The 144,179-nt window shown below is 27.3% G+C and overlaps 5 protein-coding genes and 1 pseudogene across 13 annotated transcripts; 2 read left to right on the top strand and 4 right to left on the bottom strand.

Moving 5' to 3' along the window:
* Positions 1–34,190: 34,190 nt before the first annotated feature.
* Positions 34,191–64,392, bottom strand: Tj (Maf family bZIP transcription factor traffic jam). 4 transcript variants are annotated; one of them, XR_012047882.1, is made up of 5 exons: positions 52,180–52,353; positions 47,341–47,917; positions 42,964–43,289; positions 39,217–39,657; positions 34,191–35,225 (listed from the first exon to the last, which is right to left on the bottom strand). XR_012047882.1 is itself a non-coding variant. In XM_072904497.1 (5 exons), the coding sequence occupies exons 2-5, from the start codon at positions 58,430–58,432 to the stop codon at positions 39,286–39,288; spliced, it is 1,284 nt and encodes a 427-aa protein (XP_072760598.1). In that variant the 5' UTR covers positions 58,433–58,504; positions 64,241–64,392; the 3' UTR covers positions 39,055–39,285. The 4 variants fall into 4 exon arrangements, 3 of the variants coding, with proteins under 3 accessions (XP_072760598.1, XP_072760600.1, XP_072760599.1); XM_072904497.1 differs by lacking the exons at positions 34,191–35,225; positions 52,180–52,353 and adding exons at positions 58,424–58,504; positions 64,241–64,392 and having other exon boundaries at positions 39,055–39,657; XM_072904499.1 differs by lacking the exon at positions 34,191–35,225 and having other exon boundaries at positions 39,055–39,657; positions 52,180–52,556.
* An 18,952-nt stretch (positions 64,393–83,344) lies between these two features.
* On the bottom strand, positions 83,345–91,775 carry L(2)gd1 (lethal (2) giant discs 1). 2 transcript variants are annotated; one of them, XM_072904639.1, is made up of 12 exons: positions 91,554–91,775; positions 90,623–90,767; positions 89,500–89,612; positions 89,066–89,417; positions 88,226–88,603; positions 87,572–87,919; positions 87,057–87,418; positions 86,693–86,868; positions 85,640–85,906; positions 84,756–84,794; positions 84,331–84,421; positions 83,345–84,252 (listed from the first exon to the last, which is right to left on the bottom strand). In XM_072904639.1, exons 1-12 carry the CDS (start codon positions 91,608–91,610, stop codon positions 84,133–84,135), a joined length of 2,448 nt encoding a protein of 815 aa, XP_072760740.1. In that variant the 5' UTR covers positions 91,611–91,775; the 3' UTR covers positions 83,345–84,132. The 2 variants fall into 2 exon arrangements, with proteins under 2 accessions (XP_072760740.1, XP_072760741.1); XM_072904640.1 differs by lacking the exon at positions 84,756–84,794 and having other exon boundaries at positions 91,554–91,774.
* Positions 91,776–93,115: 1,340 nt separating this feature from the next.
* Positions 93,116–94,597, top strand: LOC140672503 (cyclin-dependent kinase 2-interacting protein-like). Its single transcript, XM_072904706.1, has 4 exons — positions 93,116–93,350; positions 93,570–93,793; positions 93,947–94,055; positions 94,238–94,597. The coding sequence occupies exons 1-4, from the start codon at positions 93,287–93,289 to the stop codon at positions 94,432–94,434; spliced, it is 594 nt and encodes a 197-aa protein (XP_072760807.1). The 5' UTR covers positions 93,116–93,286; the 3' UTR covers positions 94,435–94,597.
* An 11,346-nt stretch (positions 94,598–105,943) lies between these two features.
* Positions 105,944–113,086, bottom strand: LOC140672317 (uncharacterized). Its single transcript, XM_072904367.1, has 10 exons — positions 112,952–113,086; positions 109,628–109,850; positions 108,997–109,155; positions 108,768–108,904; positions 108,118–108,268; positions 107,907–108,008; positions 107,688–107,780; positions 107,303–107,499; positions 106,833–106,992; positions 105,944–106,071 (listed from the first exon to the last, which is right to left on the bottom strand). Exons 2-10 carry the CDS (start codon positions 109,848–109,850, stop codon positions 105,944–105,946), a joined length of 1,350 nt encoding a protein of 449 aa, XP_072760468.1. The 5' UTR covers positions 112,952–113,086.
* Positions 110,019–112,040, bottom strand: LOC140672316 (uncharacterized; annotated as a pseudogene).
* A 4,277-nt stretch (positions 113,087–117,363) lies between the features above and the next one.
* On the top strand, positions 117,364–134,760 carry LOC140672375 (maltase A2). 5 transcript variants are annotated; one of them, XM_072904481.1, is made up of 9 exons: positions 117,485–117,703; positions 117,796–117,843; positions 123,994–124,097; positions 124,641–124,848; positions 127,648–127,784; positions 130,508–130,701; positions 131,350–132,349; positions 132,609–132,877; positions 133,464–134,760. In XM_072904481.1, the coding sequence occupies exons 3-9, from the start codon at positions 123,996–123,998 to the stop codon at positions 133,687–133,689; spliced, it is 2,136 nt and encodes a 711-aa protein (XP_072760582.1). In that variant the 5' UTR covers positions 117,485–117,703; positions 117,796–117,843; positions 123,994–123,995; the 3' UTR covers positions 133,690–134,760. The 5 variants fall into 5 exon arrangements, with proteins under 5 accessions (XP_072760583.1, XP_072760582.1, XP_072760585.1 ...); XM_072904482.1 differs by lacking the exons at positions 117,485–117,703; positions 117,796–117,843 and adding an exon at positions 117,364–117,478; XM_072904484.1 differs by having other exon boundaries at positions 117,485–117,843; positions 130,520–130,701.
* Positions 134,761–144,179: the final 9,419 nt, after the last annotated feature.

Below are 144,179 nucleotides of genomic sequence, written 5' to 3'. Positions count from 1 at the left end.
ATAAAGATATTTAGGTTAGGTTAATTATTTTAATTAAGTAAGTTAATATATAACTTACTTAATTAAAATAAATATATTTAGTCATAATAATTTACTTATTAAAGTGATAAAAGCATCTCTTGAATTCTTGTCTTTAGAAAATTGTAAACTTTTCAAAATGGAAAAAGAGAGAATAATTTAAAAAATAATTTTAAAAATTTGACTTTTTTAAAAAATTTAAATATGTACATAAAGTATAGTTTTTAGCAATAATACAATAAACTTTTATTTATTTAAAATGTATTGTTTCAACAATATTGATTTATAAACATAAAAGTGGTTTTTCTAAAAAGTATTTTACCCTTTTAATCATCTTAATTTAATAATAATTCAATAATATGTATATAAATACACACACACATATATATATATATATATATATTTCTTTTTTTTTATTTTGATCTATACAATACATCTAAAGCTTATTAAAAATCGGACAAGAACATTTCTGACCTTTCACTTGTAAGATTTGATGACGCGATTTAACAATAAGGTATTTTCAACTAAATTAATTATCTGGACATAAATTTTTATTTTAAAAATTATAAGTATTAAAGTTTAAAAACAATTTAGTATGTTAATTTTTCTCTCCTTTTTTAGTAATTAATTATAATATAATTTAATTAATTATAATATATATTGTTATATACATTATAAAAGTAATAAATAAGTAGAGGTATGATTTAGGAAATAAAAATAAATTGATATTTTTTTATTACACTTTTTCTTTCTGATACGAAATATTTTAAATATATTATTATTAATAGATATCTTAAACACACATACATATTAAGAAAGACAATAATCATTTATTTAATTTCTTAATTTAGTAAAATAGTGATTATTAATTTTATCTTCTGTCATTGCGTATTACTTTTTGGACGACATCTCGATCGTCGCATATGCGGCAGGTGCAGTGGAAGACCCGAACAAAAGAGCAATACGCCTCAACGAGCTTGATAGCGTTGTCGCTTGGCGGTCGTGGTGTGTATTGTCCTCACCATGGCGGTCCACTTGATCACGATCCACCGGCACTCGAGTCTCACTCGTGCACCAGATAAGACGTCGATTGAAATTCATGCAATTCGTCACCCCGCCACCATTGCCGCTATCTTCGGGCGCCGGCTATCGCCGTCGCAAATCGTACCTCCCGTATTGTTTCCGGTCGAATCCTTCGGGAATCACAGAATCCGGAATGTCGGCACAACTTACCGGCGAGAAACGGAAGGATAAAAAAGATTTGCGTACTTCCTCCTTGCTCTTTATTTTCTCTGACATTTTAGAAAAAAAATCTTTCTTTGAGCAAAAATTGTATTTCGGGGACATTCATGGCTGTGACATTTTTATCACAAATGGCGACTTCTTTTCCAAGACTCTCAGGGCAAAATAGAACATTATCTTATTTTTTGTGAATGTTTTTTTTTTTAAAATTGATATTTACTACTTATGTAGAGACAAAAATATATGTACATTATTTTGACATAGGCGTTTATAAATTTTATACGCTTTAAATTTCAAAATTTTTATAATATGTATATGTATAGCTTTATATACATATATAAATTATATTTATTTTTACAATATTAAAAATATTGGTATTTTTTAATAGAGGGCATCTGAATTTTCTTATTGTTATAAAAGAGAAATAGAATTTTATTTATTAATTAAAAACACCATAAATTTTTGTCAATTATTTTCAAATATTGGAAAATATTTTCGACATGTCAATTAAAGATATATATTTGTGTGTTGATGATAAAAGTAATTTTTCTACAGTTAGATCGCATTTCAACTTTACCGTGGAACATCGCGAAACGTCGAACAGCGATAACGATTTATGTTGGGGGTGCTATTTCCCGAGCAATCGATCAAAAAGGAGTAAAATGGGGGCAAAACCAAGACGAGAGAGAAGAGAAGGCAAGGAGAGTACAGAAGGGCTCGGGGGGAGGAAAAGAGGGGAAGAGGGGAGATCACCCGCCTTCGTCTTCGACGGATGAAGAGAGGTGAATCGAGAGAGATTCTCTTTCTCTTTTCTTCTTCTCTTTCCCTTTCTTTCACATCCCCGAGGAGTAACTAACCGAACGAGAGCCCCGGATAGAGGGTGTTAAGGTAATGCCCCATTAGTATGTGGAGCCCGTAGTAACACCACCACGCGGCGGTCAAACTGCGGTTTGTCCTGGCCGTGTCTCCCCCTCGGCCGTGCCTATACAAAGACTAGGTACCTAGGACTATACACTCACACCTATAAGCGTCCGCGATGGCAGACGAGGACCTGTCAATAGCCGGCTTGTTACTGTGGCAATGATCGGCTTAACCAACGGAAAAGATCCACCCAGACGTACTAGGACTTTCGGAACCTCCGGACGCTGGACACGCGTGTCAACAGCGTTTTTCCCTTCCCGTTAAGACTGCCAGAGACATTCGTTCTGATTCAAGCTGCCTCGCGGAATTTATTATCGCCGAACGAGAGAAGGCTTGTAAAAGGGAAAATTGATATCGATCCCGACTCTGCGAATCATAAAAAAATGCGTCTGATTGGATTTATCTCGATAAATATTTGACGACTTTTCATGAATTCTAATGTACCTTAAGGGATTTACGATTAATCTGTAAAACACAATCAGTTAAACACTTACGATAAATCTTTTATTTAATTTTATTTTTATTTTATTTAACAAATAAAAAATTTAATTTTTATTTTATTTTATTTAATAAATAAAATAATAAGAATTTTATGAGAACAACATAAATTGATTTATAACAAATGTAAAATGTAATTTGTTGGAAATTATGAATATTTAATTTTATATATATGAAGTCATATATAAAATATTCCATATTTTATTTTATTTTCTTACGTTAAAAGATAGACTTTGTGTTTTTTTATTTCTATTATTTTTCACAGCAATTTTATTCAACTAAAGATGAATTATATTTCAAAAAAGAAAGAAAATTATTTTTCTTACAATTTTTTTTCAACATTACACATATTTTATTGTTAGTATAATTATATCTAGATCAAACTCTTATTTTACAATTCTTCGAATTTAAATAATGGAATATTTCTTATTAAAGTAAAATTAAATTATGGATTTTTTAATAATCATCTGTTAAGAATTTTTATCTTAAATAATAAAATAGATATTTGTTCTTGTTTTTATATATCAATTGCATTAATTTGTTTTTAATAATATATGTATAATAATAACGATTAATGCCAATTAATTTTTTCTTATTTACTTACATTGTCAATTGAAAAAAAATAATATATTGTTTTGTAGTAAAACTTACAAAATATTATTTAGAGTTCAATATTGGATGATATAATTGAATAATCGAGACAATTAAAGATGTTGCAAGCATTATAAAGTAGTTTGTTTTTAAAGGTGAGAAAGATTAGATTCATGAGTCATACGAGACGCGTGCGTGACGAAAACCTAAGTTACTTATCGCTATCAGCGATATCAAGTATTACGAACTCACACTCATGATTACTATCTCTGTTACTTTTCTTCAAAGAACTTTCTGAAATACATTTGCACTTGCATCACATTGACAACAATCTTAGCCAATGGAATCATTGACATTTGAGTAATATCTTTATATCGTAATTCATGAACCTCTAAAACCATTCAATCGATATATCACTTCGATTTATTTAAATTTACCTTACAAGTACAGAAAATAAATATTTTGACGTATGTAAAATATTTTAAATAAAATAAATTTAATTAAATATAATATTAAATAAGTGTAATATTATTAAATAAATATTATATTAAATAAAATATTTTAATATATAACATTTTGTGATAATCTTTTAATCTTTAGCTACTAAACTTTGTAATTTAATAAAAAAATTATTAATTTGTGGAAGAAAGTTCTTGTGAAAAAAATATCTTTATTCATAAAGAGATTTTATAAGTTTTGAACACTTGAGGTATCGTCGTATTTTTCTTCTCACGTTTAAAGTGAGAAAGGGACATGTAAAATTACGGTGTGCTTCCTTTCGAGTATCCATTCACTTATCTCGGTTCAGCAATAAGGATGCAAGTCACCAGCCCCTAACACAGTAGAAAGACGTTGATGTGAATTAATGGCAGCTTAAGTTATATAGTTAGTGTCGCGCGCGCGCGTGGATACAGCGGGGTAGAGGAGAGAGGGACGCCAACGGTATTAATTAACGCGACCCCAAAATCTCTCCTCTTAACCCCTGAACTCTCTCCCGTTTAAACGATACTGGTATCACGGGTATCGCGTCTCTCCCCGAATAGAAACGAGTAAGGGGGCGAGTAAGAACGAAGATACCCTATAAATATTATCTGCTCCTTCATTTTGATATAAATATGGGTGTCTGCTATGCAACGATTACGGAGCATTTCCGAAATCATCTCACTCTGTCTGTGCGACGCTCACAGATTTATTTATTGACTTAACATGGTTTGTAAAATTAATGCACTTAGTTTTTATATTTTTTTTTGCAAATAAAGACATCGAATATATTAATTAATATATTTTCTAATTTAAATAATTATTTTTTGTCTCTCTCTCTCCCTCTCTCTCTCTCTCTCTTTCTTCTTTATCTCAAGATAAAATAATATTTTCATAGTAGAATACATTTACAATACCAATCCTTTTTTAATGAAATATGTAGTAGATATTATACTTTTTTGTTATATTATAAAAAGAAACTTAAATTTTAACAAATATTTAATTAATTGTAATATTTTTTAAATATGTCAACTATGAAATAAACATTTAATAAAAGTAAATTATTTATATAAATACATTACACGAATTTTTCTTTATAAATTACATTTATTTCTTTTGATAAGCGAATTACACGCACAACAATTAGAGGAATACTTGAATTTTCTTATAACCTAGACAAAATTCAATTCCAGCTATAACTTTGTTAAAAATAAACAAAATTTAAATTTAAAGAAAGAGTTTTAAAGCTTGAAATCTCTACTTTCGAAAGCTTACCATTATTGCTATGCTTCTGTGAATATGGTAATTTTTACATGTAGAAAACTACAGCTGGACACAATGCGAAATTTTTTCTCACTTTGTGGGCTTGTCACGTGTCTAAAAAAATCTACGAAAATTTAAAAGTTTCCAATGTGAGAGTTTTCTCTACAAAATCATTTTTTTTTAAATTTGTCTACGATTTTTTTACTGTCGATTGAATAAAAAATGAGCATTTTGACGTTGATCGCTCATAACTCCGTTAAAAATCATCGTATCACAATGAACAAAAAAGATTTTTAAAGCTGAAACTTTGCTCCATCAAATAGTATAATTGATAAATTTTTTTAACAAACATATAAACATGCTATAAATGAATGAAAATAATGTAAAAATTATTAATTTTTCCTTTTTTTATTTTAACCCAGAAAAGAATTGTATGAAACAAAAATTGGTTCTTCATGTTTTTTTATACTTTAAAGTACACTGAATTTGATAAAAAATTGCCGGATAGTTATAAGATTTTTTTCGTAGTGGCCACTATGTTTTTATGGGACAAAATGTACAAGAAATTGTAAAATTGCTTAATTTTAGTAAGAAAAAATGAAAAATAAAGTCAATTAATGTTAAAAAATTGATTTCTAGTACACGGACATATGACAGGCCCACAAAGTGAGAAAAAAAAATTTCGCATTTTGTCCAGCTTGTAGTTTTCTACATGTAAAAATTATCAAACTCACAGAGACAAAAATAATGGTGAGTTTTCAAAAGTAAAGATTTCAAGCTTTAAAACTCTTTTTTTACATTTAAATTTTGTTCATTTTTAATAAAGTTACAGTTGGTTGAATTTTGCCTATTTTTTAGGATAAATTCAAGTGTTCCTCTAATTGTTGTACACAGTGTATATTTGACAAAGAGAGTTTGACACAAGAACGCTCATGGGAAATGGATAGGCTGATTAAGAAAAAGCATTTACCTCTTTAGAGGAAGGTTTTGTCGCTCTGTGAGGGTAGAAAAAGAAAATTTATAATCCGGAAAAACAATTATGGAAGGTCGCGTCGGAACGTCCGAACCGCCGCGCCGGCAAAAAAACGACTAATATCTCCCATTTGATTTATACGTTCGTGGCGTAGAGGATGCTGGAGGAGGAAGTGGGAGAGTGCGCGCGAGAAGCGGGATATTAAATAGAATATTAAAGATTTAGCGCGCCCAGGAGACAACAGCAGCAGCAGTAGCAGCAGCGGCCAAGTTCGGCCGATCCAGCCGAATGCAGAGTGTGTGTCGCCGGATGCAGAAAAGTTATATCTCTTATATAGGTATCTCTATATATGCGCGAAGGCCAAGAAATGATTTTGGCGAGTGACGGTGTGGGGATGAAGGCAGGGGCTGCCCATTTCAATAAACTGACCGCCATAAATCGTATGTGCTACATACCGTGAGAGTCCACATATGTATTTACATACGCCGACTGTCATTTATGACACGATTCGCATTCTACAAGTTGTGTGTGTGTCTGCGAGCTAAAAAATTTTTTTCGCATAAGAGGCGCGCTTATTAATTCTTATACGGTTTGTACTGCCTTGCAGTAAATTTAAAAAATTGAATAAAAAAAAAAAAAAATATATATATATATATGTACATATATAAATCCTTATTTTTATATTTATGTTGTTTATATATATTTTTATTTTTATATTTATTTTTACTACATTTATTTATTTATTTACACAAAAAATATACACATATTTATTATTTATTAATATTTTGTATAAGTTTTTTTTACATTTTATTATATTATTGTGTATGGACATTATTACTGGAAAAAAAGTTTATGATATCAATTTTTTACGAAATTAAAAAAAAATCCTTTTTTAATTTATTATATAACACCAAAAAATAAAACCATTTAATTTTACGGTGCAACATTTTTTCCATTTTTAACCGTTTTAAAATGTAGCTCCATCTAGTAGCATAAAATACCCTATATGTATATGTATATGTATATAATTATATGAGCAGTGAACTGTATCCCATGCTGAAATAATTAGTCCTTTGTTTGAAGACCGAGAGGGAAAAAACTGCCATCTCTCTCCTTGTTTAGTAAATTCTGATCGGCCAATGATTTTCTATGATCTTTTTATTTTCTAAATCATATTGTTTATAGTTCATACAATTCTTTACTGCACAATATTGTTAAGCTTGTCTTTCTTTTCCATTTTAATTTCTTTGATATTGTACTTATCAGCTGGTTGTAGTAGAGATTATTACTGTACATTTGAATAAACTAATGTTTTTTAATTCGGCTAGTACAAGATTAGAAAAAGAGGGAAATAGCAGTTTTTTCCCCTCTTGTTCTTCACATTTTCAACAAACAAAGAACTAGCCGTTCCAGTATAGGATAGAGTTCACTGTATATGAGATTGTAAAAACAGAAAGAGATAAAGGGAATGAAAGAGAGGGGGAGGGAGAAGAAGAGAAGAAAGATTTAGTGACAGATTACGCATTATGCGTAACATGTTGATTTACAAATAAGTACTCGCAAGGAGACTAATCTACAAATACAAAAGCGTCTCTCTTTTACATTTATGCGAGAGTTTTTTAACACTTCTAGCTTTTGTCCTGTCGCTTTTCCTCCCCGCAAGTCTCTTTGCGGTCTAAGTAATAAAATCGGACTGTGGGCAGTTTCGACCATCCGGGACAAACGCCTTATTGCATGTAAAACATTTATGTTCTCTGGATATTGGCGAGAATCCTACATTGGCCCCTTAGACTATTTCCACAATTTTTCAGATGGCAGTGATAATAATTAGCGACAGATATTATGCATTTTGCATTTTTTTGCAAAAAAAAGAACTAAAATAACATAAAGATTATAAAATCTATCATAAATCTATAAAATTTAAATCACATGATGTAAAGTTGATTGCAAAGTTATTAAAATAAAAAATTAAAATAAAATATATTATCTAAAAATGATAATTTGATTGGCAGAGCAGAAAATGATAAAATAAATAAATAAATATATATATGTATATATTATATATAATATATTTTTGTTAAAATTATTTTTAATATAAAATTAATTATAAAAGAATAATCTACATATTTATGTGATGACTCTTTGTATGTAAAATATAATTATTTTTATAACTATTTTAAATTTAAAAAAAATTTTTACACATTTAGATATAAAGCTTTAAAAAACAATTTTATAAAAAAATCATTTTTTCATATTCTTGTTATTTATAAAATAATCGAGAAAATTAAAGATTGAAAGATGATCTTATTTCTACATTCATTAATATTTTGTCTAAAAAAAGTTTGTTATACATTTTAATATAAATTTACATTTTTATAAAGTTATCAAAATTTAAATTTTTGTGCTACAAAACATTTTTTGTATAAGTAAAAAAAATTTAGGCAAATTATGTATGTACATATATGTATATATATACATGAATCAATCGGTAATAAATAAAAAACTTTTAGAATAATATAATCTTTTATAGAATCTTTACAAAAATAAATTTTTTTCAGCAAAAAAAAGAAAAATTCTTTACAAAAATCGAATTAAAATAGGAATATAAATTAGTGACATAAAAAAGTATTAAAATCATAAAAGTAATCAAGTATGTTAGAATATATTTACACAAAAATAGAATCTCTTTAGTCAAAATAACAGTTATTTACACAAGTGACATTAAAAAAGAAATATAAATTAATGGCATGAAAAAGCTAAAAAATTATTAAAGAGTTCAAACGTATTTAAAACTTCACAAAAATGGCATTAGAAAAATATCTTTAAATTAAGATGACTTTAATGTGATACATGTATAATATATATGATAACACACGATAAACTGTGATTTTAGAATTGTGATATAGTGTATAATGTAAAATTAGATAATATATTTTGTCTCGTAATCAAAATACATATAATATATTCATTTGCAATAATAAAAAAAAACAAAAGTTTTTTTCTTTGACATTTTTTTAATCAATGTTTCACATGAATTGCGTGTCGTATCATAATGAGCGGTTTTGTTCTATATTTAACAATGTTAACGCTCTCGCCCTCTCGTCATACAACGTATCGCGACGCGTCAATGTGACGTTCAACAGTTGTGTTGCCCGTCACGAAGCTCGACGTTAATAACGCGTCAGAAGTCAGAACGTCATGTCTGGTAGCGTCGCTTGGGTCGTGACAAGAGTATTAGCTTCGTTAAGACTGAGTTTGGTGTATTACTCTCCGTTTCTTATTTTTTTTCAAAACGCGTTATAAAACTTATCTTCTTTTTCTACGAACGTTCTCTTTTATTCATTGTCAGTGTCCCAATATAAATATGTTACTTTCATTTTTAATAATTTTAATAATTTTATTTAAAAATTTCTGCTTGATTATTTAAAGCAATTAACTCACGTATCTGATTTTAAGTTTACAATATTTCTTTCAGGTTTTATATAAATGTATGCATATCGGTTTTATTATATTTTTTATTAATTATTTGACATATTAAGTTTAAATACAAGAAAGTCGCCTTTTCATTTAATACAATACTAACAAGCAATTATGATTATCTTTTTATGTATTAGTTACTATATAATTATATATATTTTTTTATGAAAATAATGTATTCTATACATATAAATATATTTATTTATATATTAGAAATATTAATATATTAACAATACATGATAAATATGAGAAAAATATAAAATTTATTATAAACCTGCTGGCGTTTGTTAAAAATTTATTAACAAAGAAGGTATAATGAATAGTATTACTTTCATACTGAAATTCGTTAATAATTTGATCTTGCGTGGAATAATATAAATGTAGGCGGTGGAGAAACTCCGCCTCTGCACTTTCACTCCAAAAAATTAACCTAACCTAACCCATATTACTCTTATATTGATATACGTGAATAATTTTGATCTTGCTTCCGATAGAAAGTTGGAAACCCGTGTGAACTGTATAATAAAATCAATGAATATGGTTTCATAGATTTCAACTTTCCACGCAAAGTGAGATTAAAATTTAACGTATACTGTAAGAATAATATGGGTTGGGTTAGATTAGTTTTTTTGAGGAGAGAGGCAGAGCTTCCCCGCCCACGTGTTTTCTGTAAGATCATTATACATTATATATTGTAAAATATTACTTAACTTTCCCTAAGAAAAAATAATTGCATTTTACTTTTTAAACTTTTTTGTTAATAACTTTTTTATAAACAATGATTGCCGGCTAAAACCTTTACAACATTACTCAGACTGATGACCTTGATAACATATCAAAATTATTAAAATCGGGAGATAATTCGTTAAATAATTACCCTTATTTTGATTATATATTTCAAATATAAAATTTTTATTTTATATAATATAAACCTATCACCTATTATCATTGTAATACAAAAATGTAATGTAAAGTATAAAAAGTTGCAAAGTCAATAATAAAAATATGAAATTAAAATAGTAAAATCTTACACTATAGATTGAAAGGTTTTAAAAGCATTATAAAAATATAAATAATTATAAAATATGGTATTTTCTATTGAGAAGTGGTTTGTGTCTTAAAATTTTATTTTGAAACTTAAAACTGTATTTTTTTTGTTTATTATAACATCAGATGATTGAGTATAATCGAATTAACAATAACGTTAATAATGACTAGTGATTAACTGTTAATATAATAAAAAATTAACAGTAACGATAAATGTGTACAGTATTTAAAAATATCCGCAGTTACGATTACACAGAATGGGGCTTCAATTTTATAACGCAGAAGGGAGAGGAAAGGGGAAGCGATTGGTTCCCTCATTCTACATCATACATTGTGAGGCTTCAGTTCTCAATCTGCACCTATTTAACTTTGTTTGCTGCTTCGTAAACATGCAGATCGATGCTGAAACATATTTAAGAGTCAAAAAACTCGGATACGTCACAATTAATTATTGCAAGTCTAACAAAAGACTATGTTGTAAAAAAGAACGATTTTTCATTCTCAAAGGAAATAAAAAAAAATCACTTTAAATTCAATGAAAATATGTTAACAATGAGAGGTTTGAAATGATAATAATTGCACTAAATTATGGTACTAATTTGGAAGAAAAAATATGTTGTTGATTTGAAGAAAAATAATTTTCAAAGTTTTTTTAGCATACAGAAAAGTAGCCTACCAGACAAATTTACTATTATGGCAAAACTTTGAAAAAAAGTTAAGAAACTGGAAAAAAGTTCAAAAAATAAAAAATTATAATTTTAACAAAAATAGCAATTTTTATCATTTTTAACAAATATAGCAATTTGGATTGTATTTTGTTATCTGTTTCAGCAGATTATTCATATATTTTTTATAGTGAACCTAACCTAAAAATAAAAAAAAAGTGGTAACAAAACGAGAAAACTATAAGAATTTTTATATATTAAATAATTTTTCTCTTAAAAATGTATAAAATTACAAAATAATACTCCTATAATGCTATAAAATATTACTCTTTGTTAAAAAATAAGATTTCAAGTTATACTAACTATTTTATACAAAAGTTGATAAAAATTGCTATTTTATAGTATTATACATTTTATATGTATATATATGTTTTTTTTCTGTTTATTTATTTATTTAAATCACTGTTTGTGTGTTTAACTTTATTACAAGTCTCCATACATTTTTATTTATTTAGAGTTTTTTGTTTTAAATTTGTAATTTTCGGAAAAGTTATGTAAATATTTTTTCAAATTTTAAATATATGTTTTAAATAACAATGTTTTTTAACTTTATTGCGTAGATATATATATATATATATATATATATATATATATATATATATATATGTTGATTTAAACTTTTTATTAGTATTCGAATGTTCAACATTTTCAATTTGATTATCTTTACATATATTTGTTGCGACAAAGAATAAGTTCGTGTATACGAGTATATTCACGAAAGAAAAAAAGGTCATCTCGATCAGATCCTGTTAGCCCATGAGCACTATCTTTATGGAAGGACGCATACACACAGTTACGTATACATGTGACTTAATATACGAAACGGCTTCTCGTGCACACTGGATACGCGTGTTACGCATGCTTACACATAGCTATCGGATCATTTCGATATGGAATTTTTATTGATATGTCCAATACGAATTCATCAGTTATTATTCCACAATATTATTTGCAATATACATTCAAACATAGAGTGCAATATATACTCAAATTTAATAAAAATGTTTATTATACTTAAACAAAAATATATTTATTAATTATATGATCTAGAATTAATATATAAAAAACAACAATTAATTTTAAAACATTTAATTGAAAAATTTAAATAATCTTTATTTATGTTCAAATACAGTAATGATAAAAAAGCAATTATATATAAGTATTAAATAATGTAGATAAAAAAAAAGTTTATTTGATAACATCAATTTTTTTATATTAAAATTTCTTTTCAAGAAATATATACTTCATCTCAAAGCTTTTATTGCTTAAAAAAAAATTAATTAAAAAAATCTAATCTTTATACTTTTTTATGTAAAATGTATGTTTTTAACTAATTAATTCCATTATAAATTCGAGTAATCTTTAAACACATAAATTTTTATAATTTTGTTTATATAATAATTTTTATATTAATTATTAAAATAATATAAACATTAATTTTATGAACACGCGATGTGAAAATAAATGTCTCGTACAAAAAGGCTCTGACGAAAAGTCCACGACAAATTCAGTGATTTAGATACGAACGACAATAAGAGTCTCGGAGGGTCTCATCGCACCTTTATGCTAATGAGAAATTTCCGTAGTTATCGAAACGACGACGTAGGTTCATAGGTCGCCAGTTGTCTTCTTGCAATATCTCGCTCTCTCTCTCTTCATCTATCCATCCGTCCTCCGGGGGTTGGCCACTGTGGCGATCACGCAATAATACTAAAAAGATAAGACCTCCGGGAGAGAGAAGGGGCGCGATGGTGCTGTCCACCCTCCGGGAGCGAGCTATTGCTCCGAGGCTAGGTGGCCCATAAGCTACCGACCTTAACCGTAGATGGACCTAGGGACAGACTCTCTCGCACATGCACCCACACAATGTCCCTTTACAACGGAACCATGGACGCTGGTCGTTGTGTGCTGCGCTAATAATGGGCGGACGAGCAGATCAGCCAGTTGACCGTGACTAGATAAAAAATACTGCCTGACAGCCAGTCGACCACCCTCGGCCCCGGGCACACCCTCACCCGATATATATAGCACAGAGAAACTGAGTAACAAACTATCGGGCTAGCTCCCGGGCAGTTGTCATGCTAATCGCGTGCAGCTTCGCGTGGGGGCAGATTTGCCTTGAAACCTCAGGAATTCGGAGAAAATGAGAATGTTGGGTCAGATCGCAAATCTAATCTTTGTATATGCAAAATAAATTCTACGAATTACAATTTGCTAATCTATATAATTTTGGTTTGATTGTACACAAATACATAGATTAATCTTTTATTTTTATTTTTTATTTAATATTTTTATTTTTATTTTTATTCTACATTTTATTTATTACAAGATTTTAAAAAATGTAAAAAGAAGGTTTAATCCTTTCAATACCAGTTGTTCGAAATAAATGCGAAAAATTCAATATTTGATAAGTACTTAAGGGGATACCGAAGTACCGACCAAGTTCTAACCTAACAAAACAATATATTTATTTGTAAAAGTTGCAATTTATATACATAAAATAAAATAGGTTTTCCCCTCTCAGAATTGCATGAAAGAATATTTGTAAACTTTTAGAAATGAGCTTAGAAGCCTAGAAAAAAAATATTCCTTTAAAAACAAATGTTGTGCTGTACAACGTTTGTTTTCAAAGAAATATTTTTTTATAACATTTTTTTTATTAACACTTTTGTGTTTGAAGATGTCATTTTTCCAAATAAACCAATATTTCAACGCTCATTAATTCGATGGGAAATAACCGTAAATAACGATCGGAAAATGGGAGGGGGAGGCAGAATTCAACAATGCCCACGTGCAAATTGTTCGGTCAGAGTGTACTTACGTTAAGTATGACTTATGAATTCTCCTGGACAATGGACGGGCACGCGATGGGCAGCCAGCTAGCAATATAATAAAATCAACTGTCAGTGGCACAGCTCGCATAAAAATGCTAAAGAGCCTCGTCGTCCGCATTGCCGTGCAGATGTTCCGCAGAAGAAAATCGGGGACTGTCGGACATCATCTCCTTTCCATACGCGTTGAAAAGAGAAAGTCCCTTCACAGACTTGCTGAATCTTTTCCACGACATCAAAGCCGAGAAACCAGTTTAAGTGAACTTTAATTAAAATATATGTACAAATAAAATATTAATTATTACGTTAAAATGTAATACTATCGACAAACACAAATGCATATACGTAACACACACACACACACACACACACACACATGCGTATAAAGAAAAAAGAAAAAATAAGAAAACAATATATATATTATTCTCTACATAATTTGATTTTTAGTTTTCTTTTAAAGTCCTTCCTTTTTTAAATTTCCGTTCTTTTTATCCACTCAAAATATTTATCCATATACAAAAAGAAAAATTTTAAGTTTAAAATGAAGAGATTATAAAAATTTATTTTAGTTGGATTCTTTGTCTCTTTCATCTTTAATCGAAAAAAGTTCAATAAAGTCAACATCTTATTAATTGATATTATATTATATTGTAATGAAGTCAAAAAAATAACATTAAAAAATTAGGCATTAAATAGCCGATTCGAATATACAACGATATTAATTTTGTTTACATTTTCTGTTCATTTAAAAAGCAAATATAATTTATACTATTTATTTGATTTAATATTTAAATCCATCTTTTTGGAATATTTACTTGGATAAAAATAGAAACTAAAATATTTATTCTATTGCTAAAATTTATATTATTTAATGAAATTATTTTTACAAATTAAGAAATTAGTAAGGCTCCGTATGTGAAATACACGAATTCAATTTTTCGCGGGCTATCAGATTGGGCTAATTTCGTAGAAAACTTAGTTTTCTATAAAACTTTTCACAATATCATCCGCGTTTGGCTCTGATAGCTCGTGATTATTGTGCATAGGACATTGATATTTTTTGGTCTTTATATCAAGATTAAAATCTCAATTCGAAATTTTTAAAATAGAACCTCTCTTTAAAGCTTTCCCCTTCTCTAAAAATTATTTCAATTTTCAATCGTAGATATATTGTATTTAATTACACGGTTTTTTTAAAGAGAATTCAATGTTTCTAAGTTTTCTATATTAAGTATGTGTGTTCTTCTTTCTCTTTTTCTTTCTCTCTCTTTTTTGTGTGTGTACGTATGAATAATATATATATATATATATATATATATATATATATATATATATATATATATATATATATATATATATATATTATTGTAATATATTTTATAATCTTTCACATCTATATTAATGTACATCTATATTAATCTAATACCTATATTAATTGATTTTACGTAAAATATAATTTATTTTTCTTTGCATTTAATTAATTTACTCATCCATGCAAATACAATTCAACATGACATATGTAGTATCAGTCTTTCAACAGTGACTTGATTAGCAATTTGATAGATTCTTTTTGTCCCGTAATTATAAGTATATAATATTATAAAGAAATTCTCTAATTTCATTTTTTTAGATTTAGTATACAACAGAAAATATAATGTAACAAAATTTATTAATTACAAAATATATACATACTCAACCTATCTAATTCTATTTTAATTTAATGCTGTGAAAGATATTTTACAGCATTAAATTAAAATAGAATTAGTAAAAAAATGCTTTCAAAAATAAATATTATTTTTGCTTTATCTAAGATTAATGTAAATTAATTTTATTATAGTACTGTAATAGCATAAATTTTATTTTATTATTGATTTTATATAAATTATCACTATATGTATTTCTCTCCTTTTCTGTCTTTTTCTTTCTGCTACAGAAAAAATCTTATTATTTAAAAATATTTGCATTAAAGCAGTGAACTGTTTTTATGTCTGAGAATATATCGTGTTGTTGCACTAAAGCATTGCAACGCATGTGCGCGGTGAATATCATATCGATGATAAATGCAGTGTCGATAGGTATCTCCCTCTCTCTACCCGCCTCTGTAAATCATTGCCGAGACATTTAACCTTAGGGTCATACATGAAACCAAGTTGATCATATAACCTACAGAATTAATTTATGTATGAGTCTTTTGCGGTAAAGGAATAGATACAATGAATTACATATATTAGATACTATTGATTAAGTATTATATATATTATATACTATAAAAAAAAAAAAAACATAAGAACGTACGAATGAATCGATTCATTCCCTGTATAATGCAAGAGAAGAGCAACTACAGAGTTACATTTTTTTTTCTATTTCTAACATTATAAAAATGGCTGCGACGAGTGTGAGAGCAAGAATTTTAACTAACTTTTTTCTCACATTATAAAAAAATTATGAGATAAATGTACAAATTAACATCAAGAATCCGTGCAATTTTAGCTTCAAAAATTCTGGAGAGATTGTGGAAAAACTAGCAGAGTGATAAGGAATTTCAAATTAAATTTCAAAAAAGAAAAAAATTCTCGACGAGGGATGATATAATGATATGTAATAACTGATTTTCGCTTCAGGAATGTATGTATATGTAGAGAAGTTGAAGGTTATATCGTGAGAGTAGGCGGAGCTACTGGACGCCAGGCGCCTCGATCGCCGTTGACAGAGGTGTGCGAGATATGCGCACAACTGGATATTCCTGCACACCGGATAGATATATCGCTCTTCCTCTTTCCTCTCCCACCCACTCCCCCACCAGGCTATGCTGTCGCAATCATCTCGCGCGCGCGCGAGTACCCTTTATGGCCACCATCTCATCAGCGGCGCATGATTATCACCACTTTATTTCGCACATTTTTCAGCAATCTTTATTTCAACGCGAATAGCAAAAATCGTATAATTATGTGTGTGTAAAAAATATTTTAAGGAATTATTAAAACGTTATCCATTCTGTGATTATGCTTCAACATATGCAGAGAAACAATCGACAAATTCGGTTGCTTGATGTTCGTAATGTGTTCCTTAAGGATGTTTAGCACCTACAATCGGAGCAAAAAAAAGTCGAAATTGACGAATATATACTTTTCTCATATATCTTAGTATATAATTATTATAAAGATTGCATAAAATCTTATTATTTATTCATAACTAGAGTGTAGAAATGTATTTTCTAACTTCTGTTGCTTTTTTTTCGGAGAATTTTCGTGTTTCTTAAATTATAATGAGAAACTTTTATCATTAACGGTACCTCGATTTCAACATTACAGCACAAAATTTGAATTATAAAAATAAAAGAATTTACTCGTACAGAGTAATTTAAAATGTCAGAATAAAAATTATAATAGCGAATAATGATAAAATATAGAAGATTTTTAATTATTTCTTTGATAATTTTAATAATTTGTCATTTCTCCGAGAAGAAAGAAATGTGGCAACATGGTAATTTTTCATAAGTTGGTCAAATTGCAAATTGACATATGAGGCCTAGTCGCTTCTCGCTTACACGTTTTTATATAGAGGCTTCTTCAAATGAAAAGATAGGTTATTTAAAATGTCAAAAGAAGGCTCAGCTGAATGCTATGTTGCCACGTTTTCACAATAAATAATATGTCATCTCGGATAATAGGACGAAATTGAGAAAATTATATTCAATATCTTTTGAACTAGTCAGTACTTGGCCAAAATTATGTGATCAAATATTTCCTCTATATTTAAACTATATTTTTGCAAATTTTGAATAAATTCCTATTATTATTTCTATCTATTTTAACTCTTAAATCAACACGATCCCTGGTTTTTTATAAGATAGAAAATCTGTAATCGTATGAATTTAACGGCTAAAAAGGACAGAAATAATTATATTTATACTTATTTATATAAATAATTATATTTATAATTGCATTAATACTTTTACTTATAATTAGATCCACAAAATAATTATATTTATAATAATATCGGCGGGTAAATTCATTGCAAATTAAAATCCTTATAACTTTTGATTGGTTCAGTGAATCAACTCCAGATTTTTTTATAAGTCTCTGAACATGTATCAGAACAAGCTGTGCAAATTTTATTAAATTCCTATATTTTTAAAAAAAGGTATTAAACATCCTTAATCCTGGTCTTCAACTTTCTTTTCGTCTGACCGACATAACTCGTTGAGATCTTAGATTATGAACCGAATTATGTTAAGAGAATTATCTCCAGAACTATTTTTATTAAAATACAGAAGAATGCTCTAAATATTAGAGGATACAGACTCATTAAACGTAAATTATTTTCCGTTACTCATGACCTTCAATATAAGCTCCGTAAATTTATAAATTTAAAATAAAACAAAATTATTTACTTATATAGTTAGAATAATCAATAAAAGATTATTTTAGATATTGTACAATTTTTTTATTTTACTGAACAACATATATTTTTACAGAAATGACTAGATTTCGGATACGTGTGTTTAAAAAGAGAGTGCTTAGTTTTGTGCATTTTAAATTTCAAACAACAATCATTAATTCATATTTGATCAAGTTTTTCTCCGAAATTAATTATTACATATATTGGGAATATAAAAATAAAAAAACGTGGGTGGTAATATTATATAAAACAGATAATTGATTTCTAAAACTATACTGTAATATATATCGATGTGTGATGTACTAGACATATTCTCATATGTTGTACAATATGTTGTGCCAACCTAATTTTTATTTGCGATTTCTGTTCACGAATTCAATTTGAATTGAATCTATTTTTTCTTTAATTTTGTAAGCAATTTTTTTTTTTAAATAATGTTTTCCGTTAAGAAAATTTAATAAAAAATTATTTCAATAAAAAAATGTACGCTCATGATACTAAAAAATAAGATAACATATTAACATTTAAAATAAAAATATTTCTGCTTTTTTTTGTATGCCAGTTTTACATTACCATCTCGTTTTCCAAGGCTCACATTTTGCAAGATATTAACAAAAATTTTTGTACTTCTCAAACTTAATTTATTTTTTTTCCAATTACTGTAATAATACATGATAACAGATATATCTGCTAATACTATTGATAGTTATTGATGCAATAGTTATATTTAAAATTGAATATTTTGTTTAAAACAAAACAGTGTCAATAGCTCGATTTTGCTTTAATAATGAATATCTCCGTGAAACAAATTATAGAACATTCGTTAAAAAAAGAAATTAAAGCTAAAACTCTGCTCTTTAACATACAATTAATGAAATCCTACTAAGATTGTTTTTTAATTCGGTATTCTCTTGGACAAACTTTTGAAAAATTTGTTTAATCGATAGACATCGCTTTCTTACGATGTAATTTTGTAACGAATAGAAAGAATTGAAATTCATTTAAAGATTCTAAAACTAGAAACTTCGAACTTTGGAACGCTTTTTGATCTTATTCCGATAATTTTTAAGAAAGTTACTACTTGAAAATTGGTCTTTTTTTTATATAGAAGAAAGTGGCCCTTTAATTTTTTTGCATAGTGTATATAACAATATATTACATTATTATTAGTACCTAAAAAAAGAAATTAATAAAAAAATCATGTGAACAAGAAATGTTTCGGTGTAAGAATGACGTAAAATTTTTTGTTATAATTATTTATGTAAAATTAAATTATTAAGATATAAAAGTAATATCACAGGAAAACGATATGCTCGAAGAAATACATTAAACACGATTCCGCACGGAACGGAAGAATAAAACTATGTACTAATAAGATTATCGCGGTAGATTGCACTCTTGCCGTTATGAGGGAGGAGTAAGAAGGGTGTCTTAAAAATCGTTAATGATATCACTCGTCAATCACGTTGACGGCTGACGGCCGGTGCGCAAAAGAAAAAAATTATACCGGCGTAATGCTGGAAAATGCGATCAAATCTGCCTTCAAGGAAGCAGACACACGAACGAACAAGGCCTTCCCGATTGCGACTCGCATGAACGACCGCGAATTAAATCGCCGTCTACTTTTCCGTCACGACGATAAAAGTAATTCAATCCGAACGAGAGAAAGAGAGAGTTTTCTATAACTCAATGTCGCGGACCAGAAATTCAAGACCTCGATATTCGTATTAATTTATCGTGAGTATATATTTGAGATTAGAAATTTTTATTTTTAATCTTGATAGTAATTTAATATTAATCAGGCAGTGCTATGTAAAAGATTAAGGATAAACAGAATAATAGTTTGGAATGTTCATGTTTTATATATAGAATTTAGATTTTTGGTAAACTGAGAAAAAATTATATAAGTGTTATTTTTTAAAATAAATAATCTTACATTAACCTTTAATCAATCACGTTTAATTTGCAACTGATTAAACTTAATGTAATGTAATATAATCCATTACATTAAATTTTATTACAAATTATTATTATCCTACGTGACATTTATTGTTATATTACAGTCATTAAATTAGAGAACGATAATATGATGTAATATTTTTTTATCTGATTCTAAATAATATACAGTCAATTTTATTTGATTGGACTAATTATTAAAAAAATGTTACATATTTATAACTTTGTTTTTACCTATTTATAATTTTGTTCTGTTTAAAACTCACGAGTCTAACGTATTACATTTACAATATGTACAGTGGAACATTTAATTACAAGGAATAATCTTTGATTTATAATTTTCTTTTTTTCCAGATAAATCTTCCAAATACATCAATGATGATTGAAACTCAATACGATCAAATTGGAAATGAATGTAAAATATGAATAATACGAAGCTTAAAAATATTTTTAAAGGATATAAAAAGGTCTTGATTTTATTTCTTTCTTTTATTGTATTTATTTGTAATAAGAAATATTCTTCTATACATAAATGTAAATTTTTTTTCCAAAACAAAACATACAGATTTTTACCTTAAATATATCAAAGTAAATTATGTTATGCAAATTTATACAAATTTTTACATAAATAGCTTTTATCAACATAATATTTTTTTTCATTCTTTAGATATTAGAAATAATTGTAAATAAAACTAAGACAATTTTTTAAAATAATTATATATATGTTGTTGATACATAATTGTTTTCTCAAATAAATCTATTCATTGCGATATTTACTTATTAATGTAAACGTAATACTTATATTCATAGAGATCAGAAAGTTACATACATATACACACATGTATATATGTTTTTAGGTTTTTGTGGAGGAAAGAGAAAATTTTCTTTTTAGTTGTTTTATATAATTTCTCTGATCATAAAAATTTGCATCTGTTATAATTTTTTTTAAACTAAAATATTAGTAATGATAATAAGGTTGAATTATTAATATTTAATTATTATTTAGTTTGATTATTACATATTTTAATTTTACTATACAATAACAATAAAATTATAACAAATGCAATTTTTATAAGAATTAGAAATTAGAGGACAATCAAAAGAGTAGTTTTCTCTTTCTATGAAAAAAATGCAAAACAAGTGAGAATTATATGATAGAGTAATAATTGCAATATCGCTGTTTTCTAAATACTAAAATATTCATTTACTGCACTCTATATTTTAGGAAAAATATCAAAACATTGATATTTTTTTTCATATTTCTATGTTTATTTTTAAAAATTTGAAATGTATATAGAAATATAATACTTAAGCAAAATAAAAAAAAAAACAAGAAATTGCACAATTTTTTGGTAATGCTATTTAATAATGTACAATATAATGTATCAACTCGAGAAGAAAAAGTTGTTATCTGATAACTTCGAAGAAAGCAACTTGGAGCACCTAGTATATATGTAGAGTGATTTCTATATTGTATGAGCCAATTAATGAAATTATTTGGATAATTTTAGAAAATGTAATTGTTTATGCAGAGAGAGGAGAGAGAGAGAAAGAGAGAGAGAGAGAGAGAGAGAGAGAGAGAGAGAGAGAGAGAGAATAATTACTTTAATAACATCATATAAATAAAGTGATTCGAAGATAAAAGACTTAAAGACGACTTAGAGAGATACATATTGCATTTTAAGATACACTAATTATTTTGTTAAAGACAATAAAAATGTTAAGATTACAGCTTAATCAAATTAACTATATATGTTCTATCTAAATATTTAATTTTTATTTAATTTTCTACATTTTGATTAAATTTATTGTTTATAAAAAAATGTGTTCAGCCTTCAATAATAAAAAATAACATGAAAAATTAACAAATGTATGAAAGTGAATAGACAACATTTTTTGAACAATTATTATTGTATAATATTTATTATGTTATTTATGTATTATATTTATTATATTTTTTTTCATTTATATTCTTTAGAAAATAAATAAAATAATTTTGTATTAATATTCGTGCTTTTTAAGTCACTGAAAAATATTTTTCGTCGTAGCTATTTAACTATGTAAAAAACGCTTTAAGTAAATATTAAATATTAAACTTAAACAATAAATCAATATTAAAAGAACTCTAAATTGATGATATTAAAAAAAGATCTATTAAAAACAATACAGAAATATATATATATATATATATATATTATTTTACTTTAAAAGTGAAGTATTGCCGTTTTTAAACTTTTTTTTATTATTTTAAAAACTTTTTTATTATTTTAATAAGAGATTAACGACGGTACCTTGCCCGACATTGTGTGTGTGTGTGTGTGTGTCTAGTATTATTATTAAAAAATGTCTAAATTATTACAGTTATTAAAACTTTGAAATTATTTAAAATATTTATTCAATAATTATAATTAATGTGATAATAATGATATTGTTTAACATTTGAATTTTATCTATATTATTTATATTTTTTATATTTACTACATACGTTATATTCATACTATTTTTATCTTTGCAGCATATGTTTTATGTAATAAATAGGTTAGATAAAAAATTAATAAAATTTACTATTGTTAATTATAAATAATATTCTTTATTCCAAGAATTTTAATAATAATATTTTTAATAATATTTATTCCATATTGATGGTCTTACTTAAAATACATATACTACATCATAATTTAATTGGATAATACTTTCATGAAAAAATATAATATTAAAATAAAAAAATATTGATCCATATTTTTTCACTTTGCTTACTTAAATGCTAATTAATACAAAATATCCTCTCTAATAAAAGGAATATTTACTCTTAATAAAATAGTTGTTCAGCTTATAATGAACGAATTCAAGATTATCTTCAAAATATTTTTGAAAATTGTATATATTGCAAATACAAATAATCAGTCATATCAAATACCGATTTCAAGATTTTCGGGAAAAATAAATTAGAACTTGTGCGTATAACTTTGAATCCGATTGCACTTTAATAGTTGCATATAGTAAAATGTAATATAAAAAAAAGGTGGATTTTGTAGTGCAAAAAGAAACATACAAAATTCGTAAACGTTTGCTTATATAAAATACATTCTTTTATGTTTTTATAAATAAAACTGATATTTTTTAAGTAAAATAAAATATTTCACATGAGTAAAATAGTAATTAGTTTTGATATTCCCTACATAATTTTACACGTGTAAAAGAAAATCTTATAGATCTGCTTAAAAAAGTTTATATGAGAACTTAAATCTTTTACAAGAGGGAATATTTTCGGTTCTTTTTTATTTTAAGTTGTAATTAATATATTAAAGTAGGCTAATTTCACTTTTTTTTAATATATCATGCAACAAATGCAATTTTTCACGTAGATTTTTATTTCCTTATTTGCCTTATTTTGCTTCAAAGTCGCATAACTTCAAAATTAATGAATCTATTGTCATGAGCCCAAGAGGATCTCAAAATAGACATCTCAAACTTTATTTGCTTTTTTACTCTTTCGAGTAGGATAATTTCTCGCAAAGTTACATTACTTCAAAGTTTGATAATTTTTTCGCGAAAAAATTGTTATCCCGTTAATTTTTTTTAAAAGCGTATTTACGACAAAGGATTCCTACAGCTCCTCGATGACTTTTGCGGGAAAGACGTCATCATCGTTGTGTCACCAACGACTCGCAAACTGTCCCTTTCCGCCGTTTGCGAAAGCTACCAGTGCGTGCCTCTTAACGGGAACAGTGAACGCGAAAAAGCGAGTGGCAGCTCAGCACCCCGTGACTATTTGACTTAATTTTACGAGGGGTCGCCTGAAACGGCGAGGGCGAAAGGCATTGGAAGGGTGGGACGCGCGCGATGACGCCAGGCGGCGGCGGCGGTAGCGGCAGCTTAGCGGATAAAAATTATCCGTTTAAAGTCGAGAAGCGCTATAAAAGTGCAGTTAAGCTTTCCAACGGGTCGCTCGTGGATTCCTCTCGCAGTGGTAACTATAATTGGTAAATAACCGCGTTTAGAGATTGCTGAAATTAAGATGTCAGCCTATATATATATATATATATATATATATATATATATATATATATATATATATATATACACTCTGCGCGTAGCTTCTTCTAAGGACTGCGACTTTAGTTAAATCACAATTAAAGGATGATGTAACTTCGAGATATTTTGATAGATTTTAATAAGGTATGAATTTAAATTTATACTTTCTCTTTCTCTCAATTTGATATATTTTTATATGTTCGTATACATTCTCAGGAAGTACACAATATTTATGATAAATAATTGATAAATAATTTATTATTTACTTTTTGAAAATAATGTATACTTAAATATTTTATACTTTCAAAAAAAAAGATCATAAAAACTGTATTCAATATATTATTAAAATATGGATTGAACATTTTATATAATATTTAAGGCAAATAAAAAAAAATAAATATTTATAGTAAAATTTTGTAAATATTTTTTACTTATTTGCTGAGATATTTATTATGATAAATTTTTATGATCTGTTCAATCTAAGATTACAAAATATTTATAAAATAGTCAAATAATTATTATAAATATTTTGCATATATTTTATAAATATTGTGTGCTGTTTGAGTTGTTTGTAAAAAATATATAAAAAAAATTAAGAATATATAAATAAAAATATAAAAAGATATTTTTTTATGTCACACAAATTTCTTTACGAATACCGCGCATAGACAAATGTAAAGTGTTCCGGTTTCGAATATTGAAAGAAATTGGAGAGAAGAAGAGGGAAGAACACTAACGAGAAGACGAATGCTGCCCCTAACTGTCCCTTGGCCAGACGCTTTATTCTATTCGAGGAAAAAATAGTATATGCGTGTATGTGCGTGCGCGTGTATTTGTATGCGAGCAAAAAAAACACCTGATATTTATGGTCTAACTGATCGGCTGCTCTCTGCTCGCAGATCGGATCTCACTAAATCACCAGAGTACACGCCTAGGAAGGAACTAGCCGCGTCCCCTCACAGCCAATAGCCGGCCATAAGGTTCGATGTATAGTGACACGATGACGAAGAATAGAAGAAATCGATGAGAGAGAAGCTGAAGTTTTATACCGCCTTACGTCTTGCATGCCCTTTGAGTGATACCTGAAAAACTGCTCACGTAATCAGGATATACATATATGACGTGTAATTTGATAACTGTCAACTTTCAGGAATGCACAAAATATGAAATTTACATAATTCAGGAGAATAAAGATACTTTTGTTTGTGATTTTATAAATATAAACAACTTATTTGAGATTTTTTTATGTTAAATTAAATAATTATTTTACAATATTATATTACATCAATATATTGAATTAATTTTTTATATGAGATTTTTATATATAAAATAATCTTTAATTATTTAACAACAATATAACATTTTTAATCAGTATCAACTCTTATAAATTTACTTATTATTTTTTTATACAAAAAAAAATGATCAAAAGTTTATTCTTATTTATATATTCAAAAAATGGGAAAATTTTAATTTTGAGACAGGAGTCTTATTTATGTGTTTTATAACCATACATGTATAAAAAATTTAATAAACAATATTAATTCTTTCTTATTAATATAAAAACATTTAAAAAAATTAGATCTTTTCTACATTATGGAATTTATTTTTAGTTTATAAACCTACTACACCTATGCCATGTAGACATATTGAATAGTATTATTAATTTATAATATTATTTATGTAAATATATATTTTATATATGTATATAAATATATATTCTTTTTAATTTTTATAAATTCTTTAAACGTAAATTTTAAATTTATTTATTGGATTCTCTTATAAAATTACAGAAAAATGAGAGATATCTGTATAAAATTAGATACAATATATTTTTGTTTTCCTACATTTTGAACAAGTTCGGATTTATTATTGTGTTCAATAATATCTTCGTTATAAAGCGATCACTTCTTAAGTTGCGTTCAGGGAATTTTAGTTATTAGCTATTAGCGTTAAAAGCGTCATTTTTTCTTTGTTACTTACTGAAAGTTGAATAAGGACAATGCACGCTAATAGTCCTTAAAAATTATTATTGCTTATAAACGAGCAAAAAGATAACTCATTAAATATGTATTATACTTTTTTAAACACTAAAAAGAATAGTATACAATAATACACAGAATGGCGAATAATATACATAAAGCGTTTAAATTAGAATGAAACAATTTTTAATGCAATCTTTTATATTGTAGGGTAAGACATAAGAAATAACCATTTGCAAATAATTTGTGTGTAAATTTTGAAACAATACAAATTGTAAGAAATATAAAAGTAAAAATAGAAATATAACAAAAAAAAAATAAATTGCATTTATAGTAAAATTTTTTTATAATAGAAGAAAAAAAAAGAAAATTAGTATTTTTTTTATAAAGAAAAATATTATTCTTTTGAATATTTAATAATAATATTATTTAACACATCTTGCGCGAGTGTTTTCCCGTACAAAACAACTTTAGTCGCTTCCCGCGCAAGATGTGTTAATAGTAATATAAATATTTTATAATTAGTTATGCATATTATAAAACACATAATTTAACTAAAATATGTCTATGTGTGTGTGTGTGTGTGTGTGTGTGTGTGATTCACAAAAGTTTTGACAATGTATCATTGATTTGTAGCTTAAACTATACTGAACTTGTTGATTCTAAGAATGTGCATGCAATGAAAAAAAAAAAACAGAGTAATTTGATCTGATTAAAGACTATTGATCTTCTTTGAGAAACTGATTATCGGACTAGGTCAGGGTGGCTTTCTTCACGGTCGTTACACTAGAAACATTGCAATTGTATTGCTTCTTCCACGAATGCGCCATCTGATTGATTTTGAATCAATAATTTCCACCCACTAATTCTAATCCTTAAATAATGTGTAAGAAATCTTTTAATATCTTAATTTTTTTAAATTATAATGAAAAAAAAAATTAAAAATACAGAAATAAAATATTATTAATGTAAATAAAAAGTATATTATTTTAAAACTTTGTTGTCAAAATATAATTAGAATTAGAATTAAAATATAAATATTAAAATAATTATAATTCTTTAATTTTAATCATAAATTTAATTAAATATACATATAATAAAAATTAAGTTTAGAGTATATATATAGATGTAGAAATATTAAATATGTATTTAATATATATATTTTTTTATTAAATATATAATAGATTATTAAATAGTAGATTTATTTATATCACACTAATGAAAATAGCAGGAATGCCATTTAATTTTAAAATGATGTTAAAATATATGATGCTATTATTATACAATTATTTTTATGTTACATGTTTCTCAAAAGTCATATCTTCTTTAATCAATTTTTTTAAATTAATATAATAAATTATTATAAAATTAAATATAAAATAAGAGAACATCATTAACAAAATATTTTTTTATTTCTATTGTGTTTATCTTTATTAAAGATATTTAAGATTTAACAAAATATATCTACATTAATATGCAAATATTTAGAAAAAATTCTTAAATTTTTCTATAATAGAAATATTTACAAATTATATTAATTTATCATGGAGAATTATCTGATATCAAATAACTTTGCAGCAATAATTTTATTGCAATAATGTCATATTAACAATAATGTATATGTATATACAAGGTGTGTCTAACCAATGTTCTTTTAATAAGAGATTTTTTAATTTGGGAAGGTTTTTTCTTTAACAACAATGTCAAGGCATTAATAATTTTACAAGATATAAGAGATTGAAAAAGAAGAGTTTTTTTTAAACTAAACTTTGTAAAGAAAAGCAACTATACTCTTTAGTTTTAGAGTTGATTTTAATAAAATTTTAGAAATACAAAGATATATGACAGTAAAAAATAATAATTTTCCTTAACATTTTCGTTGAGGAAAAATCGTTTTCAAATTAACAAATTTTTTTAATAATAAATAATAATAATAAGATTAATAATAAATAAGATTTTCTGTGTTATATTAACGTCCAATGATTTTGAAACACCCTGTATAAAAAAGTGTATATTTTTACATATAAATAATTAATGTATGTATTATTAAATTATTTAATAATATATATTATTAAATAATATGTATGAATTAAAAAATATATATTTTTACATATAAAAAATTAATTTATATATTTATTCTTGCAAATTATCTTTTGATCGAAAACTCTATTAAGTTTTACTGAAAAAAAATTCAATATAATATTTAATAATTTCGATGTAATATCCCGGACAGCACACAATATTTATGATAAATATTTATAAATATTTATAAAAATATTTGTTTGAAATATTATATTTACTATTTTATACATATTTTATAAAAATCTTTATTCGACATGTTTTTAAAATATAGATGAAATATTTTATAATATTTCTGGTAAGTAAAAAATAAATATTTATAGTAATTCTTTTGTAAATATTTCGCAGATATTTGTTAGAATATTTATGATCCATTCAATTTAAAATCTTAAAAATATTTATAAAATATTTTGATAAATATATTTATAAAATATTTAAATAATTATTATAAATATTTTGTATTGTCTGGGATTCTAATAGAAAATAAAAAATAGATATATATTAATACGAATAATGAAGAACCGTAACATTTTATAGAGACATGTTAGTATGAAATCTCCCTTCGCGTGCACGATTATTTAGCCGAGTGAGCAAGACTGGGTCAAGGTGGCCATCTTCTTGCGATTTTCTTACTTCCGTATCTGCAGATTTCGTTCATTCGACAAATGCCGGACCCCGTCGTCGGTGTACGTACATATGTATATACTTTGGTTGAGTATACGTGTGTTTGTGTCTCTCTCTATATATAGGTATACGGATATAACCTACGGTGCCGCGTCATCAACCACCGCAAACCCACATCGTCATCAGAAGTGAAAGATGCTGGCGTCGCCAAATCTTTCCTTTCTCCACCTTTTATACGCAGTGAGAGTAAACGTGACGTCACCGACTTAAAGCTGCCGGACGGAATGAATGTTACCAATTGATTCTCATTCATACACAGATCATTGCAATTATGTTGCAGCAACGTTGCAATATTGCAAGTTGCAATGAAACCCATATAGCACAGACCATTGCAATTACATTGCAGCAACGTTGCAATATTGCATATTGCAATGAAACATAAAGACATTACAGTGATAAAAATCCACAAAATACCAGCACAGTTGTTGCAACATAACGTAAGCATTTCGAAAAAATTTTAAAATCAAAATTCTATAATTATATTTTTTTTTTAAGGTAAAACGTATAAGAAACGTATAAAATACGAAAAAGTTGAACTTAAAATAAATGTTTGCAATAATATTTATTTAAGAAGTATTATATTATAAATTTACTTAATAATTTATCTATTAGAAACAAAAATATTGCAACACTATTCGACGATTGCAGTAACAATGCATTATTGCAAATTCATGATATTGCAATATTGCTATAATATTTTGATGCAATCTTCTTAAAGGGGGATATTTTAATGTTGGCACAATTCCTCAGCAATGGTGCAGCAACATTTTGCAGTAAATTTGCAATATTGCAATATTGCGATGAAAGATTGTTGCAATGCATATACAATCTTTCTGTGCTTCGAGCATTCTTTATCAACAAAGATTAGAATAAAAAGTTTAGCTAAAAGATTCGAAACTAACGAACTTTTTCAAACGGTTCGATGAAAAATATTCGAACAGAGCTAATAGTCAATCTGTTTTATCGAATTAGTTTTTATTTACGTTTTATTCACATTTAGTCTGATATTATGCTAATGATTTGCATAACATTTTTTTGGTGATATATTGCTTGAAATTAATTAGAATAGAGGGAATTATTCGAATATATAGCTTCAAGCTCTGCTGATAAAAAAATTAAAAGTGTGATTTTGAAATTTGGGCTATATAAGCTACGTTCCATTAAGTATGTCATTTAAAAAAAATTTGCAATTAAAGTTGCAAAAAAACTATTTTACATATTATGTTATATATTATAATTAAATTATATTCTTAAAAATATTTTACTTAATTTTATAGTATCTTTCTTTAAAATAAGCATAAAAAAAATCTTCTTAAATCTCTAGTTTAAGAGAGAAATCCTCTAAAGAATAGAGTAGTTTCACACATTCTTCTATAAAAATATATACCAAATGGGACATTTTCCTATCATTACATTATTTAATATTTGGGATTATTAATTTTAATGATAACAAAAAACATTTGTACAAATGGATATTTGCTATTTATAAAAACTTTGACATATTAAATATACAGGTTACTTAATTCATAAATAAGGTATTTTAAAAAATATCACGTAAAAAAAATATATTCTTATTTATTAAGAATATCTATTTAAGATATCTTATATATATTTATGGAGTCTATTGAAAAATGTGCAAATTGATTGACAACTTGAAAATTTGGTAGATCATGATCTATCAAATAGGTTTCAATTATTTATTCAAACTTAAGAGCTTTTTAGGTTGTTGAATGAAAAATTGAAAAAAATTTTAAAAATTATAAAATAATTATAAATGAAATAAATATTAAAATTAAAAAATATTTTAGTTTTTGCAAAATTTTACATATATAACCATAGCCAAAATTATTAGACATCTTTAAGTTTCTTATTTTTTAGTATGTATAGAAAAGTCAGCATATTTGAAATACTGGTATGTTGGTATGTTGGAATACTACAAAAAGTTGATGCTTTCATAGTATCATTTATCAGCAAATATTGGAATTAGAAAGAACTTCATATAAGAAAATATCTAAAAATGCCACTGGGAGTACTAATATTTTATTATGACTGCTGAGTAAGTTTAAAAACCAAAACTTTTAAAAAAGTTTTAAATCTCTTATTATTGTTTTAATGCTAAAAGTAATTAATTTAATATATTTAAAATGTAAAAGAAAATTGTTTAAATATTAAAATTATTTAAAAAATAAATGATTAATTTTATTTTAAATTTTTGAATAAATTTAAAAATAATTAATTTAATATATTTAAAATGTAAAATATAAATTATATAAAAATAAAAATTAATATGGTATGAGTAAAAGATAAATTGTAAGTAACTTTTATAATGTTAAGTAATTTTAAAAATGTTAGTTTGTATATAACTTGATTTTAACAACTGGTTTTAAATTGTAGAATATATAAATGTAATATCTTACTTTTTTCCTACAAACTAAAATGTATATGTTTGCGGAGAAGCATGATGAAGAACGAAGCTAGACAAAGAACGCAGAACAGCGAAGGGGGTAGATCATCTATAAAGAAGGGAGGTAGCTTCCAATGCTGGGGGATCGTTGTAGAAGATAGAGATAGGCCACGATGACGGCGTGACTTGACAATGAAGTTCCCATCTCCAGCTCATTCCCGAGGCTCCTGGTTTCGCTCTCTTCGTCATCCCACCTGTTTTTCCACGTCGATACATTGATGACATCCCCTATACACAGTGCACAACACCATTGGCTATCTTACCTATCACTCATGGACCGGCTAGCTACTCCATGTAATGTATATAAGAGTTATAAAACGCGAAACTCGAGCTGTCAATCAATCTTCTCTCCTCTTCTTTTCCTTTTCTTCTTTCTTTTTTTTGCAATGCTACTATATTCTTATCTGTCAGCAAAAGTGCGAAGGAAAAAAAGAACTAGATGATATTACCATATATGAATACAGTCATAATATATATTTTAATCATAAAACGCAAATGTCATAATAAAAAGAATAAAAAGAATTATCAAACTTATAAGAAATAATAAAAAAATTATTATTCTTGATAGATCTTAAAATATAAATTTTATAGAGAAATATGGTTTCAAAAATATTCTATAATTAAAGGATGATGAAACAATTATAGAGTTTTATTAATAAATATTATCTATTCTATAACTTTTGAACTTTTTTTCAACATCAGAGGTATGATATAATAAAAAAGTATAAATTTTTTTATGTAAAAATACTTTTGTTACTGAAAATAAGTTTTATATTAATTCGATATTAAATCGTGTGTAATATAAAATAAATATTTTTAATAATTTTAATGAGCAGTTTAGTTAAGCAAAGATTAGCGTAACGAGATGCAAAAGTAACATGAATTCATTGAAACGAGCGATTAATCAATCCGTCAACTTGACAGACGCGACGACATGCTACATCTGCTCAAGGGATCGTCGAGGGTCGAAAACGATCCATTGTCAAACGACCCTTGTGGACAAGTCTGTTAAATCCTCATTAGAACTTCATCTATCCTTGTATTTGAAAATCATTGAATACTTATAGACTTATACTTACTCATACTTATACAATATAATTGTTTCTTTTTATGTCTTATTCTTTACTCATTATCATATATTTCTTTAATAAAAAAATTAGATTTCTGTAATTAGATATGCACTCTAGCACATGTATAAAAGACAAATGTTTGATATTAATTTAAAACGTAAAATTTTCAAAAGAAAAATCCTGAACTAAATACATGTTGATTTTATGTTAAAAGTTTCATGTTTATAGAATTTTACAATTTTTCAAATGTTTCTGTACATTAAAAAAAGAAAGATATATAAATTATTCTTAAAATTTTCACATATTATTAGATGCGTAATATTTAATCTGAATTTAATAAAATCAGTATTATTATAATTTTAATTTACCCGTTTAATTGATGGTATTTTAACCTAATTAAAACTTAATCCTAATTAGAAATTAATCCTAATGATAAATTAATCTTAATTAGAACTTTTCAATATTTACAAAAAAGTCATTTTTTAAAATAACTTAAATTTGTTCTAGTCTGGAAGTTCAAAAATCGGGATTCAGGAATATTTTTGTTTGAAAAATTACAATATGCTATAGCATTTTCTTTTAACATAAAATTGATAGGACACCTTATATATCAGACATGCAATTACTTAATTTTTCAAAGACAATTTAATATTCGAGTTCGATTATTCACTATTTATCAGGAATATGATAAAAAATAGAATTAATGAGATAATTCTAAACAACAAAGTACAAAAAATGTTTCTATTTATTAGTCTTACAAGATTACATTTTATAAGAATTACAGATTTTAAAGATTCTATAATTACAGATTCTTTGATTTAACATAAAGGAATATTCTAAGTACTAATCGTGCTTAATATTATTTAACTTCGCTTTAAAGAAAACAGTATATACATAATTGAATTGTTGGCCTACATAATAAAAGAGAAAAAGAGAGAGAGAGAGAGAGAGAGAGAGAGAGAGAGAGAGAGAGAAAAGAAAAAGAGGTAAAATTTTTATTATATTATATAATTAGAATTATAATTTATTAAAAAATGTTCGCTTTTTTGTAACTAGATTATAATAAAATGAAATAGCTTAATATTATCTAGCTAGAGCGAAAATGCTCCATAGAAAAAAATATTATTTATATGATTTTGAAAATATCACACATCGTTTATATACATATATAAAGTAAATTTTTAAATAAAATTATAAATTTAATTAGTAATTAAAAATTATATTTGATAAGATTAAAATTAGTTATTAAAATATTACAAATGTAAATTTATTGTTTTATTTTTATAAATAATATATGTTTTTTAACTTACTATTTTTTCTTATATAAATTATAAAATGTTCCAAAATTATGTATGTAAATTATAAACATCATAAAACACAAAAAGAAAAATATATATATTAAAACAACATAATAAGAATTTAATGAACAATTAAAAATAATATTTCAATTATTTATTAAAGTGGAATAGAAATTTTTCCGGGCACATATATGGTCTACATAAACTTTTATTTAGTTTCATTATATTATTATTATAAATATGTGTGCAATAATGCTTGCAGAACAATTGTTCTGGCTATCGGGATTGAAACAATTGAAGTTATTAGGAAAACGATGTAAGCAAACGAAGCTGTAATTGGGATAGGTAAATGGCATCTCTTTTGAAAGTTTGCCCAAACTTTTCATAAACATCTTATATATATATATATATATATATATATATATATGTGTGTGTGTGTGTATATATTTTTTTCTAATAAATAAATATATGTATATCATATGCGTAAAATAAGATTTATATTACATTATACTTTTTTATCTAATCATATTTTTTACATTATCTCTCCCTCTCTCTCTCTTTCTCTCTCTCCCTCTTTCTATCTTATATGTAACATAAAAAAGTTTAATAGAAAAAACAATTTTACATTGTCTCATTAGTTTGTATTGTTATTCTTTCTTAATTATGCTTGCTCATCAATATGCATCAACGAGATTTGCGAACGTAAGCTCGTTCACAATTACAAGTAGATAAGATTGATATAGATTTATTTAAGATATTAAACATTTTTGTTGAGAACATTCAAATTATTATAAGCTAATTATTTTAACGTCTTTTACTTTTAATTTTAAAAAATCCAACATATCTTAATAACTATAAATCTAACTAACAATAAGATTATATAAAAATCAATTGTAGAGAGTAAAAAAATGTTACTTCTCCTGAAAAGAAAAGAAAACAAGATGAGACTTGATGTCTATTTGCATATCAAAAGTCTAGTTGATAGAAATTAGTTGATAGATTCTTCTTATTTCGACTCCCTTGTAAAAAGCACGGACGTCTCTACGTCGAAATAAAACGGATATACTTCTTTCTAGTACGTCGGCAATCCAGAAGAAATGCGTGATGCCTAGAACGCTCTGTATATTTGTAGGGCGTTCTTGGCAACTCCGGGGTTCTCTCTTTCGCTTTCAGCTAGGCTGCGGGTTTCGAGACTGTGAAAGAGGTGAACGTATTGTTTACCGACGTTCCATCTCGATGGTTTCATCGCCGAGCGGCGATGTCAGCAGAAATGGCGTTGCAAATAAAGCGAGGGAAGCGGGAAAGACCGGCGGATTCGCGCCACCGGTTCGTTCATGAAATCGTGCTCGTGTTTCCAAAGTAGTGAAACCAGTCGACCGTTTATGCAATCGAAAGATTTATTTGCCGCTATGATAACGATTTTTCGGTTAAACTTCACTTCGATAACCTGTGTACTACATTTTTAGCATGCATGTATATTTTTAATATATATATGTATATACATATATACAATATATATATTTATTTAGTACATACTCTGCCCAAAAAAATTAAAGAGTCACTTTCTTCCATGTAAAAAAGGCCAATTTTCAAGTAGTTAAAATTTCCTTAAAAATAATATCGAAATAAGATCAATAAAAAAGCGTTTCAAAGCTTGAAGTTTCTAGATTTAGAATTTTTAAATGAATTTCAATTCTTTCTATTCGTTACAAGATTACATTGTAAGAAAACGACGTCCGTCGTTTGAACAAATTTTTCAAAAGTTTGTCCAAGAATACCGAATTAAAAAAAATTATAACACAATTTCATTAATTGGGTGTTTAAAAGCAGAGTTTTAGCTTTAATTTTTTTCTTTAACGAATGTTTTATGACTTTTTTCGTCGAGATATTAATAATTAACCAACATCGAGCTATTGACTTTGAACGTTTCCAAAGTAGCACATATTCGTTTCAAAAACGTTTCACAAATGTTTCCGCGAAACGTTTTAGAACCGGCTTTTAAAAACGTTTCTGATTGGCACAAAATGTCCACTTAAAAAACGTTAAGGGAAACATCATTTTCTAACAAAAAAAAAAACGTTTAAGAAACTGTCAAAATACGGTGTTTTTGCTTTATTTGTGAAAAATTTGTTTATTCACAAATTTAATAAAATAATGCATATATGGATATAATCCATCTATTTTCATCATGTTCTGAATCTCTTGTCGAGATTACATCACAAGTCAAACTGACAAAAAAGACATAATTTAAATTATACTTTTAGTATCTGTTCTTTTAGACTTTATGTACATGTTATGAAAACTTGAATACGAGTTATAGTTAAGTCTGAACACACCACGTAGCGGCAAACAAAGGAACACGTATATTATAAAATAGATCTTTTTTGTCTTGTCGAAAAGATGATCAAAAAGACATCTTTTAAAAAATGACTTTTTCTGTAGGTAGAAAAATATTCTTTTAGACATCTTTTAGCCTTGTCAGAAAGATAACTTAAAAAAGACATCTTTTCGTCATTTTTTAGTTTTCTGTACTATCTGGGGATCGTCTTAATAAGTACAATTTTAATAATGTGTATATATATAATTTTGTATTAAAAAATTAATTTTTGTTCTATTTATAGAAACGTAAAAAATACGTTTCTTAAACCATGATTTTAAAAATGTTTCTGTTGAAACGGTTCTTATTAGTGCTTGACGGTTAAAAAATATTGGATGCTTTTAGAAAACGTTTATAAAACGAACATGTGCTACCTGGGCTATAACTACTGAAAATATGATTGTACAATAATCATTAAAAAAGCAATTTAAAGAGAAAAGTTAGCACTTTAAAATGCTCTTATCGTTTTTTCAATCATTATTCATTTTTAAAGCGTAATTGTTATTTAAAAATCAAGTAAAAACTGCACTTTTATCTTTTTAATTTAAATCACTAAAAGTTAACGAAAAAACGCTAAAATTTTTATGAACTCTACAACATTTAGAAGTAAAAAGCATTCCAGTTACTTATACAAAAGGCTAGAATGTTAATTTTTGTCTGTACATTTTAAAAATTTAAATTAATGATTATTGTACGATCAGTTTTTCACTAGTTATAAGCATTGAAAATCAGCAGCTCGATTTTGTTTTAATAATAAATATCTCGGCAAAAAAAATCATAAAACATTCGTTAAAAACAAAAATTAAAGTTAAAACTTTGCTCTTTAGCACTCAATTAATAAAATCGTGTTAGAATTTTTGTTTAATTCTAGATTCTTAGACAAACTTTTGAAAAATTTGTTCAATTGACGGACGTCGCTTTCTCACAATGTAATTTCGTAACAAATAGAAAGAATTGAAATTCATTTAAAGATTCTAAAACTATAAACTTCAAGCTTTGAAACGCTTTCTTATTGATCTTATTTCGATTATTTTTAAGGAAGTTGTAACTACTTGAAAATTGGCCTTTTTTATATGGAAGAAAGTAGTCCTTTAATTTTTTGTGTAGTATATATATATATATATATATATATATATATATATATATCATGTCATACACATATATTATATATATATATATATATATATATATATATATATATATATAATATATGTGTATGACATTCCTTTTCCAATTGTTGAGCAATATTACATATCAATTTTGAACATTTGAAGTTCTGATTTAGAATTTAAATTTTGAAGATTTGAAGTTCTTTTTGAATACGTTAAATGTTTGAAGTTCAATTTTGAAGATTTAAAATTTTTATGTGTTAAAAATAAGATATTTTGGGGAATAAAATTCTTGACATTATAATCGCTTATTTTCTTTTATATTTTTAAATTAAATTTTTTTTAATATAAATGTCGAAATAAGAATAATTATGAATTCTAAATTATATATTATAATTGTAAGAATAGTTTCCTCTATCGAAAAAATTAATTTCTTTTTCACTTCTAGTTAACACAATTCTCTATCATCATCACTTTATAAGGGAAGCAGATTTAAACTGTAAGATTGGAAGATATTTAAATTCTTAATCTTTTCTTAAGATTATGTTTTTATTTTTTTATTTTTTTTATGTATTCTTGTATAGCAAAATATTTTTTAATAATTAGATTATATATCATACTTAATTTTTGTTTGTTATTGATTTGGAATTAAAATATAAAATGGATATATTGTAGATTTTTAATTTATTGCTTTTTTGTATAATCAAATATAAAGTATAATATATGATAAAATATAAAGTACACAATATAATCAAATATAAGGTAAAATATAATAAAATATAATATAAACAAATAAAATATAATATAAACATAATAAAAATATATAGTAAAATATATAATAAAAAATACTTTTTTTGTACAATAGTTTTTTTCAACATGTGCATGCTCTTGATGCCTTTTTTCATCATTTTTCTTCTTTCAAAATATGTCGATACGCGCTTAATCATATGCTCAAGCTATTTTTGAAACACTAATGAAAAGACCTCTTTAGATGATTTATAATTTGCGATAAAATTGAAGAAAATAGAATTCTATTTATAATTTTATGTATCATATTTTTAATGTATATGTGTATTTTGATTAGTATGTATTTTATATCTTTAAATGTTTTCTGTATTATATATAACACATAAAAATTATAAATATAATTCTGTTTTGTAGATTTTGTCGCGAATTATAAATCGTCTAAAGAGACCCCCCCCCCCCCCTTTAGAAAAAAACATCATCAACAACATTTACTTATATGTATACTACTTGTCAAATTATGAATGCAAAAGAAGGTTGTCCTTATTTCAAGAAATTCCTCTCTTTTGTACAATAATTTTTAAATATATTTATATATAATGTAATATGTGTCTTATCTGTTTTCTTTCAGAAAAGATTATAACAAAATATTGTTATTAAAACAAAATTTTGTACAAAATTTTTCATATATATTTAAATAAAATATATATCACCACTTAAAACTTATAAAATATATAACTTATAAATAATACATAACTTATAAAATATATGATAACTTTTTATATAAAGATAAATTAGACTATTTATTTATATATAATATATAAGGTATAACATTATTTTTATATAAATGTGAACTATTTTTTTTATCCCCCTAAATTATGCAAACGTTACATAACGTGCATTGCGACGTATAGTTTGTTTTTATTGCTGACTTATGAATTGTTTTTTACTTACCAATGGAAGAATCCATTGACGTAACAAATGACTTCAAGTCCAACAAGCGCCCCCTCGGCGCTGTCGATGTCACAGATAAACTTCGGGACTCGCAGGTGCTGGTTGATGTTGCTGTTGCTGTTGCGGCGGATGCGATTGCTGATTTTGAGTTTGATGTTGCTGCTGTTGCTGCTGCTGTTGCTGCAATGTCTGCTGTTGATGATGGTTATGGTTGTGACTATGATGGTGATTTTGCCGCGCTCTCAACATCTCGTATCTCTGCTTGTAAAGATCACGCTCCTGCTGAAGCCGTGCTACATCGATCTTTGTACGTTGAAGTTCGTTCTGCAAATTCCGATTAGTTGTCTCGAGGTCCTGGCGTTGTTGCAGACGTTTGCTTCGACAGTTTTGAGCGTAACCGCGATTCTTTAGAGTCCGCCTCTTCTGCTTCAGTCGTACAACCTTCGCATATTATTGTAAATTTATATAATTAAAATATATAAATATGTTACAATTTGGCGGTATTTATCAGAGATTTTTATAATAAAAATTATAAAACCAATGTAATTTTTAATTGGAAGTAAAATTATATTGTAAATAAATAGTATAATGATCTTTATTTTGTTTATTTATTTCTTAACCGTTTGAGTGCGGTGAAGCGCTATCGCGCTTCGCTTGTCCTATGCCAAAAATGCGGAGAAGCGCGATCGCGCTTCTCTTGTCTAGCCAGGAATGCGGAGACGCATGATCACGCTGCTGTTCATTAGTATAATTTTCGTATTAATTGAGAACAGTTGTATTTATATCCATTTCAGTTTATTATTAATTTCGTTTAATTGTGGTTTTTAGTAATATAAAAATTAAAATAAAACAGTGGTAAAATATAGTAGTGGAGCCGTAGATCATGGTACGGTAGAAAAAATGAGTCAATGTAAAAAGATAGATAGATTTCGACTTTAATTTTTTTTATATTATAGAGAAGGAATGGTTAGCAAGCAAAAATGAAACAGAAAGACTACCAGTAAGTAAAAAGTTTTCTTTAGAAAAATTGCCTGGACGAAACTTGCGACAGTGTGAGGTTTGCAGTAAAAAAAATGGAAATGGAATTAAACGATCCAACTTAATTTGTGCTATATGTAAAAAAGGAATTCATGGAATTTGTGCAGCAAAACACTCATGTAATAAGTGAGAATAAAAAACATTTTTGTTAGTAAAAATTCCTTTTTTTATAATAATTAGAGTTAATTATAACCATTTTTATTATTTTCCCAAAAAAATAACTACGCATTTCATTCCGCAATTTTAGCATATACATAAGAAAATTCTTCCGCACTCAAACGGTTAATAAGAAATTAAATATGTCAAAAATAGAAATACAACACATCTAATAAGATTTTATTTTATTAGATTTTATTTTATTGTTTTACTTATTTTGTAAATTAATTATGGAAAACTTAATATGGCGGCTTCTCTACAAGATTGCTATAGTTTTTGATTTATTGATACTGAATATGATATAAAAAATTCGAAAATAAAAATTACTTATTTTGGGATGGTTTCGTTTGCTATAAAATATTTATGCAATGCCACATAGATATTTACTTGTTTTTTTACATCGACAAAATTCTCATAATCAAATAAATAATATACACGATTCTTTTTAGTTAATGTACGCAAAATGTTAATATAATTTTTATATTTTGTATATAAAATATATGTATGCGTAATAATGTCATCTGTGCAATCTGCATGTATGCAATGTGCATACATGTGTAATAATAAAATGTCATGTGCTCAAATATACCGTCGTATTTTAAATTATTAAATGTGTACAATAATTCTTAGTAATCAGTAGGCAATCGAGATTATCAATAATCGAAACTGTCAACAAAATGATGTAGGAATATAAACCTGTTTAGGATTGTATGCAAATAAAATTTTCTCTTCCAAAACATTTTAAAGAATTTCCAGAATTTCAGTAATTTTATTCTCCATTTTAATGTGGTTTACATATGTATAAATCACACACACACTTTATACTTTAAATGTTAGCATAATTTATGTAACATATAATTTATTATAAATTAAAAAGATAACATTAATGGATAAAATTTGATGAATTTGCCGAGTTAAATCAGTCGAATTTTGAAATACGGGAATATAAAATATAGAAAATTGAATTCACATTCAAAATTATATCAATTTTCTACAATTTATTTTAAGAAAATATTGTTACATATTTCTATCACACGGTAAAAAATTTGGTCTTAAATTTAACATATTTCTCATGTCCCAATTTATCCACTCTAATTTTAATGTTAATTTAACAGAAGGCAAATATGTAAACAAATAACACAAATAATATGTAAAAAATTAACACAAAAATGTGAATTAGTGTAAAATTTACTTGTTAATTATGTTGTTTTAACTCTTAGAAATGGTGAATATTAACTCAATGCAGAAAAGTTAAAATAACATAATGACAGTATGTTATATTAACATAAGAGTATGTTAAGAATTTAACACAAAAATTTCTACATGAGAAAATTTCAACAAAAATACAAAATGTTTTTTACCATATATGTATTCTTTCCACTCAGAATAAAATAGCTGCTCTTCAGTTATTAAATATTTACAAATTAATATTTATGAATCAACTTAATAAATGTTATAAACAAATATTTATAAATCAACTTTTATATGAAATATTGCAACTTTTTCTTTAAAAAGCCTTCAAACTTCTGGGAGTTCAATTTGGTTTTTAATCAACATTCAACCAGGTTGCTAATTATCTTTGAAGAAAAAGCTGCAACATTTATGTCATATAAAAATTGATTGATAAATGTTAGAAATATATAAAAAATCTGTAATAAATATTTTACCCAACCTAAATATTTCTTCACCCACTCAAAAAATGCCTCTTCTTCAATCAACTTTACATTGATGTTAGTATAATATAGTACACTGAGAGAAAAGTGTCTGGTATTTGCAACTATAATTGCATAGTAAATTAATTATAGTTGCTATTCGCATTTTTATAGTTATTATTGCTATAATAATAATAAAAATAACCACGTATAGTTGTTATATAATTATGGTTGTTATCATCATATTTATTATATCTTACCATATATAAATCATAATTATAATACTTAAAATCATATATATGGTTGCATAAACATATAAAAAAGCTATGATAACAATAATATAGTTATAAGTTAAGGAGATGCCGTACCTTACCGATTAAAACTTGTTTCGTTAGACACCATTATTATTATTTTGGTTGTACAGAATGAAAAATGCTTCTCCACGATGAAAATACATGCAATAACGAAGCGAGAACGTGTGCAATTTTCAGTTAAAAATGAAAAAAAAATTACAGTTTTAAATTATCGACTACTAGCGTCATATCGTAACTGTATTTGCTTAATATAAAAGTTTTGCAATTTGCACGTACAAAATGAAATATGTTCCCGCCTGGAAATGCATGAAAGAATATATGTAAACTCTTAGAAATGAATTCGAAGTCTTAGTTATTGCAAAACTTTTAAAATAATAATTTTGATGTCTAACGAAGCAAGTGTTTTGATCGGTAAGGTAGGACGGTACGATATCCCCTTAACTATAATTCACATTATTAGTATGACTATAAAAATATTGCTGCTTCTAAAAATGACTATAAATTATGGTAAATGCAACCATTTATTTCTCTCAGTGAATCTGTGATGTGGACAGAAAGAGAGAGAGAGAGAGAGGGATTTCATTTACCTGTTCCCGCGGACAGCCATGGAGACGCTTGTTGAGCTCGCGTACCGAGAGCGACATCAGAAGCTCGTCGTCCATAAGTTCTTCCTGAGGATTCGAGCCATTGCAATTGGAATACAGGCCGTTGCCCACACGGTGGGCCGAATTGGGCCCACCAGCACCGCAGGAACTCACAGAACAAACACTTAACGGCCTACCAGGTTGCATCGGTATTCCCTGCATACTGTCCTCCATTCCCTGCATCACGCTCCCGCTCGTGGGAAGCATTCCTCCTCCTGCGCTCGGACCGCTGTAATACTCCAGATGATTCGACATCGCCAGGTAGCCGCCTACGACAATGATATGTGCGCGATAATGGAGGACGTAAAAGAAAAGTATAACGAAAGGCGCCGACATGTATGAGAAGTAACTGTCCAAACAGCACAACATATTTATAAAATGTTTATAATAATTATTTAAATATTTTATAAATATTTTGAAGATTTTAGATTGAATAGATCATAAATATTTACCATAAATATCCTAGTACATATTTGAGAAATATTTACAAAATAATTACTATAAATATTTATTTTTTATTTGCTATAAATATTATGTAAAATATTTTATACATATTTTTATAAAATATGTATAAAATATTTATATAATATTTCAAAAAAAAAAATATATTTTCATAAATATTTATCATATATATCATAAATATTGTGTGCTGCTTGGGTCAAGATATTGATTCCAAATTATTTATTACAGATATGTAATTTTTATTTTCTCTTTCTGTCGAGCAACATGTTGCTATATTCTTGATTTTTTTTAAATTTTAATATTCTTTTTGTTATGTATATAACACTACACACTTTATTTATCGAAAAATAATCAAAAGTAAGATTTTAAGTAAAACAAGTTTTTTTTTTAAATTTTCTTTAATATATAAAAACTCTAGAGCCTTAAAATTTTTATATATAAGTATTATATATAAAAAGTATATAATTCTTATTCTCTAAAAAAATCACTTTTAACAAAAGTATGTAAAATTAATTAGTCGAAAACATCGAAGTTCTCTGGAAAGTATCATTGTTGCTTCTTGTTCTTCCGCTGTATTTACTTTGTGAATACATGTCATAATCGAACTCGATATTTTGACAGTTTCGAAAGAATTAATAATAACACTGTAAATAATTTTATCCATTTAATATTAGTTTAATATTCTGTTATTAAAGAGCGAAGAAAATTGTTATATGAACTTTTCTCAAATTTACAATCTATATACAATATACACGTTAAATGGTATCATTGTAATTAAAAATTGCCTATATTTTGACAACTTGAATTTTCAGACGTTTAACAATAAATAACTTTATATAATATTATATTCGTTAAATATAAAATTTTATATGAAATCTTGAAGTATGTCAAAGAATCGTAATCACTAATTTTTTTGAATGATTAATTTACTATACAAAAGTAGATTGAATGACATATTTATCAATATACGTATAATTATATTTTTATAGTTATATACTTGGCAAAGATATTTCTTTTTTTAATTTTAGAGTTTTTTAATTAAATTTTATTAAAATAATATACATATAGCGAAATATCACATGCGTGTAAATGTCTGCACTTGAAATGTCTGCAACAATGAACTGTCGTAGATTCGGTTTTTGCCTAAATTATTGTTATTATTGTATTATTATAATTGTATATAGTATATTATTATAGTGTTCGGATTAAATATTATTAGTATATTTTCATAAAAATGTTCTTTTATTTGAGTATGCAAACGCGAATAATGATAACATAGCGAGAAATTTATGAGCGTAATACTAGTGTTTCATTTATTATGACCAACATTTTAAATGCGAAAATATATTTACAAACAGATTTGTGGTGCACATATATACAATAAAAAATGTGTAAAAAATTTCATTAAGCAATATTTCAACATTTAGTATCAGAATATGAAAATATAATAATATAATATTATAATAAAAATACTCAGATGCGTTATTTTATCATAATTAGAATATCTTTTAAACATCCCTTGTAATTATTTATTTTTCTAAAATTATTTATTTAAAATTTATTTAAAAACGATTTTATTAAAATTATTTATCTTATGTAATTAAATATAAAAATGTGTATAAAACAAATCAAATCCAATTTATTCGTACAATGTAGATTAATTTTCACGATTTAGTTATATATGTTAAATATTTTATCGTACACTCGACATCCTTTTAAAGAAAAATATAAAGGTTTATCCTAATTTTATGATATAGAACTGATTTTTTATCCTATACAAGTTACATGTAAGAATAAATCTTAAAGAATTCTAATCGTCTTATTTAAGTCAATGTAAACAAAATTAAGATTATATTTTTACGGATAAAACACATAAATTTAATATATCTAAACAATTTATTAATTTTTTAATCAAAGATGCGCCATATTTTATTTATGTTAAAAATAAAAAAAGTACACACCTATCATAAACACATGTTCTTCGAATTATAAACATTTTCATTTGAAATAAAATTTTATACATATGCTTTTAAATTTTTTATATACATCGATTAATTTAACATTATGTACTAACATAATACATGAATAAGTTATTAGTTTATTTGAAATGATTCGATATGAAAATTAAAATAGCGTTTATTGATACTAGAAACTTTCAACTTTTTGACAGTTTGTTAGAGGTTGATGCTGTATTGTTGAAAAAAATATTATTTTTTCTCAATATTCTTTAATTCTCAATATTTATTCTTTAACTTTAATAAAAAATTTTAATTTTATCTTTCTATGCTAAATAAAAATATTTTTACAAAAATCCTTTACAATATCAAAATATGTGTAAAGTAAGCGTAAAAATAACGAAAATAATTTCTAAAAATCATCGAAAAATATCGCAATAAGATCATAATTATTAAACACAAGTATTAAAATAAAAGACATCGCACATAACAATAACACATTAATTAATTTAATTTTGATAACTCTCTTTTTTTTACTGTAACTAAATAAATAAATAATATTTAAATATATAATTTGTTATTATTTTTATTATTATATTTATCTATATAATTTTTTTATATAATTTTTTATTTTTATTGGAAATTTTTATCTTTTATTTTTCCTTTATTTTCTTCTTTATTTTAGTCTTTAGTTTTAATCTTCAGTATTTTAGTCTTATTTTTTCTTCAGTAGTTTAGTCTTCACTTCTTTCTTTTTATTTTAATCTCCAGTTTTAGTAATTATACATAGAATTCCAAAAAAATAATTTTTAATTTTTGTATAGAATTACTATATATCCAGATTAGTGAACTCTATCCTATACTGGAAGGGCTAGTCCTTTGAAAATGTGAAGAGCAAGAGGGAAAAAACTGTCATCTCCCTCCTTGTTTAGCAAATTTTGATTGGCCAATGATTTTCTATGATTTTTTCTACTTTCTAAATCATATTGTTTATAGTTTATACAATTCTTTATTGCACAATATTGTTACATTGTTAATCTTGTCTTTCTCTTCCATTTTATTATTTCTTCGATATTATACTTATTAGCTGATTGTAGTGGATTAGTAGATTAGTAGTATTAGTAGTTATTATTATACATTTCAATAAGCTAATGTTTTTTAGTTCAGATAGTACAAGATTAGAAAAAAAAGAGATGGCAGTTTTTTTCTTCTCGTTCTTCATATTTTCAAACAAAGCCCTACCCATTCCAATTATCGACATATAGAATGGACTACTAATGACAATGGAGGGGGTCCGCACGCGTAGAGTGAGAGACAAATAATATAAGGTCACGCTCTGTCTTTTTCTAATAAAATCTGATTGATTCTTATAAAACCATAATATTAATGCTATGTCCGTTGTTTATCCCCTCCATTGTCATTAGCAGTTCATTCTATATGTCGATGATTCCAATATAGGATCTTTGACTATATAAATATGGACTGCTAACGCAAACTTCAGGTCTGTTATCAACATTAAGTGCTTGCAGCGTTATAAAGTACCAACGAGAAAACGACGAACTAAAATAAAAGTATGTAAAAATGTTATAAAATATAAAAAATATAATAAATTATATATATATATATATATATGTATATAATATATCTAAATAAATTTTTCAGAATTTAAAGTATTATTATTTCCACAATTAATTTGACCTCATGATTTGAATCTCTTGGGCTTTTGGTATTTGATGGTGGCGCTGAAAATCAATCAATGTTGGATACAAAACCTTGCTCTAACAGGAAAAATAGGAGTGCCAGCAGTCCATACTTGTATAGTCAAAGTATAGAATAGAGTTCACTGATCCAGATACACACACATACACATACGCGCGCGCAAATAATTCTTTAAAGTACTCACCCATATGCCTGATGGGACGTGGTACCTGCTGCTGCTCCTGGAAGTGGTGATGTGCTGGCGCGGCCGGCCAGGACTCATGATGGGACTCCGGAGGGGTTTGCTCTTGAGGACAGTGAGGTCTCAGGTCGAGCGGCTCCTGCCTCAAGGACTGCGTTAGCCAACCCATGCCGCCCGTGCTGACTTGTATCTCATCCTGGACTAGCGCCGCCGACGGCTGCTGCAGCTGCATTAGGATTCTGCTCCCGCAGTCCCGGGGATCGCGCCCGTCCCGGTGATCCCGGTCGGAGGAACCGCGGTGGAGCTGCAGCGGCGGCGGTGATGCCGAGACGGGCGGCGTGTCCGGCGGCGTCCCCGGATGTGACAGGGTGGTGAGATGCGCCGCGGACGCGACCGGCGGCGCCTTCACCAGGACCCCGTGCTGTACCTGAATGTGGGGCTGTCCGTACAACGGATGCGGCTGCTCCAGCTCGTGGGCGGGCGGCGTCAGCGGCGCCAGGGTCAAACCCTGTGGCTGCAGCTGCCCCGGGAGCTGTACCACGCTGCTGTTAACCATCACCGTCGGCGAACCCATTCGCACCTGCAACCCACATATCAACGCCTCGATTTATTAAATTAAAGAAAGAAATTTAAGTTTTCATTTTTATTATGTATATCGTTCATTATTTCCTTGCCAAGTATGATGAGAAATTCCGTAAGTATTTACGCGATTGATGTCTTTTTTGAATACTGTAAGTCTATAAAGATAATTTTTTTTTCTGAAAAAAATAATAGATGGCCAATTTTATTTTTTAGATTATATACATTAAATATTAAATATATATTAAATATAAAAATATTAAATATTGAAACCTTTAATTTTCAAATTAATTATGTACGAATAAAGTATGTCATTAAAATATAGAGTAAAGAAGCGTATATATAAAATGACGAAGTAGGTAGAATAATAAATTGCTAATAATAATTCTAAGATAATAACAAATAATGAGTTAATGCCCAATTTTTTACAGGCTTTTTATAATAATAAATAATCTCTTGTAGTTTGAGTTTAATCTGTCAAGGAAATAGATAATGTATTTAATAAAAAATGTGTTTTGACTATAATATCGTATGTAATTTTTTGGTGTTTGTTCATAGAAAATGGCATAATTATAGTAAATACTTTGGTTATTTTTATGAAATCATAATCTAATATATCTAAAAAAAAAACGCATATAATAACACTAATATTTTCCATTTTTCACATTTGTAACATTTTTTAAAGATAAATAAATATATATAATAACTTTGGGAGATAAAATGACGAATGTCATAAGATATGTTATACAATACGTTGGTACAGTTGTTCTAGATTTAAATAAAATTATTTAGCATAATTTACATTATAAAAATTTTGAAAATAAATAACACATAATTAAGAATGTTAATCCTAATAATATATTTAAGTATGTAAACAATCAGTATTTTGATTCTTATTTTTATAAATCAAAGTATACATCGTTTGCGATGACAATAGTTGTGTAAAAGCTTTTATCTTGCTTTGTGGCAATCAACACAAATAAATAAAAAAGAATCAAATTTTTTTCAATATCTTATTTGCTTTAGTGCAAAAAAATAGTAATTGAAAAAATAAATATTACATAAAATTTTGTATATTTTTATTACCTAATCGAATGTAAATCTAAACCTTTACAAAGTCATAATTACATAAAAAATTCGAACAATCCAAATTTTAAGTTTGAAATGTAAAATCATTCAGATTGCTCGAATTTAAAGATTTATTTGAATAGTTCGAATTGTTTTTCGACAATATTGTGCAAAGTTAAACGATGCATTTCGAATGGAGAACAAATAGAAGAGTTTATTTTTACAGTAAATATTAATTAATTTTATTTACATTTTTTAAAAATTCGAACTAATCAAAGAACCAATTCTTCGATGAAATAGATCGGCTTCGTTTGAACTGTCCATTACTTCAAGCTCAAACTTTGTACTTCGAACAATATGATATCATATCATTCAAATCTTTTATCTAAAATATAATAATAATATTATGATCAAAAGTAAAATTTGTTTCATTACATTCATCTTTTCTGATAAAAATCGTTACATATAATATTATTAACGGATAAGTGGAGATTTATATTTTGATCTCATATGAATCATTTAATATATATTTTCGTAAGGTAATGTAACAAAATGTCAATGAAATAATATCGGGTAAAAATCATTATGTTTCCAACCACACTTTTTCGTAAAAAACAATCATATATCAATATCACTTGCAAAACTGTGATCTAATTGATTTACACATAACGGATAATATTTTGTTAATGCGGGACATGATGTGTAGTCTGAATGATAATATAACGTAAAATCTCTTTCTCTCTCTCTCTCTCTCTCTCTCTCTCTCTCTCTCTCTCTCTCTCTCTCTCTCTCTCTCTCTCTCTCTCTCTCTCTCTCTCTCTCTCTCTCTCTCTCTCTCTCTCTCTCTCTCTCTCTCTCTCTCTCTCTCTTATCCGAGTGAGATATGTCCAATTTAACGAACAATATTTAATTTATGAATATTATTTTTAGAATTTTTCTTAAAGAAAACTCTCTTTGTCGAAGAAAATTATTGTCAGTCGCAAAGTTGTGCGATTTTTAATATCGTTACAATCAATCTTGAAATTATAAATTTCTATTAAAATAAGTCTATTCGAGATACTTAATAAAAAAATAAGATCTTATTATTTATTTGTATATATGTAAAGTTTAATTTCTTAAAAACTTTTCATTTTTTTTAATGTTTAATTATTATGTTAATATTTTGTTATAATATAATAGAAAATATTCAAGTTTCTATTTTAATGCCTTTTTTAAATAAAAGTACATATTAAGCAACTATTCAAGTTAATATTAATTTTATTTATAATACTAATTGTATTCTGTAGCGATAAATATACAAAAAAAATTTATATTTACATTATTTTATATACACATATTTATACTAAATTTTACATTATAATAACATTATATGTGTTATGTTGTCTATGTATGAGTGTGTCATATCTTATTTATATTTATATTTTATTTAACGAATAAATTATGATTATAAATAATAAAAATTATTATCGCTCACCAATAATATTCAAATCTGAATTCAGCAACATATATCAGTTCCCATTTTAATGATGATCTAATGTATAAACAAATTCGGAGAACGTCATTGATTACACAATAATTCATTTTTACAATATGAGAGCTGTTTTTTATATAGGTATGTGAGAGAAAAGGATAACTGACACAAATTTTATTTTTAAGTTCTACAAGTTAAAATAAAAATTTGTGTTTATAATATACTTACTAGAGGTTGTTTTTATATAAATTATACGAAAGTTTTGATAATATTGTTTATAGTTAAACTATATTTTAGATAAATAATATTTTTTTCAAAATCAAGAGGAATATTAAGATTTAAAAAATTCAGCCTTTTCTCTTCTCAAACCAATATACATCTTCTAAAGATATGAAAATGAAGAAAAATTATTGAAAATAATGAGAAATTATGATAAAAAAATATTATATTAAAAAATACATATTAAAATATATTTAAATATATATTTAAAAAATATATATATATTAATTATAATCAACACATATGTATACATATACATATATAAAATATATGTATGTACTTCTACTATCAAAAAAATTATATGTAATAAAAAGAGAGTAATTATATATAAAAATTTGTATGAAATAGAATCTAAATTCCAAAAAATAAACATGACAATTTCAATTTTTTTCTTAAAAAAATCATCTATTTTTTTAATTATGCAGATCTCATAAATATTTTCGAATAAAAATATTTTAAAAAATTAAAAAAATGAAATTCTAATAATAAAAAAAATAAATTTAAATAATATAGTCTTCATAATTTTGTAAAAAAAGCGAAAAAAATATATGTTTATTAGATTTTAAATATAAATTATATTCTACATATAACTGAAATATAACGTCATCATTAATCTGATAAAACAGAAATATAACCGATTATAAAGAAATTTCGCCTTTTTCAAAAATTGCTTTTAAATTAAATTGATTAATTTGCACTTCAAACATACAAAAATTTGTTTTAAATTACATATTTATATTAAAAAATCCTTAAGAAAAAATTAGAAATAAATTATTTTTTACATGTAACGTAACTAAAATTAATTTAAAGATTTATAAGTTTATCTATAGGTATATAATCGGACTGTTTAACATATATACACACATAAATTAAAATTTTAAAACTAATATTTTTGTTTTTAATATGATAAAAAAATATAAGATTTTTATCATTTTCGAATTTTATTATTTTCTAGAAATATATGTAAATATATGTTAAACATAAAGTATTTTTTAATATTTATAATAAATGTTTCGCTATCTATGGGATCACGAAAAAATTAATTAATATGAAAAACGTGTAATTTATAAACAATATTTTTATAAAAAAAGTGCAATTATGTATCGCAAATATATTATGTAATCTTATTTGAATACTTTTTTGCATAGAATATTATAAAAAATTATTTACTAAAAAAAAGTGTAAATTACATTTTACAAGTGCATCACACTTGTAAAGAGTTATATCGTTGGAAATTACGAATCATTAAATCATTCAATTTTTTTTCTACTATTTTTTTATATTCTAAATTATGAGAAGAAATAAACAAATTTATCCTGTGCATGTTGTTAAAAAATTTGCATGCAACTAAATAAAATATTTCTCTATCTTCTTAAATCGAGCTAATTTCACAGAGGGTGCAGTTAATAAAGATATTTTCAGAAGCGTTCTTGTAACACGCTCACCTCTCGTTTGACGTCGGCGGGATCTAGATGATCGAGAACAAATTCTTGGACGTACTCCCTCGCTAGATGGTCCTCGGCTTCCATCTTAACCTCGTCGACCTCTACTTCCACTTCCTCTACCGCGTCAGTCGCAGTCGCATACGTGAGCGTCTCCTGGTTGCTGCCACCGCTGCCGCCACCGCCGTCGCCGTCGCCGCCACCGCCTCCACCGTCGTCGCCACCACCTTTGCCACCACCCGAGCAACTCGTGACCGTCGTTTGTTGCGTTGTTGAAACCACTTTTTTTATTTTGTTGAATATTCCGTCGAGGAGAAAGCCAAACAGACGACGTGTGCGAATTGCCACGTGAGGAGCAAGCCCAACTCGATGAGATTTTTTTCAACTTTATATCATTAAAGAGAGACTTGGGTACTAAGTAAATTCACCGAGAGCAATGCGTTCTGATTTATCAAAGTGTGTTTTTAATTTCTTACTCCTTTTCGATTTTAGTTTTGTTCATGTCATCCGAAGCTGCTCTTCGATTTCTGTATAAATCCCAGATTTACATGATTTTAAAGAGATCTCTTTACGTATGATATCTGTCTAAGAATCGCACAAATCGGTTGCGCAGGCTTGGACGGCAATAGATTAAATGACTTGGTTTGAGGGGTCCTCCTCCTCGGAAGGAGAATAATGGCGTTGTAACAACTTGCTTCTCGCAAGTTAAGTGAAAGATTAATCGTTCTATCGGAATCTTACATAATAAAGTCAAGATAAAGTATGACGAATAATATGAAGCAATATTATGTACCAAGTCGTTGACATGTGTGTGTAAATTAATTAAGATTAAGATAAGAAGAGAAACTTTGAGTTGGAAAGAGGGGGATCTCACTTGTTTATTCTCATGATATTTCTCTTCTGCTGCTTTATTATCACTTTTCTCACAATAATCACAATATTATTGTCGATATTCATCCGCAAACACACTGACACTTAAACACTTTTTTCCCGCTAAAAAGCCAATCTTCAGCGATCTTCTCGTCTCGAAGTTCTATCCGCAACTATCTTGTGTTTTCGCGATTAATCGTGGATCCTTTTTCACTCTCTCCCTCCCCCCGCTCTGCTCGATAACATCGGAAGAAGTACATACGTAATCTCCCGGTTAGCGAAACATTGTAGATCGAACGCCAGTTGACTCCACCCCCCGAGATCGATTCGTGGATCGAACAACGTCTCCCCCCTCCCCTTCTCTGTCGATCCCTCGCGTGTACACTTTTTCCGATTTTCGCGCTCTTGAAGTGAAATCAACGAAAGCGCAATCGATTAATGAAAGAGAAAGAGAAAGAGACGAGGAGAAAGAGAAAAAGGCGCGCTTAAGAAGAAGGAGAAAGAGCAATCGCGTGACAGACGGCAGTAGATACGCCGTCGGAATGATGACTGGCCCGGCCGTAAATGCCGGGAGTAAAATGCGGGAGTCGTGTCTTCGTACGCGCAGGACAATCACGCGTGACGTCACGCACGGTAGGCGCGGCCTCGTCCGCCTCCGGCACGCTCAACGATTGGCGCGCTTCCGACACTCGCGACGCCATTTGCACGCTCCGCCCCCGTGCGTCCCCCCCCTTTCTCTACCTTGTCTCGCCACCAAACCCCACCTCGACGTAAATCCCTTTTGATCGCGCGCCGCGTGGAATCCGGTCATCCGCGAGAGGTGCCCATTAATTTCTAAAGTGATTATTATAATTTTTCAGTTTCGGGCGCGCGGATCGTGAACAAGTTCTACCCTCGCGTCTCTACCCCTTCCCCGTACTCCTTTCGCTTCTTCGTCCCTCGTGAGCCGCCGATATTGCTCCGACTTACCCTTCTTTTCATCTTCTCTTACAGGACACGCCATATATATCGCGGTTTTTTCACTTTTTTTCTGTCTGAATTTCAATTTACCGGCAGTCGGTACCGGATGACAGTTTTATCCGACAATCGCGATCTACCAATCCAAATGAGGGGGTCATGATTTTCCGCGCGGACACCACAGCGGTCGAGGAAGTCACGAGGGGGAGGGGGAGAGTCGCGTCTAGGACGCATCGTTCTGAGAGAAGGAGGGAAAGGGAAGTGCGAAATAAATACCGCGAAACGGGTGTCTGATCGCTGATTAAAGAAAGAGAGAGAGAGATATTAGTTTCCGAATTTCTGATTCTCAAAATTTAAAGCTCGTTGACGAGAGATTGATCGTCGCGCGATTTGTTTCATATTTATGTGAATCATCTTTGACACAAGTAACAAGATGACCTTGTTTTTTATTAGACACGTTAATCTATATCGATAATTTCACTTTTGAATGCTAATACAAATGTATACCATATAATAACCTCTTATATAAAACCTAAAAATCCTAATAAAAATATTTACTAAAATCAATATTTTTTAATATACATATAATATTTCTTTAAATATAATATTTTTTTTTAAATATGAACTGTTTCAACTCTATATGTTCTATATTATTTCTTCTCGCTTCAATGAAAATTTCAACTCTTTGTTGAAATAAATGCGTAAAAAGTGTCCTTAGTTTCAAAAAATCCAACTTTTATTCATATATCATGAGGGCATTGTATATTCGATTTTGTAAAGTCGATTATTTTTATAGGTTTATATTTAATGGAATACTAATGTATTCTGATAGATTTTCTGCTACATCCCAGTAAACGCTAGATATATTCCTGAAATATTCCATTCGTGTTCTAAAAGTTCTTTATACCCTGGCATAGTAGAGAAATGTTCATAGAACGTTCAAATAATTGTGAGATATTCAGAATATTCTATGAACATTACCTGTATGTTTAATAAGAAGCATTTAGTGTAAATTTTGATATATGTATGGAACATAAAAACATGAAATAAAAAATAGAATAAAACAGTATACAAAATGATAAAAAATCAAAACTTTTGTGCTTATTTGAATATTCTCTGTATATTCTTTAAATATTCTGGAATGTTTTGGAATAATCTTGGGATGTTCATTTTAGATTTTTCGAACATTTTATAAATATTTCAGGAGTATCTAGTTGGGATATATTCTCAAAAAAACATTCTTTGTTTATTTAAGAAGCCATATTTTTAATAAACTCACGATATGGAATAAATTCTATGCTGTATTTATTTGGCACACTGATATTTTTATCATCGCTTATTATTTCAATAAGTATTAGTTTTAGAAAGTATGCTTATTAAGAATTTTTTTGTTATTTTATGAGTATACTATGAGTTTCTATGCTTAAAGTTTGTGATTTTTTTCTGAAATATCCTGTATACATATTTTATCCGTATATAGGATATTTAAGAAAAAAGAATTTCAAATTTTTTTAGCAAGTATTCATAAAATAACAAAGAATTCTTAATAAACATGCCTACGTTGCCTAAAAAAAAACAACAGAAATTTCTCCAGAACAGAAATTCATTATTGTTATATTTCTATAAAATATGTATTGTAATAATATAATCAAGTAGCTGTCTTATAGTTTATATTTATTTCCTACATTTAATGTTAAGTACATCGTAGAAAATAAATATAAACCATAATCTTTCCTAAAAGAAGTTAATTTTTGTGTATTTCAATAAAAATAATAAACACAAAAAACTAATTTATTGATAGTACGTATAATTTTCTATTTTCTCTATCTAATTAAATTAAGTTTATATTTTGATTAGAATTTTTATTTTTAGGAACATAAATTAATAAATATTTTTAACATTTTATATATTTCAATTTAAATTTTTTTGAAATAAACTTGATCTCTCTAGAATCAACAGAAGATTATAGTTATATAAAATCTATTTTTTTAGTTTAATTCATGAAAAAATTCTTTTTCAATTTCTTATAATTCGAAAATTATTAGTGCCTCACATTTTTACTAAAAAAATTTTCTACAATTTAACTAAAAAATCTGTCTTTAAAAAATACTGTTCACGAAGTGAAGGGGCTCTTTATAAATTATTAAAAATTTATATAGTTATTTTTTATATAATAATCTATTTGTCAAGAGAGAAATTTCAACGAGGCGATGAAGCTTGATCTTAAGCTTTAAGGTCTATCTCTGCCGCAACTGAACATGTATCAAGATGACTTCAACAAGATAGAATCTCGTCATCACTGATATGAGCAGTTGTCCAGTGAAAACTCGAAATAGTGACGAACGAGTGACAATAGGTTTGGCCATTTCGTTGAGCGCGAGGAATTTGTCGACGCTGCAGTTCAACATCCTCCGTCCACCGTTTCCTTCCCCGTTTTACCATCGCCATTTATTCGCGCTCGATATATGCCACTCGATTTCTTAGTGTAACAAGTGTCGGAAATTTTCCACTCGTCGAGAGTGCACTAGTTGCACGAAATATAGCGCTCGACAGCAGCCACCTGCCCGCAATACTTGTATAGTATTTTTAAAAATCACTAAAATATAAAAATAAAATTAAAGTTACAATTAAATTTTTTTCAATGGAAAAAAATATTCTTTTATTTATCAAATAAAAGCGAAATGTTACATAGTGTTTTTATGTTAAAATTCCTGATAAAAGAAATTTCTCAATACACATATTATACAATTTATAGTTTTAAAAAATTTCTATTGCACTCAAATTTTAAGTCGCAAAAAAGATATATGAGATATAAAAGCGCTTGGCGCGCGTATCGCATTAAGATGCACTTTCTTAATTCTATTAATAAATTATTTGCAATTCAATATATAATAAAAAAATATTATATCTATTATTTATATTTAACGCGACTGTAATATGACAATGTAAATATCTTTATGTAAAAAGTCATAAATATCAAAAGAAACGATTAAATGACTATATGACTAATAATTTAATTTAAAATATTACAAAACATTTAAAATAAAAAAAATAACATCTATTTAAAATCATTAAAATTATTTAAATCAAAGCATAGTGAATGATTTTTGTTTTATTATTAATAATGTTACTAATATGTGAATATTTTCACAATTATACAAAATTATTTAAAAGGCCTCAACACACACAAATCATAAAAATTGTTAAAAAATTTCTAGCTACCTTTAATAGTTTAAAGAAAATACCTTGCAATATTTTTTATGATGCATCCTGCATATAATTTTTCTGCTCGAAAATATCTAAAATATACTGTTAAAGTTTTTTCACGAAACGCTATAATTTCCAAGTAATTTTTATTAATGCATATGGGATCACTGTTGACTCAATATATCTTTTCCATTTCAAAAGAAAATTTTTACGAAAATTAAAAGATGTATTTCATTTAAAAACGTTATCCTCGCGCGTTTGTTTATTAATCAGATAAATCAATGATTTTATTTAAAATATAATTTAACAGGAAAATGAGCTTTTGTCATTAATTTATGATATATTTAAAACATATTTAATTTAATGTTTTTACATTAAAAAAAACTTGGTCGGTACAGATTGATAAACAATTATAATCGATATAATAAAGCAAAGCGAAACGGAGCGATCTAGTTGAATACAATCAGTATGTCACTGTATTCTATGTCAGGTCTTTTCATTAATTACAACGCGGTCGCGTGCGTGTACACCCTTGTTGCAATTCGTTATGCTCGTTGAAGCGCATAATTGAAATTGCTAATAGCATAGTTTCCTTCGCGCGCACAAAAACATAATCGTCATTTCTAGTACAACAACTCAGTTGTAACAATTAATTTTGAATGGAATTTAAATTTCTGAAAATCAAAATTTTTTAAATTTTGTTTATTACTGTAATATATATCAACATTATATATATAATATAATTAATATATAATATAATTCTAATTCAGACTCTATTTGTTTTTATTATTATTTCCTTCGTTCACACAATGATAAATTGAAACATGAATGGATAATATTAATTATTATTAATAAGAGAAATCCATATTATTAATATAATCACATAATAAAAAATTCTAATCCTTATATTTATATAAAAAAATATATAAAATATCTAACAATAAATAATTACACTATTGTGAAATATTAGGTAAAATATTAAAAATTATCTATTTATAGAAATATTACTTACTGCAAAATATTTTGTTACGTATATATTTTATTATTGATATTTTAAATAGTTTAAAATAAAACCTAGAGTATTTTATATATGTATAATTTATGCATTATATATTATATGATAATTTAGAATGAATTACTATTGAGGAAATAAAAATAATTCGAACATTATATTTATTTTGAAAATAATATAAATCATTTATAAATTACTTACAACACACATATCGTCTCTGCGTCCGTCGCCTGATGCTTTTCCAGACCTCCTTTTCCTTTCTTGTCCATCCTTTGTTGTTTCCTTGTAACATTCGCAAAATCATGACCAGTTATGATTAATCGTAAACGCATCGATCACGATAATCGCAAACGATCGTAGAACAATTCCACAAGATACGCGCATTATTATATCGTAAGGAAACCATACCAATAATTTGCACAGACCAAAATCATGTTCTACTCGTGATAATAATGATATCTCTATTGTTAATATAGTATTAATATAGTATAGTATTAATAATATAACATGAGTCGTAAGATTGAAGATGAAAGTAATAAAAAGTTATGATATAGCTGATAATCGTTTAATAAATTTATGCCCGCATTTTAGGAAAATTTAAAATCGGATGAAATATATTTGATTTTAACGATTAATCATTAAAGAAATAATTATTATCCTTAAGGATCGATAATAAAAAGGTGACACGATAATTTATAGCATAGTGAAACGATAATTTATCATTTTTATATATGTTGCTTTGATTTTTACTTGCAATAAAATAAATGGTTACGCTTCAATAAAGATTTATCGTCGCGTACGTACATAATTTCATGTTGTTTAATCAAAGTTAATTAATTGCTAATTGTAATAATCATAGGAAATATATATATGTATATATATATTAAATTAAATAAATATTTTATTAATTATAGATTAATTATTTATTAAACAATTAATTACTTGAGCTTGCTACTCGATTGTTTTACTTTTGCATTCTCAATTCAAATTGTATTTAAATCATCGAAAAATCGATATAATAATTATAGCAAATTATTTTCCAATACTTGTCGCGATCGGATTTCAAATTCAATGATATTCTAAGCGTTTACTAATACTACCTTCTTATTCAAGTCGTGCCGCTTGAATGACAAGACAACGTTTTATCTTAACAATAATATGCTGAGAAAAACGATAATCAAATATCGTATGACAGTCAATTTGTTATCGTATCGTGAGATAAATATATAAATTTAGGTTAATTATTTTCTGTATCTAAAAATTAGGACAATCTACAATAAAATATTATAATCTGTCATAGAAAAATGATTACTAAAATATTTTGTTTTTATTTTTAATGAAAGGAACTATTAAAACATTTTGGTATGCAACAACTTATCATTTGTCGTTGTTTTTATTGTGTAATTTCTTTTCTAAAAATATACCTGTAATATCTTCTTTTATTTCAAATTAATTTCGATTATTGAGGCAATATCATATAATATCTAATCTTCATTTAAATAATATAATTTATTTTAATGTTAGTTTTTCAAGAGACTGTTTTTATAAGTTAATTTAATATTATCATTTTACGCCCAATTTTCATATTTCAGAAAGATATTTATTTTTTTGAGGGAGGATTTGTTAATTGTAATTTATTAAGTAATATATGATATTAAGAAATAAATAAAGTGCTTGTGTAATATTTTAATAATAAAAAATACAGAGTATTTTTTGTATAGTTTGATGCTTTATCTATTTATACATATAGGTAGATTTTTTATCAATTTTGGATTTTTCTGTAAAATTCAATTATAATTTTCAAGTATTAACAATTGCAAATAAAGAATTTATTATAAACGTCAGAGAGAAGCATGCAAGCTAAAATAATCAATACAGTAAAAATCTTTATTTATATACTTTATTATACAGGTATAAATTGAATTTGAAATTTAAACATTAATGACAAAGGTATTTACCTTATAAATTGAAAATTTGCGACAAATAATGAGAGATCATCGTGTTTTTTTTTAACAAGCTCTATCAAGTTAAAGACTTTTTGTATAATAAAAAATAAACATGATCAATAAAATAAAAACATAAAAATCGAAATAAGGGTATAAAACCAGCGTTAATCTTCCCCCCCCCCCCCTACGAAATTAAAAGCAATCAGCTGCGGCTGGCTTTCAAAGAGGTGAAGTTTATGGAGAAATTTCGAGATGAGGCTCAGCTCACACAGCAAGATTAAGGCTACGGCTATGGCTACGGAATTGGGAGTAAAGGTGGTGGAGAGGACGCGCAGGAGAAGAGGAGGAATGAGGGAGAGTGCTGAGCCAGCATAGCCCGCTTGCCAGCCTGCACATCGATACCAACCAGTCAGCCGGCAAACCAACCTATCTACCAATGAACCCACCTCTACAATCGATAGAGAAATTTTTCTTCTCGGCAGAAAGTGTTACCGTACGCGTGGATCCAAGTGCAATCGAAATTTCACGCATCATTCCATTGATTCTTCAACGCCATTTCGCTACTGTGTTACTTAATGATCACTACTGTCTTACTTAATAGTCACATAACAGTCATTTAATAATCACACTTAATAATTTTATTTTTTCGTTAATGCTACATGTTAGAGGATATACGTATGAACATTTCTTCGTTTTCAATCTACTAGTATATACTACAGAAATACAGTTTGTTTATTATAAATCTTTCTTTTTTTCTCTTGTTGATTTTATTTATTTTTTATGTGTATGTAAATATAATTTAAAAGAATATACTGAATGTCTTTTTAAATACAATTACTTTTTTTTATCCAAAAACTCAATTTTTTTTATAAATGTGTTGCGAGCAGTCATCGTTTATTATAACTTTTTAATTTTTAATATAATGTTTTTTCTCTCTCTCTCTCTCTCTCTCTCTCTCTCTCTCTCTCTCTCTCTCTCTCTCTCTCTCTCTCTAGACATATCGTGCCGCCTTTTATCTACAAACTTTTTACCATTCAATTTGGAACTAGTTATTTAAATAAAAATAAATGAAAAAAGGAGGATGAATAATTCTCAAGCTACAAAGTATTAAGAATAAAAAATAAAACGTTCTTAGAACTAAATTATAATAAATGCAAATAGAATAAAATGCTTATAATTACATTTTAAATAAACAAAGTTATATAATTTACTTTATAAAAATATTTAATGTTAAAAAATCAAAACTTGCGACTATAAATAATAAAGTTCTTTGTTAAGGACAAATTGACTTTTAATTAATCAAAAAGAATAAATAAAAGATAATTGGCTAATTTTAAGATATTTTATACATTTTATTATTTGTTATAAACCTTCAAATTAAAATTTTATTTAAAAAAAGAAGTTTGAACTTAAAAGACGAAGAAAGAAAAAGAATTGTTAATAATATCTTTTTGTTAATAATATGCATTTTTCTCTGATATATAATTCGTGTTAGAAACTGTATGTTAAAAAATTTAAGAATTTACATTCGAAATTACTTATATTTTTTAAAGCTTTGAATATTATTTTTATCTTTTATAATATTTTTATTGAAAAAAGACCACAAAAAGTTAAAAAATAAAATTAATTTTAAGAAAATGATGGATTTTCATAAATTTTCATAAATATTCAATATTATTACGTATTATATATTTTATTTTATATTTTGTTTTTTTATTATATTTATATTATATTTATTTTATTTTTATTATATTATATTATATTGTATTATATGTATTTCATATATTATACATATTTTATTATTATTACATATATATTTATGTTACATTACACGTATATATGTACATACGCACACACACACACACATATACATATACATATGCATACATTTCTTAAACTGTATTAAAAAGAAAAATTAAAATAAATTTGTTTTAAAATTCTTTAAAGCATTAAAAAAATGTGAATATAAATACGTATATTAAAAAAAATAATATTAGTAAAAACACTTTATTAAAACATAAATTATATTTTTTTAAATTTAATGTAAAAATTGTAACTTAATAAAGAATCATATTCTTAACAAATATTTAATTATTGATATATAAACATATATATAAAAATAATATAAAATCATCATATAAAATACATAATATAAAATCTTATTTTATGCATATTTGCAACGTCTACAATGTCTTTAGAAAAATTATAGTATGAAAAGTTTGCAACAAAGAATAAGTTTCATATTTTATAACATTTCACGTCATATATCGAAAATTCGAAAATGACAGAGTACACATAGCAAACATGATTTCCGGGCTGATTTTTCGATACCCCCTGTTTTTCGCTAATATTTTTCCCTGTGTTATGATGAAGATCACCTTGGGCAGCAATGTCACAAAAGTCCTAAGGTTATCGTACGATAGCTACATTATCATACTTAACTGTCGCAATAGAACTTTTAAGCCTATTTTAAACTGTACATAATTGCAATGGAATCCAAAACAAAATTTTATGTACTTAATATAATTTAATATGCTGTAAACAATATATAAAAACATTTGCAAAATAATAATTATATATTTATATAAAGTTAATATAACACATATACTAACCGACTTATTAAATGACAGATTTAATAATTATATAATTGAAAAATTTTAAATTATATGTGTATAATATCTGCCACAAGTAGCTATCATAATTATGATAGTTTGTAAGTATTGTGAAGAGTATGTTTTCGCTAACACAGAGTATAAGAGATAAATAATTCTTATATCACCCTTATTAAGTTACCGTGTAACTCGGGCTAATCTAATTATAAGGTGTCACGATGACTTGAAGATGAAAGAAATTCAATTCCAATTTAATCTAATCACGCGTCCATCCATAATTTTTATTCAATATATAATTAATATATAATAAATAATATACACTACGCAAAAAAATTAAAGGGCCACTTTCTTCCATATAAAAAAGACCAATTTTCAAGTAGTTGCAACTTCCTTAAAACTAATCGGAATAAGAGCAATAAAAAAGTGTTTCAAAGCTTGAAGTTTCTAGTTTTAGAATCTTAAAATTAATTTTAATTCTTTCTATTTGTTGCAAAATTACATTGTAAGAAATCGACGTCCGTCGATTAAACAAATTTTTCAAAAGTTTGTTCAAGAATACCGAATTAGAAAAAAATCCTAACACGATTTCATTAATTTGGTGTTAAAGAGTAGAGTTTTAGCTTTAATTTCTGTTTTCAATGAATGTTCTATGATTTGTTTTCGCCGAGATATTTATTATTAAAGCAAAATCGAGCTATTGATTTTGAATTACTTATACCTAGTGAAAAACTGATCGTACAATAATCATTACATTAAGTTTCTAAACTGTACAGAAAAAACTTAACATTTCAGCCTTTTGTACGAGTAATTGGAATGCTTTTTATTTTTAAATGTTGTAGAGTTCATGAAAATTTTAGCGTTTTTTTGTTAACTTTCATTGATTTAAATAAAAAAAAGATAAAAGTGCAATTTTTACTTTTGATATTTAAGTAACAATTACGATTTAAAAATGAATAATGATTGAAAAAACGATAGGAGCACTTTAAAGTGCTAACTTTTTTCTTTAAATTGCTTTTTAAATAATTATTTTGCGATCATTTTTTCACTAGTTATAAGCGTTCAAAGTCAATAGTTCGATTTTGCTTTAATAATGAATACCTCGGCGAAAAGAAATAATAAAACATTCGTTAAAAAATAAATTAAAATTAAAACTCTGCTTTTTAACACCCAATTAATGAAATCGTGCTAGGATTTTTTTTTAATTCGGTATTCTCTTGGAACTTTTGAAAAACTTGTTTAATCGACGGACGTCGATTTCTTATAATGTAATTTTGCAACGAATAGAAAGAATTGAAATTAATTTTAAGATTCTAAAACTAGAAACTTCAAGCTTTGAAACGCTTTTTTATTGATCTTATTCCGATTATTTTTAAAGAAGTTTCAACTACTTGAAAATTGGCTTTGTGATCCTTTAATTTTTTTGATTAAGGTATAATTAATATATACAATTTTTCTCTTACCTCTCTTTTTCCATTTCTCGCCCTCTCTCGTTCCCTTTTTTCATAATTATATATTTACAATAAAAAATTATAAATAGAAATCTATTCACGCAGACCGTCTGAAAACGCGGGCTTACTCTTCACTTCCGCAATAGAAAATGCGCACGTTGATCGGTCGTGCGGCGACCTTGCAACACACACACATATACATCACGGCGTGAAACTGGGTAACGGCATCCAAGAGCACGTGTTAAATTTTTGCTATAGCAGCCGCATTTATCACTAGAAAAACAACTCGCTCGCCGAGCCAGCATTATTTGTCGCTGCAACAATCGCTATTTTTGCTAAATTACATACTGGGTGTTTCATCGTAGTCCATCGTAAAAGGCTTTAATAGCAAAGCTGAAGTTAAATGAATTAATTTTTACCGAAATTGGAAAACAATTATGTACTTATGATATAACTTGAATACGGAGTGCACGTTCCGCCATTATCGCGTTAGCGATTAATGGCGGAACGGCTAAATAGCATACTATTTTCTTTACGAAAATATATTTAAGTATTTAATATTTTAAATATTTTAAACATTTAATACAATTTATTTTAAACAATTATATAACAGTTGTTAGAAATAAAAAGGCTTTTTTATAAATTAAACTTTTGGAATGTAAATAAATAGTAAAATTATATTCAATAAATTTTAATTATAAAAATCAATGATAAAAAAAATGTAATTTTCCATTAAACTAAAAATACAGTTGCATTCTACGAGATCTTAAGGAAACAATCTTTGTTATAAAAGTTAACTTTATTTAAAATTTATTGAATATAATTTTATTTATTTGGATTTCCCAAGTTTTGTTTATAAAAAGATCTTTTCATTTTTAACAACAATTATTTGTTTAAAACAATTGGTATTTATATGTGATAGAGTAAAAATCAATTCCAAAAAATATGCTATTTTGTCATTTATCAACTTTTTCCTTCACTATTTTTTATCGTCATTTTACTTATTTTAATTAATTTTAAATAAGAAACTTTGTTTAATTTTTAATATTATCGTTTCTTTATAGTAGACAATATTATAAAAGTACTAAACATGTATATATAAATATAAACACATATATATAAAAAATTAATAAAATAAATTTAATCTTTTTACAAAAAATTTAATATTTTTATAAAATACTATTTTTTGTAAAAAAAAATAGTTGAAATCTTGAGAAAATTAGAAAAATGTTATTGATTTTGATTCTATTTATGATTTCTATTATTTGCAACTTTTATTTATTATTTTGCAACCTTTTGTAAAAAACATACGATTTCAGAGTACAATTTTCAGTTATCTTGTAATAATTTTAAAATATTTTGTTAAATTGTCACTTATAAAATTAATAATGCATTCTAGACTACACATTCAGATATTTATTTCGAATGATCGAAAACTAATAATATCAGTACCTTTCAGTCATCTTGGAGGATTTTTGCTGAAGATTTATTTAAAGCTAAGATATTAAAGTGATTTTATCAATAATCGATAACGTCTGAACGAAAAGAATTCGTCGGAAATTCATGTGACATTTATTATCACAAGTACTCGACGAGTATCCGAGTAAATATTCCAGTTGTAGTGATCGAATACCTAATCGTGACGTTCGAGGATCGCAACCCCTACCTTCTCTGCCTACGTTTCCGACGGATAATCCTCGAGTAAATTGTTCATGCTTGTGTGCTGTGTGTATATGTGTGTATATGCGTGTGTCTGTGTGTGTGTATATGTGTGGGTCGCTGTTGAGGCCTTCATTTGTTCCGGGTGCGATGACAGATGACAATGAAGTAGAAATCGTGGCACGTCGGAGGGGGTGCGGAATCTGTTTGCCGTTCGTGTCTCAATTATTCTCGGATCATCGTCGTGTATCAGTCCCAGGAACAATCAAATGGCGTTTCGTCATGATTATAAACGTTAGTTTCAACCACAGACTTCTGTATAATATATACTAGACAGAAGTGATGCAAAGCCGGCCGTATTAATTTTAATTGGGCAAGTTGGCAAGCATTTTTTGACATACTTCTTTTTTTTATATGTACATTACTTTAATATTTTTATTATTATTTTTTTATTTTTATTATTATTATTTTATTTTTATTTTAAGAAGTATACTTACTATCATATATATAATTTATTATATTAAATTTATTACATTCCTAACTTAAACAATTAATTAATTATTTTTACTCTAAGATATATGTTTATTATATATTTTAATTTATTTTATTATTTATTACTTAATTTATTTTATTATATTTCTAATTTATATAATTAATTAATTTTTTCTACTTTAAGATTTTTATTATTACATATTTTATTTTATTAGATTCCTAACTTATATAATTAATTACTAATTTTTACTTTAATGTATATTTATTATTACGTATAATAATATATTTTATTAGAAATTTCTAACTTAAATATATGTATTTACTATGCTCTGATGTTTTTTGTAATCTTTAAAAGAACAGAAGAGGATCATAAAGTAAGTTAGATGTTCGATTTTTCTGATTGAAGTTTAAACATTGAAATAAAAAATTAAATTTTTGCACATCAGTGATTATGAATAGACGACTAGACGCGCAAGTCATATATCAAAAGAAAGAAGCGTAAGAAGAAAGGAGGCGGAAGGAAACGACGGGCAATACGGAATATAGCGGAATCGTGAGCCAAAGAATAGCAGGCTATATTTGTGGGAATTGCGGTTGGATCTTGGGGTGCATTTAGCGATTTCCGGCCCGCGTCGGAAGTTCCGTCATATTTGTCACCCGGTCGTTATTAATGGCACATTTTTATTGTTTTAGCGTAAGGGGAGGGTGCAAGACGTGAAAGACGAGCTTTTGAGAATTGAAACGATCGAAAGCAGCTTTTTCCATAGAGCTATTAAATTTAATAGCCGTCAAACAACAGCGGCGGAGATCTTTAATGTCCTTAAATTAAATTGTAATACTTATAAATTATTTATTTTTCAACAAAATATTTAATAAATTTTTTATTCGATTTAATGAAGACTACATATTTTTAAATTTTTATTTAATAAGACAATGAAAACAGCTAATAATGATTTATATGTATTTCTAATAAGGTCTAATTAAGACCAAATGTGTTATTAAACTTGTTAGCATTATTTTAATATTTAAAAATTATTTATAAACGAATAATTACGATTATTGTGGCACAAATAAAAGAAGGATCAAACTAAAAACAGTAGCAAATAAATACAAGAATTCTACAAAATGTATTTATAAAAAGTATTTTAAAGAAATATATATTATATAAAAAGGTGCCAAACATACATATACATATATTTTTTAAATATATTTCTTTTCATATATTTTTTTTATGTAATAAAAAATTTATATTTCTTATATTCTTTTAATTTTTTTTAAATAAAAATTTTAAAGGATTAATTAAATTTTTATGGTCAATAAACATTTTTATTATGCATATAACTGAAAATTATCTGAATTGTATTGTGTTTAGTATCATTTTAACTATAAAAATTTCATTAATCCATTAAAATTGTTTTCAAGAAAGTAAAAAAAATTAGTTATTACTTTATACACTCAAATATTTACATTTGTGCATTGCGAATAAATGGAGAAAACTGGTTGAAAGAGACTTCAGTACTCTTTTTTAATGTGTGATGTTGAAAATATGTAATATATAAATAACATATATACCTATATATATATATATATATAGTTACATAATTATATATACACTTATATATATATATATATATATATATATATATATATAGTTATATAATTATATATACACTTAAAAATTATATATTACACTAACAATAAGTAAAAAAATTAAAGGGCTACTTTCTTCCATATAAAAAAGGACCAATTTTCAAGTAATTGCAACTTTCTTACAAAAATAATCATAATAAGATCAATAAAAAAACGTTTTAAAGCTTGAAGTTTCTAATTTTACAATTTTTAAATGAATGTCAATTCTTTCTATTTGTTACAAGATTCGTTACAAGACATTCTAACAAGGGAACTGTCGGAAGTGTCCCTCATCGATTTTAATGAGCTTTGGATATGTTGTAGAACATAAAAAAATATTAGACCCATATTTTTTTTTAGCGGCGTATCTCAACGTTTAGAGGTTGAAACAATCCCTCGAAGAATAACGAATTTTTCGTTTTTAGAGAATATCTTTGAAATTATAGGACATATGAAAAAATGTTTTTTACGTTTAATGGTATTTTGTACTCTTTACAATAGTATAATTGTATTTTTCAAAAATGTCAAATTTTTTAATTTACCCCATCCCCACACCTTAGTTTGCAAAATTTAAAAAATTTTTTAAGAACAAAAATTAGAGTATCGAAGGTCAAATTCATCCATGTATAATAATATGTGGGTTCCACGAATCAATTTTGAGAAAACAAGATGATAACTTCGTGCTATAGGCGCTGCGCTATAACCTGATAAAAAATTTGTTATGTATAATCATATATGATATATGATCATATAAAATTATATAGAAATATATAAAGTTTTATATAAGTTATGTATAATTATATATAATAATATATGACTTATTGTATAATTATATATAATTTTATATTAATGTTGGCTAGATGTCAGTCAACGATAATACAAAATTATGCATACTATACATAACTATACATAACTTATACAGAATTTTATATATTTCTATATACTTTTATTTTGTTATATATAATTATATATGAGAAATATATGAGAAATTTTTTACCGAGAAGTTGTGTTGCGTTATTTCTTTAGTTGCGACACATTCAATAAAAGCCTCTTGTGTATATATTTATGTTGTGCATATATTGGAACATAAAAATAGATTAATCTAAATGACATAATACGCAACATATTAGAAAATAAATTAAAGAATAAAAGAAATAGTAATATTATATTTCACATTTGCATATATAATTGTAAATATAAATTTATATAATTATTAAATATAATTTAATATATAATTTAATTTAATGAGTTTATTGATTAAAAAATGCTATAAAATAAAAATAAAAGAAGGAATAGAAAAAAAGTTAAAATATCAAAAAAAAGAAGAAAGAAAGGAAGAAGAAAAAGAGGTTGAAATTATTACAAACATAATTTCATATGAATAAGAATTTTTTATTAAGCAGAACTAAAAAAATACCAACATTTGTTGCATGGGTAAGGAAAACTGCCAAAAACCTTAACAGTATTCATCAATAATTTAAAAACACATCTTTTTTAAAAAAATTAGTACAGAATTTGTTCATAAATATATGTCTTACATTTATAGCACATATTCATTACAAAGATAATGTTCATAGAAAAAATGTGTTATGCAAAGCGATTTTTTACACCAAGAACAAGTTATTATTGCTGTTTCGACACAAATATCGCATTTTACTTTAGAATTTTTTTTAAAACCAAATTCTACTGGTGTTTCAAACTCTGTTGGTCTATTCTGTATGTATCCACTTTAAAACCACGTATATTTTAATAAATTTTGAAATCTGGGCGACAGGGGTGGGGGTGGGGTAAATTAAAAAATTTGACATTTTTGAAAAATACAATTATAATATTGTAAAGAGTACAAAATACCATAAAACTTTCGTATAAAACATTTTTTCATATGTCCTATAATTTCAAAGATATTCGCTAAAAACGAAAAATTCGTTATTTTTCGAGGGATTGTTTCAACCTTTAAACGTTGAGATACGCCGCTAAAAAAAATATGGGTCTAATATTTTTTTATGTTCTACAACATATCCAAAGCTCATTAAAATCGGTGAGGGACACTTCCGACAGTTCCCTTGTAAGAAAGCAACGTCGATTGAACAAGTTTTTTAAAAGTTTGTCCTAGAATACCGAATTAAAAAAAATCCTAGCACAATTTCATTAATTGAGTGTTAAAGGGCAGAGTTTTAGCTTTAATTTTTTTTTAACAAATGTTTTATGACTATTTTTGCCGAGATATTCATTATTAAAGCAAAATCGAGCTATTGATTTTGAACGCTTATATGTAACTAGTGAAAAAATGATCGTACAATAATCATTAATTTAAGTTTTTGAAATGTACAGAAAAAAAACTTAACACTTCAGTCTTTTGTACGATTAACGGGAATGCTTTTTACTTATAAATGTTGTTGAGTTCATGAAAATTTTAGCGTTTTTTCGTTAACTTTTATTGATTTAAATAAAAAAAGATAAAAGTGTAATTTTTACTTGATTTTAAAGTAACATTTACGTTTTAAAAATGAATAATAATTGAAAAAACGATAGGAGCATTTTAAAATGCTAATTTTTCTCTTTAAATTGCTTTTTAAATGATCATTTTACGATCATTTTTTCACTAGTTATAAGTGTTCAAAGTCAATAGCTCGATTTTGCTTTAATAATGAATATCTCGGTGAAAAAAAATGATAAAACATTCGTTAAAAAATAAATTAAAAGTAAAACTCTACTTTTTAACACCCAATTAATAAAATCGTGCTACGATTCTTTTTTTAATTCGGTATTTTTGGACAAATTTTTCAAAAATTTGTTCAATCGACGGACGTCGCTTTCTTACAATATAATTTTGTAACGAATAGAAAAAATTGAAATTCATTTAAAGACTCTAAAACTAGAAACTTTAAGGTTTGAAACGGTTTTTTATTGATCTTGTTCCAATTATTTTTAAAGAAGTTTTACCTACATGAACATTGGCCTTTTTGTATATGAAAGAAAGTGGCCCTTTAATTTTTTCGCGTAGTGTATATACTATATAAATAATACTATGTAAATAACATATATATATGCAAAATATATAAATAACGTAGGTATAAGTAAAAAAATATATATAAATATATAATATATATATATATATATATATATATATATATAACATAGGTATAAATATAAAAAAAATTTTTGAAAGAAAACAAGGCTTATTTTTCTCACAAAAAATCGCATTTTATGAAAAAGGTGATTTTTTTGCTTTTTCTACTTACATCTCTATTCTTAAATGACAGATATATATATATATATATATATATATATATATATATATATATATAAGTCATGTAAGAGTATATCGCAAAGAGCGTTATTATTCTGCCGTGTAAAACAATTCTCAAGTGAGATAGGCGGGTCTCAATAATACGTACTAAGCGACACGTTATAGCCTTCTTAATGATATCGCTCAGTTGCGGTTGAATTGATTCTACTCGCTCGCGCGTCGCAGGGGCCGGACTTCCTGGTAACGAATTTATTAATAACCGGTGGCCGCGAGCTCCTGTAAGCCAATTGCTGACTACGGCGATGCAACGAGAAACGTATCGCGTCGCGTCGCGTTGCATCGCATCGGATCGCACATCGTGGTATCTGGAAAACGGCGACCTTCGTGCACCCGAGATTGCACGCGCGAGGACATTTTTGCGACGTTCTTCGCGAATAGAGAGAGAGAGAGAGAGAGAGAGAGAGAGAGAACACGTGTTCTTTAATCTAGAGCAGTATCGATATGTACGGACTCAAAAAGGTTTATAAAGGACACGACCTCATTTGCATATGTATATGTGCCATTCGTTCGCGTATGCATATCCGAGTCGATCAACTCACTGTCAGGGAAGTCTCGGGTGACGTAATTTTCTTACGCGATACGTGCAGCTTTTTACGTGGGACGTTTCTCGGCGAAGACATAACAATAATCGCGACAGATTAGGCTGATATCTCCGTTACACACTTGATTACATTGTTGAAATTTATATTAGTAACATCACGATATATCATCGTGATAGCGAAAACTAGATTGTGAATCTTGTTTAAGGAAATCGGTACTGGTGCCGGAATTGTTGAATTTTTATGTAAGTTTTATTTTTTGGCAATTTCTTCATTTAATCTTTCATAGAGCAAATTTCTTAAAAATCGATTTTTCGTTTTTAATTTCGTGATAGAGATTTGATGCATTTTAACACTCTTTTATTAATACGTATCTTTAATACATTCATGCATTGAAATTGTTAAATTTTGAAAGAAACCGGAATTTTTTTTATATATTTATATATTTTTAATATAAACTTAAATATTAATTTTTTTATATATTTATATATTTTTATATATTTATATATAAAGTTAAATCTAAAATTATAAAAAAAATAAATAACAGTACCATTATATATAATCTTATATTAATAATAAGTAATAAAAAGCTGTTTGATAGACAAGGTGATTCGGACATTTTTCCAGAGAAGCATTTTAATTGTTAGTTTATTTTAAAATTATTATTATTAAAAAGTGACATATATATATATATATATATATATATATAATGTCATGTGATTCAGATCACTCGTGCCAGCTGTTTGTTTTTCAAAAATGGAACGTTATAGGAAAAAGTTTTCATTACTAAAGAGCACCTAAAGTAATCATTAGTGATGGTTCCATATTTTGGGACAAACCAGAAGTAGATGTAATTAGGATCAATTTTGAAATTTCAAAATAGAATTGAGTGAAGTATCGTTGAATAGAACTTTAAAAAAGAAGCATATACATGTGTGTATGGAAATATCTTTAAACATTGATCCGCTTGTATCTGATTCAAATCTGTTGCACAGAAGCGAGGTAACAAACGCGGGTAACGCGAGTGAATCACAACGAGGAGGCAGAACTCCTCGGGTGTCAGGTCGCATTTGCCATCCGCAATCAACACTCCACGTAGTTTCAGTGACGTCACGTCCGGTCGTATGTGCCGAATAAGCAGAAACCGCGTAACCGAACTCTATCCACGGGGAATGGTTTCGAAAAAGGAGAGATACACCGCCACGAAGAGCACGTGTCGCATCGGGAGACACGTCGTGTTGGAACGCGAACATGTTTCAACGTAACAGAGAAAACAAAGGGCCGACATCGTTTAAAATTCCTAAGGCGATTTTAATGTAATAAAAAAAAATGATCTTAGAATAAAAAAGAAAAAGATAGATACGGTTTTAATTAAAAGTTATAGTCGAATAAGCATATTAAAAGTGCCCCGATGAATTTTCAAATAACATTTGGTTTGTCTCATGTCCTCACTGTAGACAAAATTTTCCGCAAAATTTAAGCTCCCTAGCTCTATTATTTCTTGAGTTGTCGAGAAAAACATAATTTTTAGTTTTTATTTTTCTTTTCTGTAAATATTTAAGATGACCCTATATTGATTTTTTTATGAATACTTATCAACAAAAGATACCAAAAAAATATTTTTTCATTAATCTCGAATAAAAGCTCGATTTGTGAAAAAAGAATAAAATTAAGAAGTGGCTTTTTTAACATATTCCTTTCGAGGTTTAATAACCAAATTTTTATAGAACACTCTTTTTATAAGTCTCAATACTCTCAAAGTTTTTCAATTTTTTCGAGTTGGTGCAATATGACGAAAAAAATGAAAATCTTTTTTTTATTATTTTTTGATAATAGGACGGAAAATTATTTATTCTCTTATAATAATTATAATAGTAATTATAATAATTGTAATAGTTAAATTATACTGCAAGATGGAAATATTTTTTATGCAAAAACAATTTAAAAGTTTGTTTAAAAGTTGTACTTATTTGTAAAAATTGTTTTTGTATAAAAAATATTTATATCTTGCAGTACAATTATAACTATTACAATTATTATTATTACTATTATTATTACTATTATAATCATTATAGGAAAAATAAATAATTTTCTGTCCTAAAGGAACATGTTAAAAAAGCTATTTCATGGAAACAAGAGGTTCAAGACTAAACATGAATTCAAAAATACTTCCTTATAAAATTAGTGTCGTAAACCTCTAAAAGTAAAAGTTTTTCTAGCACATTTTTACAAGTATGCATTTTTTAACGAAAATTATCAAAAAGTGCGACACTTTCGCGAAAATCTCTTTTACTAACAATAAGACTTTGAATTCATTTCTAAGAGTTTACATATATTCTTTCATTCATTTCCAGGTGGGAACGTATCTCATTTTGTACGTGCAAATTGCAAAACTTTTATATTAAGCAAATACAGTTACGACATGACGCTAGTAGTCGATAATTTAAAACTGTAATTCTTTTTTTTTTCGTTTTTAACTGAAAATTGCACACGTTCCCGCTTCGTTTTTGTATATGTATACTTTCATCGTGGAGAAGCAGTTTTCATTCTGTACAACCAAAATAATAATTTTGGTGTCTAATGAAACAAGTTTTAATCGGTAAGATAGGACGATACGGCATCCCCTTAAAATTACTTAAAAACGATATAATTTTTCTGTACAAAGTGTCTGTCTAGAAATCACGCGTTGTATTATGTATATGTTTATTTTCAATTTTTTTTAGTTTGTAGCAGTTCTTTCTTCAATTGCTTATAATTCGGAAAGCACTACTGTTTTGACATATGTTTGCTAAAAAAATATTTTAACTAAAAATAGATTTTACTTAGAAAATCTATCCTTAAGATTCGTATAACTTGCATAATAATAATAAATGTTTTATTTCAAAAATATTTGTTTTAAAAACGCGATCCGTTAAATCTAAGAAAAATTGTTTCCGACAGCATCTTTTAGGAAACCCCGAGGATATTTTAGAAACGAGATTGTCTGAAACATTTTGTATATATGTACGTTAATTTCATGATTTTACAGCTTATTTATCATCATCAATGTATGATATTTTCGATTTACAATTCAAACACATAGTAGGCCACAAATTGCTTAATTAGCATTTATTTAGCCTTCTCAGATTTTTATAAGCAAATAAAATATGTATGTCGTACTATTATATTTTTTATTAACAAACACCGAATATATAATGTATATATTTTCTTACTATTAAACATAATACTATAGTGATATACATTAATAAATTATTGTATCAAAAATTATTTTTAATTATCAGTAAATCTTATCAGAGAGTAATTTCGATAAATCTTATATAGAAATAATCTAATATATACTTAGAAAGGAAAAGAACTACCAAAATAGGTAAAAGATTCTTAAACCGACATTCTGTCAAATATGAATTTAATCTAACTAATTAAGTTACTCATCAAAAAAGATGTTTTATATATCATTGCTGATTCGTATGGTAAGTAAATCTGTTTGTATCGAGTTGTTGAAATTTAAAAATATGACTTTTTGCTGCAAATTATATACAGGGTGACGTTCAATGTTTCAGCCAGACTTTGTGATCTGATTTTTTACTTTTGAAGAGGTAATTTCTTAAGGAAGCATTTTTGAATTCTTGTAAGAAAATTTTTGTTCAAAATTAAATTTCCTATCAGATCACAAAGTCTGGATGGAACGTTATGGAAAGTTATGGCTATGGTAAAATTTGTTAATGTATAAAAAGTAAAATTTTTGTTGAGTGGAATCATCAACAAACAAGAAAATTAGCCAAGATCATATAAAAAACAGAATATTTTCAAAATTTTCTATTATCAGCCGAAAAATTGCTTTCTTATATATTTGAAAATTAGTTATTTAAAAAATCAGTAAAATATAATAAAAATATTTTGATCTCATTTAAAAAATAATTGAATTTTCTCTCTGCAACTTTTCTTTTAATAATTCTCGTTAAAAAATGCATACTCGTAAAAATGTGTCTGAAAAACTTTTACTTTTAGAGGTTTTTCAACACTAATTTTATAAGGAAGTATTTTTGAATCCATGTTTAACCTGGAACCTCTTGTTTCCATGAAATAGCTTTTTTACATGTTCCTTTAGGACAGAAAATTATTTATTTTTCCTGTAATAATTATAATAGTAATAATAATAGTAATAATAATAATTGTAATAGTTATAATTACACTGCAAGAAAATAAATAATTTTCTGTCCTATTATGAAAAAATAATAAAAAAAAAAGATTTTAATTTTTTTCGCCATGTTGCACCAACTCGAAAAAATTGAAAAAAATTTCAGAGTATTGAGACTTAAGAAATTTGTAAGTAAGGAAACTAAAGGAACATGTTAAAAAAACCATTTCTTAAGTTCATTCTTTTTTTACAAATCAAGCTTTTATTCGAGATTAATAAAAAAATATTTTTTTATGTCTTTTGTTGATAAGTATTCATAAAAAAATCGATATGGGATCATCTCAAATATTTACAGAAAAGAAAAATAAAAACTGAAAATGACGTTTTTCTCGAAAACTGAGGAAATAATAAAGTTAGGAAGCTGAAATTTTGAAGAAATTTTTTTTACAGTGAGGACATGACAGGCCAAATGTTATTTGAAAACTCGTCAGAGGCACTTTTAGTATGCTTATCCGGCTATAGCCTTTGTATGTGTGTATAAGTATTTTAATCTTTATTATTCGTCCATAAAGTTCGAGAAATAATAAAGAAAACTAGATTAGATTCTAGTCTTAAAAAAAGCATATTATATCAATACTCGAATATATCAAATGCCATTGTTGCCTCTTTTCATTGACGATAATTTTTTACTGTGCTTATTTCATAAGCAGCTTTATATCAATTTTCCGAGAAAATTAATAGTAGAATGATTTTAATGCGAATTTAACTAGAGTTTGAGAAGAAAATTATTTATAAATATATTCTTCTGTCAAGTTTAAAATAATATGTCAAATGGAAATTTTACTACAAATATTACTATATTTTGACAATATCGAGTTTTTGTTTTTAGAAGTATGAAAAAAGTTATTACAAAATAATAATAAAAATTATGATTCTTTTTGCTAAACTAGAGCTCAAAATTGAGGGATTGGTATAAGAAATGACTGACTGAAAATTCAGACAAATATCTAAGATTTTTTTACTGACCCACTGTCTGATTTTTCAGACAGAATTTTTACATATTTTTCTGAATTTTCAGAAAAATGACTAAAAATTCAGACAAAAGTGTCTAAAATTTTTTTACAAACCCACTGTCTGATTTTTCAGACACAATTTTCAGACATTTTTCTGAACTTTCAGAAAAACGACTCTGTTCTAAAATTACTTTCAGACACTCAGATCTAAAGATTCAGAAAAAATGTATTTGAATTCTTAGTTTTTTACAATATAAAATGCGACTTTGGCTCTTATAATGAATGAATTGAGGAAAGAAACTTCATTAAATTTTTATCTTTTTATATCAATCTGAAAATTTTCTTAATCATTTAATGTTTTGCTGAATTTCTGGCAAAATTTAATGCAGATTATCTACTTAATCCGCTCAGTCAGAACACAGAAATTCACGCATACATGCCAAGATTCAAGATCGCGTTCCACACATGTTTCCCGACCTTGACCTAGTTTAGGAGAAAAAAAAATCAAGTCAGATACTTTTTGATCAGACCTTGTGCAAGAAAATGAATAGCGCGTCTCAAGAATCTGTAATATTCTAGCATTTCATAAATTGTTCTGCATTTTATATATTAATATATGTACAATATAATGTACCATTTTGCTTTAAAATGTTAATTCAAAAAACATAAATTGGTTAATTGAGTCTTTAGTTGCTTTGTTACACAGACAGTTCGCACAAAAATTTAATTTAATTTTTTTTCAATTTTAAGTTCAAAACAAAAGAAAAAAATAAATTTTTTTCATAATATTTAGTTTTTGTTTATTAATATTGTATATATATTTGTATATATATTTGTATATATATTATATATGTAGTATATTTTTATACCTTCCAGTAAATAATTCGATTTCAGAGAAAATTTGTTTTGTTGGATTTTATTTGTTAAAAAAATTAGAAATTATGTTATCAAAATTAGACTGTGATACAGTCTGATAATCTCTAATAAATATCTAGTAAATAAATTTCCATTTTAAATTTTAAGGTAATAACTAGACTGTAAAAACAAAATAATAAATCAATTATAGTGCATTTATATTTTTTAACATTAGTCACATCCTTTATAATTTTTTTTATACATTTAATAATTATCATTACATATGGCTTGGCATTCTAAATTATCGAAGTAATTAAATTTCAAATAGATATAGGCATATTTGTTATTTTGTACATTCTTTGTAAAAAGAGAAATATTACAATAGATTTTATGAGAAACAAATCTTTCGCAAAAAGTTCTCCTCTCCCTCCGTATTTGGCAATTCCAAACAAGTAATTTTAGTAAAAGGTTTAATTTTGGTTAAAAATTTCAATAGTAAAATATATTAATAAAACAACCACATTAGGCAAGAATAAATAAAATTATGTCGATTAAGCAAGATTTCTGCACGCAATTAATTGCTCGTAGCAAATATATATGCAATAGCTACGGCACGTGGGGATCTTAATCGTATTTACTTCGCCTGATAAGAATTATAAAATGCATAGCAGCGAGTAAACGCGTGTGCGATACATATACAGGGTGTATCATGTAAAGTGTTACAAAGTGTTATCTCCAAAACTATTAAAAGTAGTGAAGAAATTTTCTTGCCATTTTTTATGGTTTGTTAAGATCTTTTTAATGACAGATACTGTCATTAATCTCTTTTAAAAAAATTTAAAAAGGGCGACTTCCTTTTTTTTAAATAGAATAATAGTATGTAAGTTTCTGCACTTTTTAATAGATTTTTTCTAATTTAAAAACATTTATTTAAAAATAAATTTTCATATTTTTTCATATTTTGTTAAGTATTTTATATAGTTAAAGAATTAAAATGCCAAAAAAATATTTTTCAGTGACTTGAAGAACTTTAAAATAATTATTAAAATGAATATTAAAATCTTATGGATGTGTATAAACTCTTTTCATTCATTTTTTGAAATATATTATAAGTAATATTATAATAATTGATTTTATAAAAATATTTTTAATATTTTTTTTTTAATTTTCTCAAACATTGATTTTTTGCCTAACATTAACGTATACACACTTTCATCAAAGTTTGCTATTTTTCAAGGAATCTATCTCATTTATTATTACTACAATTATATTTTCTTATCAAACTAAACCAGTCAGATATGTCGATAAATACTCTAAAGGAGTGTTTGTAAACAAGCTTGACATAGTTTAGGAAACAGCCTCCAACAACAAAAAGTAATATAAAAGAATTAACAAATGCTTGAAAATTAATATTTTGAGCATTTATTATAACATTTATTGTAACAATTATTGTAATTTATCAGAATATAAATAATTTTGTATTAATATTTTGTTTTAATAATTTTATATTAATATTTTGTTTTAATAATTTTATATTATATAACTATATTTTTTAAATAAAATTTTTGAAAATGTATTTTCGAAATATCGTATTTTTTAATATGCACAATGCAATTTGGTGTTTCTTTGATTTTTCATAAAAACTTTGAGAATTGTGATATAATAACAGAAAATAATGAGAAAAAACTAAATACTTAGTACTTTGTTTACATAAAAAGTGAAAAGTACACTTTATTGTCACAAAATTTGTTTGATACCAACTAAATAAAATTTCTTTAAGCGTTTTATTATGAAAATATAAATATTAGATTTAATTATAACAAAATTACCAAAATTTATACATATATATACATATATATATATATATATATATATATATATATATATATTTAATTAGTTATATAATTCCGAACCTTTAATCTTCTAATACATATAACATTGATTCATGATTTAATCTTGTCGCAACTGAGATTACACGTCATCGTTGAACTTCGAATCAGCACATTGTAACATATTTGTAGAGATAAATAGTTGCTCATGTCAAAGGTTATCCTATGACAAGAGTCAAAAATATTTTAATTTTTTTGCATTCAACATACACAACATCGTCGGAGACAGTTGATTTCAAATTTCTGATTTGTGAGAGCTATTTATAACTAAACTGCATGTATGCAAAATATATATCAATTAATCTTCAAATTAATGTATGTAATGCAAAATATTACGTTTGATCACCTCTTATTTGTAAATAATATACAAAATATACAATGTTTATTAATCTTTGATCGGATTCATATATGTTTATTTAAATTTCTATTTTTATATACAAATAATAGAAGAATCTTAATTTGATGATTAAATATCAATATGAAGAAAAAAAAGTCATCTCTGTTTTAAGACATAACTACTTTTTTATCAGATTATAATTAATGATGTAATTACTTTGAAGCTTTCCACTATTGGAACAAATATATATATATATATATATATATATATATATATATATATATATGTATATTTATTTATTTATCGAGAAATCTTAAAACATATTTTAAGGATTAAACAAATAATAATTTTTTTCTTTTTTTTTTAACTTTAAAAACCTTTAATTTTAAATATTATTGATCTGTCTACAAATAATAAAAAAGATAAATAAAAGATAAAGAAGTCATAAAAAAATAACTATAGAAAAAAATAAAATTCAAACTATTTTATTTTTTCTTAATTAAAATACTTTATTTTACTTTATTTAATATTTTTTAATATTATTTAATATTTTTTAATTTTTATATAAATAATTTTAAAAAATAGACAATTTTTAACAAAATATCAACAAAAATTTTTATGCTCTTTACTAATCTAACATTTCTATTAATATCTTTTTTTTCTTATAATTTAAAAATTTTATTGCTAAAACTATATTTTATTATTAACGGTTTCTGCTGTGTGTATATTTAAAAATTTAAGATAAACAGAATGCTCAAAATTTATTTTATTGAAGTTCCTCAAAGAATTTTTGGAGCAAAAATAAAAAAAAACTTATAATAAAGCATTTCTAAAATATCTGCATATAAAATATAATAAAATATAATGAATAAAAAATGTAAAGTAAACACAAATATCTGAAAAGTATCAATATTCCATGTGTAATACATGATTAAAAAATATCCTGGCAATCATTTCTGAAACTAAAATATAACTCAATATTTTGATTTGATATGAAGGTTTCATCTTTTCTCACACACAAGATCAAAAAAAAAAATTAAAGTTGTCAACTGTGAGATAGCCTATAAACTTTGACGTAGCACAAACGTATATGCATGTATGGTAACATTTAAACGTAGGTTAATCCTCCTATTTTAAAAACCGTAAAATGATCGATGACTTCGTGGAATATTTACAAAAAAAAGGAAAGAGCAACAAAATCACTGGAACCTCGTTTTTGGTAATTTTCACTCTGCATAGACGAAAATGAGACGAGATAGAAGCAAAGGGTTAAGCGAATAAACATCATTAATTTGCACGCAGAAACCCGCAACCGATTCAACCAGGGCGGAGGCTAAAAGGTCAACATTAACCCCCGGTTACGTGTATACATGGCAAATACTACCGCGCCCCCAGGGGTATACGTTCACCCTGAGTTTTCGGTCGGTCGAAGAACCGAGAGTTCCCTCTCATGGCCGACCTAATTGTCTAATTGGCAAATAAATCCCATTGTTTTCCGATCATGTGATGGATGTACAGTACTTGGTTTAACGCAATCCTTCTTTCGAATTTTCAGTGACGCTCAAGTACCCTTTTCGTTCTTTAGATGCGAACTGACATAGGCCACGCAGTGAAGTGTCACTTGTTTTGTGAGTGACACTACTACACGTGGGTGTAAACTGCATTTTATGCACAAATCGGTCATTATACATATATATTTAAAATAATCAACATTGTTAGTTTAATAATATTACATTATAATTATGTTTTATTATAATTTGTTATAATTTAGCTCAACATTTTTATATTATAATGTTATATTTTGTTATTTAATTTTTATAACTCTTATTTATATAATTTATCTCATACATGTTATAATATAAATTGTTATTTTATCTATTTGCTATAATATATTTATTAACACATCTTGCGCGGGTGTTTTCCCGTACAAAACGACTTTAGTCGCTTTCCGCGCAAGATGTGTTAATATATTTTTTAAATTTTTTAATTTTAATACATTCATAATGTTATGTATTTTTTAATTTTATGTGTGATTATTTTTTATATGTTTAAAAAGTTAAACACGTATAAAATAAAAAAAATGAAAAGCGAATATGTGTATTGATTTTTTAAACATATCAACATTTATAAAACTGTCAAATCGTCAGACACAACTCTGTGTATCATGGACGTACAAATATAATTTATTTGCATAAGCAGAACCTTTTTTCTATATTTTGTTACTTAATTTAATTATAAACGGATTTTACATAATTTTTGAAACAAATACAAAAAAGAGAAAAAAAAATATCCTTAAAAGGTAAAAAAAATAAAAATAAAGACTAAGAAAAAGAAATAATGCAAATAAACTGAATTAAAATCAAAATAAATTAAAATAGAAAAAATCATTTATTTTTTAGCATATTTCTCAAAATAAATATAACTATAAATGATGATAAGTATCAAAATTCGGAATCAAAATATATTCTTAAAATGGGAACCCCTACACCGGTTGAGGAATGAACTAATAGTATAGAGCTAACTGGGAAGAGGCAGAGTCGAACGATTATCGGACAATAGTTTGTTAGTGAGGTTCACCTGCTGTATTGTTCTCCGAGAAACGTAGATTCAGCTCTAGCGTACAAATTATTCTGTTTCCACATGTAAATCACACGATATACGTATCTATTTAAAATTTGAGAAATCGCTTTGCGCTATCTCCTTAGGTATAAATCTATATGCGCGTTGTTCTCTTTTGAATACAATTAAATATATGCAATAATAATGTATATTAGTTAAAAAAAATGCAGAATACATAAAATATAAGAAAATAACTAATAAGTATAACAATTCATATATTATAAATTATTAATAATTATAAATATTATAATTATATAATTAGAAATGAATCAATGTTTCACAAAAAAATTCTATAGTTTTTAATAAGAATTTTTTAATAAGAGTATACATATAAAAAAATTTTTATAAATTGTACGTAATTAGATAGCTATAGAATAAGCAAAATAGTAGCAACGTGCAGATTCAATTAAAATGTGTAATAGATTAGAATCAACTGCATTATATTGAATTATATTCCGTCATCAATCTATGTCAAACTGTGTTACAAAATTATCATAACAATTTGTTGGCCAGTTTTGTTACATTTCTGTTAGCATTGTTACATTCGTGTCTCATTTAATCAGTTCTACTATGTGTTAGTAATGTATCTGTGTATAATTTTTTGTTAATATTTTTCAAATAATCAATTTCAAGTCATTGTATATAAATAAATATAATTTACTTGATAAAAGCATTTCTTTACTTTTTACAAGCAAAACATAGTCCAAACTTATCGCATTTATATATATTACAAATTGTATGTAGCTCATATTTACATCTTTTGCATCTTATTTATTACACATTTGTATGTTTATATATATATATATATACAGGGTGTCCGGTAATAATCGCCCCACCTCTCTAGGGCAAATAGACCAGGTCAAACCGAACATAAAAGTCCTGTACCATTTTGCGATCTTCGTAATAATTACCGAGAAATTAATTAACAAAGATTGACAAATTCGGGCGAATACAAGCGCGCGGCGAAAAGGCCCATCCTACTGCTACGCGGTTACTAGGCGCTCATTGAATGATAGGAGGAGCGGTCTATGACTGGCAATGGATATGTATGAGTAGCGCACCTAGTAACGTAGCAGTGGGATGGGCCTTCTCGCCGCGCGCTTATACTCACGCGGATTTGTCAATCTTTGTTAATTAATTTCTCGATAATTATTACGAAGATCGCAAAATGCTAGAGGACTTTTATATTCAGTTTGATCTGCTCTATCTGCCCTAGAGAGATGAGGCGCTTATTACCGGACACCCTGTATATGTATGTATATATGTATGTTTTTTTATTGTATATATTTTAATTACATATATTATATATAATATCTATATATTTAAAAAATACAGTAATTTATTCTCAATGCGCATCATTTTTAAAGGCCCCACAATTAAAAAAATTAATGATAAATTATTAAACATCAGCATTCAATCAGTCATCATTGATCAATAGTTAACCATTTGTCCGTGATGTTTTCTATTTGCTTAAAAAGAATCGGATTTCTCAGACGGATTTTTAATTCTAGTTTTCCTCCTGTTGCCTTCCTGCCATCCATAAGCTAAAATAATATAATCAATTTTTATTCTGTATAACTTTTTTACACAAAAAGAGCATACAAAATAAATCATTTAATTACCGGAAAGGAATCATGTAGAGTACACTGGGATTCAAGAGGTTGTAACTTAACCATCACTGTACCAAGTAGACTGTCACTTCTGAAGAAACCTCTGTAACATTATAAAAAATATAAAAAAAAGTCAAAAATGTTTTTATGTTGCAGAAATTCAGATATACGTTGTTACAGATCGCTCGTAATATGATAGAATCCATAGTTATTACACAATACAATTTTATATACATGATTCATTCATTCTACAATAATTTTTACATTTACATACATATTTACTCTTGCAAACGCTACTGCATCTTTTTATAGGAAGAAGGTAGCATGTATAATGCCAGGAAATAACATTCTACATTATTTTTAAAAATATATATCATCAAAATCTCTGTGCATTTGTAACAAACTGCATACTCTACAGGATTTGAGGGATGTCGTACCTGGGATGAGAGCAGCATAAAATGGGATTCAGTGAGCATCTGCAAGCAACGTTCTATTTTTTATGTATGATACTGTCGTTGTACACAGCTTTTCTTAATATTTAAACATAATTAATATTTGTCCAACTTCTAATATTTAATATACATGTAAATCCAAGCGAAAAAGATAATGCAATTTATTAACTGTTTCTTTTAAACGAGAAAGAAATATAGACATTTGCAAAGGAGAGTACTGTTATAAAAACAGAAAAATATTTATATATATAAAAAAATCTAAACAATTATTTGTACATACAACAGCAATTAAGTGTTTCTAATAAAATTATTTCTCTCATACAAATGAATTAAAACAATCTTTATACATAAAATTATAGATTACTTTTTTGTCCCAGATTTTTGTCATCTTGTCTATGTTAATTTGTCAAAACATTTAAAATTGATATTTCTTTTAAAAAATTATTAAGAAATATTCCTCCCACCCCTTTCTTTTCTCCTTTTGTCTCTTTGCTTTCCTTTTTTATTCCTTCTGTTTTTCTTTTTCAAGAAAATATAATTCCCTAGATCTAAAGCACCTTACATTTTTCTACAAACCTCATTGATTAATTTAATTTGTCATAATAATCAATAGTTTAAAATAATTTAGTAATATTAAAACATCGAGATAATTATAAAATGTGATATCAGTGTGTTGTGTATTAAATTTAATTTAACATTCATGCTCACTAATACGGTCAAAACACTTTAAAAGTCACGAAAATTTCCATACACAATACAAATGTGGAACTTCAATAGTATTTTGTCAGACAGTAAATGATTAAAACTTAACATCAAATTAATATTAAACACTAATTAATGTTAAATGCTTGATGTTAATATTGAATTACCCTTTTGTCCAAACTTCACACTTTAAAGCATGTCGTTTGAAAGCTCTTTGGCATTGTCTGGAAGTGCGATTTATAATCCCATTCAATGGAAATACACCCTGATATTCAGGATTGGCAGAATCTTTGATTGTTAATGTTCTATCTCCGGGATGATTATCCGATGGAAATGGAAATTCAAACATAACATACGTATCTGCCTCTCGAGGATAATTGATTCCCCTAATTATAGAAATTTCGATATCGCTGTCGTTTAAATCAGTGGAACTCCTGAAAAAATTGTATTTCATTCAGATTAAGTTAATTTTTAAAATATTAATTATACTATAATTTCTATTATATATATAATAAATGTGATGAACAATTAATAGTGTACTTTTTTTATATCAAAAGAATATTACATAATTATCTAATCTTTTCTCTAAAAAAGAAAAATCTAATTTTACAGAAATTGTATATATAAACTGAAAATTTTTTTAATAAGATTGGGTTTGATGTGTTATTTTAAACAGATTATTTCTTTCTTGTCCTCAGCAATTTATATCCTAAATTACTTTTACTAAAATAAAAACTTACAATATTAATGTATATAATTAATTGATTTATTTATAAATATTTATCACTAACAAATATCAGTTCAATAATCAAGTAAAGTTGCAAGCATAAAAAATTAATAATTTTCTCTGTAAAAATTCTATTAACAAGACATTATATTTTGTGTTCACGAATTGTTGTGAAATTAAATGATGACTGAAATGTAGTTAAACAAATCGATATTAGTTATAAATAAATAAATTATTCTAATTACAAAACATTTAAAAACCATTCCTAAAAAAAGCATTTTGAAACTTTTAAGATGAAAAAAAAAAAAAAAAAAAGAATCTTATTAAACCTAATATAATATGGATTTTCTTTTTTAAATAAACAATTTTTGAATTTTGTAAATTTTCAAAAATATATATTTTTTTTCTCATATAATCTCTTCTCATTTCGCTTGCCTCTTACATTTATATTGAATCATATCAAAATTAATAAGAAAAATAAATGTATACTAACTGTACTATTTGATAGGTTTTCATTTCATAATGATGTTGCGGTGGTGGTAGTAAATCGCGTTTTCGAACTCTCAGCATATCTAAATCTCGCGTGTAACCAAGTGCAAGCCGTTCCCACCTATTATATGCAGGAACATCCCCCAACGCTTTTGAGTGATCTCGTGTAGATAAACACCACTGTAAAATTAAATAATAAAAATTTATATAAACCAATGGCTTATATATATTGATACTTCTCTAATTTCAATAATTATGTAGAAAATATATATTTTACTAATTTCAATATATTATTCGTTATTTAATCACTTAATAACATAAAAATATCACTCTAACTTAAATAATTCTAAGAAAATATTTATTGTTACCTTAATTTGTTTAATTAACTGAGTTTCAAGGTTTTCGTAAATTTGATCATCTGTCCCATTCGAGCCTTCTAAAAAATCTTCGGCGGACACCAATATAAAATTCTCATCCTTCTGACATATATTGAGTTCTACTTTCTCAAGAGGTGATAACGGGATCGAACTCATGTCAACAGGCAATCCAGCTTTGCTGGCTTCAATTAAAGGTTGTATCCCTTTAGCTTGCTTCAAATAATCACGTGCCAAATCCATATCCCCAGCTTGTTTTGCATTTAAAGCAGCTTGCTTCAATTCACGCTGCCGCAACTGTAATTGTATCATTTGCTTCTCTGCACGCGATGTAATCTTGTGACTTGGTTTTTGTCCTAATAAAAAAATATGAGTGAATATATATTATATATGCATAAGATTAATATACAACACTTTTCACACAAGCTTAAGAATAATAATAAAAAATTAAAACGGTTTTTATATAAATATATACAAATAGAAAAAATATATATTTCATTATTTTTTACCTGTTCTAGGAGGAGGAACAGGTGCTTTTGGTGACACAGGTTTTGTTACAGCATTATCTTCAGATGATTTAGGCTGAACTACAGGTTGTGCAGTAGTATCATTATTTTGCGAATTAGACACCAATGGTGGAAAACCAGGCGGAACAGGAAGTTCATCTAGAGATACTGGTTTTCTATTTGTGTACGACTTAATGGCGTCTTCAAACTGTTTGCAAATTCTACCGTATCTGCGCGCCTTAGAAGTATTGCCTTCAGCTTCGGCAGCTACTTTTGTTCTCCTGTATACTTCCAAACGTTCCTTAAGAGCACCTTTGATGTTCTCAGGACCGAGCTTTGCTTGTGAGTCGCCTGTCGGTAATAATCCACATTATTATGAAATAAATGGCTTTTTATTGTTACACATTTTATGTATTTTATTTATTTATTGTTCATTAAAAAACACATAAACGATTATTTTGCATGTATATCACACGAAAAATAAATATAAAAAAACGTATAAATATTAAAAATATTAAAATTAAAATAAATATTACAAAAAAATACTGAGATTTAGGAATATTACTCGACTTTTATTATATATATATTTTTTCTTAACAAAAAATCGATAATGCAATATACAAATATTCTTAATTTTATCTGTTACATATATGTTACCTGCATCTGTAGAAGCTTGCTGCTGAACTTCGCTTTCTTCTTTTGCTGGTGGTGTAGCACTTGCTGGAGAAGGTAGAGTTGGAGTGGGTGGCATATCTGATAAATCGAGTTTCTCACCCGCAGCGACCGCAGCAATAACTATATCGAATTGTTTTACAGTTTTTACATACTCTAGTGCTTGCTCTTTATTACCCGTTCTCTTCCAGGCAACTGCGGCAGTCTTATATTTTTGCTGTTGGTCTTTTAATTTATTCAAAACTTCTTGATCAACTGTGATTTCCTCATGATCTGCTGCTGGTTCGGAAAGATCGTCATTTAAAACTGCATCTGATGTAGCAGATGATTCATTGACTTCAGTCGGTGACGATATTTCTTTTACTGGAAAAGAAATAAAATAATTTTCATAAAATTAAAGTTTATGTTACAAATCTCTAAATAATGCTTAAAAAAATAGAACTACAATAATATTTTGCTAAATAATGCAACAACATATATAATTATTAGATTTTAATTTTTATTATTATTTAAATTAAATTATTATATATAAATAGTAATACGTAAATTATTTATTGTTAATTCATAGTTATCTCTGTGAAATTTTTTTTTATACTAATTTTTCAACTAATATATTTAGGAATATAATTTAGAATTTAGTGAGAAAATACATTTAAGAAGTTTGCAATTTTTTATATACTCTATACATTATATATATGATCAATTCTTTTCAAGATAAAATTTGATTCAAATAACTGATCTATAATATAAGATAATATAAGATAAACTGATAGATAAAAAAAGATAACAATATTCAGCATATGCATACAAAAGGATATGTACTACCTGCATTTTTATTTGTAGATTCTGTAGTAGCGGAAGGAGGCAAGAGTGGAGGAATATCAGCTTCATTTATGTTTCTGCCTGACTGTGCAGAAACCAACATTTCCTTGAGTGTTTTTATACCTCTGCTATATCTTTTAGCCCTGCTAGATTCATTTTCTTTTCTTGCCTTTTGTTCGGCTATTTCATAAATCGTTAGTCTTTCTTGCAATACTTTGATCATTTCGTGCATAGAATTATTTTCCTCCATAGTAGACTTGCATTCATTAGGTTCCGTTTGCTCTTCCTCCGTTATTTCTGGCATTGCTGTCTCTTCTGTCACAATTTCATTACCTGCTAGCATCTGCAACTCTTTCTAAAGCAATAAAGAATAATACTAAATTCATCAGACCTTACACTATACTAATTACGATGTAATATAATCAGATATCGCATACCAATAATGCAGGATCATCGTTTCCTTCAGATGCCTCTTCATCAGAATTTATATCCTTCATGGACTCAGCTACCATTTCATCCAAATTTACATTGGTAACAGCTTTGGGTGTAACTATAACATTTATATGTGTATTATGCAAATACAAATATAGATTGTGTTGTTTTCAATTCAACAGTTATAATATGTATAAAATATCTTAGAAAACACTTGGTAAGATATTTCTTTATTCAAGATTTTCTCAATATAAAATATCACAAACTAGATTAAAGATTTGCACTAAATTATATTAAACAGCAAATGTCCTTTATTTCATAAATAAATAAATAAATAATCTATTTAATATGTATCACTCTTTAATAATTTTTTTAAATAATCTTAAAAAACTTTTTCATTAAAATTTTCATAACTGTAACATACACTAAAAGAAATTAGCAAAATAATATAAATTTAAAAAATATCTAAGAGAAATATTGAAATCACTAATATATACTTGTCTTTTAATATTTTATTTAAATAGTATTATATGTTCATTAATTCAATTTCAATTTCGATATTTTTAGAAAATACCTTCAAAATATATATTTTTTGAATAATACATTTTGAAATCTTGTGCTTTTCCAAAGATATATTACTGTATACGGAGTATCCCAAAATCATCAAATGTTTTTTAATAACAGATTTTCTAGCTACTTTGAAACAATTTTTTCTCAGTGAAAATGTCAAGTCATTAATAATAGTTATAATAATAGTTATAAATTATTGAAAAAAAAAAAAAAAAAAAAAAAAACAATTTTCATAAACTAAACTTTGCAAAGAGTTAAGCTCTTAACAAAATTATATTCTGTAATTAATTTCAGATAAAGTATTTTAACAAAATTTTAATTTAATGCTTAATTTACAAAGGTATGTAATAAAAAAATTTAGAATCTTGCAAAAAAGTAATATCCTTTAATATTTTCACTTTTAATCATTTTCAAATTATAATTTATTATTAAAAGGAGATAGCTTTGGTGATTTTAGAGGATATCCTATATATTATAAACTTGAACATATAATTTTATTATGTTATAGATTTATATTTCTTAGTTATACACAAAATTTGTAAAACTTCATTAACTTACTATTTCGCCTACTTTTGTAGCCTGTATCATTACCAGCTGCCAAAGCAGCTAATTCAGCCTCAAAGTCTTCATCGTTGTCATCATCTTCCATCATATTATCATCAATATTGCCCATATTTATATCAGGTACTTGAAAGATGCCAAACTATATTATTAATGAAAAAGAAAGTTCATTATAAATCAACATTTTTATATATAAATTGAGCTTAAAAGAAGGGATAAACAAATATGTGACTTATAAAGAAAGGTATGAAATTATCTCCTTCCAATTTCAATGTGCTTTGAATCTGTTGTAGTCTAGGTCAAAATAGGAAGCATGTATTTTTTTATACATGCCCATAGAGCCATTAAGGAGGTTAAACACCCTCTTGAGAAAAATCGGTTTTTATGTTTTTTTAGCAAATACCATCAAAATGGTAAGAAATATAAAAAAAAATTTTAGTTTTTCATATACTTTAAAACTGCATAATCAGATTTTTCTAAAATGTCATATTTTTCGAAATCCTCCCTCCTTTCTTCATTTTTTGAAAAATCTGATTATGCAGTTTTAAAGTACATTAAAAACTATAAAACTCTTATTGGAAATTTTTTTTATATCTCTTACCGTTTTGACGGTATTTGCTCAGAAATATAAAAACCGATTTTTCTCAACAGGATGTTTCCCCCTTAACGGCCGTTTGAGCACGTATAAAAAAATATGTGTCTCCTATTTTGATGTAGACTACAACATATTCAAATTGCATTAAAATCGAAGGGGGACATTTCCATACCTTTCCTTGTTAGATGTATGATATTTATGTATACATTTAAAACCGCAAGAACTGAATTTATGGTTTAAAATATAATATATAAAATATGCAAATTAAAAAAAAATTGTGAAACAGATTTTACACTTCATTACATATTAATCACAAAGACAATTATCAGTTACCTGTTCTAAGTCACCAACTGGTCTGGGTCGTCTCGGCTCTTTTTTCTTGCCAAACATATTAACACGTTAATGCCGATATATAATGTAAACAATTTGAGAAGAATAATCAAAATCCAGAAGATTAAATTATTACAATCACACTATCAAAATGCAGACGTAGTAAAGGATAAAGTACAGACGAAGGAGCGAAAGTCGCGCATGACAATTTTGTTAGACAAGCTATAAGCTTCTTTTTTCACGCATGCGCGATGTAACAATGAAGGCCGCTCGCTATTTTCACCAATCACATGCATGCGTCAATACAAGCCGCGAATTTTAAATTTTAATATAATAAATATATGGATAATAATATATTATGATATATATTATGATATATAGTATATATTATAATATTATTAATAATAATAAATTAATTAATAATATTAATTTTTTATTTAATTTTTTATTTATGTACAGTCGGACCTCTTATCCTACGACATTTTCGGTCCGGAATCTTCCCCTTAAACCTCTGATCCTACGACAAAAATTTGAGAGTGGGGGTATAATTCCCCTTTCGCGGTCGTAGCATGAGAGAATTTTTTGTCGTAGGATAAGAGGTCCGACTGTAATAACAAAGAATAAAAAACACAAAACTTTGTTTATGATACATATATTACATATAAACATGAAATAAACATAAACATGAAACAACAAACATAGAATAAAATATAAAATAACAAAATATTAATAACAATATAATAATAATATAATATAATATTATTTATTATTAATATGTATAATATAATATTATTTTATATTATTTATTATATATTAATTAATAATATAATATAATATTAATAACAAAATAATAATAAAATTAACAAATAATAAAAAGCTCACAAAAAACTTTGCATGATGCGCATCATTTTTTTCTTATATTGTTCATCCTTCCTCTTAATAAATTTTTTTTTATTTTTATATATTTCTTAAACGTAAGTATAAACATGAGTTCTGACAAGGCAATAAATAATTTTTTTTGGAAATTAGTATGAACCCACAATCTGTGTAATTTTATCAAATATTTTAGTTTCTTTACTTAATTTACGTTTGCCATAAAATTTTATAAATTCTTCTTCTATAATTTTGGCAACTAATTGAAAACTCATATGATATATAAATAGGCGAGTTTTTTAATTCATCAACTGGTGAATCGCACGATGCGTAAATGCAACACGTGATGCATTTACGTATCATGCGATTGATCAATATATTGATAAAGAAAATTTATATATATATACATATATTACTCTATTATACATATTAAACTGAAAAAAGATCACGTGTAGTTAATTATATGTAATAAAACTAATAAATTTATAACGTTTCGTATTTTTGAGAGTCACAATTATAGATCTAGCACGAACACGAACCAATCACTAGTCGCGTCTCAGGGAATATATTCAGAAATCTTACTCCTAAGGTAACGTAATATTTAATTGGCCAATCAGGATAAAAGGAATAAGGATCTCTTTGTTCTGATTGGTCAATTAAAGTTACTTTAGCCCGCAGATAAGATTTCCGAACGCACCTAAGTAAAATTTCAAGAAACCACGCTAGCTCATTAACAGAATGTGATTGTATGATTATAGTCAAATAAATTATTTAGCAAGATATAAAGATTAAAGTGTATATAATATATCAGAATTACCACTCTGTGAATTTTTTTTCTTTCAAAATTTATATAAATTTTACAAATGAATGTAGAACGGAATACTAACCTCACTACAACAACAAAAAGGGAAACGTTTCTTCCTATCAGTAAGATTATCTCTTGATTAGATAAATCACTAATATATTCTAAATTAAATATAATTATATAGTATGCACACACAAATAAAATCTATATTAGATTTTTTTTAGATATCTTTATTATAATTTATAAGACTAAGTAAAAATGTTAAATGCTAATGAAAAAAGATATAAAAAAGTATTTTAATTATTTTACATTAAATCTTTATTCTAATAATTTTATTACAGAATTACCTTTACATAAATCGTTTCAAGGAAAAAATTTGACAGGAACTGAACGTTTTGCATATAATTTAGCTACAGATATTTATACAAATATACAACAATGGAACAGTTTTCATCTTCAAGGACTCACCTATTTAAAAAGCATAATACAAGTAAAGCGTGACAAAAATTATTCTATGGTTTTGCAAGATTTATGCGACAAGTTAGAAAATGTTTGTGATAATCTGGTACGGAGATATATACTTCCTTCCAAAAATTTTTTAATTATATATTATTTGTTTTAAATTAATTGACTTTATTTTTAAGTTAATTTTTAAGCTGCTTCTAAAATTATAAATAAAAATTTATCAATATGAATAAAAGTAAAACTGTGTTTACAGGATGGCATAATTATAAACTTGGAGCAAATTAAAAATCAGTTGACAGCCATAACAGTCTTGCAGGAAACTACAAATAAATTGTTTATAACGTGGCCAATGAGCAAGTTTGGTAAAGAATTTATAACTTGTATCAACTTGTACATAACTTGCAATTTAATCTAATCAAATATATAAATATATCTAATATATACAATAATTGATATATTTTAACTATAATTTAGTCATTTAAGATTTAAGTGGATTACTATAACTTAAATATATGTATATATATATATGTTTCAAATTTTTTAGGTGAGATAGCAGAAACTATATATGAGATGTATCGTAAGGAAGCTAAACTGAAACGCAATTTATTTGAAAATATTGCTCACAATCATACAGAATCTTGGAAAATGTTTAATCTAGCAGTATGGGTACATCAACCTTTATTATTTGAAAGTTCAACGATATTATTGAACTCGTTGCTAATTGAAACTGGTCATCGATGATAACAGTTTCTGTTTAGCATTTAATCTTTCTTTATTTTAATGTATCATTTAATGAATCAAAATAAATTAGACAATTATAATTGGATAATTAAAAGAATTACATTGTATATATAGAAGGGCAATATATGTATACCAAAGTTTGCAAAATATAACAGAAAAGTCTCGAAAGTTAAGTAAATATTAAATTAATTTTTATACTTTAATTTTGTTCTCTCTGTGTATTTATAGAATTATATAAATATAATATTTAATACATATAAATACAATAATATAAATATACACTGTTTTATATTTATATTAATGTCATATATATATACAGGGTGTCCGGTCGCGACCGCCCCATAGCTCAAGGGCAGATAGAGAAGGTCAAACTGAACATAAAAGTCCTCTACCATTTTGCGATTTGCGCAATAATTATTAAAATATTAATTAAAAACGCTCAACGTGTGAGTGCGCGCCACATATAGCATTCAGCATATGCTATGCGTTTTTAATTAATATTTTAATAATTATTGCGAAAATCGCAAAATGGTAGAGGACTTTTATGTTCAGTTTGACTTGTTCTATCAGCCTTAGAGAGGTGGAGCGATTATTACCGGACACTGTATATATATGTAATATCGTTCGCTGAGCGTTTTTAATTAATAGTTTAATAATTATTGCGAAAATCGCAAAATGGTAGAGGACTTTTATGCTCAGTTTGACCTGCTCTATCTGCCCTTGAGCTATGGGACGGTCGCGACCGGACACCCTATATATACATATACAGGGTGTCCCCGAATTGGCGGATCAACTCTCGTGGGTAGATAGAGCGTGTTAAACTGAAGAAAAAAATCTTATATCATTTTGCTAAATTCGTAATAATTAATAAGATATAAATTAATAAAGATCGGCCAATCCGTGCCAGTATAAGCGTGCGGCGCGAAGAAACCTCCCAGTTGTTACTTGATACTAGGCGTGTGGCAAGACGTAAACGCAGAACGCACTGTACGTGTCTCTTTAAGTACGCCCTTTGTACGTCCTTTGTATGTCCTTTGTAGACTGCTCCGTCTACTGTCTCGCCGCGCGCCTAGTATCAAGTAACAAGTAGGAGGCTTCTTCGTGCCGCGCGCTTATCCTGGCACGTATTGGCCGATCTTTATTAATTTATATCTCATTAATTATTGCGAATTTAGCAAAATAATATAAAATTTTTCTCTTCAATTTAACACGTTCTATCTACCCACGAGAGTTGACCTGCCAATTCAAGGACACCCTGTATATATGTACGTATACATATATGTATATTTATATATATATATATATATATATATATATATATATATAATTTTTATAAACAATTATACGTAATACTTTCTTTGCATAATTAAAAAATTAATATGCGAATATACAAAATATCCCGTTTTTTTTCTATTTTACTCTCTTTCAGTTTTTCCTCTCTCACTCTCATTCTCAATATCTCTCTCTCTCTCTCTCTCTCTCCCTCTCCCCCTCTTCTCTCTCCCTCCCTCCCTCCCCCTCCCTCTCCCTCCCTCTCCCTCTCCCTCTCCCTCTCCCTCTCTCTCTCTCTCTCTCTCTCTCTCTCTCTCTCTCTCTCTCTCTCTCTCTCTCTCTCTCTCTCTCTCTCTCTCTCTCTCTCTCTCTCTCTCTCTCTCTCTCTCTCTCTGAGTCTTCTTGTCTTTTCCTTTTCTCTTATTTCTCGTCAGAATAAATAAGTGTCCTTTCTCTTTCTCTCTAGTTCTTTCTCTCTATTTTTTAAAGAAAATATATTAATATAATAAAATTTATTATTATATATATACATACATACATACATATATATATATATATATATATAATTATACATTATATATGTATATAATACATATATAATGTATTATATAATGTATATTAATATTATAAAATTAACCTGTACTTATCAAATCTAATCGATCAGTATATATTGATAAATTTCCTAACATATATAATATTATTACCTAATAATATCTTCCTTTCTTCATGCTCTCTCTCTCTTTCTTTCTCTGTCTTCTTGTCTTTTCCTTTTCTCTTATTTCTCATCAAAATGAATAAGTGTCACAAAGTATTGAAAAAACTTTGAAATTATTAAACTATTGAACACAAAGCAATTGTCAAAATTTGCAGTTTTGACTGTTTTGACAGTTGCAAAAGCGAATGAAGCATGTCACAGCAGATGAAATGCTTGACAACCAAGAACCAATCGGCATCGCGGAAAAGAGGCAACAATACACTTCGAGATATTCGATAATCAATAACATGCCTTTTTTACTAAAAAAAAAAAAAGGAAGGAAGGAAGGATTAAAATCAACTTCAAGTTTATATTTTAAAGATTTCATCGAAGAAAAAGGAAAGAGTACACAAAAGAATTAATGAAAATGTAAAAAAAAATTAAAAGATAAAAAGAAGCTGATTTATTTTGATTTAAGATAATAAGAATTTATTTTTCATAAAAAAAAATTTACAAGTGCGCAAAACACTAATTGAATATGTTCACAATAAGACATAATAATGTTCTTAACAATTATTATATATAGACATAATCTGCATTCGAGATAAAATAGTTTATTTTCATTGAGTAACGTCGAAGACTTCAATATTATTATAAAATTCTCAAATCGTCGTGATGCTCGCATGCGATCTAGCACGAAAATAAGTATCGTGTGCCGTTGGCTTACTAATACACAAAATAGAGAAAATATTAAGAATAAATAATATTTGATTCTAATAAACGGATTGAAATTATTATAAATAATAATTATAATTATAATAATTATAATACATATAGTGTGTGCGCGTGTACACGAAATTAAAATTGGAAAATTAAATTTAAATTAGGCAAAAATGGCTTACATTTAAAAAATATATATACAGGGTGTCCGGTAATTCGTAAAAAACTTCTTGTAGAGCGAATCAAATTGAGTAAGAAAGTTCTGTATCATTTGCGATTTTCGCAATAATTACTGCGAAATTAATTTAAAAAGATCGACCAATTCACGCTAGGACGGGCCAAGCTGGTTGCTAAGCGCGCGCGGCCTAACTGCTTCGCGGTTAAATTACTAGGCATGCGGACGAAGCATTGAGAGAATCGCTTGGCGATCAGCTTGGCTCGGCCTAGCGGTGAGCCATTCTTCTCGCGACGCGTTGATATTCGCGCGAATTGGTCAATCTTTTTTAATTAATTTCTCAGTAATTATTGCGAAAATTGCAAAATAATATAAAACTTTTTTACTCAGTTTGATTCGTTTTATCTGCTCACGAGAGATTTTTTACGAATTACCAGACACCCTGTATATATTTTTTAATGTAAGATATCTTTTGCCTAATTTGAACAGATATATATATTAGAAATATCCTTAGGAAATCCTATGGAAAATTCTTTATCATATCTGTTTTATTTATTTTTTATCAAATCAGAATGTCCTATCCCAGAGGGCAAAAAGTCGTCTAAAAGATGGCTAAAACGTGACATATTTTAGTCAAAGATATCTTTTAGTAAAGAGGATATAGGCGACGAAAAGTAGGCTCATGATCCCGTTTATGTCACCGATATGTCTATCCATATGATGACTAAAAGTGACTAAATCTAGACATTTTCGGTAGTCTTTAAGACATCTTTTTAGTTTTTAAAAAATTTTCTAAGGACATCTTTTAGTCATTTCTAATGTTTTTTTTACGTCTTAATTATAGGTTATTCTTATAGGTTGTATTTCATGTTTTGTATTCTTATCGGTATCTCTTATTAGGATTATATCAGAAGTTAAACTGACAAAAAAGACATTCTTTAAATTATACTTTTAGTAGTACCTGTTCTTTTAAGCTTTATATGCATGTTATGAAAACTGAATATGAGTTATAGTTAAGCCTGAGCATGCTACGTAGCGGCAAACAAAGGAATACGTATATTATAAAATATACGTATTCCTTTGATCTTGTCGAAAAAATTACTAAAAAGATGACCAAAAAAGACATCTTTTCGTCGACTAAAATTAATTATGACTTTTAAAAGACATCTTTTAGACATCTTTCAAAAGATGAATTTTTTTTGTAGGCAGAAAGATATCCTTTTAGACATCTTTTAGCCTTGTCAGAAAGTGACTTAAAAAAAACATCCTCTCGTCATCTTTTAGTATTATATGTTCTCTAGGATGGATGTCTTATATAACATCTTCGTAGGACATGCTACATGGGATATCCTCAAGTAATCCTACGGACAATTTTTTAGTCTGGATCAAAATGGGATCATTTGTGGAGATCTTATACTATGTGGGTTTTGTTCACAGGAAATAATGTGCGTTCGAGATAAATTTTTATAGTTTTCATTTTGTTCACATTTTGGTATATATATTTTAGTTATATTAATTAATTATTTTGTAACGGTACGCCGTTACTAACGGTCTCGGGGCCAAACGCCCGCCCCAGATTCTCGAGACTCGGCGCCTAGGGACACCCCACCGCGCAGAACATCGCGCACGCCACTGGGATCCCTCTCTCTCTTTCGAATGGCACGAGAGAGGGGAAAGGCTTCCCTCTCTCGGGTACATAAGCTCGACCGACCGACGATTCGAGACCTGTTCCGATCCTGAATCCGATCAGGTAAGAGCCTCAGAGTTAGCTCCGAAGCGAAGCCAGCAACTAGATGCAAGCCTCTCCTTGAGTTCCTAACCGTCGATCCGGGAGAAAGGTGTTCTCTTCTCCTGTCGGGTGTTCCCGGTGACCGATTCCACTCTCGACCGCGCTATCCGGAAGGAGGATGTTCCTGGCGACCGCGACCGAAGCGCGCTCGAACATCACGCCGCGACCTGCTTGTAATGCGAACCGCTCACAACCCGCATCACTTGCGCCTGTAAATAGTCGTACTGTGACCGGCCTGTAACGCTAATCGCTCGCAACCCGCACCGCTTCCACATGTGCATATTGCGCACACGGCGACCTGCTTGTAATGCGAACCGCTCGCAACCCGCGCCGCTTGTAAATAGCTGTACACGCCCGCCTTCAACACACCCACACACACACACCCACACCACCCCCCCACACACACACCCACGCACACACACGCGCACACGCACACACACCCACGCACACGCACGCGCACACGCGCACACACCCACGCACACGCACACACACACCACGCACACGCACATGCACACGCACGCACACACACCCACGCACACGCACGCGCACACGCACGCTCACGCTTACGCGCACAAGCACACGCACACGCACATACACACACACACACGCGCATATACACACACACACACACGCACGCACACACAAAACACGCTCACGCACACGTACACGCAAAATAACACTTGTAAATAACACACGACCCGAACACCTGTAAATAGTACGCCAAAATAAACGCTTGTTACCGATAATAAGTTTTCGTCAATTGAAGTCTTCCCCTTCTCCCGAATTCTGGAACCGACGAGCTTGTCCGAGACGTCGGGAAAGGTGCGCCGTTACAATTTTATAACTTTATAAACGTCTACTTAATATTTAAAATATCTTAAATAAAAGTTATATTACGTTTGTAAAAACTCGTCATTGATTTGCCTTTCAAAAAATCTTGATTCACGACTGCGGTGAAAACGCTTAATCGAAAGGACTGGAAAATGGACGGAAAGTGTGGAATCGGTTTCCATGGAAGCTGCACAGAATGAAGAGCACTGAGTTATCACTCCACACAGTTTATTCGTTCACTGTTTAGATGTATGTACACTCGAGCCGAACCTCATATAAAATACAAGAGTTTCAAGTTCTATTATACTTCGCGTATCGGTACTTTCGCTCGTTAAAGGATTCGACTGCCCTACTGAAGATCTGCATAAGACGCTCTCGCTTCTCGATAATCGCCTCTTTATATCGCTCGGTTTTTCAAAATGTGATATTTGGCAACGGCGCGCTTTATTGTCGTTCGGTTGGCCCGGTCCTTATTGGTCCTTCAGCGTTTATTGGTCGCAGTTGTATCGAGATATCAATATTCGCTTCTATCAAGGATCGCATATTTCTTACACGTTTGTTAATAAGTATTTAAAATATTTTTATATATAAAATAACAATAACATATGCAGATAAGAGAAATGTATCAATTTATATATAAAATATATAACGTATGCTATTAAATATATATTTATTTAATTAAAATATAGAGTACAAGTTAATATATACATACCTAACCTAACCTATAATATAAATATGTGATAAATTGATAATACTGTGGTACTGGCAACATTCTGTGAGTATACTACGAATGTATTATAAGATATTCACAGTATGTACTATGAACTATAATAAGTGGGACATAGGAGCTTCTTCTTCTTCTTCTTCTTCTTTAGGTTTAATTGGCCACGTCCCTAAAGTGTAATCCGGCCATAAACTGGTTGTCAAGATGAGAAAAGAATTAAACATATATCTCGGATCTGAGATCTTTTCACTTCTTTTTCTTAGAGATTGGATAGGCACTTTCCACTCCAAAGTGAACGAATCGTCGAGTGAATGTTTTTGTGTGGTGTTAGGTTAATGTAGTCTAGAATGTAGATAGTAAAGAATGAAATGATTGTCAAATTGATAATAGTCAAGATTGCTGAAAATGTAAAGAGTGATAATATAGAAGAGAATAGAACAAGGTAATTATATGGACATATCGGTTTTCTTTAGGAAGAAATAAATGGGTTTGATGACCCCGAGGCTTCTTTAAGATATCTTGAATGTGGTATGGGGGTTGAATGTTTAGGTAGTGGAGTTGTTTGATCAGAGTTTCTCTAGGTGTTTGAAATGCAGGGCAGTCCTAAAATATATGATCCACGTCTTGAAAAGGGTGTCCGTGGCAGGAAGGATCGCGTGTTAAGTTGCGTCTGTATAAGCTTGCGTTTAGTGCATAGTGATTAGTTCTAATTCTGACGCAAGTGACGATGGCTTTTCGATCAATGTCGAAGGAATGGAACCAGGGGTTGGTTTGAAGTCCGTTGAAACGTTGAAAGTTTTTTTGCCCTTGTGGTGTGCCTGCAGCCGTAGAAACTTGGACGAGTTTTCATAGTATTTTATCCTTGTAATGGGGTAGAAGTCCGAATGTGGAATCGGTAATGGGTGTTCCTTGTGAGGTGGCGTTTTTTGCTAAGCAATCTGTAGTTTCATTTCCCAGGATGCCGCAATGGGACTGGATCTATACGATGGTGACTAAATGGTTGCGTCTGGAGATTTCTAGTAATTTCTGACGTATAATATAGATGATGTAATTGCAAGAGTGACCAAAATTATATGAAGCCAGAGTGTCTATGACGCTCTTGGAGTCTGAAAAGATTACCGCTTTGGAAATGGAGTTGTCAAGAATGTAAATAAGGGTATAAAGGATGGCTAAGGCTTCAGCAGAAAAGATAGAAATGAGAAATGAGGGAGAATAAATGGAGAAGCTCACAAGAGATCCTGAGTCTGACTTGGAGGCATCTGTACAGAAGATAGTTTTGTCCTGTATAAGAAAATGATAAATGTTTAAGAAGATGCGGGTGGGGAATATAAAATTTTTAATTTCATTAGTTTGACTTAGTGTGGTGTAAACTAGTTCTGGGCTACAAACGAGAGCTTCGAATTCTACCGAGTAAGGTGAAGGGTAATTGAAATCCGCAATGGACATAGAGAACAATAGGAAGGACTCAACTGGGTCTTTCCTCCTCTTTTTGATATTGGAGTACCATTGTAGTTCAGAGAGCTTGTTCAGGACAGTGTGCGAATACAAAGAGAAGGTTTTCAAAATATATCTTTCAGTGAAGAGCTTAAATCTTTCAGAAAGCCCTCTGCAGCTTCAGCGAGAATTACATTGATCGGGATGGTTCTTCTGAGGCCCACGCAGAATCTGAGAGCCTTAATTAAATGCTATTAAGTTTTGACATAGTGGAGTTATATTGTTATATAGGAAGAAAGTACATCCATATTCCATACATCCTCTTATAAGCCCTTTATAAATGCAAAGAAGAGAACGAGGTTCACCTCTCCAGGTTCCTCTTAATGAAGAAATTGCGTTAAGTAAATTAGAGCAGCGATTGTGAATGTAAGATACATGTTCTTTGCCAGAAAGTTTATAATCAAGAGTAATTTCTAGGAAACGACAAGAAGAAGTGGACTGAATCCGCGAATTATTGATTGAGATATAGTAAGCAGAGGGGTTAATATATTTCTTTGGAAAGAGAACGAGAGAGGACTTAGAGGGAGAGACGGAAAGACCTCTGGAGGAAAGGAATTTGTAAGCCTTATTGGCCGAGTGTTCTAAGTTAGTAAGAGCTTTGTTAATGTCAACTGAGCTAGCGAAAATGACAATGTCGTCAGCGAATTGCACAATTTCGCAATCCTCTCCTATGTGTCTTCTCAATTTAACTACATAAATGTTAAACAGAGTTGGGCTGGGGATTGATTCTAACGGAACTCCTTTGTGTGAGTAAAAATCTTTGGAAAGTTCTCCGTTGATGGAGAATTGTATAATCCTTGAATGAATAAGGTTGTAGATAAATCTATTAAATTTGGAGGGTAGACCAATATCTTAAAAATCTTTAATAAGTATGTTTGGAATGACGTCATCAAAGGCATTCGACAGGTCAAGAAAGAGGCATGCCGTGACACCCCCTCTTATGAAACTGATGTGAATTTCGGTAGTGAGAATAAAGGGATTATCCAGGCAAGAATGAGACCTTCTAAAGCCAAATTGAGTGTTGGGGAGTTTTGAGTATCTTTCAAGCCACCAGTCAAGTCTCATAAGAATGAGTCTCTCTAGTATCTTTAAAACGCAGGATATCAGAGAAATTGGACAGAATTTGCCAGAGGTAGATTTTGGAATGAGAAATACTAGAGAACGCTTCCATGAATCTGGGAGATTTCTGGAGGAGAAAATGCTATTCAGTATTTCTAAGAGAGCTGGAAAATAGTCATTGGGAATGTGTGAAATCATGGAATAGGTAATTTGGTCTAGGCCGGGTGAGGTCTTTTTTTCTTCATAGAGTTGATGACAAAGTGGAGTTCCGTTAAAAGGAGAGTCAAAGAGATCACAGGTTGAACGGGGGTTGTTGGAATTAAAGTCAGGAGAGGGAGTCAAGCAAGACGAAGGACATAGAGAATTAATAGTTTTCTCCATGTCGTTGGTAACACCATAATTGGCAGAGGGGGAAGAAGTGGAGGAAGCTGAGATAAGATATTTATTCTTATATCTCTTAATAAGTTTCTAGGAAGTGTTAATCTGGGTAAAAGGCAAGATTTTCTCACAAAAAGACTCCAACCTTTGCGTTTCTCGGAACGAAGGATTTTCTTTGTAGAAGCTTCTTGCCTTTTGAGATTAAGGTAATTTTCTTCGGTAAGTTTCATTTTGAATTAACGATATGCTAGCTTTCTAAGTTCGACAGCTTCAGTGCATTTCATATTCCACCAGGAAGAAAGAGAGGAAGAACGTTTCTTTGGAAGAGAAGAATTGTTGTTTTTCCGGGGGGGGGAGTTGCGTTGACTTCATATGTTTTTGAGGAATGAGAGAGAAGACTGTGTTTTTAGTGAAGTTGATGAGGATTTCATATTTGTCTAGATGAGAGACGTTTGAGGCCTGGAGCTGGCGCGATAATTTAGGTGCTTGGGTAATAAGGAGATAATATGGAATGACTTCCAGTCAAGTTTAGAAATGTTGAGTTTGTGAGAGTAGGAAGAAATAAATTTGAATGAATGGTTGATACGGATAACAGAGGGAATATGGTCGCTGTTCAAAGAGTCGTCATACGATTTCCAAGAAAGAAAAAAAAAAGGATGAGACAAAGCTAAGGTCTAAGACTGACGAAGAAGCGTGAGGATAACAGAGGCGAGTGGGAGTACCATCGTTAATAGGAAAGAGGTGTAGCTTCAAGGAGGAGTTTGCCTGCTAGATTGGAGAGACAACTACCATGTTAATGCATGTAGCACTTACTCTAAGATCCTCTCCAACATTTACAAAAGTTACAAAATATTAAAAAATATTCTAAAAAATGTAAAAGTTACAAAAATTTAATGCAAAAAAACTTGTCGCTATTATATCTTCGATTTCAAAATAACATGAATTAAATAATTAAGAAAGTTGTTAATATAATAAAATGTTTTATGTGTGTTATATAAGTGTTTTAATAAATTTAATAAAGTGATTTATTTACAAATTAAATAATAAAATATTTTATTAACTATAAATTGCTATTAATTAAAAAAAAATATTTCATTATTTTTTATTATGTTTATATTCATTAGATTTTTGCAATATTGTATCTTAATAAAAGGCAAAATGATTGGTTTTCTAATAGAAACGAAAAATGATATTTTTAAAAGTAAGGTTATTTTATTTTGTTCATTATGTTTTAAAAATAAATTTAATATTTTTAAATGAAAAATAATATTAATTTAAACAGTTTGGTGCAATTTTATTAATTTAAAATAAAATTTTATTAATTTTAAAATTGACTGTTTGTAGTAATAACGATTTGGAATGCATATTTTGCATAAATTGCATAATTTAATATGGATGCTTATGGATAATCGACTTTTTGGTAATTAGGTAGAAAAAATAAAATTCTGAAGAAATTCGCAATAAATGTAGAAAAAAAGGAAAAATTAAAGAATAATCTGAAAATTATTTATCGTTTAGATTACAATAATTAATTTTTGACCTAAAATAAAATCACACATAAATGTGATAACGTTGTTTCGATTAGCTGTCGGGGATTCCGAACGTTAAAAATGCTTATTAAAATCCTTCTTGTTTCACTCTGAATGTCAATGGAAAGTTACACTCCGAATATCACATATCACATATTTCTTGCCAAATTATATTCATTATGTGTGATCTTCCGATATCAATTGATTTTTCAGGCTCTGAGGTAACTTTCCCAGTGAACATTATGACGTCTTAAAGACGTTCAAAAGACGCCTTATATTTGTATAAGACGTCTTATAAAACCACCAAAAAGACGTCATTATGACGTCTTTAGGAGGTCTTATGACCCGATTTATGACGTCTTAGAGGCATCTTATAGACTTCTTATTTTTTTCTATTTATGATGTCTTAAAGACATCTTTATTTCTAATTTTGACGTCTTTGAGACGTCCTATTTTCTTATTATTTTACCTTTGAGACGACGTCTTTTAGACTTTAGATATAGAAAGTAAAAACTTATTATATATTATTGTTAAATAAAACAGTTTATATATTTTAGTTCTTAAATTTATATTTATTTCTAAATAAATTTATATTTATTTCTAAATAAATTTATATTTATTTCTAAATAAATATAAATTTAAAAGCTAAAATATGTATAAAAACTGTTTAATTTAACAATAATATACATATAATATAAAAAGTTTTTACTTTCTAAATCTAAAATCATATATATAATAATATACATATAATAACATATATATAATTAAAACATACATATATATATACTTGAAACTAGCAATTTATTTATATAAAACTTTATTATAAAATATATGTTTTAAATATTTAATTCTTTTTATTATAATTATTTATTTTTTTTAGGTATTTTACGCAATCTCCTGCGTGTTTCAACCATTCTTGTATTACTTTTTGTACATCATGATAGGTACATTTATCAGTATTTGACACATAATCTGAAAATTGTATATTATTTATATTTTATTTGTATTATATATTGTACTATAATATAAAAATTTTTTATTATAGGCTATTGCAAATAAAACGACCAAAATAAATTTTGCATAATTTAAATTCATTATTGTATATATAGTTTGTACTAGTTTTAGCTTCTTTCTGAGTTATACACATACACACGTGCACGCGCGCGCACACACACACACACGCACACGCACACGACACGCACACGCACACAAATTTGATTTTTAATCTTTTATATTATTGTACAATATTAATAAAGTTATGCATGTTAACCATAGGAAACATATACTTGTTAAATAGAAAAAATATGTACACAAACAAAATTAATTCATTAAATTTTATCTGACTAAATAGTCATTCACTTGTGGATAGGGTATAAATTGTGAACAGTTTTATGTACTGTTTTTTAAAAAATTCTAGACTTCTTGTCATAATTTGTAAACAGGATTTTAATAATAATTATATTGACTTCTTTTCAGTATTTTCAAGAAGTCTAGAATTTTTTACAAAACAGTACATAAAATTGTTCACAAATTATGCTCTATCCAAAAATGATTGACAGTCAGATAAAATTTAGTGAATTAATTTTTCCCGTATATAAACGTAGAAAAATATTAGTTAAACTACTAACGTAATAAATTTAAATTATGAAAATAACTGCCATTACATTTACAACAACTTAATGCGATATAAATTAGAGTATATAATCTCAAAATTACAATGAAAAATTAATTACTTGTAAGTATACTCGCAAATGCTGTTTCCTTTATTGGCCTGGATCCTTTATTTCCGGTCCATGATAATTTTTGACATAATGTATCAGTCAATATAAATTTTAATATATTTCTCGTTTTTCCAGCATATGCCTTTCCTCCAATTTTTGCAATCATACTTTTCTGTAATTAAAAATTAAACATGTATAAATTGAAAATAGACATTATTGTTGCCATAGTTATAATGCATATTTAAAAAGAAAGAGGAAAAAATGTCTTTTTCAGTATAATGAAAAAATGTTCTATAGATAGCTTTTTTGCTTTGTCAAGAAAATAACATAAAAAAGATGATGAAAAGGATGTCTTTTTTGGAAAACAAAAAGATGTTTCATAGATATCGTTTCGCTTATAAGTATTCTCTGGTTATTACATCTTGAAATATATTCTTGAAACATTAAAAAAGAATTACGAAAAAGATATGTAAAACACTTACAAACTGTTTTCGAATTTCTTTATCTGTTTGTAGCTCTCCTTCAAATTTTAGGAATTCTTCTGTATTTGATATTGGGAAATTTGGCAATAAATTGGACTTATCTGTGACCACTGCCTGATTAGTTTCCGGATTTGTAAGTATATTAATTATTAGATTTAATTTTTTAACAATTGCATTTTGTAATTTATGACATGCATCTGTAACAAATAAACCAACATTTTTTTATTTATTATTATACAATATCTAATAGTATTTGTTGGACCATCTTTCGTGTGCAGATAGAGTAGTTTAAACTGAATAGAAACGTAAATACTTTGATATTCCACTATAATAATGTAATATAATATTGTATAATAGGTATCAATTTTTAAAAAATGATAGTTACTACAGCATGAATTTTTATGACATGAATCATTTTTGGCATTATTTTCCATATTAGATTTTTCATGTTCGGGTAAACCATTTACACTAAGAACATCTGAAATATAACATTTATTTTATTTATTTGCATTATATACTTTCTTGAATCGAATAACTTATAAGATATTTTGTAAATAAAATAAAAAATAAATTAAATGGCAATGAATGATTAAATTATACATACCATCTACTTCATCTTCTTCAGAGTTAAAATTATTTGTATTACAAGTTTGTTTGCAAGAAGAAATCGATATTGATGAACTGCTACTTCTTCTTATCGAGCTTTCTATACAACAAAAATTTAAATATTTAATTTTTTTTTCTAGAATGCCTCTAATATGTCTTTATTTATTGTTATAATAAAATCATTACATAAAAAAACAAATAGAACATACCATCCTGTCCTTCATATTGTTCTTCATCTTGTTCTTCATCCTGGTCTTCATCCTGGTTTTCATCCTTCATGAAACATATCATTAGATGTTGAAGCTTTGAGTGTACAAGCATAAACAGCAGGATACGCAGAATTCGGTATAATGTTTGTTTTTTTCATTCTATCTTCTGCAATATTTAATTTAGATAAAATTTGTACACTATTGTTCGGAAAAATCTAACTTAAAAATGTTAACAATAATAACTCGAAGATATCAGCAATTTATTAAAAAAATGTAATAAAATAATTTGAAATAAAGTTTTTAAAAATTAGGTGTGTGCGTGTGGTGCATGTGTGTGTGTATGTGTGTGTGTATGTGTGTGTGCATGTGTGTGTGTGTATGTGTGTGTGTATGTGTGTGTGTATGTGTATGTGTATGTGTATGTGTATGTGTATGTGTATGTGTATGTGTATGTGTATGTGTATGTGTATGTGTATGTGTATGTGTATGTGTATGTGTATGTGTATGTGTATGTGTATGTGTATGTGTATGTGTATGTGTATGTGTATGTGTATGTGTATGTGTATGTGTATGTGTATGTGTATGTGTATGTATGTGTGCATGTGTATGTGTGTGTACGTGTATGTGTGTGAAAATAATTAAATTTATACATACCAGCCGCATTCTTTATAACAGTGATAATCCTTAATTAGTATTGAAGGCAACGATGAAAAATTTTTGTGCTTAATTGCTTGTACATAATTAGAAGGAGGAGCTGGTAAACTGTTTACTTTTTTTCTGGTACGTGCTATATAAAATATGATTTGTATTAGTAATAACAATATGTATATAGATTTATTTAAAATTGAAGAATAAAAAAATAAATATAAATAATTTTACTATCATCGTAATTATCTTGTGTTTCATAAAAAAATAGAGGTCTTTTAATTGATCTTTTATTTTGACGAGATGGTTGGCTTAATGTATCCAATAGTCTCTCTTCTGAGGTAAAAATATATTCTGCCTTCTTCTCCATTTGTCGTGCCATCTCATATGTTTCTACAAAAAATTATTATATTTATTATACTTAATATTTAATTATTATAATATATTAATATCTATTAAACTTAATATCTAATAATTATATATATATGGCATATAATGACGGATTCTTTGGACAATTTGGAGACGATTTTTTCTTAGCAAAAATGTTGAGAAGTCAATAATTTTAGAGTTATAAGTTATTTAAAAAAATGGGTTTCTCGCAAATTAAACATTTTAAAGTTAAAAGACTAACATATTTACATTCTTCAGTTAATTTCAGGTATAGTTTACCTAAATAAAATTTTAATTTGAGGCTTAGTTAAAAAGATATGTAATGACAAAAATTGGAAATGTGCAAAAAATAATGACCTTTCTTGACATTTTTGCTGAGGAAAAATCGTCTCCAAATTGGTCAGAGAATCATTATATGTCATATATGTTTTTTTAGTTACACCCTGTATATATATATATATATATATATATATACTATATGTTCGAAATGCATTTTTGCTAACAACTTGTTTATAATTATCATATGGTCCTGCAATGCGTCGATACGATTTTATACTCCAATTACTATGGGGAGGAATGCCTTTTTGAATTGCAATAGCTGCTTGTTTTGGAGGCCATTGAAAGGTTTTGTGAGTTTCATTAATCCACAAGTAAGGTACTACTGAGCACCAGTCTTCGCAAAAAATAATATAATACATCTGAAATAATAACATAAAATAATATATATAATAATAAGAAATAATTTTATTATAAAAGCTTAATTTTTTTATAAGAAATATACATTAGAGTATAAAAATTACCTTTATAAGATATATATTTTGATACCAATTTTCATTAATTATACAGCATTTATGAAAATAATAGTTTTAATTAAAATGCAAAAGAGGCATTATATAGTACATTCCATTAAAAAAGATTTTAAAGCCTTTAACATAAATTTGTGTAATAGGTATTACTTCTAGATCTAGCGTTTGACCATTTGACGTATGTATATTCAAATTTTGGGAATTGCAAGGATATGTCGATATAGGTCGAAGATCAATATATTTATTTCCCAAAACAACTGGAATTTTATCCTTAAAACCAATGTGTTTAATGCAAAAAACTAATCCATCTTTTAAATAACAACAATTATTTGGTGATTTCACTGTTAGTACAAAGTGTTCGAATTTTATCTTCTTATGTGAATACGTACAATTGAGAGGTAAATTCTTCTCATCTGGTTTCAAAAATAATGATTCATTGCTGAAATTTTTTTTGTTATTTGTATATTTTGCATATTCATGGATTCTGTTATTTAACTGCGACAATAGTTTTTCAGATTTACGTAATATTTTTTTTAATGTCTTCATGTAATTCTTAAAAGGAAAAGCGCTAAATGTATCTAGAGAACCATACATCTTAACATCTTGACAGAGATGAATTAGGTTGTGTATATTATAAACTATATTACTTTCACCATATAATACTTTAAATGTTTTAACAAAATATGTTAATAATTCATTTGCATATGTATTATTGCGCAAACAATTTTTTGGATGACATAAAATCCTTATAGCGGTATGTATAACACAAAAATGTTTTAAATAATTTTTGTTTAAATATTTGTCTAAAACTATAGGTCCAAGATACAAAAGGAACAATCTAAATACAGTTGCCTTCCACCGGTCTACTTCGTTTATACCACGCGTGTGACGAGCAAACTCAATTGGTATGTATTTATGTAAAGTAATTATATCTGTGGATAATGCATCTATATCTATTGCGCGTAAGCGGAATATTTTATTTCTCTTGATCTATATCATCAATGTATCATCTTTTTCATCCCTCCACGACATATTAAGTGCATGTAATCTAATGGAAAATTATTTACCATATCTATAGACAAATTTTCGAAAGACGAAACGGAAATATGATGATCTTCATTATCCCGATTGCGAAAATTACTATCAGTTTTTAGTGGGGCATTTTCGTTTAAGAAGACCGTTCTGTAATTACGGTAATCACCTTCACAAAAAACATTTTCCGCAACCAAAAATTGCATTATGACCTTTCGTAGTAGTTACAAAAGCTTTAGCAGGAGCGTCACAAATAACTGCTCTGATTGTAACTAGATATTTTTTATCCTTAAACAAAAAGTCTTCCGTATGTAAGATTCTACATTCCTCACAAAATTCTTGCAATAAATCTTTTACATTTGTAGGTTTTTTATAACCATGATAAGCACCAATAAGAAAAGGATTTTTATTAATACCAATGTTATGTATTTGACTGAGTATAGGCCATAGTTGACTCTTCGAACTTTTTGCAAGAGGTAACTCATCAACATTTACGTTTATTTTTATGACGTCTATGCTATTTACATTTGTGCAATATTTTAATTTATCTCGGAGCGCCATTTCTAAATCATAATGAAAATATTGCCCAGCATTTTCACACTCGCAAATAATTGTTTTTTTTGGTGTGTTTAGAAACGTCCTGGCATCACTGGGCAATTCATGATGACCTTCTTCTTTTAAGATACGCAATAAGGCTATGAGAGATCTTTGAGTAATATTATATTCAATTGCCAATGTATGTGACTTTTTATTTAAAGTGTTTTTTTCATTTATACTATTATCGCTTGCAAAAAAATCTGTAAATTGTATAGTATCATCTGTAAATTGTATATTATCATCTTCTGATTGTATATCTGTTATATTTGTTATTTTGGAAAGTGATTCTATTTCATTAAAATTATTATTTTCATAAAGATTTGTATAAATAATATCTTTAATATTATTATTAAGATTTTCTTGAATTATGACATTTTCGTATTTTGTTTGAAGTAATAAACGACGATTTTGTTGTCTGCGAGATAAATCTCAAAATTTTCTTATTTTTGGCATTATAATTTTGTTTTAATCATCTGTTATCAAATTATATAAAATTATTATTAATAAATTGATAAAAATATTTAAATGTAGGTATTTAAAATGCAATGTAATAAAATTAATTATAGTTATAGTTATTATTGAAAATTATTTATAGTTATAGTTATTATTTAAAATTGTAAATAAAAACAGATTTATTTAATTTTTAATTTAATTAAATTAATTTTTTTATTTAATTTATTATAATATTATAATTTATTATAATTTTTTATTTTTAATTTAAATATAAATTGTATCCCCCGTGTTTGCGGAGGCCTACTGAATGTATTATTATTTAAAGAAGTTCTGTCGTCAAACTAAAATAGTAAGAATTACACGAAATTTTTTTACAATGTTATAGGCTTAATAATACATCTATCATTTAAATTTCAAGTGATTTGACTACTTAGTTTTTGAAAAATATAATTTTAAAGATAGCCTTATATACATAAATTCTTATGAGCGATGTTGATACAAACATCATTATTAAATAAAAATGAAAGGATACAACAGTAAAATTATAAATAAAAACTATTAAGTTGTAGAATAATTTTTAACAAATCTTTACGAAAAAAATGAACATCTTTTACCATCTCGTTTAAAAGTTATAGTAAAAAATATAGTATTCTTTTAATAAAAAATATTTAATAAAAAATATATTTTTATATTATGTTTCATATACTGATACATTTTACAATAAAATATTATGCCAAACAGACTTTTAATTTTTTTTTTAATTGAAGATTTCTTACTAATGTTTAACTTATTATAACATGCAAAATTTATACTAATAAAGCATTGACATTCCCCTCTTACCACTCCCGCAAAATAATGTCGAACTTCCTTAAGAAATAAATAATACGTTTATACATTATAAATATACATACCTTTCTAGTACTGTCAAAAATATATTTTGCTTTGTTATTAGGCCGATGACAATTATATTTTATTATTATTTTTATTTATCTCAGTGACAAGACGTGTGCATCTGGCAAAGACACAGGAAGGAAAGATTATCCGAGATGCGATATATGATATAATTTTTTGTAGAAAATATATTCTGTTATTGATAATAGTAGTTATATAAATTATATATGTAATATATTTATTATTTATTTTCTTAAACGATTGCAAAAAACTCAAACAAATAAAAGCATCCGCAAGAAAAATAGAAAAATAATACGAAAAAGATGACACATCCGTATCCGAAATTACGTCTTTTGGTCAAATCTTAAGGGGATTCAACACTGAATGTCGAACTCCGACGGGAGCGCCCTCATCTAAGAGGAACTAAAATTGCCGATAATACTACAATTTTCGTATTATGTCATCTTGCTATAGAAAATAAAATTTTTTATTGCGCAATTTATCAATTTGAAAGTAATTAATGAGATTTTTGTGATTAAAATGATACCAAACACGACATAAATCGGATAATATTTAATTAGAAGGATAATTGTGATTATTGAATAATTAAAAATTATCTGATTTATGTCGTGTTTGGTGTCATTTTAATCGTAAAAATTTTATTAATTCATTAAAATTATTTTCGGATCAATAAAATGCGAAATGTAAAAATTTCATTTTCTGCGGAAAGATGAAATATGATACGAAAGACTGGAGATAAAGGAAGGCTCGCGAACGAGATTTCGGAACTCTTTGATGTCGTTCATTTCGAACAACATCAAAGTTCAAAAAGTTCTTACTTTTCAAAAATTACGTCTAAAATATAATGTCTCAAAGACATAAGAAAGACGTCTTTTAGTCAAGTCTTAAAGACGTAAAAAAAAGACATCTTTAGAACGTCTTTAAGACATGCACGTTTGGGTATTTTTTTCGTTTTCTGACAGCTTTACTTACATTTTTTCGTTAATTTATTTTACGTTTAGTTTCAAAATCTTTATATTATATCGAGGGTTAGTTATGTTTATTATTGTTGGGTATATTAAAAGAAAGAGATCAGGATTCCGTTTTATAATCTTATACTTTTGAACGTTATTAGTGTGTATAAATGTATACGACAAGGAGTCTTAACGAACTACATAAATCTATGAAAAACGTGGAGATGTCGTTAGTGAATTCATAATATATATGATAATACGAATCATGTTCAAGCGTGTATACAAAAGAACCATATCATTAATCTCAATAATATAAACTAAAAAAATATAAGTACTTTTAATAATAAAGATATAAGGATATAAAACAAAATAAACTATACGCAAATCCTTACAATTATGACATGTACTGATGTCAAAAAAAAATTTGCGCCGTTATCACGATTAATAACGGACTAATCAAGCGATATAGTATATATCATTTATCAATCAATTAATGATTGAAAAAACGAGAAATAAAATAAAATAAAATTAAGAAGTTTCAGTGTTTATAATCATTAAAGATAAAACAAAAATTTTTAATTATAAATAGTAATATTTTTCTTAATTATATTATATTAATTAGTTTTCTACACGCTCAATGACTAGAGTGGCAAAATGACCCAACTATTATGCTTTAAATAAAAATTTCGAGACTTTGCATCGTATCTCTGTTTATAAGATATGTAAAGCAAAACTAGAAACACTTTTCTGTTATAATTGAGATTCAAGCTATGTAGCCTATTAAGCCTATTAAGAACTGAATTGGTTCGACTCTGTGTTGATCCAATAATTTAAGATATATACTCGTAACTGAGCGTATAATATACTTTGTTGTTGCTGCGTATAACTTGACGCAAGATATTACTATGTTTCTTTTATATTATATTATAGTTTATTACAATATTGTCATCATAACGTTGCAAAATGACATATATTATAATTTTATATTATTTAAATTACTTACATTAATTGCAACGTAATATTATGTTAAAATAGAGTATACAATGTTTTAATATAAAATATTAAATAAAATAAAAGCCTTTGTGTATATATATATATATATATATATACACACACACACACACACACACTCTCTCGTACAAATATATCCCATTCTACTCTTTATACATAATTTTTTATGAATTTTCTTCTTCATCAAGTATTGTGAAGAATCAATTTATATAAAAACATTAGACTGTTTCTATTTAAAAAATTAAATTGATCCTCACATCTTAAAAAATAATCTTATTTAAAATTTAAGATTATCAATTTTTCTTCTTCGAAGAAAAATTCTAAAACAATTATGACAAATTTGTTCTTTTAAAAGGTTAAGGATATAATAATGTATTAAACAATCGGTTACAATTTCCAATATTAACTTGCATATTAGTAGAAATGAGAAATATAACAAAATATTTTAAGTGATACAATTTTACTAATTTTTTCATATGTTTACGCACTTGCATTTCAAATAACAGAAAAATGTTTAATTTTTTTCTTTTCAAAAATTTATCTATTTATCCGTTTTTTTCATTTTCTCACATATTTCTGATATTTACAATTTGTAATTATTCAGTAAACACAAAGCAACAATAACCATTACACCAATATTATAATTTCTTATCAATATAACGTATAAGGTATGTTATATATATTATAGTTACATTGTTGCAGTTACATTGAGTAAGAAATTATAACATTGATATATGTGACTGTTTTGTTTATTCAGTATTTATACTTATTATCAATATATAGAATGTTGGATAATTATTCGATGTTTCTAATAACATTCAGTTTTAATTACCACGTGTATGTTGAAAACAATTCAAATTGAGATCGAAAAACTATCTATACAACTCATGAACCTCCTTGGAACATTTAAAAGACATCCCATCTAAACAAAAGAAATATCTAGTAAACATCCTATTTTAATCTCAGGAGATATCTTCAGATATCTCGAGGAAGAACAAAGTATTCCTTTTTTAGTCCTTGGATCAGCGTGAGGATATTATGTGGGACACACACACACAAAGATTTATAAAAAGGACGTCTTTTTATACTGAAAAATTTGCTCCTAGAAAAAAATTTATATAAATAACACAAACCTATTTATAAACATTCTATAAATATCCTTCAGTAAATATTTGAAGATTCTAATAAAGTAAAAAAATATCTATAAATCTATATAGAACATCAAAATGAGACCGTTCTAAATATTCTGAATAAGTCCAGAGAATATGCAAAGAAGATTTTAAGAATAAATGTTTATGGAATATTTTAACCCAATAAATACTAGATATTCCTGAAATATTTATAAAATGTTCCTAAAATCCAAAATGAATATCTCAAGAATATTCCAAAACATTCTGGAATATTTAAAAAATGTACAGAGAATATTCAAATAAGCACAAAATGTTCTTTCTTATCATTTTGTGTACTGTTTTATTCTATTTTTTTATTTCATTTTTTATGTTCCATACATATATCACAATTTACACTGAATGTTCCTTATTACATACAGGTAATATTCATAGAATATTCTGAATATTTCACAATTACTTGAATGTTCTATGGACATTTTTCTACTATTTCAGGATATACAAAATTTTTGGAATATAAATGGAATATTTCAGGAATATCTAGCGTTTATTGCGATCCTTAGAATCATCCTGTATATGTCCAGGACGGTTTAAAACATTGTAGGACAATTTGTAGAACGTTTCAAGATATCATAAATATATTTTATAAAAATATAGATACATAATTAATTTTAATTACATAGGATCTTTTATATAGGGTATAAGTTTATACGTATCTAATGTGTTCTAAAGAACATAAATTTCGAGATACAGGATGGTTAAAGTTTTAAAAATATTGAGTTGAAGCAGTTCCACTACCGTATCGGTAGTGGATACTGTAGTGATATCTCAGAACTGAATCTCTAGATTTTTTCTTTGAGGTCATCTTAAATTCTTAGTTTATATCACCTCAATTGAAAATATTGAAGATTTAAGAATTGCTGTGAAACAATCTGTAATATACCTAACCTAACCTGGTATGTATAATAATATTTTTGAACATATTCGGCACTCAATGAGAAGGAGCATAAATTCATATATATGTACCATGTATATATAACATGGTTAACAGTGCTAATTTTCAACAATTCCTATAATTTTGATTAATTTTGTTTTTATCAATATATTTTTTGAAACTTCATTTTTAATCTTAAACACCTTTGTAATAACTTGAAAATTATGCCATTTGTATTGGTGTATATGAACTTTTTTTAATAAGAAATTATCCAAAAAAATCTCCCACCGAAAATTTTTGCACATGTTTAGAAACATCCTGTATTCTGAATTGGTGGTCGTTTCTAGATGCAAATGATGCGTGGCACATATCGCACGCGCGTGCCACATCGCTGTTAAAGCGCAGAATCGCAGAGAGCGAGACGTCATTCGGCTGGACGGACGGTCAGTCAACGGGGGAACGCGAGAAACGATATTGCATCGCTAAATATAATATAGTAAGGTACGCGGTTCAACTATTATCTCGTACGAATATAGAAGGCAGTATGACGGTGATGGTGATGGTTATCGTTTAAGAGACATCCACTTCGTTGTTCTCGTTTTTTGGCAGCGATAATCATTTATGCGAACATCACTTTGTTATATTTCTTGTGAAGGCCGATTGTGGAAAACGGAGTAGTGAATTTGTTACAGGGACGAGCGTATCCGTAAATAAAATATCTAATAAGTGAGATATCTAAGTAAAGATATTTAACAATATAAGTGTCTCTTACATTACTCTTGGAACTTACGATATTTTTGACAAAACTTCTTCGTCAGGGTTGGATCAATCTCGCCGTTGTCGTCATCACGTCTATTGAGACATAAGTACGACTCTTAATACTTTCCTATAAGAAAAACGTATATATGTATATAAAATCTATGAAGCTCCTGAGCCGTATAAAAAAAAGAAAAAAATAGAAAACTGAACACCAAGTGTTAGCATTAGCTCGAATTGTATATAGGCATGTGTGAAAATTCTTATTATATTTTAAACTTCAGCTTTTAAAAATAAACATTTAAAATTGAAAAATATTGTTCTTTTATAATTAATAATTATTTATTATGAATATTAATAATTAAATTAAGAAATTTTAATAAACATTTTTATATAATTTTAATATAATTCGTGTGTGTATTTGATATAAAAATGTTAATGTTTAAAAATATTGAGAAAATATATTTAAATAGATTAATTAATTTAATATAAAACCAAATTACTTTCAGTTAAAATTTACTTATGACAATTTTGTTGTCTTATGTGTATTTGAATTAAATTTCTTAGATTATTATAGTTATATATTTCTAAATTTAATTTTAAAGCACTATATTTTTAAGAAACTAAAAATTACTTTTTCTTAATTTAAGCTGTTTTAACTTTATAATTCTTTTTGCTATGTTAGTTTGTTTTATTAATATTATTGTATTTTTAGTACATATACATATATGATTACAATATTTTACAATTATTGCTATGCAATTTCTTACATTATAAAATTATTTTTTCATATTTTAATTTAATTTTAATATTTTTAAGTGAAGATATAAGAAGTAAAAAGACCGATATAAAAGCCGAAGTGATAAATAATAGACAAAATAGACGAAAAAATTTGATATATTAAACTAAAATGTACATATTAAGAACGTCTTGGTTTATTTTTATTCTATTTTTAGCAAATAAACAATAAATATACACAATAAACAATAAACAATAAAAACGCAAGATAATAATATAAAGCTAATAATAATAATAATAAAGATAATAATATAAACGCAAGATAATAATATAAAACATAATATAAAGCTTCAGTCAGTCAAATATGTATCTAAAAATGTCCAGTAAAATATGCAATGTAAGTCAAAATATTATGTCAAAAATGCAGTTCGAGGCGGTCATCTAGATATATAACCTATCAGCACATATGTTCAAAAGATGTTTATAAGAAATTCACAGGATATTAAAATATGTTCTAACATTCTATGGATTTCTAATAAACATCTTTTGAACATGTGTGCTGTTAGAATATATATATATATATTTATATATATATATATATATATATATATATATATATATATATAAGAAACTTTATCGATTGCTGTTAGGAAGTGCAAGTCGCCAAAACAGGAAGACCGTTTTCTTGATATAAAGTAATGAGTTCTATAAGAAAGGAGTACACAAATTGTAAAGCTTGAAAATGATTTAAAATATTAGAAACTTAAAAACAATTTCTCTCCCCTTTTTTTCTCTCTGTCGTTTTCATTAAATTCTCACTCTTTCGTATTTTGTTTCTCGTTCTTTTGGAACTTTTTTATTTTTTCTCAGTTTCTTTTCTTGAAAAAAAGTTCATATTTATATACAATTATACAATATAAATATATATAAGTATATATATTAATAATATATATATATATATATATATATATATATATATATATATATATATATATATATATATTAATAATTATCAGTAAACTTTATTTTATATTAGAATGCTTATTGTTAGTCAAATGCAAAAAAGGCGCTGAAAGGGAACTATAAATACAATCTGTATCTTTTTTTACTATGCTATTTATACTATCGTTGTAGAGAAGATCATTTGTTGGCTAATTACTAGACAGAGAAAGAAACTGTGCTTAAAATGTGACTCATTTTCTTAACATCGTATTAGCTATTCTAGGATAATATAGGATTATTGATAATTATATATAAAATATGTTTATATAATATGTTTTCTTTCTTTTGTATAAAATCTTTGTTTGTATCTAAAAATAAAAAAAGAATTGAAAAAAAGTTGAAAAATAATTAGGAAAATCATTTTCATATTGTTTTTTTTAAGTTAAATTTGGAGGATGGAGACGTTCAAGTTTTTTTCTTAATTGTAAATTTTTTTGTTTTGGACTTTTTGCATCGTAATATCTCCGTTTATATAGGATTTGGGATCCTTGTCGATCGAAAATATCGATACTTTTGTGATATAATTGAGAAACTATCGACTTATTAAGAATTCGATTCAGTTATTAAGAATATGAAAACTTAGACATTCGTAACTGGGCGGCTTGCATATAAATATCGTTCGCTTGTTACGCATGACTATTTTTTGTTGCGTGTGACAGCACGTGACTATTTTTTGCAGTGTGTGGCAGTGCGAGACACTACCATCTGATTTTGTAATGGTTTACGTTGACGTAAAGTCGCTTGCTCACGTGTCTTAGTTTTCAATGTCAATCCCGATTGTAGATATAGGATAAAGCTAGGAGAAATTGCGCAGTAGGAGAGTTTGCGCATTTTTAAATTTCAGTAAATAGGATAAGATGCGCAGTCGTGTGAGGAGCAGTGAACACATCACTCACAGAAGCTTCGGTTAAATTTATGTGTTGAGTCAAGTACCTAGTTATCACTGTGTTAATTGTGTGTGACAATTTTTTGCTTGGTTTATTGAAAAGAAGTGCTTGAATTTTTAGGAATGTTCTGTATATTTTCATAAAAAATGTTTTATCTCTAACTATCAAATAATTATAACTATAGTTTCTAAGTTATTTTTTTCTTAAGATAAATATTTTATGAACTTTTGAATTACTGTGGAAATTTCTATCGCTGATCACGTGAATATGCAATCTTTCCTACTTAATAAGGATAGTTTGTATTACGCTAGTTAAGAGAGTTTGCACAGAGATTTCGTTTATTTTAATGAGAGTAGAGATTAAAATTAATTTGTTTATTTAATTAATTTCAAAATGAAACAAAAATAAATATTTTTTTTTTGTTTTTATCTTAAGTACCTGTTTATTTGTATTTTACATAAGAAATAAAATACATAAAAGAAAATATGCATTTTTAGTTTTTTTCGAAGCTGTTTTTCTCGTGCAAAGTATCATTTTTTTTTTTTGGTTCGTCTTATTAATATTTACAACAGCGAAATGTTTAATTACCTTCCACGTGTACAACACATTGTTATACATCTTTGTTTCACTCGAATGTACGTACTAAGTTAATTTGTCTCTGATCGATTTTGTCGCGTTTATCTTCTGTGCTTAATTTATTATTAATTTGTTATTCATTATAATGACACTTGTAAAGGACCACAACCAAATGGTCGAAACGTCGTATTATTAAATAAAGAATTTATTGGCTAGTTTGGTCGTTCTAATCATATTACCTACTATCACTTTTTTGTTTATATTTCTTTTTTTTTTTTGACTGAAGTCTATTTAACTGTTTTAAAATAATGAAATATACAATATTAATTATTTTTCAATTTATTATTATTATTTATTTTCTAGTAAAAATTGTAGTAAATTTTAATAAATTTTGATGGAAATAAGTAATTTACATTTGGTTTTAAACTAAAAATTATCTTTTTTTATCCATACGCAATCTCTCCTATTCATGTGCGCAATCTCACCAGTTGATTAGGAAAGATCGTGCAAAATTGAATATTTGAAAAAACTACATTATCTTATATTAAAATTAGTAAATAAATTAAAATCTTCACTAAAGATGCATAACAATAAAAAAATACATTTGTGAACTTATTTTTAAAAATTATTGAATATTCGATTTTTAGTGATTTTTTTCAAATTGTGCGCAATTTATCCTAACTTTATCTTATATTAATTGCTTATTATCCGACTAATGTTAATAAATCGAGCTAAGAGAGAAATGCGCTAAAACAAAGCATAAATTCTTTCTTTGTAGTATGGGTTTATTAATAATTAAGTTTAGTATGTTTTGATCTCTGAGTTGACCATTATCAGTATATAACTGTCAAAATATTATAAAAAACATTTGGGTTACTTAGATATACAATTGTAGAAATACTACATTAATTAAGAGTCGCATATGGTCTATCATGAACTTATTGTTAGCAAAGCACCGCAATATAGTACTTACGCACAGAGTTAACCTCCAAGGTTTTAGCCGTTGAAGATGATATGCACGTTGATTGTTGTTAATGTGCAATTATGCGTTATTGCCCGAAATCGGTACGATGTCACGCATGTATGTACATACGCAATACAATGTGATTAAGTTAATTAAAATTCTGATCAAAGATTGCGACATGTCATATGTCATAATCGAACAAACGAGTAAATTGTTAAAAACGTTAGCCGAGCACCAGCACCACATAGTAAAAATACTGCTCAGCACTTTGTTATTACGAATCACAGATCGAATAACCATGAGTTTGCATGCACGAAGTTGAAATATTAGATGAAGAATCCGCCCAGAAAATAATTGATGTTGGAGATGATATTAATCAAGAGACAAATAAATAGTATAAACCTATAGAGTGACATGGACAAGTTATATCAAGCTTATCTCGCAGCATTTGTCGAAGGTTTAAGCCTGACGCTCGTTGATGTCATTCAAATGCATTGTTAGCGGTTTATGGTTTATACATGCCATTTTTATCAATGTAATATCATTCGAGTGATTATCAGTCGCGTATCTTTTATGATGCTCGGCTCGTTGCGATCTGGGTTGTGTCGTAGATTTCAAAACTACATTTACGTGAATTATTTACATGCATTCTACATAACGCTTACACTTTTTTCATAGACAATGTAAATTATGTAAGCTATTATAAATTAGATGTCTGATTGAAAAAAAATAGTAATTATTAAATGGATTATAAAATATAGAGAGGGAGAATGTTAATATAATAGTATTAATGTATACAATATAATATTTTATACTACAATAATATATATAATATTTATTTTTTTTTTAACAGTATGAAATCCAATTTGTTGAATCCTTTGTTGATTTTTCATGATACTGTAAAATATTGTGTTGTTATGTGTTTAAACCATATACAACATAAACGAAACATCTTTGATAAGCCATATTTTATAGATTATTCATTGTCGACATAAATGACGTATGTATATTAAATGTAGTATACATTATTTACGCGTAGACTATTATAGTTTAACGGGTGAATGCCCAACTTTGGTTGCGATGGATATTGCGTGCGCACATCTTATTGATTTCTTGAACATCGTACAAACGCGCACTAAACCACGGGTAGACTCACTCTGTGCGTATATTGCGGAGTTTATTGAGTTCACGATAGTCTTTAATTAATGTATGTATTACATGAGTGTTTACAATTGTAAATCTGACTGATCCAAATGTTAAGTTTTATATAATATTATTATGACAATTGCCGATGAGCAGTCCAAATCAGAGACTGAAATATATGAAACTTAATTGTTAATAAAATATAACATTAAAAAGAAAAAAATTCGCTTTATTTTATTGCGCCTGGCTCTTACAATTAGCCTGATTTCCTACTAGTAATAGGAATACATTTCGGCATTTTCTTTTTTTTACGGATTTTTATTTTTTTGCAGTATAAATTTTTTATCATCCAAAACAGGAGGACAAAAATATTCTATCTGGTTATATAAATACTTTTTATTATTTTCATTTATTATTTAGTTCAGATAGATTAATCAGAAATACAAATTTTTATAAAAGTTATTGAAAAAAATGCACATATATGTACATATTATATATATATGTATATACATAATAGATTTTATATGTTAGATTTATTATTTTTGAAAATGTTATATATGTGTGTATGTATGTGAGAGAAATTTTTAGTCTGTGATAATTTTTCGAATGAATATCGACATCATTAAAAAAAAAGTTCAATTTCTAAGTCATGTAACTCATTGTCAAAAAGTTGAAATAAATTTTTAGAAATACGTTTTGTAAGTAAAATGTTATACTTTTTGGCACTTGTGTGTACATAAAGACTTTATACTGGGCATATAATAGATTTTATAGATTTAATAGAATTAAAGATTTATTACACTTTTGAAAATGTTTTATGTATGTTATATGTATGAAAGGAAGTGTGTTTGCTGCGTGTCTCTGATTGCGTATGTATTATTATGTAGGTTTATGCTTTTCTTTGAAAAAGTTATATGAATAAATATACAAATGTGTAATATTTGTAACAGAAATGAGTATCCAGAAGTCTGAAGATCTCTTATCAGTAGTTATACCAGCTGAACTTTCACCATCTCCAAATTCACAAGAATTGTTTATAAATCAAGATCAACAGGTATGTTTATTATTATAATTTAATCTTTATGCATATTCTATCTATCTGTCTATTTATCAAAACGGTCGCAGCTTAATATAAATATAATATGATGTATATGTAGACGATAATACAGATTTTTCAATAAAAAACAACTTTAACAAAGTATCGTAAGGCTTAAAGAATAATGGAAATAAATGTAAATAATTGATTTCCATTATTTGCTTCTTAAGCCCTGCGATAATTTGTTGATTTTTATCAGAGTCTTTGTCACATTTAAAGAACTTTTCCTTAATAAAAGTTTGATCAATTCTTTATTAATCTAGTAAGAGTTATCATAGGTTTTTTTACGTTAATTAATATGCATAATACATATTTAAAAAAATGCAATAATAAAGATATGCAATAATAAATAAAGATATTGTACTTATAAAGACATTATACAAAAAGTACTTTGTTTCACGATTTGTATAAATTATGTCACAGAAAAATAAATGGCCTATTCTATATATATAAGGTTTGTTCCCAGGATTTGTTGCATATATGTATTTATTTCTTTAATAGGATGAAGAAGCGTCTGATTGTCCTTTATTAACACCTAGCCCACCACCTATTCAAACAGATAAAACTCCACAGTTGACACCAATATTCAATGCTCTGGAAGGCGCCTCATTAGAGACAATACCTACACCAACGCTTGAGAATATTAATACGGAAGATGGACTTAACTACATGAATATAGTAAATAGCTCGAGTAAACCTTTAAACGATGGTATGTTTTTCTCAACTACTTCAATGCATATACATTTAGTATACATAAATATTATATAATATTTAATATATATAACTAACTATATATATATAAACTATAATATATATAAATATATATATAAACTATAATATATATAACTAATGCATAACTAACTCATAATTTTTAATGATATTATTTATGAAAATATACCCAAGTAGCACATATTTGTTTCAAAAACGTTTCTGATTGGCCAAAATGTCCACTTAAAAAACGTTAAGGGAAACGTCATTTTCTAACAAAAAAAAAAAAAAAAACGTTTAAGAAACTGTCAAAATACGGTTTTTTTGCTTTATTTGTAAAAAAATTTGTTTATTCACAAATTTAATAAAATAATGCATATATGAATATAATCCATTTATTTTCGGCATGTTCTGAATCTCTTGTCGAGATTATATCAGAAGTCAAACTGACAAAAAAGACATAATTTAAATTATACTTTTAGTACCTGTTCTTTATGTACATGTTATGAAAAGTTGAATACGAGTAAGTCTGAACACGCCACGTAGCGGCAAACAAAAGAACACGTATATTATAAAATAGATCTTTTTTGTCTTGTCAAAAAGATGATCAAAAAGACATCTTTTTGTCGACTTAAAGTAATTATGACTTTTAGAAGACATCTTTTAGTTTTCTGTGCTATCTGGGGATCATCTTAATAAGTACAGTCTTAATAATGTGTATATATATAATTTTGAATTAAAACATTAATTTTTGTTTTATTTATAGAAACGTAAAATATACGTTTCTTAAATCATGATTTTAAAAATGTTTCTGTTGAAACGTTTCTTATTGGTGCTTGACGGTTAAAAAATATTGGATACGTTTAGAAAACGTTTATAAAACGAACATGTGCTACCTGGGATAGTCGCGATCAAAAGTATGTAGGCACTCTTAAATTTTTCATATTTCTTATTTTGTTAATAATATATAAATACTAAAAAGAATAACAAATTTTAAAAACTATCAATAGTAGTTTACTTCAATCCTGAAATTTCAAGCTTTAAAATGTTTTTTTAATTTTTCGTTTGCAATAATTTTTTACCGAGTATCAATATGTCTGAGAAACAGATATAGTTTCAAAATTTTGTATCTCGGCTAAAAAAATGTAGGAAAGTTTAAAAAAAGTATTTTATACGGAAAATGTTGTAGTTTATGGAACTTGACTTAAATTTTTCGAGAGAAATTTTTTTACCGAGCTGCAGAGTGTCAAAAATACAATTACTAATAGCAACTTTATGCGTTATCAGTACATTAAAAAATTTTTGTTTTTTCCTTGTTTTGTGCTTTAAATTTTATAATAAAAAGAACATTGTTTTGTTTCTTCAAATTTTATTGTATTTTTGACACTTTGCAGCTCGGTAAAAAAAGTTTACTCGAAAAATTTAAGTCAAGTTCCATAAACTACAACATTTTGCCTACAAAATGCTTTTTTTTAAATTTTCCTACATTTTTTTAGCCGAGATACAGAATTTTGAAACTAAATCTGTGTTTTCAGACATGTTGTCGATAGTCTAAAAATTATGGTAAAAAATTATGATCGCAAAAGAAAAAGTAAAAAAATTTTTGAAAGCTTGAAATTTCAGCTTCAAAGTGCTATTAATAGTTTTTTAAAATTATTTAATCTTTTTAGTATTTATATACTATTAACAAAATAAGAAATACGGAAAATTTAAGGGAGCCTAATACTTTTAACCATGGCTGTATTTATAAATATATTTATCACTATTTATATGATTCTTATTGACTGTTTTATTCTTTTATGTTTTTCTTTTTTATTATTGCGAGAAAAAAAGTCCATAAACAGAGAATTAAAAACAAAAAGTTACATATTTTGATAGTAAATATAAAATAATAATATTAATTATATAATTACATATATATAATTATATAATTAATTATATAATCATAAAAAGCAAATATAATTAAAATTATTGCTTTTTTAAAGCTTTTAGTGTACAATTATATAAATATTTATGGCGTTGGAAATAATTGTCGACTTCAACCTTCAAGAATCAACGTTACATTGTTAAGTGTTGACTTAAAACTGTTAAATGTCACATTGAGTTAAGAGAGTTTCAATTCTTTTAAAGATGTAAAAATACATTCCTTGAAATAAATTAGCAATTCGTCAAAGAAAAGAACATGCAAATTCCATTTTATTTATAACAGCCTTCTTTTTAAATTGACGTATACAGAGTGTTCCAGAATTCTAGAACATAGAGTGGACAGCGTGTTTGTCTGTACCAGAAGAAGTGACTTTTGTCTCAGCAAAAATGTCGAGGCATCAATAATTTTTGAGTTACAAGCAACTGAAAAAGACGGATTTTTTGCAAACCAAATTTTGTAGAGTTAAAAGATTAACATAAGTATAATCTTCAGTTAATTGTAGTTGCAGTTTAATTTACTAAAATTTTTATTTAAGAATAAAACAATAAGTAGGCTATAGAGAGCAAAAAATAATTCACAAATAACGGTTACAAAACAACTTAAGTATTATATTGGTATAAATAAGAACGAATATATTATAATATAAGGTATTAATACAATATAAAAAATAAATAAAAGCGAACGTTTTATTTAAGATTTAGTTACAAAGATATATAGTAGCAAAATTTGGAAGTTTGCAAAAATGATGACCTTTTTCGACATTTTCGTTAAGGAAGAAATTACTTCTTTTGGCATGGACAATCACATTGTGCATTCCGTGTCCTCAAATTCTGGGACACTGTATAATGTATAATGTTGTATTGAATGTTTCAGAACCGAGCTCACGCGATCCTATGGTGGAATCCACTAGCAGCGGTAGTAGTAGTGATACAAATGAACCTGCTTGCGCACAATTGTTGACACAATTGAATACTGCCTACCAGCATCTTGCACCGGATGCTCAAGCTTTAGTAAGCATTAGAAAATTAGAATCTTATACTTTTTACAAATTTTCAGTATATAGATAAAATATAATTAGTATGACGGAGAGATTTATTTATCAAGAATGTGTATGTATATTAACTAAAATGATAATCATTATATTAATTTCACATAATAGGAAATAATTTACATGCAGGAATAATGAAGATAATGAAGATAAAAAAATGTATATATTACTATCTAAAAATCAATTAATTTTATCTCAATTTCTTTATTTTTAATAAATAAATAATTAAATAAATAAATAAATAAATAAATAAATAAATATATATATATATTTATTTATTTATTTAATTTACTTCTAAAAATAAAATAAAAAATGCAATAAATGAAAAAATTATATTTTGCATTTTTGATATTTTTTTTAGAATTACTTGTTGATTATGGAACTATTTTATCCTATTTATATGTATATGCCTGTTGTGCTTAACATATTGAATGTTTATTATTGCAAGATTTACGAATTTTGTCTCTGTTATTCGCAGAAGCGAAGGGTATATTAATGTTCTTTCATGCATTACATCTGTTACAATCACCTGGCACAGATGAGGAATACTTTGTCAAATGCATCACTAATGAACGATGCTGCGTTATGATTGCATTTGCAAAACTCCAATCGCAATATTTTTCTTCACGCCCAGTTAAGTCGTTATCTTGAGCATCAATTTATTATCTCAGTTGTTTATATGCATAAAATTTTAATATAAATAAAATATGACTAGGGTGACCATTTTTTTAGGTGCTTTCAATCAAAAGATTATCTCGTACAAATAGCTTAATACTAAAAACAAATCGATTTATTTAATACTAAAAGAAAGAGAAAACACTAAATAATTTTATCTGTCCTCGAGACAAAAACTATTTTAAGGGATTGCAGCGCCTCCCTTTTCAACTAGCTTCAGACACAGTCTGGTTTACTTGCGACAAAATGACTGACCAATATCTCTTAGCGCCAGGCCTCTTATCATTAGTAATTTCCAGTGCTTTATTATAAAATTATTTATAATTTATAATTATTTATAATATGACTTGATATCAGAAGGAGGAGTTTTCAAATGATTGTACTTATTGTTAGATATAAGTTTTAGAATTTTCGCTAGAGCCCACATTACCTGTTTTCGGAGCAAAACGAGGTTTATCATTGCACGGTTCCACATGAATTTGTAACTTTATATGTGAAGTGGTTATGTTCTGTTAAATAGACTTTTTTGTTAATAACATTTTAATAATGACTTGTCTTTTTTTGAAAATTTTTATATGTTTTATCTTTATAATTTTGTTGTTTACTATTAAAAAAAATTGAGTTTTCGTTGAAATACTACTTCTTGAGGTTGATCATGTAATTTTACTTTTTATTTTTCATTTTTTATTTACCAGATTTCTTGTGAAATTTTTCACGCATAGCAATTATATGTATATATAACTTAGATATATATAATATTATTAAAATAATTTAACTATTATTATAAATATGTATATATAATTTATAATTTTAATATTTAATATTTATTTTTTTAAATATTTATAATTTATAATTTATAATTTTTAAAATTACTATTTTTATATTATTATTTTTACATATATGTACGTACATAAAAATAACGTTTTTTGGTGATATAATTATAATAGTATACAGGGTATCCGGTAAAGATTGAATCAACGTAAAGGACTTTTCTATTCGGGTTGACCTGCTCTATCTGCCCATGAAGGATGGGGCGATTATTACCGGACACCCTCTATATAAAACCTTCATTCTGTCTGCATTGCTAACATGAATGTGTATCATACTTATTCAATTCCAAAGTATATGTATATTTATTAATATCCTAGATTTCTATCTTTCCGCAAGCTTTCTGGCGAAAAAGTTTACGTAAAAAGTTTCACATTTTCGTGGTTAGAACAGTTACATGATCGTGCGAAATCATAGCTGATCATAGAAAATTCATGTGAAACTTTTTACTTTTCACGTTTCCGCTCTACAAAAAAGTTATATGATTGATATTCTGCATATTTATTTTTTTAAGATTACCTTAAGTTGTTTATTTTAGGACGTTTTAAAACTCTCTAGCCAATTAGATGACCGAATGGAATCTTAAGAACGTACTTAAGATGATAAGACTTACTTAAATATAAGAACGGACTATGAATACTGTCCTTACTCTGTTAATATTATTTTTAAATACATTTTAAGAAAATGATGAACAATATAATTATTATTTCCAGTGTATATGTATATAGAATCTGGAGAAATAAAATTTTACATTTTTAATAAAACTAGGTGGCATATATAAGTTACATATAAATTAAATATAAATTTCTTAATTATGAATTATAAAAATATAAAAAATCGGGTAGAAATTTAACGAAATTTGCAAAAATTCTGAAAGCTCCTCATAAAAAAAATAAAGTCTTAAAGAATTCTGACTTTTGGTCACCCTAGGATTGGTACATTTTCATTACGTCGTCACACGCTTAGAACAAATGCAGATGTTACAATTATCAGCCTCTTTTTTTTTGCCTTTTTCCCACAATTTTCATTTATATGTCCTGTAGTCTCGCATTGTGATTGAAATGAATCCGATAAGTGGACAAAGGGATTCCGATTTTTTCAATGGTTTCATAAATGTGTATACTAATTCATCGCTTGCTGCTTGCTAACATCGCCATATATATTCATGCTTTAACTGTTTAGTTTTACAACCAGGAGAACGGTGGTAAGCCACCGCTCGTTGGGATTCAGTTGGTGGTGCCGAAGCCGCCCAAAGACTATCGCTTCATGAAGTGGAATTGGTCGCTAATACGGAAAACGTGTTACTGGACCCTGATGTCGATATTGATCGGATGCGCTGCCCTTGTTGTTGGCATTATTGCTACGATGCCTAAGAGGTATGTCGATACGTATATGCTTAAAAGTTTCTATATAGACTATATGTGCCTAAATATATTTAATTATTTTACATAAATTATATATGTATTTAAACTTCTGAAATTTTACATGATTCATACTTTTTAAAAGTATATATTATTATTGCTACAAATTAATAAAGTTGTGTATAGTAAATCTTATTTATTTTTATATTTTTTTAGAGAAACATGAAAAAAATATCTTTAAAACAATTATTTTTAAATTCATGTATAACATGTTTGACGTCAATAAATAATTTTAAATTAATAAGATCTATCTTGAGAGTGTGTTTTAGATTTTATTTAAATGTATTAATAACATGAAAATAATAGATAAATTTAAGTAATAAATTTTAAAGATCCAATTTAGAAATTTCTTTGTGGTTCAATCAATTCACCTCTATATGTTTAAACAATTTTATTTGATATATAAAAATGTGTAATTACATTTAAATAGATAAAAAATAAGTACACGGACCAATATACTAGTAAAAAATAAAATAAATTTTTAATATGTTTGTTCAAGTAAAAAAGTGATAAAATCAATAAAAGCGAATAATAAAATTATTGCTGTAATAAAAATCTATAATAGAAAAAATCATTATTTTTATCAAATTATCTGCACTATAGATGTGACCCTCCGGTGGAATGGTGGCAAGGCAGCACTTTCTACGAGATATTTCCGGCGTCCTTTCAGGATTCGATAAAAGGAGCCGATGGGATCGGCGATTTGCGTGGAATAATTATGCGGTTAGATTATTTAAAAGGACTCGGAGTTCAAGCTATTCGATTGAATTCGATATTTCCGGCGTCGCATTATCCAGAATATTACTCGGAAATTAGTAATATGATGGATGTAAATAAAGATCTGGGTACATTAGAAGATTTTTCTGCTCTTGTGCGTGAGATCCAAAAGCGGAATATGAGTATAGTTTTGGATTTGCCTTTATATCCGTTTGTAAAGAACTTAAGTAATCAAGCGCCACATATAAGGAAAGTGAATGGAACTGAATGGCTTCAGGATAGGCAAGATCCCGTGAATGATCCAGTTCGCGAGCCATCCGCAGTGTCTACATCAGTCGAAACTATTCGTACTGTTTTAACATCTATACCACCACCGTTAAAAATAACAAGAAGGGAAATACCCTCGTCGAGTCGTTCAAATCATCAGCAAGAAGATTCCATTAGTGAGGCTATTAAAATTTGGCAATTGAGAGGAGTAAATGGCTTCTATCTACAGGGATTAGAACATTACGTCAATGAAGATACATTCGTAAGCAGTCTAATATATTGGAAGTCTCTTCTACATCCTAATAACATTTTCATTTGTCATATGAAAGTCTTAGAGGCCGCTACTTCTACCGTTGCAAGGAATTCTATTTTATCCAGAATAAATTTACTTGATGTAACTCTTCGTTTGAATAGTACAATGGGTATCAAGGCACAGATAGAGCAAATTACGAAGGGTGTACTCTTCGACAAACCTGCTTATCCGTGGATACATTGGTCTGTAGGTGGTGTGGATACCAGTAGAGTAGCTTCTACCATAACCGTCAAAAACGCTAGTGTAGCTGCTTCTCTTCTTAGTATGATGCTACCTGGAACACCCAGTATATTTTACGGAGATGAGGTATGAATTTGTGATCGAAGTGCTCTACGACTAAAATCTAGAAAATCTATGTTTATATTAATATTATTTTTGTTTTGTATTTTATATTAATATTTCTAATAGCATTCCCATGCAATTATCCAGCAAACACAAATATATATTTAATAATTGTACAAGAGGCAATTCGACATTTCAGTCTCATTGTCAAATGCGATTTCATTGAGAATTAATAGGAAGATATCACTACGAGAAAGAAAAATTGTATTATGTTTATTCGCAGATAGGTATCGAAGATTGTGAATGTCAGGATCACAAAGATTTGGCACACGTGCACAATCTAGTTCCTATGTATTGGGAGAAGAAGGATAGTGCTAGTAGCAGTTTTTCACCCTTAGGCATTACCACCTGGTTGCCAGAAGCTGAGAAACCTATGGAAACTAGTTTGACAGGCACTATTAAAGAAATGGCAAGACTAAGAACGGAAACAACACCGATTTACGTTAAAGCAGTATTAAGAGAAGGTCAAAGTAAAGCGAACTGTGGTGTTAGGTAAATTTTTTTTTAATATGAAATATTTTCAAGCTTGAGATTTTTTTTTAAGTAAATATGATCTATACATATATTGATTAGAATGTATAAAGAACGATTTAATTAATTTGAAAAATATATAATTTGCATGTGACTAGATATTTGTTATTTTAATGCAGATTTTATATTTTTCTTACATTCCAGATTTTTTGGTTTCCTAGATAGCAAGCACACATCATTTTGATGTCAAAATTTGTTCAGTTCGGACTAAAAATTACGTGATGTGTTTAAGATGTTCTATAACAACTGACGTTCTATAACAATTAATACTCTTATATTTGCAATTATTTTACAAAAAAAATTATTTATAGAAATAACATAATAATGACTTAAAAATCATGATATTATGACTTTTTTGTACAATATTATTAAGACGTCACAAAAATGATTTGTTTTAAATTTAGACATTATTTGGCCATGTGACATCAACGACCAACATAGACCAGTTTTCAACATCAAAGTGCTTGCTATCTGATTGTTTTACATTGATATGCAATATACTGTTGGCAAAAATATATATAATTTAAATTGATGTTATTTTGTTTAGATATGTTGAAGATGAAATGATTGTGATTGAACGATGGTATCCACGAAGAAATTCTTATGTACTTGTCGCAAATTTTGGCAATGTTACACGCATGAAGGATTTATCATTCCTTTATTATGGTGGCCATGTTGTTATAGGACCAACTTACAGAATGAATCGAGATGTGTACTTCAAAGAACTTACCGTCCCACCTGGAGAAGCATTTGTTATAAAATTAGATAAATGAGAAAGTCTCTCAATTAAAAAATACTATTTAGTGATGTTAAATTAAATTTTAATTTTTATTACGTGTGGAACAAAATTGCTATATTATTAAAAATATAAATATCATTACAACGAAATAATTCTAAAAAGTTTCTATAAAATTTTTTGTCTACAAAAAATTAAGATAAAATAATCATTATATTATAACTTATAACTGATTGAAAGAGTAAAGTGGATAATTTAAAAGTAAAAAAATAAAAGAATATTTTATCATTTTATTACTTTTTAAAATGTATGTAAATGTGTAAAAATGGATTTTGCTTTAAAAATGTTTAAAACTGAAAAATTTTTTTTAAATTTATAATTACTCGTTTTAATAGATAGACAATTGGACAATTTCATTTTGATTTGATGTTGAACTTGACTTCTAAAAATTGGACTAGATAAGTCCGGTAAGAAATGGATTCAAGTTATTAGTATAAAAACTTTCACTTTATGCAAAAAGTTGTAAATCCAAATTGAAATTTCATTATTATAGATCTCATTTTGTGCATTGAAAGTACTGAACAATATAAAAATTATTGGAAAATTATTTCCATACCTTATAATTTTTCAGACATAACCTTTGTTTAACATTTGTTAAACACAAGATCATTGACTTTTATAGGGATCACAATTAAAGTTGAGGTTGGTAGTGAAGATCATTTAACAATAATAAGTTGTATTTGTTAGAACGAATAATTATCAAAATCAATCTAATAAAATTATACAAAATTATTTGGAGACCGGCTGAGGATCATTCGTTCACTCCGAAGAGTACTGATCGTTGTTCAAGAAATGATGGAGAATGTTGTATTTTTAGAAGGGTCTTATGAAGTGTGATCTTGGCCTTCCAGATAGCAAACATACGTCAATTTGACGTCGAAAATTTGTCATTGTTGATTCAATGACGTCATGATCAAATAATACTTAATTTAAAACTTTTTTGTCTTTCTTGTAACATCTTAATGACGGTGTACCAAAACGCTATATCATAATTTGTAAGTCATTATTATGTCATTTCTATAAATAAATTTTGTAAAATAATTATAAATGTAAGAATGTCAACGGTTGTAGAATTCCTCAAACATATCCAGATAGAACAGAAAGTCATAACAATGTCAAAATGACAAAAAAATGATCGAAAAGTGAGTTTTTGTAGTCATATTCTTGTCATTTGACGTTACTTTGATATTGTCGTGACTTTCTGTTCTACTTAAGATCTTGTATATAATATTGTTATATATGTATTCCTTTGCTTGCCGCTACGCGGCGCACCTAGACTTAACTGACCTGTATTCAAGTTTTCTCCATAAAATGTTTATAAAGCCTAGAGATTTAAGAATAGAAGGCATAAGAGATCGGAAAATGCGATAGCGAAATAGAAAAGGAACGCTGCACAGGTGGCCATTTTATCCTTGTTTACTCACGCAAGAAATTAGGCTTTGACTCTTTCCGTCAGCGCTCGGCTCTTGTTGCATGCGTGGTTAGATAAAGACACACAGAACCACCTATGCATCGTTCTCTTTCTATTCATCTATCGCGGCCACTTACGCGCTACTATACGACTCGCGCGCTTTATTCTTATATCTCTATGATATAAAGTCTACAAAGATCAAGTTAAGATTCGGTCTACAATAAGAAGTAAGAGAAATGGGTCGTCTATGTTTAATTGTCATTGGTCAATTTGTTTGCGACTTTACATTCTATGGTTATTGTAGACGACTCACAAGAGTTGGAGTAGAAGTAAGGAAATAAAAATATTTTATTCGCTCATGCTCTCTTACATCAATTCTTACTTCTTTAATCCGGGCTTAACATAAAATTTAAAGTATATCTTTTTTTGTTAGTTTAATTTTTTTTAAAACAAGCAATTCAGAGTATTAAGTAAATTATTTTTAATTAAGATTAAGTAAATTATTTGTAACTAGATGGATAAATGAAAAATAGTTTATTTTACTTATTTGAACCACAAAATCGAAATTTCTATATAAATTAAATATGTAATTTATTATATTTATTTTAATTATTAATTATGATCAATTCTATATATAGAGTTACAAAACATTTCAATATAATTAATTGGTTTATTCAAAATTAACATCATTATTAAAACATCAACGATAGGCCAAAAATGGTTATAAAAATCATGTCTTCTTAATGTTCTGAAATGTCGTTATTTGGTCTTGGTGACATTAGACCGTCATTACATCACGTTATTTTTGGAACTAATCACTGAAATTTTGACATTAAAATGACGTGTACTGTCTATCTAGGCTACCATCCAACTGATTAGCATTCATAATCCAGCTACCAACTTGGCGAATGAGGACACGCTGTGCTATTCGCAGTACAGATTTTTCCGTTCTACAACATGAGTGCTGCATCCATTTAGCAAAATATCAAACGTATCGCTCTAGAGTCGTATAATTTTATTACTGTGTTTAAAATGATATTAACCAAAAAATCTGAGTAGCTCAGATGATAAGAACAGTTGTCGGGAAAGCAAAAGGTCTCGGGTTCGATTTCCGATTCAGCTACTCGTACCTCACATATTTTTCTATAAAATATTGTTTACAATCATTTTTCATGCTGAAAAATGAATGTCTTACACAGAGTACAACAGCCGCTGCTACGGATGGATTGCTACAGCGTGTCTGGGCCAGTACCACCTTCCACTATATACACTCTTGTTTCATTATTTTCAATTATACAAAAAAATACTAAAATGAAAAAATTAAGGCTGGTATTTATAGTGCGTTCTTATTTCAAGATGTTAAATAATGTTCATACGGCTCTGTGATTGATTTACAACATATTAAGACTGCACTTAAGATGATATTAAATATAAGATCAGACTATGAATATCAGTCTAAGAAATAGTTAAAAAAATAGTAACCAATCATAATCACTATGACTATGAATATAAATAATATGTGTCTATAACAGTATTATAAATTTGTTTAGTATCAATATTTATATCAAAATATTAAACTTATAAACAAATTTTTATGCATATCATTTATATTATGTGAATAAAAGCGATTTGATGTGATTGTGTCTACATTGAAATTTTATAGAACAGATATGTTAATAGATATCTTAATAATAATCTAAGTAGCAAAATATCGTCTAAATTAAATTTCGTACTTTATGCATTAAATATAATTTATATTTTATTGTTTGTTTGATTGCATTTGACTTAACCAAGAATGCTATATATGTATAATTACGATGCAATAATGATTGGTTATACATGTTACATTTATGAAAATTATTATGGAAAATTATAACTTATATTAGCTTACCAAATTCCAATAAACATTACTGTAACACAACGTGGAAGTAACAAATAATATAACTCAAGTTACCTATATGATATAAAAAATATGATATGTATTATTTTACAACATTACAACAATACTGTAATGTAAAAAATATTGCAATACAATATTATTGTTTTATACGTGTTTTTTCGCTTGCTTCTAGGCGATGAAATCAGATTTAATTAAATCATATTCGAATTTTTATCATGAAATGGATATAAAGCCTGCAAAGGACAAGTACTAAACTAATATAAAATCTAAAATATATCTCTTTTTTTTAATTTAATTGTTCCTGAATAACAACTTTTCATGATCAGATTTCATAATCGTTTGGTACTTATCGAAATATTATGTATGTAATTATATTATTGTAATTATATTATGATCATACACATCATGAGCACAAGTTAACATGAGAAAAAATGTGTAAGCTCATATACTGTTACTTCGTCAACTTATAATAATCATATGTCGACATGCAATAATTAATTATTATATGTTTTTTTATATACGTTCAGTATATTTGTCATTCCCGGTAAACTGTTTGTTGCAGTATATAACATGGAAGTAACAAATAATATAATGCAAGTTACCTATATGATATAAAACTATATGTATAATAGTATACCATATGTATTATTTTGTACCATTACAACAGTAACAATATTTTTGTAATATATTGTTATATTTTCCTTTGTTTGCCGTTATGCGAGAACACTGAATTTAATTAACTATATTCAAGTTATTTCTATGAAATATACATATATATAAAGTTTAACAAAAGAATAGTAATATAAGATAAGATCTAAGTATATCCTTTTTGTCAGTTTAATTTATGAAATAATCCCAACGAAATATTAAAAATGTTAAATATTTATTTGAAATAAGGCGGGTAAATGAGAAATATCCCATGTAGCACATGTTCGTTTTATAAACGTTTTCTAAACGTATCCAATATTTTTTAACCGTCAAGCACCAACAAAAAACGTTTCAACAGAAACATTTTTAAAATCATGGTTTAAGAAACGTATATTTTACGTTTCTATAAATAGAACAAAAATTAATGTTTTAATTCAAAATTATATATATACACATTATTAAGACTGTACTTATTAAGACGATCCCCAGATAGCACAGAAAACTAAAAGATGTCTTAAAGATGTCTTCTAAAAGTCATAATTACGTTAAGTCGACGAAAAGATGACTTTTTGATCATCTTTTCGACAAGACAGAAAAGATCTATTTTATAATATACTAATATAATATAATTTTATAATATTTTATAATATTTTATAATATTTTATAATATAGTGTTCTTTTGTTTGCCGCTACGTGGCGTGTTCAGACTTAACTCGTATTCAAGTTTTCATAACATGTATATAAAACCTAAAAAAAACAGGTACTAAAAGTATAATTTAAATTATGTCTTTTTTGTCAGTTTGACTTCTGATGTAATCTCGAGAAGAGATTCAGAACATGAAAATAGATGGATTATATCCATATATGTATTATTTTATTGAATCTGTGAATAAACAAATTTTTCACAAATAAAGGAAAAAAACCGTATTTTGACAGTTTCTTAAACGTTTTTTTTTGTTAGAAAATGACGTTTCTCTTAACGTTTTTTAAGTGGACATTTTAACCAATCAGAAACATTTTCAAAAGCCGGTTCTAAAACGTTTCGCAGAAACATTTGTGAAACGTCTTTGAAACGAATATGTGCTACTTGGGATTTCATTTACTGCTTATTTGAAACAAAAAATTGGAATTCATATATAAATTAGTTTGCAATTTATATAAATTAAATACATATAATTTATTTTATTTATTTAGTTACTAACTCTGATTTATGATGATTCTATATGAACCAATTTTATATAGTAAAATTACTATATAACGATATAACATATGTTTTTATTACATTTTACATTTATGAATGATAAATTACAATTAACCAGTAACTTACTGGTAACACTTATGTATATTACTTCCCAAATAGCACATGTTCGTTTTATAAACGTTTTCTAAATGTATCCAATATTTTTTAATCGTCAAACACCAATAAGAAACGTTTCAACAGAAACATCCCAAGTAGCACATATTCGTTTCAAAGACGTTTCACAAATGTTTCTGCGAAACGTTTTCGAACCGGCTTTTGAAAATGTTTCTGATTGGTTAAAATGTCCACTTAAAAAACGTTAAGAGAAACGTCATTTTCTAACAAAAAAAAACGTTTAAGAAACTGTCAAAATACGGTTTTTTTCCTTTATTTGTGAAAAATTTGTTTATTCACAGATTCAATAAAATAATGCATATATGGATATAATAATCTATCTATTTTCATCATGTTCTGAATCTCTTGTTGAGATTACGTCAGAAGTCAAATTGACAAAAAAGACATAATTTAAATTATAGTTTTAGTACCTGTTCTTTTAGGCTTTATATACATGTTATTAAAACTTGAATACGAGTTATTTAAGTCTGAACACGCCACGTAGCGGCAAACAAAGGAACACGTATATTATAAAATAGATCTTTTTTGTCTTGTCGAAAAGATAATCAAAAAGACATCTTTTCGTCGACTAAAATTAATTATGACTTTTAGAAGACACATATTTTAAAAAATGACTTTTTTGTAGGTAGAAAGATATTCTTTTAGACATCTTTTAGCCTTGTCAGAAAGATAACTTAAAAAAGATATCTTTTCGTCATCTTTTAATTTTCTGTGCTATCGGGGGATCGTCTTAATAAGTACAGTCTTAAGGGGATACCGTACCGTCCTATCTTACCGATCAAAACAATTGCCTTGTTAGACATCAAAATTATTATTTTAAAAGTTTTGCAATTTGCACGTACAAAATAAGTTCACTTCGTTTAAGGAAATGCATGACAAAATATACACTGTACTCGAGAAAAATTATTTTTACTAGACATCAAATTCATTTTCTACAAGTTTACATATATTTTGTCATGCATTTCCTTAGACGAAGTGAACTTATTTTGTACGTGCAAATTGCAAAACTTTTAAAATAATAATTTTGATGTCTAACAAGGCAATTGTTTTGATCGGTAAGATAGGACGGTACGGTATCCCCTTAAGACTGTACTTATTAAGACGATCCCCCGATAGCACAGAAAATTAAAAGATGACGAAAAGATATCTTTTTTAAGTTATCTTTCTGACAAGGCTAAAAGATGTCTAAAAGAATATCTTTCTACCTACAAAAAAGTCATTTTTTAAAATATGTGTCTTCTAAAAGTCATAATTAATTTTAGTCGACGAAAAGATGTCTTTTTGATTATCTTTTCGACAAGACAAAAAAGATCTATTTTATAATATACGTGTTCCTTTGTTTGCCGCTACGTGGCGTGTTCAGACTTAAATAACTCGTATTCAAGTTTTAATAACATGTATATAAAGCCTAAAAGAACAGGTACTAAAACTATAATTTAAATTATGTCTTTTTTGTCATTTTGACTTCTGACGTAATCTCAACAAGAGATTCAGAACATGATGAAAATAGATAGATTATTATATCCATATATGCATTATTTTATTGAATCTGTGAATAAACAAATTTTTCACAAATAAAGGAAAAAAACCGTATTTTGACAGTTTCTTAAACGTTTTTTTTTGTTAGAAAATGACGTTTCTCTTAACGTTTTTTAAGTGGACATTTTAACCAATCAGAAACATTTTCAAAAGCCGGTTCTAAAACGTTTCGCAGAAACATTTGTGAAACGTTTTTGAAACAAATATGTGCTCACTTGGGTTATAATATATATGGGTATATAATATTTTTTTGCTTTTATATAATATTAATATAACATAACAGTTTTACTAGGATATTAATTTTAATGTTTAATTTTGTTATATTTAGATGTATAACATTAACAGTGTTTATTGACTTATAATATTATGAGTTTAATAATGACGTAATGTTGTCTACTATTATGATGTTAATAAGTTGTAAATAATAATATGAAAATAATTATATATTTTTGATGTCGACATATATATGTGAACATGTGACAAAAGGCTAGTTTTACAATATTTGAATGTCATTTTGAGACGTCATTTTTGTCATAAGACTGATCAAATTAGTTACGTCCAATAAACTATTTGAGAAGATGTATGTAGTTTGCAATTATTGCATTTATTTTAGTTCTAAAGGTGCTGAAGTAGAAAAGTGAGAGGCTTTTCAATTTATTTAACATATAATCCTTTTGATAATAGAAAAAGATATTTGGATTTTAATATACATTATTGTAATAAAATTATTTATTATAACAATATAAAATCAATATAGAATTTATTTGTTCAAACAAAACGTCTGACTTATATACAATATAATAATAATTACTCATTGTCATTTTGTATATTTATATATATTGTTGGCATTGAGACGTACAATTACACGATTTTTGGATAATTATATACCCATACATATATATATACATATATACATATATATACATATATACATATATAATTATATACATATATAAAATAAATAAAGATGTATTGTATATATTATCAATATTATTTTATTTACCTACAATCCCGAATGTCAACAGCTTTAGTTTATTTACATCATTTTGCAACAGTTTCAATTGTCAACAATCCTGATTATCTATAGAGCAATTGTTTAAACATTATTTCAACATATGTGACGATTAAAAATATAAATATACGTTTGCGCATATGACATTGCATATATATTCACTGTTATACATATGACTTCAATATATGTGCACACATGCAGGTTGTACACATGATATTATTGCGCACATATGCATTATACACATACTTAGTAAATATTGTTACATTAATGTTTGTTACATAGATTAATCTTACAGAGAAGCATTAACCGGAATATTACAAGAGTAAATATGTAAAAGTACTACTCCAGCTATTTTTTGCTCTCTATAGCCTATATTTTAATTTTAAAAATAATATTATTTTTAGAAAAAGAGATTTAGTTCTAATGATTTTAACCTTGATATATATTTTTAACATTTTAATAAAAATTTTAAAATAAATAATTTAAAAATAAATTTTAAAAGCAGTGACGGGAGAGGGACGAAATCCCGCATACACACTTTTACTAATCTATTTATTTTTTTATCATAAAATAAAGGCGGGCTTATCATTCATAAAAAAAAGACAAAGCCTTTCCTTATTACTGATGCCAAATGGAAGACATTAATAATATGCAATCGTAGTGGAGGGGATCACGTACATAAGCGTGTGAAAGGTGTGTGGTATACAGCGTATCCCATAATTCGCGAACCACCCGTTACGTGCAGGTAGAGTAGGTAAACTGAGTAAAAAAATTATCTACCATTTTGCAATTTTTGCAATAGTTAATGAGATATTAACTATAAGAGATCAGCCAATCGGCACCCGGCAGGAGCGCGCGACACAAAGAAGCCTCCCATTGTTGTTTGATACTAGGCGCGCCGACGAAGCGGTTGGAGGAACCCTCTACATTGACAACCTGAAAAGTCACACACACATATCGGCGCGCCTAGTATCAAGTAACAGTAGGAGGCTTCTATGTGCCGCGCGCTCCTGCCGGGCGCCGATTGGCTGATCTCTTATAATTAATATCTCATTAACTATTGCGAAAATTGCAAAATGGTACATAACTTTTTTACTCAGTTTAATCTACTCTATCCGTATCTGACGAGTGGTTCGCGAATTATGGGACATCCTAGAGAATAAAATTAATTAATCTTGAATTAAAATAAGAAAAGTATAATAAACTTTATTTAAAGCAAACTGAATTACAAGAGTACTAAACTCGAATACAAATTCTCCCGACTATTCCTCAAACCGAATAAGACTTCCGAAATCTAACAATCGTCTCTGATTCCTTCACGATGGAGAGTGCTTTCGACAATCCGTGCTCCGAAGATCGAGCTCTCTCGTCGAAGCTTCTCGATCCTCCCCTTTCCTACAGTTATGCGCGCGCGCAAACAACACCTTTAGTGTCGTCCATCCTGGCAATCCCTTACACGTGACTGCGTATATTATGTGTTGCACAAAACGCTCTGGACGTTAACACGATTGCAAAACCGAAAAAATATAGATAATCTCTTTATATAAACAGAAATATGAACTCTATTACAATAACAGTTTATGATTAATTCACATAAATAATCAACAAAATTTGAATCTATTTCTATTGTTTTTTATTGATTATTTTGAGTAAAGCAAAATGAACTTGTAACGGTTCACCTTTCCCGACATCTGGGACAAGCTCGTCGGTGCCAGAGTTCGGAAGAAGGAGAAGACTCCAATTGACGAGAACTCGGTCGGGTTTAAACAAGCGTTTATTCAGGCATTATATTTACAGGTGCTAGTGTGTTTTATATACAAAAGTGTTTGTGAGTATGTGTTACTTACAATGGTGTGTGCGTGTGTGTGTGTATGGGTGTCGCAGGCGAGTGTGTACGGCTATTTACATGCGTAAGCGGTGCGGATTACGAGCGCAGTACAAGCAGGTCGCAAGCAACACAAGTTTTTACAAGACAATACAAGTAGGCAAGCGGTTTACTAGCGCAGGTGTACATGCAGGCGTAGATACAGGTTTGGACAACGTAGGCGTGTAGGCATGCGGAGATCACAGTGTGGCTTCGTGCGTTAGCGTAAGCGCGTGCGGTCGGGACGGAATCGCGGCTTCGGGCGCTAGCGCAAGCGCGTGCGGTCGACGTGGAATCACGGCGCGACTTTCGGGCGCGTATCGATTGCCGGAAACACCCGGTCGCAGAAGGAAGCACCCTTTTCCTGGATCGACGGTTCGTCGGTGTCGCAGTCGCCGAGAACACCTGGCAGAAGGAGGAAACACTCTCCTTCCGGATCGCGGGGTCGGGAGTGAAGTCGGTCACCGGGAGCACTCAGAAGAAGAAGGAAACACCCCTCTTCCGGATCGACGGTCAGGAACTCGAGGAGAGGCTCCAGCTGCCGGCTTCGCTTCAGAGCGTACTCCGAAGCTACTTGCCCGGCTGGATTCGGGATCGGGACAGGTGTCGACTCAACAGTGTCGCTTTTATACCCGGGAACCTGCTCTTTCTTCGGCACCGTCTGGAGAGAGAGAGAGGGATCCCAGTGGTGTGCGCGATGGGGCGCTTATAGGCGCCA

Source organism: Anoplolepis gracilipes, chromosome 13 (assembly GCF_047496725.1).
Source record: "Anoplolepis gracilipes chromosome 13, ASM4749672v1, whole genome shotgun sequence".
Classification (NCBI taxonomy): domain Eukaryota; kingdom Metazoa; phylum Arthropoda; class Insecta; order Hymenoptera; family Formicidae; genus Anoplolepis; species Anoplolepis gracilipes.
This window is presented reverse-complemented; position numbering and strand designations above follow the sequence as displayed.

Coding starts and splice junctions, on each gene's coding strand:
- Tj (XM_072904499.1), bottom strand. CDS start 52,263: ATGGAAGCCGAGGACCATCTAGCGAGGGAGTACGTCCAAGAATTTGTT. Junction 43,290..47,340: donor ACGTCCCATCAGGCATATGG/GTGAGTACTTTA, acceptor TCATTGTCGTAG/GCGGCTACCTGGCGATGTCG. Junction 39,658..42,963: donor ATGGCTGTCCGCGGGAACAG/GTAAATGAAATC, acceptor TAATATGCGAAG/GTTGTACGACTGAAGCAGAA.
- LOC140672375 (XM_072904482.1), top strand. CDS start 123,996: ATGAGTATCCAGAAGTCTGAAGATCTCTTATCAGTAGTTATACCAGCT. Junction 124,849..127,647: donor GAGTAAACCTTTAAACGATG/GTATGTTTTTCT, acceptor TGAATGTTTCAG/AACCGAGCTCACGCGATCCT. Junction 127,785..130,507: donor CACCGGATGCTCAAGCTTTA/GTAAGCATTAGA, acceptor TTAACTGTTTAG/TTTTACAACCAGGAGAACGG.
- LOC140672503 (XM_072904706.1), top strand. CDS start 93,287: ATGAATGTAGAACGGAATACTAACCTCACTACAACAACAAAAAGGGAA. Junction 93,794..93,946: donor AAAATGTTTGTGATAATCTG/GTACGGAGATAT, acceptor CTGTGTTTACAG/GATGGCATAATTATAAACTT. Junction 94,056..94,237: donor GTGGCCAATGAGCAAGTTTG/GTAAAGAATTTA, acceptor CAAATTTTTTAG/GTGAGATAGCAGAAACTATA.
- LOC140672317 (XM_072904367.1), bottom strand. CDS start 109,850: ATGTATTATATTATTTTTTGCGAAGACTGGTGCTCAGTAGTACCTTAC. Junction 107,781..107,906: donor TGAAGAAGATGAAGTAGATG/GTATGTATAATT, acceptor GTTATATTTCAG/ATGTTCTTAGTGTAAATGGT. Junction 107,500..107,687: donor TCATAAAAATTCATGCTGTA/GTAACTATCATT, acceptor TATTTGTTACAG/ATGCATGTCATAAATTACAA.